The following is a 139,537-nucleotide window of genomic DNA, read 5'->3' on the forward strand; positions in this document are numbered from 1 at the left end:
CATTATTCCTTCATTAGTACAAACATGGGTCTAAGATATGTTTCAACAAACCATGTTTTTGTGTTTCAGAGTTTCCAGGATGAGATCAACCAAGGCAAGATTTTTCTTCATGGCTGGAGCTCTTGGTCTGCTGGTCTTCCATCTTTCTAAAGACTCTGATCAGCCCAAAACTGTACAACTCAACACAGATGTAAAAGAGATCAGGATACACAAAAGCCTATCCATCAAAAATTACTCCTATGTTTACTCCTGGCCAAAATGTCAGCAAAATATCACTGCCAACAACATCACTGGGTTCACAACTCTTCCTCAGAATATCCAGGACTTTCTCTATTATCAACATTGTCGCCATTTCCCCATGCTGCTCGACCTTCCTGAAAAATGTGGGGGCGCTTACGAATCTAACAAAGTCTTCCTTCTGCTGGTTATTAAAAGCTCCCCTCATAATTACGACCGCCGAGAGGTGCTGCGCAAAACCTGGGCTAAAGAGAGGATGCACAACGGTGTGTGGATTCGAAGGGTCTTCATCTCAGGAACAACTGGTGAGGGTTATGAGAAGGAAAGACTCAACAAAATGCTGGAGCTGGAGCAGAGGGAGTTCAGTGACATCCTTCAGTGGGACTTCAGTGACACATTTTACAACCTCACCCTAAAGCAGACACTCTTCCTGGAATGGATGGAAAGAAACTGTCCCAAGGCTCGTTTCCTCTTTAATGGTGATGATGATGTCTTTGCAAACACAGACAACATGGTTGTGTACCTCCAAAGTCTTAATGACAATGATGGAAGCAAGCATCTCTTCACGGGCCATTTGATTGCCAACGTTGGGCCCATTAGAGCAGCAGGGAGCAAATATTTTATCCCAGTTCAGGTGCAGGAGTCCAATTTGTACCCTCCATACTGTGGAGGTGGGGGCTTCCTCCTGTCTGGCTTTACAGGAATGATTATATATCGTATGTCCAAATCCATCCCCTTTCTTCCCATTGATGACGTTTACATGGGGATGTGTTTGGCCAAAGCAGGACTTGGCCCTGCCTCCCACATAGGGGTGAGGACTGCAGGACTACACATAGCCGCCGTTACGTCGGATGCGTACGATCCTTGCTTCTACAAAGACATTTTACTTGTACACAGATTTCTTCCAGGTCAGATTTATCTGATGTGGAACAGAATACAGGACCCGGATCTGGACTGCAGTTCTTCTAGGACTCAGCTTCACGACAACAAACTATAACCCACAAGGAGTAACAGCTCAGTGGATTTGCACAAGATGTAATGGATGGGAATATGCAAATGAACAGATATTTGCATAGACAGCCATAATGTTGACATTTACTAATGACTTCTTTTCTGTTTACCTCCAAGGTAGACAAAAGACTTGGTATTTTCTGCCTAATGACAGAACAATACTTTTAATTCAACAAATGTGGTTTGTTTCTTTCCAAGATGATCTGGTGTTGCTCTGCAGGTTCTGTGCAGCTAGATTGTTTGATCCGGATGCTTGTTGCTACTCACAACTTGTCACCTACTTTGGTAGATTCATAAGAGATTCATAAAAAAGGTAAAAAAAAACCACATGAACGGGACAAATTAAGCAATAATAACAAATACATGTAAAAATAGATGCATAGTAGTGTGCCCCCTCTGGGCATTTCAGGGGGGATTCTCATGGTGTCATTGTAATGTTCTTCTGCAGCTTTGTGGGATGACCATGGGCATTATAGAGCAGCATGCTTTAAACAAAGCCACTTTCACCTGAACAGAGCAGGAGCTGAACTTACATGAACTGGTGTTTGCCTGACCTTAAAACACCATCTGAGTGAATCATTGTCATTAAGTTATGAATGAAATGATGTAAATGGTTCATGGAGATGCAGTTTTACCAACCCATAAAATGTAACCCCCACCCCCCACCCACCCAAACACTATCAACAAGAAGTTAAGTCTTAATACATTTTATTTGTTTACAATATTGACTAATGAAGCTGAATTCAAACTTTGCATATGATTTTTTTTTTTTTAAACAAAAAGACCTAAGACCTGGAAAGTGTGAACTCATTAGAGTTCGGCGAAAAAGCTTCAGGAACAAGGAAGTTAAGCTGGGACATGTTGGAAATATTTAAAAGTGGAAAAAATTGGAGGAAATATGAGGTAATTTAAACAATGGAAGTAACAAATTTAATGATCTGATGACACAAAGGATCACAATCACAACTTTTAAGGGGAGTAGATTTCTAAAAACATTTTCTGTTCTCTTTTTGTTGTTGTAATCCATTTCCTTAATTCATGACCGCACCTCTGAACAAAAATATTCATGTTATATGATCCTTTTTTGTTTTTTGTCATTGTGTTCACATAAAAACAAAACAAAAACCATTGAAATGTCAAAACATATGTACAAAAGAAATGTCAAATTTCATTTGCACAACATTGAACAAAATTGTCATCATTATTTAGATTTTTAAAATTTCTTTTATGTGAAAAAGAAAACAAATTTCAGTAAATTCAATTTGACAATTTTGCATGTTAGTATTTCCATCTATCCCTACATGTCCAGGAGACACAACTTGTCATACTTTAGGGTGTGCTACCTCTCATTGTATGATGCAGTTATGAAATCTGGTTGTTTTAGTCAAGATTATGCTCAAATATATTTTCTTCAACTATATTTTAAATCCCTGTTAGGTAATTTTAGGGAATTCCAGGTTTATTCCCATTAATTACCATGGACAATTTCCAACTTTGAACATTTCCCACAACTTTGCAGCCTTACTCAACACAATTTTAAAAAGAAACACTGGGTTAATCTGCATTAACAGCAAAACCGTATGGATGTGCAAGGAGGCAGTTTTAGTGTCAAACTTTTAAGGAGTGGATTAAATATTTGTTTTGTTTGGGAATGTAGTTTGATTTTATTGTTTGCTAAGTTTAAATTTTAAACTTTTTTAAATTTATTTTTTACTGCAACACCCATGTTTTTCTCGAGGACAAAGCAGTATATATAAACTTTACATTGGCGGGTCTGACCCACCCTGAGTCAAGACGTGATGCAGAAGAAATTTAAAGTGTTAGTTAATGTTTTATGTGTGCAGGGCCTCTTTACATCTTTGTTCTGTACCCAGAGTACAAAGCTGCGGTAAATAGAAACCCACGGTGTCGTGTTTGTTGAAATCACAGCTTGTGTGGAAACCTTATATCATAATGACCGCCCCGCTGTGTGGGCGTAAAAACATCTGTCACCGGGTTGTGGGGGATTACATCGATTCTGACAGGTCCATCATTCAAAGGGTTAAATCCTGTATGTTCTTCTGTGGAGAATAAAGTGGGAACTGAAAGGTCTAAATTCTCTGTTCTGTATTTATGACTGGAACCTTGCAAAATGCCTCTGGATTTCCTTAGGGTTTCTTAAGGATTTAATAATATTTCATATTCTGTTAGGATAATTTATTGTTCTTCATTATTTGTTGTGGATGGTGTTTAATGTGTTTGTGTCTTACTTTAAGTATATTTAAATTTTATCAACATATAGCTGGTCTCTGATTTTTCCAAGGGCTTTCAGTAAATGATTAAATACAATAATTAATGTGTTTTAAATAAATACACACAAATCTCTGAATGTATTTGATTTGGAGGAGGGTATGCTATAACATGCGGTGTGTTGTTTTACTGCATGTTTTTAAATCAAACTGTGTTCTCTGTAGCAGTTAAGTTATAATAAAATATTTAAATCTTGCCACCCGTATCATTTCCTTTTATCTTTTTCCGTTAACGCCCGATGGGCAAACATGTAGAGCAGAACTGAGTAAACACAACATGTGAATGTTTACCCATTTTCATTCAGAACATTTTAATCTGTCATTCTGACTGATGGACTAAAGACAATTATTAGTTTTGACATGATTAACTTACAACAAAGTCGTATCCTGAGAAACATGCAGAATAACTTCCCTTAAAGGGACGGTGTTGAATGATTTCTTTTGAGCAACTCATTGATTTCAGAGTTTTTACTTTTTTTTAGTCTGTAAGGTAACCATTAAAGGTGAAGAGGCACCAAAATATCCCTAATTAAAACTATAAAGTTAAAAAGTAGCAATGATAAAGTCAAACAATCGTAACATCAGATAATCCAACAACAAACTGTAACTACCTGCAGCAAACTGGTGGGTCAGCTCAGTTGATGTAAATTGGCCTTTCTATGGGAAGAAAAAAAACTCTAATATGAACTGGCCTTTAATTTATAATATATTCATATATATATATATATATTATATATGTATATTAGCTGGATTTCAGTTAACAGTAACAGTTAGATTTTTACAAGATGATTTTGTGAGACCCGGTACCTTCGCCATGTTTTAGTTAAATGTAGGTACTGCCATCTTGTGGCTGTTTGGATGTTAACATTAAAATGTCAAACTGATCTGATTGCTGTCAAAGCAAAGTTTTATTTTTACCTTAACAAAAACAACAACAACAAAAAAAGAAATGAAAACCTGTCAATGAAAAAAACCTTGAAAAAATAAACATAAGTAATGAAAAGAATGAAAATCTGTAAAAATGTCTGCGTTATAGCCATTTTTTTAAGTTCAGTTGGCTGTGTCAGCCATCTTGAATCCAGTTGTAGACGTTCGTCCAATAATTACTTTCCGCAAGTTTCATTAAGATTTCTCCAGGGGTTCATAAGATATCGTGGGAACAGGCGGACAAGCTTCTGTCACACATTCTTTTATGGGCAATAAATATGATCACAAACACCTGATGGAGAAACGCTTTCTAACCTCTGAAGATGTGTTTATGTCATGTAGAGTGAAGAAGCGTGACCTCTGACCTCTGACCTGCCACCATCACCAACTGTTCTCTGAAGGTTCATTCTGATCTGAGTGACTCTTGATAGTTTTGTGGCGTCGAGTCAGTTTCTCACAGATTGTTTACATGCTTTCCTAAGATTAGTGAAAAAAAAAACATGATTCACTGCTGAAAATAACTGTTTATTGTTTTTATTTTAAAGTGTTTGTACTGCCATCTTGTGGTAACTGAACATAACATTAAAATGTTGGGCTGATCTGCTGTCAAAGCATTTGAATTAATTTTATTATTACTTGCACAAAAAATGAAGAAAAAATGAAAAGAAAAATGAATTCATTTATATAAACAAAGAACATTTCAGGGTCATGGTCAGCACATTTATCACCAGCTTCATTTGTTTAAAATGTTTTTACAGTTTGCTCAAACAAAACAAAAATAAAAACACAATCATGTTAACTGTAAATGATTAAATACAACAAATAAAAATATATGATAATTAAAAACACGCACTGTAGTACACAAGATCCATTTTGGTCTAAAATGCTTCTTTGAAAAAGACAAAACATTACAAGAAAAAACGAAACAGAACATAAAAAGTCCAAAATGTTAAGAAAGAACAAATAAAAATAAGGAAAGTAAATCTTTCTTTTCTAACCTGACAGACACTTGGTAGCGCTATTTATTTAAATATGTTTGTTCTTTATGATTAATGACTAACGTGACAAGCTGCAATCCTGGACTGGATTTGTTTTTTTTAGACTGTGTTTTCAGAGGGAAATATTTTGTGTCACAGATGAACGCAAAGCTGCACAAAAATAATCACCTCTCAGAACCACGAGGACCTGATATTAGGCCTGATTTCACAGCAGCAGGGAGGGAAAACACTGTCAGGAGTCTGTGTTTGTTTAAGTCAGAGTTTGTAACTCAAAACATTCGCCTACTTCCCAGAATTACAGTGAGACCCGTCTTACCTGATGACCTTCTGCTCCTGGTTTCTGTACCATGTCCTGAATTAACAAATAGTAACTGATCTAAAATCATTCAGCAGAACCCACAGGAGTCGTTTGATCTGTGTCGTAGCTCCATTTCTCTTCCTGAAGACACAACTAGAAACAGATTATTTTCCTCTCATAAAAGCAGCTGCAGTAAAGGCTTTCTCCTTTGGTTAAAACTGAATTTGTGGCAGTAAATATAACAGTTAGTAGCTCACATTTTTGGCAATGAATCAGTTTGTTTAACCTTCTTTGGGATTCCTTCATATCTTCGGAATAAATGTTGGAACATATTTTTGACAAAAAAAACAACAAAACTTCTGGCTCTTCCTTCAGGTCTGAACAATTCATTACACAATAAGGATTTGCATATTGTGCCTGACACCTGATTTGCTTGATTTTGCATATTTCTTTACAAAGCTTTCAGTCCAGTTTCTCATTTAATGAATTAAATTGTTGTTGTAATTATTGTCTTCATCGCTTGCAAGTAATTTTCAGTCACACAGATTATTTAGTGGCTCTTAAACTTGTTTATTTTGTTTTGTTTTTTATTGTTTGTTTTTGTATGTGTGGTATGTTTATTATTTATCAACATGTGATTCTATCTTCTAATAGTTTTATGTTACTTTTGAGTCTTTTAATGTTTTTTTAGCTGTTTTGTGCACATCATAGTTTTCTCTATTGTTATTATTATTACTTCCCTCAAAATAAAAAAGGGGGGTGATGTTTTTGTCATTGTCTCTGTGTGCGTGTGTGTGTTTGTTTCCCTGTTGTTTTAGCAAAAGATCTCATGAACCAGATTTTATTGAGAGAAAGTCATCAAAATTTCTAATTCGAAATGGTTGCAGCAGCAAATTGATGTTAGCGAACACTAAAATGACTACAACTTGGTCAAATTTACAGATATGTAGCTAAGAACTGGTGTGGTAGCATCCATCCATCCTTCCTTCCAACTTCACTTCCTCTCAAATTAGGAAACAAACAAAAGCGCAAGTATGCCCCTTCAATCTGCACATGGATCCTGCTTCTTTTGTTTATTGTCCAATTGTAGAGGAGCTGGACCAAGAAGGCAACCCTCCTCTTTTGCACAATGAGACAGAAAAGCATATGGTAAGGTAAAATGAGCAACAAGGAAATATAAAAAGAACAAACGCACGTGTAAGGAAAACGAAAAATGAAATATAATACAAAATATATACATTTCTTGATAAAAATGCATGTATAAGAAAATGGAAAAACAAAATACATCTATTTCTGCTTTTATTTTTAATTATGTTAGTTTCGGTCCTCCATACATGAAGGCTTCACTTGTTGCTCATAGAAACTCTAGAAACAGTACAATGGTTACCGAACCCTCCTTTTGTCTTCTCAGGCTCTCCTCCAGGCTCACCTTACACTCATAGCCAGGTATTAGATGACACAGTCCGCCGGCTGCAATCGCTTCCACTTAAAGATGACAAATCTCGCACTTGAAGCCAAAATTTTACGCCCAGATGTTTATTTTCTCCCTGACTCGCTCGCTCCCTTGTGACGTAACGGCAGCCTGTCAGACTTAACCCCGGGTGTAAACCGCCCCTTGAGCAGGGAAGCCATTTCCATGACGTTAACCACAACATACCCATCAGCCCGACGTGCTTACAGATACAAGCTTTTCCACAGCCAGACCGGAAACGCACGAACCAACAATATGATTTGGTAAGCCTTATTTTAAGACATTATTTTGAATGTAATATCGCACCCTGATAACATTATTCCTAAACTTAAAGTAGACAATATGTACAAATTTTGCTGCGTTTCTAGTTTCGGGTGCGTCTATGAAAAAAAGCGGAAATATCCAGTGATGTTTAAATTTACCTATTCAAATAAAGTAAGTCTATTTCTTACTTTATAAAATATTTGAAGCAAGAAGGGCAGATTTCCTGGTCACGGGTTTTTTTTTTTTTTTTTGTAAATGCAGTCTGTTTGCAGAAGTGAAGGAAATTTATTCAGAAAAGCGCCACTTTCTTAAACACATTCTGCTCGATTTTTTTGTTTTTTTACTTCTTGCCTTTGCGCACATTAAATTGTGTGGAAAAAGGCAGGAGGCAAATATAAATTTATTTTTCTTTTTTTACTCTTAGGGGACACAAAATGGGTGATCATTAACTCTTATATTCTGTTAAATACTGTCGTTTTATATGCTGTAAAAAATGAGGCGTTAAAGTTTAACTTCGACTACACAAAAGTGCTTTGAATATTATTGAAAACCTACTCCCCACCAAAAATAGCACAATGAAAGATATTAAAGGTTGAAACTGAGAAATAACATGCACTAATTTCTAATTTATTCATGGCAGCGACACATTGTTACTTAAACTAAGGCAGAATTGAGGTCTCTCTCTCTCTCTTTTACAACAAAATCTTTACAATTTTGTTGTAAAAAGTTAAAAAATGTGCTGGAAATGAACCCAAAAGAGACGGAGAGGAGTTATTCTGGACATCATCTGGATTATTTTCAGCTCACGGTTCAAATGCAGGCATCTATGTTCACATGGCACGCCTGAGATGAACAAACGCTGACAAGGAGGCAAATTCTTTTTAGTGCTTGAGTGAGAAAACGTCAAACCACATTCCTCGTGTCTTAGTAAAACAAAGCTTTGCAACCGAAAAAACAAAAAAAACCTGTCACATTCTTTAACAATAATGCAACAGGGAAGTCAAACTATTGAGCAATGTAATGGTTTCCGGTTTTATCTGCAGGGTTTCTATAAATGACTCAGTTCTGCCGCAGCTTTTTTGCTAATATCAAATTTAACAAGAGATTAAGGAGACATGAAATTGTTCTCTGAAAATGTCCCTGTGTTTTTGATTTGATCTACTGCTCCTGAAACCTGGACTTTCAGGGCCATAGCCTTGAACGTCGTCCAAAATGCAGCTGTACTGTTTTTATGACGGGTTGGAAACGCATGTGACAAACTTGAGATGTGTTCGACACAGATGTGAGACTTTCTATCTATCCCTGAGAGAAAAGTGGATGTTTAAAAATCAAGCAATAAGACCACGAGCCTCTGCGACTCACACGAGACTTTGAGGTCCTTGCAAACATGTCGAGGCAGTTTGGAGACTTCCTCGCAAATCTGGTTCCCAAACTTGTCTCCAACAGTGGCATACGAGTGAGATACCGGCTTTAATTTTAGTCAACGTAGATCCTTTGTCACAGTTTTAGAAAGCAACCGGCTAAACTGGTGTATTGTGTTGTTGTTTTTTATTTCGCATGAGCTATTTATCTAAGATGACTTTGTTTTTTTTTTTATTTACAAACAACAATAATAATGGCTAACAGAATAAATTAAAATGCAAAGAGGAAAATTCCAAAACATTCAGACCATGACTTCCCTCACAAATTATTTAGTTGTAATTTGTTCGCAAAGTTGGGAGGTAAATTGTAAATTTCACCCAAATGCAGACCACACTGAAAAGGCAAGAGGATAAAAAAACATAGCCAAACAAATCCTAATGGGTCATGTAAGCAAGAAATACAAGGAGACAATGAGGAAGCCAAAAAGCCTGGCAGACCTTGAACACACAGAAAAAACATTTGGCAAAGGATTAATGAAAGTAGGATTTTATTTGCACATAGGGAAGTAATAAAGGAAAAAAAGTCCAATGTGGTTGTCAGTAAAACTGAAACCTGATATGCTGAGAGCAGACAGCAACAGAGACTGATACAAAGCATAAAAGATGAGGAAATAACCAGAACACAGAACAGACAAACAACAAAATGCAGAAAGCAGAAAATACAAAATCATGGAAAACAAAATACAATAATGTTTATAGTATTTGTATTTATTTTTTCACGTCTGTGAGCCGACAGCTCTCTTTCATTTTGTGTTTCCTGTGTGAAGAAAAAAAAAACCCTCCATTTGCATAAAGCTGTGCTTCATGGCTACTAGACAGAGAGGCAACTGTAGTCATTCAGTGATCATGTATTCACACTCAGCAGCATTTATGGCTCTAAGACACAACACATGAGAAGTGAATTAATACATTTTGTTTTTAATCTAACCAGTTCTTCGACTCTAATCCAGATTAAGACCATGTGAGGTGACACAAGAGTTTATTAGTGTTCATTTACCTGAAAATATATGTACTAATGAGGGCCCCGTGTATACAACTATATATAGATCTGTTTTCTTTATTGCAGGTTTTTCAGGAGAGTAATCTCCATCCCTCAAGCTTTCATACTGCTGGGAGCTCTCTCCATGGTCATTTACTTCAGTAAATACAACGCTGTTGATCCCAACATCCCCGTCATCCAGGTTCCTGAAGTGAAAAATGTCAGTCAAGTGACGCCGCACACCCCAGCCAGTTCCCAAGTACAGACAAATCATGTCCAAGTAATGGAGAGATGTGAAGCCAACACGTCTATGACCAGTGTAACAGACTTCGCCTCGCTTCCCTCCCCTATAAAGAATTTTCTTCTCTATCGTCACTGCCGCCATTACCCCATGCTGCTAGATCTCCCGGGCAAATGTGGAGGCATGGAGAAATCTAACAAAGTCTTCCTTCTGCTGGTTATTAAAAGCTCCCCCAACAATTACGACCGCCGAGAGGTGCTGCGCAAAACCTGGGCCAAAGAGAGGATGTACAGAGGTGTGTGGATTCGAAGGGTCTTCATCTTGGGCTCGTCGAGCGATGGTCACGAGAAGGAAAAGCTGAACAAGCTTCTGCAGGTGGAGCAAGAGGAGTTCAGCGACATCCTCCAGTGGGACTTTCACGACACGTTTCACAACCTCACCTTGAAGCAGACCCTCTTCCTGGAATGGGTGAAAGGAAACTGTCCGAACGTTCGCTTTCTGTTTAATGGTGACGACGATGTGTACGCCAACACAGACAACATGGTCGAGTATCTCCAAAGCCTCGAGGACAACGACGGAAGCAAGCATCTCTTCACTGGATACTTGTTCATAAATGAAAAAGTTGTTAGATGGAGTAAGAGCAAGTACTTCATTCCAGTTGTGATACAGGAGACAAATACATATCCCCCATACTGCGGAGGCGGGGGGTATCTACTCTCTGGCTATACAGCGTTGGTGATTTACAAAATGTCTCTTAACATTACCATTCACCCTATCGATGACGCCTACATGGGCATGTGTTTGGAAAAGGCAGGACTTGAACCTTCTTCGCATATCGGTGTGAAGACACTAGGCCTGAACATTCCTTCGAAAGAACAGGACGCTCTGGAGCCCTGCTACTTGAGACAGCTTCTACTCGTGCACAGATTCCTGCCCCCCGAGATGTATTTAATGTGGAAGCAAGTGAATGATCCACGTTTGGACTGCAGTCCTTCCTATAAACTCAAATAACAGCAATCTGTCGCTGCTGCTTGGCAAAAGAGCTTGGAAACCTAAGGCTGGGGAGAACTTCTTTACGCTTGAAGAGTTGTGGCATAACTTGTTTTATATAATGTTCACAGTGACACTTTATTGAAGAGAGGCGGGTAGTTGGAGATGGAGAGAAAGAGGAGCATGAAGGACCCTGCTTGGATAAGCATCATAAATAAACTAGTTGTATTTTTATTTGCAATTCATAATATAGACTAGTATGTATTGGGTAGAAACAAGGCACATATCTGTAAGCTCCTGGTTTATCACCGGGCTGTATTATTTATTGCAACCATGTTTTATTATTGTATGGTTCATGGTGTCATAGTTTGTATATTTAGCAAACTACCAAGTCACGTTGCGTAACAGCCTGACAGCTGCTGAGAATACAAAACAAAGATGGACAATGGCAAAAAGAGGTGGGACACGAGGAGCTGTGTCTGCATCCTCGACAAAAAGGTCAGTGAAAGACAACGAGATTGTTCCCATAACAGCAAATGTAGGAGCAGGCTGGTTTTCCTGCCGCAAAATGGGTGAGGTGATGGTTTGATGTGCTTAACTTATTAGGGTCTGTATTTGTTTGGAGGCTTTGATATGTACTGCTTTTATAGTTTCCCTGTGCACACATGGATGTGCTGCTGTGAAAGGATCTTAAAACTGTTCACTTCAAACATGGATTGTTAATTTACCAGGAGAAAACAAAAGCAAGTTAGCTCTTTAAGTAATTAAGCATTGTATTTTGAAGCGACTAATTAATTGCTTATTTATATTCCAATGCTTTAGTTTGAAGGGTTAACCTTGTAGAAGTATATTTAAAAAATATAAAACTGTGATGTGCTATGAAAACCAGAGCTCAGGGCTTTTTAAATGTAGCAGCCGAAGCCTCTGAGATGGATCGGCACTCCCACCCTCGCAGGGACACTGAACAAAATGAAGGATGGGCCGGCTCGGCACAACACTGCATCCAGTGAGATCATTTTTAAGTTCAAGAACTATTGTACCTTGTTTTTATTGGGTGTGTTGTGTAAATAAACATATTTCAAGTACTACTTTACAGCTGTTGACTCTTTTTCAAATACGGGCCCCTCCTTAGGCACGTCACATGAGCTATTTTTACGGCATGGCTCATAATTCACCTTTTCACCAGGTTTCCCAAAAACCAGTCTAGCCTTTTTTTTTTTTTTTTTCGTAAGAAAACAATAAGTTACTGATTGTTAACAGTGATTAACGTCACATTCGATTTGTCATTTGTACAGAGTTCTTGGGGAAAAAAGAAAAGCCACACCTCGGTACAGGTTTAACGTCTGTTACAGGAGAAGCGCAAAATTTGCTTGTTGGAAAAAGAAAAGTGCAGAATAAGAGTTAATGATTTATAAAATAAATATCACTGGACAAAACATGTCCTTTTTTTTGTCAGCACATTGATGAAGCAATTCAAACAACCAAGACAGCAGGGATGGAGAACTAGATAAACGTGTCACTGAAACTTATCTTTAACCCCACAGCTTGTTTTTGGTGAAAACCCTTGTGAAAAGGAGCCGCTCCCATTGTAATCTTGCTTAAGAGATGAAATTGGAATTGCCTTGCCTCTTCCACTTTAAATTTCGACTAATATAAATGCACAGTTTGAGCTGTTACGTGCGACACATTCTCTCCTGTAGAAAGACTTGATTGGTCGGTTAAGGTGTGGTCTAAATGTAGAGAGCACTTAAACATTTACTTCCTGAAGCTTTACGGGTGTGTTTTCTTTTTAAACTCAGGTTTCATTTACCTGTGAACTGAACGCATCAGTAGTTTCTAATAGTTTTATAAAGTGATGTATTACTTCACGCTCTGAGCTGGAACATGATATCCACAAAACTTTCTTTTATTTTGAAAGATCTGACTTTTTGGACAAAATGTGCGTGTTTAAAAGCCCACTTGTGTCCCAGTACTTTACTCCAGGTTCTTAGATTTTTAGTCATTTCCCTAATGTTGAAGGTTAATCTGAGTTAATGCGATCCGTGGACAAGCACTGCTCCGCTGTGCCGACCACCTCAGTGATATGTTTACCAGAATATACGTATGTTTAATGTGTCCAGGAGAAAGACACACTCATTATCATACATATTCACCTTAAACTCAAAAGAAATAAGTGACTTGAGTCCATTTTGCACTTAACATCCATGACTGTTGAGGTCTCCACAGTCAGCAAACGTCGCAGGAAGTTTCCTGGAGTTTCAGGCTTACATGACCACGGCCTCGCCTCACATCCAGCACTGCCAACAATTTGTTAAAAGGCCTTAAATGACATTACAGGTTTCCTTGAATATTAGCAACTTGCTTACTAAGATGATAGGAATGCGTTGTATGCAAATTTTTTTATTCTGAATGGAAAAGCACATATTGAAATCAAAGTCTTGTGTAAGTTTTTTTGAATGCAGCTTTATATTTTTATGTATGTACAACTTTACTTCTTATTTTAAACTATTTGATCCGCTGTTTTTGTTTGTTGTTTTTGTTGCTTTGTTACTGACAAAGCCTGACAAGTTTGGGCGAATGGAGACATGTCTAACTTCAGGTATTTTAGTACATACTTCAGAGGTTTAAAGGTTTCTCTTTCTCTCTGTAGTCACAAGGACTTCATGAGGGTGAAAATGACATAAAAAGGCTCAGGAATGATGATGACGCTGACCTTTTTGTCTTTTCTTCAAGGCTCAGATTCAGACCAATAAAGGTTTTTAATAATTTATCTTGAATTTATCCTGGAGCCTAATCTGTCCAAGAAGGTAATCATTGATTTTAGGGCAGATACACTGTATATCATGGCTAGTTGGACGATTGTGGACTTTTACTTGCATCTTGACTCTGTTTAATCTCAATTAAAGCACACTTTTCATCGTCAAGCCAACAAATCTTTGAATGCAAACTCTTTTTATTTTTGAATACTATTTTACGTCATTTCTATCATTCTGTGATTGAAATCTTTTGACCTTTTGTTTTTATCTGCTGGATTCAAGGGTTTTTTTGTGAAATGCAAGAACAATCTAAATGGTACAGAGAGGAAATTTGTTTTTCCCCTCTCTCTTTTTGGATAACCTAGTTCTTCAGAAAGTGGAGAAAAGCTCAACCAGACGACAGCATCTTAGTGGTATTTCGGGGGCTGACGGTTTTTGTTTCATTTTGATGACACTCCATGTTAAAAGTGAATGTTCAAACTGTATGACTCAGATTTACTTTTAGTTTAATAGTATTTAAAATAAAAATGACAAATATGTCAATTAAATGTAGGCAGCTAAGAACACAAGTTAATAATTAACAGCAGATATTATTCTTATCTAGTTGATAAGTGTGGAGTAAAACAAAGAAATCATTCTGAAATCTCATTTAGCTCTTTTTTTTACCAACACTAGATTTCTCACTCTGACATTATATGGACTCGTTTCCGTACGATAAAAATGTTGCCAAACCACTGAACAGCGGGGGAAAAAAGAAAGGTTTGCACAAGATGATGTGTGGTTATGCAATGAAAAAGGTGTGTGAACGCGTACCAGCCCATTTACTCTGGTAATTACTGCGGAAACATTAATTGTAAAAACATTAAGAGAACATATCAACCCTAAAACTCCACCTGCAGAGTCATATATTAAATCAGATAATAAATAAAGACACCAGTGTGGAGACAATAAAACGTTTTAGTGACTGTTTCTCACCTAAAATAAAACACTTGAGTTATAATCAACTTTAATGCTTTTTTGTTTCATTCGGAAATAGTATTTTTCTTTTGTATTCATCGTGTTCTTCTTCCTTTGAGGGTTTATAAAGTTCTGTCTTTCCAAATAAGTTTAGTAATATGTAAATTGTACAGATATAGAATCTAAATGGACAAAGAACATTAAAATATATAGTGTCAAAGAAAAACAGATAAAAACCTTAATGAAGTGGAGAGTCCACATTTGGAAATGATGGTTCAGGTAGTGGAGCTACACACACCTCGTTCAAGTTAAATCCCAACCGGTGAGATTTAAAAACAACTTTTCTTTAAACGTTTACTCGATTTGTAGTCACAGTTGAGACGTTCACGAGTCTGACTGAAAGTCTTTTTCTTCCTCAATCATTTACAACAAGAAAAGCAGGAAATCAGATGCGAACACACATACAAAAAATCCATTTGCAAGAACAAAAAGTTTAGTTTCATGACTATTTTATGCTTTCACCTTTAGACCAGGTACTAAATGAAACAATTTAGAAGTAACTTCATGTATTAAAGTCACTGAAATGTAAAAAGCTTTCAGTTCTCAGTGAATTTTAGGCTGTGCTAACAGCACGTCAAAGTCAAAGTCAAAGTGAACTTTATTGTCAATCAGACTATGCAACAGTACATTACATAGAGGACTGAAATTGCATTTCCCCAAACTCCAAATGTGCAACAGATACTAAAACACTAACTAAGTAAAGACAAAAGACACAGTCAACACAGCAGATAGAATACGGTGAGCGCCTATTCCAGACTATCCAGTGTTACTAAGTGGTCAGTTCAGTATGTTCAGCACGTCTTTGAAAACCTGTTTAATAGTCACTTTTAAAAACGTGTTTGGATTGAATGACTGGATTGGTTCCAGGAGAGATCTCTCTAAGTCAACTATTAATGAAACTAAAGAGCATTAGGTGGCAAACACACATTGTTTTTCTTTTATGATGCAGTATTAAGCTATAAAGCAGGTTCAAACTCTGATATCCGTTTAGGCTGGTTTTATAACACGGTGACAGCATTTATTGAAAGGCTTGTTAGACAAGATGCTGAACCCTACAGTACATTTTTCACAGATTGAATCAGAGGTCACATGAAGTGTTGTTTTTTTTGGCAAAAACATGCAGTGGGAGGAGGCTGTTGACTTAGCTCTGAAAGATGCCAAACCTGGTAATCCAGAGTCAGATTAGCAGTTCTTAGAATAAAAAAAAGGCAGACCAGTTCAAGAACTTAACTTTTTACATTCCATATATACTGTATTTTAAACCAAGCAACAAGGTTACACACACTGACAAAAATGATGGGGACAAAAGACAGAATCATACATTTTGATAAAGCCTCCTGTCTACTGGCGACGGTAAAATAAAAATGATTAACAACAGTTTAAATATTCAGCCTCAGTGGTTTAAAAAAAAATCTAGTTTAACTTCACAAAATCCAGATGCAAAAACCAAGAAGTTTATTGTTGTCAGGCTGCTACAGCCATCCTGATAAGTCTATGAGATGTGTTTGAAATCACATATTTTATTTGAATAAACAGGTCAGGATATTGTCAGCAAAGAGTGAGTTTATCAATGTTTTATTTCTCTCAGTAAGGTCTACCTTCATTCGCAGTTTCTTTTCCTGTCAGGATGTGAGTTTTCTTTGTGTTTTTGTATTCAGTTTATTGCTTTTATTGTCTTCATGTTTCAGTTTGAGTTTATTGTTTTTTTTTTAATTCAGTTATCTTTGTTAGCTTTGTCTTAGTCCAGTTCTTGTCTTCATGTCTCCTCAGGAAGTCTGTAGTTTTCCTGCCACGCCCATCTTCACCTGATCCTAGTTGTAATCATCTCACCTGTGCCCACTTCCCCTAACTACCCTCTGTTTTAAAACCTGGTCATCTCCTCCACTCACTGCTGGTTTACTGTCTGGTTGTCCCGCTCGTCTTGTGTCTCAGGTTTGGATTTTGTTAAGTTTGGTTTTGCTGCCAGGTCAGCTTTTGTTTTTGTTTTGTGTATATTGTAAATAAGTTAGTTACTTTTCCTTTTTGAAAATGAGTCTGCGCTCTGGGTTTGCCTCCTTTTCCACCCTACATGACATTTCCACTTTTTCTTTCCTTGCCAGATTTTGTTATTTTGAACCAGCTATTTAAAACTAAAGACATAAAAGCTAAAATGATTGCACAATTAAACAAAAGGAGACAAGAGACAAATTTACTCTCCTATTGTAACACACAACACGGCGTGACATGCAGTATTTTTAATTTCTTTATAAGTGCATTTGTAAAATTTAACAAAAGAAAACACGGAATGTGAAAATGATTGAGGAACTAAATGTTCACAAACCAAATGGGTCAACATCTTGTTTGTCAGTGGATACCAGCACTTAAGTACTTTATATTTTTTTGATTACTGCGCTATTTTTAGAAAGCACAAAATGACTAGAACTCAGGTAAGCTGAGTCTCTTTGACACACCTCACAACATCTTTCAACATCCCATTAGATTGTGCAAAATGTTCTTTGTAAGGTTTGACCTAAAAGGCTTCACCTGATTTGCCTTCATAAGATAATCTTAGTTTATTGGCTGCCTAATAAAGATGTGACAGCTGTAAAAATATATTTAAAGGCTTGTGATTGCATATAGTTTAAAAAGGTTTATTTAGAACATAAGTCTTAATAAACACATTAAGTGAGAAAGCAACAAAATGTAAACATTTTACAGAAAAATGAGAACAAATGTTTATATTAACAGAAGCATGCAAATGACTTAAGACAAATCTCACAGCATTTTAACATAACTTATTAAACTAAAATCAGTTATTTCAGCTGCAGCCAAACATCTTTAAGTGTGAAACCCTGAATTATTACATAACATCAAGAGACAGTCGTTTTATTTGTTCACTGACAGCTACAGTAAGATTTTTTGTTTTAGATTAAATATTTTATATCATTTTTTTATTATTTAGAAATCGTCTGCTCTTCTATTGCATGGTGTGATTTCAAATTACAAAACTTCAGGAAAAGCTCATCTTTATTTCCAGTAAACATTGTGAAACAAACCATTTAGACTCTGTATACACTACTGCAGATATTGTTTTTTGCCTTCATATTCTAACGAGGAGATTGGCGGCAGCTCCTCCACGACAAGGAAAGGATGAAGCAGGCAAAGAAAATAGATGGACAGACGTTCTAACAAAAATACTGAAGTGTCACACTCAGTTATTAACCATTTCAGCGTACAGTCAAATTTAATGTCTGCTTGATAAGGATACAGTGAGACAGTGATAAAAACGGCTCCCTGTGTGGTACGGATCGACAATGGGTGTGCACAAAATGGCTGCTACATCGTTTCTTATAATATATGACAAACTTTGCAAACTTTAAAAGCCATTTCTGACTACACAGTAAATACTTGTACCACTGGTCGAGCAACAACATCAGGTGCGTCAAGCTTCCTTCTCAGCCTTTTGGGTTCTCTCTTTCGTCCTGCATGATATTTTCGATCTGATCTGCAAGGGTGGGGAAATCTGGGCGCTCATAAAACTCGTATTCCCAACATTTCTTCATCAGTCCGTACACCTGTGGTTAACGGGGGGAAATATGACGCAAAATCAGATCAAGAAATAGAAAATTCCTCCCTAAACTATTATAAAAAACACAATGTATTTCTTTAGGAAGCGACAAGCTTTGTTTTAAATTAATAAATAACCAATTTTCTCTTTTGGGTGAAAGACAGTTCACTTAAAGTGTAATAAAGTTGACAAACCTTCGGTGGGCAGTTCGGAGGAGCCGGCAGCCTCCAGCTGCTAGACAGAATCTGGGTGAGGCGCATAGAAATGGATATACCCTGCAGGTTGTGTTCAAGCTCCTGTAAAATGATCTAAACAAAACAATAATTGCCAGTATTTTAAAACACAATTTATTCTCCATAGCTGCACGCAACAACGGCTGACTTCCTTACTTTTTTGGGACTGCAGTTCTTGTCGCAGTAGGAGAAAAGCTCGTAAAGAAGGATCCCAAAACTCCAGACGTCCGTTTTGTGGGAGAACTTTGATTCGCTGAGAGACTCGGGAGCAAGCCTGCAGAAAATAAGGCCTTTAAAACAAGGCAAGGGCGTCTCCTTCAAAAGCTTTAATCAGGCTCTGATTTACAATTTTATTTTGCATTAAAGAAAAGCAGCATTGCTTTCTAAACATGTCAGTGTTTTTATATTAGTTTTACTGAAAAGAACAGGTTTATTTTACATGCATACCATGTTTTTATGAGGTTTCTGCTGCATAAGATTATTCAGCTGATCTATTAAAGAGCTGTCCAATACATACAGCAATATCCAGATGCAATTTAACAATGCCTCATACAAGAAAACATTAGGTATCCAGTTTTTAGGTATCAATAACCTAAAACAGCAGGATCATTTGAGCTGAGCAATTTATTTTCTTTAGAGCAAAAATCTTGTATTTGTACATGCTCTGTTTCCTTCTCTACGCAGATCTGAAACTGTGAAGTATGAGCACAGTAAACAACTATAAAATGGTTTAAATATAATCCTATTAAACAATTATTAGAAGTAAGTTTTGAATGTTCTGTATAGAAATAAACATTTTCTATTTTTACACAGTTACAAACAAGTGGCTACAGTTCTCTGTAGTCACAAAACCCTCAAGACCAAATTCACAAAAAATGTGCAGCTTGTGGTTTTTGCTCCATTTTTTGCACACCTTTTGCTTCCTCTAGCTGGTCCTTCTAAAGTAAATAGGCCTGATTGTATACCAGCGCAAACCCAGTCATCAGGTTCAGCAGGTGGGAGCAGTTTGCTCTCTTTTTGCTTCATGTTGCAGTTTTTAGTTAAATGCAGTTTTTCAAAAACAGTCTTCGTGGTTTCTAAAAATGTCCTTGTAAACACGACACACTTTCTGGGAATGTTTTCATCTACCCAGAAACCAAAATTGCCCCGAAATGTTGTAGTAACTATGCCAGGCCTGCATGAGGCGCTGCCACTAAAATACACCAAGCGCAGCAGGTGCATCAAGGTTGCACACTGGGTGCAAAATGAGCACAAAACAAGAGGTAGAGGACACCTCCAGGTCTTTAGACTAGAAGTGGGGTCATGAAATCATTGTTCTCAAAAGGCTGCATTTTGGCTGTTTACATAGGGTTGCATTTCAGGATTTTTCACTCTGAAATTTAAAAAAATGTGAGGCTCCTAGAACGCTGTTTCCATGCAAATGCAAGGTTGAAAGGATAAAAAATAACTTGTTACCTCATCATCATTCGCCACAAACAGCATGCACAAAAATGACGGAAAGAAAAAAAAAAAACGTTTTCTCCCAGGAGTTGTAGTTATACAGAGCAAAGTTTAGGATGAGATTTCTAAATTAATAAGTAACATTTTCTGCCTCCTTCAAAAATAACTAAATATGCCAGACCAAAGGTTACTTGCTGCACCCTCACTTCCTTCGAGGAGGGCTGTGAAACCACCCTCAACCAACCATCAGTTGTCTTTTTTATTTAGGTTTCAGTTTCAAAATGACAAAGTAAATAAATAAATACCAGTAGAGGGGGCTCTGTCCAGGCTGTTGGATGCGGTAGTAGTCCGTATCTTGAGGAATAAACTTTGTCATTCCAAAATCAGCAATTTTTACCAGCGATTCACTGGCAACAAGAATGTTTCTGGCAGCAAGGTCTCGGTGGACGTAACGCAGGCTCTGCAGGTACTCCATCCCCTGAGAAAATTGAAACAGAAGACTCAAACCTTTTCGTCCTTTCTGGAGTTATTTCGATTCTGTATGACTATCTTTGATGGTATAAATATACTGAAACAAAACTGAGCTGATGCAATAAAGTGACAGTTTCACATACATAGGTTTTTGAGCCTGAATAAATGTAGTAAAATAAACCTTAAAAGTTTCTAACTGCTGTCAGTCGAACAAGAGAAATATTTCTTTTCAAGAATGGCGTCACGCTGGGAGAACCACTTATTCAGTTTTTTCATTAACATGATCACATGTCCTGTTTATCAGCACTGGTTCATATAAAAAAGCAGTGAAGCAAACTTGAAAGACTCCATGTTTTTTTCTACTTTGTGCAAAGATCAAAGATGATTTTACTCAGACATGGGTTCATAATTAACAGACCTTACCTTACAGATTTGAGAGGCGAAGAGCAGCATGCGCCTGGTGTTGATGTTTTGCCTGTTACTCTCCATGTAGGCATTCAGGCTCCCATGGGGCATGTACTCCATCACTAAGGTCATACTGAGGTGGCCTGTGAACAAGCAAACATTTACCATTTTCTGGGAACACTAAAAGAACCACAGCTCATCCATTGTGTGCAAAACTATTGCAGTTTTAAGGATGTCACAAGCGGATGTGTCAAAAACACCAAAAGGCCTCAGAACACGTTTTTCTAATTAGATGAGGATAATTATAGCTCAACGTGTGTGTGTTTTTACCCATGCTGTAGCAGATCCCTTTGTATTTGACAATATAGTCACAATGTAAGACACTGAGAGTTTTGATCTCCTTGAGAAAGTCGTCCAAATTTGACTGCTTGTTGGGCTGCAGCTTCTTCACAGCCACAAGTTCGCCGGTGTGATCACCCAGCGGGTCGTAGCGACAAAGTTCAACGCTGCCAAAATTCCCCTGCAAAAGGTTTGAGTCACACAGTCAATAAAATCAAAGAGATACTTTGCTTTGAGATACAAAGCATAGATAACAGCTTTAGTTAATGCCAGAAATGTCTGGGTGACATTAACTCGCTGGTTTCAGAGGTTGTAGCGTCACTCTTACTTTTCCCAGTGGACGGATGTAGCGTAAGTGTCTCTCCTCAAACACCGCATGGTCGTGCTGAGCAGGACTGAAAGCTCTGCCCACGGCGCTCTGAGTGACCTGTTCAGTCGAGTGAAGTATCTCATAGTCTGCCACGAAACAAGAAAGGATGAGGCAGCTGCATGAGATGGCTGTAAAGATACTTTGTAATGAAAAAGATTACATTTCAAAGCAAAAAAATGAGAAAGATGTAAGTAATTTGTATCAAAAGTGAACTTGTTGAGTTGAAACAGTGATCTATATTATATTATATTATATTATATTATATTATATTATATTATATTATATTATATTATATTATATTATATTATATTATATTATAGCAATATATATTACAGCCTGGTACGTATCCCATTCTTACCTGGTACTTACTTGTGCAACTGACTGTTGAGCTTCCTCAGTACTTGGTACTTACTCAATACTTACCTGGTACATACCAGGTGAGTACCTGGAGTTAGGTTCTAGTACTTAGCTGGTACATACAGGATATGAGTACACATGTAGCAATTAAGTACTGGGTTCTAACTAGTAATTACCAGGTACATACTGGGCAAGTACCAAGTACATGGTATGTACTAGGCTGTATTATGTATTGCTACTATTTAGGTTAATTTGTTAGAAAACAATCGAGCAACAATAATCTGCATAAAATTTAGATTTTTTTTTAATATTAAATACACCCAAATAAAATAAGTACACTCATTGGATGATAAGATTTGAACCACCTGAAATGATATTTTATATTTCATTACATAAGTACATATTTCTTACCCGATGTGACGAGGCTGTTGAGTTGACGGATAATACTGCGACAGGACGGCCTGAAAGCTGCGTCGTAGTTCATACACTGACCAATCAGATCAGCCAGCTCTGTCCACTGGGAGGGAGGCAGCTGCTCCTTGTTCTCGTAAAACTTCTCCTTCTATAAAAAGTGCGTTAGCGTCACCAGTTATTGACATAACCTGGTTCACTCTAATCAGTCAGGAAAAAGTAATATCTCTAATTGCGGTTACTCAGAAGTTATCTTTTTTTATAGTGGTGTATTTTAAAAAAAGACATCAACAAAAACTTTTCGTTTTGCGCGTTTGTGTATGTATTTAAGTGAACAGACACCAGACTGCGGCAAGAATGAAGAAAGAAAGCTGATTAATATTATGAAGCGGAATAATATTTACACTTTCTGTTGTTGTTATAGTCCTAAACATTTAACAGAATTTAAATGGGTAAATAAATAAACTGAAATCTGTTAACTTTATTACACAGATTGTTGTTGGTTAAATGTGAGAGAGTAAAAGGCATAAAATAAGATTAATCCCTGTTTACACATTTCTAAATGGCCTGTAATGTTAATGTGGTTTTTAATTTTACTCTCTGAGACGACAGACTGTTTCCATTTGACTTTAAACACAGCCAAGCAGAGAGTTTCCCCAGGAGGCAGGGTAACCAAGACACCGTCCCCATCTTCAGAGACCAGTGCAGTTTAAATTACTCCCTCTGTGGGACAGCAGAGGCCTTCAGCTTATTTAGCTTTGACCTAAACAACGGTGTCTTCTAAACCTTAAACCAGAGCTGAGCCACAGCCCCAATGTGTCCCTACCAGGTCAGTGTTTATGACTTATAGGAATAGAAAATGGCATATCTGTTTATGTTGTGGTGCATAAAGAAGTGGGCATGCTCACTGCCTCAAACTTCTGATAAAACAGCCTTTCTGCAACCCCCCCTCATTGATAAAGAGGCACTGAAGACTTTTTGCCTGCTTGCATTACTTTAACATTAGTTCAACAAGAGATGCAGTTTTTTTCTTTTTTACAGTCGGTTCTGTTAAACAGACTGTAAAGATGCAACAATTTTTTGATTATAGATTTTACTGCCACAAAAAATGACTTTAATGTCTAGGCTGATGTGTGCCAAATGTATTGACTTTGGTATGCTCATCAATTATTGTTAACAAGCATAAACATGACAAAATATCACTGATTTCTTTGTCAAAAATATTTTCATGTCTCCACAAACATTGTAATGTCTAGTTTAGTATATTTCATTGTATATTGTTTTGTGTTATTGTTGTGAGGCATAGAAATCATGCAAAGTCTGTTGCAGACTTGAAAACTAATTTCATATAACATACAATATATGAGCCATTTTACATAAAAGCAATCAGCAACAACTGAAGACTTATCAGCTTGTTGAAGGGTATCCTGTGTGCCATGAATATCTTAAGTGACTACAAATTAGAGGCCATGGTGTAGGTGTATGAGTAGGAGTTACTGCAAAAAAATTGAATTTGCCTAACTCTTCCCTCGCATAAAACCTTCACCAGCAGCGCAACAAGTCCTGCTGTTAGTCAGGGACAGAGTCTTCAGGTCACATCTTCCTCACTCTAGGATAAAAATGTTTTACTTGCAGCTTACTGTGAAATAAGAGGAAACTTGGATGTGGGCCTGTTTAGTGTTGACTGAAAAATATTACAGTGTGATGTATGTACCTGTGTTTAACCTACACAACAACACGGATTGTACCTCGTATATGTTCCAGCCTTGCAATGGAGGGTTTCCATTGTTGAAGATTTCCCACATAGTGGCTCCGAAGCTCCACTTGTCGCACTCAAGAGCCAGGTTGTCTGGGGAATCTAGCATCTCAGGAGCCACCCAGGGGATCCTGTGCAGGATAGCTGATGAAACAGCAATGTAATACATTATACCGAAATATCTAGCCATCTGTGAACTAATTAGAAATGCATTTTCTCTGTATTTTACATGTCAGTAATTGTAATTGGGATGAAAATCCTTAAATCAGTTTTTTAGGTTCAAGGCTAGTTTTCTGTGTCACTTTAATTCTGTTTGTTTAAAATAAACAACATTTTATGGGGCAATACTAAAACAATAAACAGGTTTAATACATCCAATTATGGTTTAATACAAATTTATATTCGAATCCAGGTAAATACATGACATCTCATTCCAAACCAACACAATCCAAATAATCCAGTTCAGTACAGATTATGTGAATGGGAGATAAAGTTAGAGAGGCCAGACTGAGACGGTTTGGACATGAGCAGAGGGACAGTGGGTGGAAGAAGACAGAAGGATGTTAGAGACAAAGAGGAGACATATGGATGCAGTTAGAGAGGACATGGAGGGAGTTAGACTGAGGACAGAGTTAGATGGAGGATGACTCGCTGTGGCGACCCCTGAAAAGGGAACAGCCGAAAGAAGGAGAAGAAGAAGAGTACAGATTATGTGAATGAAAACATATGAAGGAAAAAGTATTCTTCTCTTTGTTTAACCTGTCCTTTCTGAGAATTCACAGGGCAACAGTGGACAGAAAATACTCTTATCATGAAAATCCTTCCAGCTTTCCTGAGTCGTAGTTCTGCAACAGCAACCTTCACTAAATAATCTCCATTTTGTGGTCTTGTTATGCATGAAAACTCAATTACAGAAAGATTAAAAAACTGTGCTACTTTTACCATTTTTTCCCAGCATGGCGACGTTGATGCCGGGGTCACTCAGCTTGATAAAAGGAGAGATGCCCTGGGAGGGGTCTTCTTCTCTGGCCACCAGCAGATTTTTGGCACAGATATTTCCATGAACAATGTTTTGCTCTTCCTGCAAGGCAGTTATGTTATTGTAGACCCATTAAAAATGAACTATTCTCTGTTATTTTTAAACCAGCAGTTATTTAGCCGACTTATGCAGAAAAACTGAACAGCTAGTTTGAACTTGCTGCAGAATCAGTTTTCCTTTCTTTCTTTCTTTTGAATCTAAATCTTTCTCACCAGATAATTGAGGACACATGCAAGCTGCTTGGCTACGTTGAGTTTCCAGCTCACTGACAGAGATTTTCCTCTTTTCAAGTAGAGGTCAAGGGCTCCATACTTAACAAACTCCTGTACCATGATGTCTGAAAGGCACAGAGAGGTCAGTTTATACAGCTGTACTTCAAGCTGATTCTCAAACGTTCACCAGCGTGAGCGTGACCTCGGTCATATGAGGATTCTGACCGAGTTACTGCTTTTAGCTCAATATGAAGAGAATGATGTACCATTTAATTGGGGAGAAAAAAATCCAGTGTTCCTTGTTTAAATTTCACCAAACTCTTTCTATACGCTTCCCAAAAATAATGTGGTTTTTATGTCATGTGCTGTTTAGGTCAGTTCAGATTGATGCATTCAAACAACACAATAAAAAAAGGAAATATGCATTACATTGGTTTTAGTCGGTGAGAAATTAGTCATAAATATCATGCACCGTAGCTCCGACTTACTTTTTTCTCCATGAACACTAACACCGTACACATGAAGGAGGTGTTTGTGGGAAATCTGGCTCATCAAACTGGCAGCTTCAAAGAATGACTGAGAGAAAATAAATACTCAGACACTGTAACTTGTGTTTGCTAATCTGTGAATTAAAATCAATTCTGAAAAATACTTTGCTTTATGAAAAAAAGAAAAAAAAAAACAACATTTAAAAACCCACCTCCCAGCAGTTCCTGTAATCGGGATCAAGCTCCTTCAGAAGGACTTCTGTCGTGTGTTTCTCCCCATCGTGAGTGTCAATTTTTTCACCTTTAAAAATTCGAGTGAAGGAGCCCTGTCCAAGGCTCTCATCCTGTCGTGAAAAATACCGACAGAAACTAACGTAAAGCAGCTGGAACAAAAGCAGCGACTGAGTTGAATGAGAACCAATCAAAGCGGCGGACAGACGTAGAAGAAGCAAAGTGATAACAGAGTAAGAGATGGGGTCTAAAACACTTACACATTTCAGGTCTTCATATTTGATTGTGTGGAACTGGATGTGACTGAATTTGTTTCTTTCAGGTGTTGGGGACCCCTGAGCTTCAACCAAGCTGCTGTTTCTTATGATTATTAGATTTGTGAGCTCTTTGGGAAAAGGAGAAACCGAGTTTTGTCATATGTAGTACAATCCATAGAAACTGAGGTACAATGAGTATGTATCACCCTGCAACTTGGAAATTAGGGAACAAGAACTGGCTATTATGTCCTAGTTTTTAGTGTAAGTCTTTATCCATATACATATGTACTAGAATGTAGAAAATTACTTTATAAAATATCCAAGATTGCCCATTTTACTTTATGTTCTCTGCTAAAACCACATGAGGTGGTGCAAGTAATCCTGCTATTTTTCTGGGCCATAGATTCACTATAGGGCTATAATTAGCTATATCATCATAACACAAATACCTTTAGGTCGAGGTGGGCAGCAGCGAGTTAACTTGACAGGTATTTCAGCCATCAGCAGCTTGTTATGTTGATAGTAGTCGGTGAGTTCTCTCAAGCTGGAAAATGATTTCTGAACTCCAAGAAGACTGAAATTCTCATTTTTAATAATGAGACAGTCTTTATAGTCAAGTCCAAGTGGGGTCTGGAGAAATACAGTCAACAAACTTTAGTTATGGAGGCGACAGGAATTATTTTAAAATTAAATTAAGTTCATTCTATGTTTCTATGTATCAAATAACAAAAGTGCAGTCAGGTGTTTCTCTTTTATTGTCAGGTAATTAAACATGCAAAGCCAACCAGAAAATGTCTATAAAGTAGGTCTTAAAATATTGTTTTGTGTTACTGTCTTTACCTGAACACAAACTGTGAGGAAGAAGTTATTGTAGTTTTTGGGACTGCGCCGGAGCAGGAAGGTCCCACCTTTACCTTCCAACTTTTTCAGCTTGTTGACTGCAAACTCCGATCTGAACAAACACAACATGACACAAAGAGGTAAAACACACGTGTTGAAATTACCATATCAGATGAACTGTCAACAGGACTCACGTGATTGGACCGTGACAGTGATTACTGAGGCCCTCCAGGATACTTGGCGGAGCGATGTCTTGGCAGAAGAAATGGCTGGAGTCTGTGGTGAGTCTGAAGTAGCCGTCAACAAGCGACACAAACGAGAGCGCCTCTTTCAGACTCTGGAACTTGGCTTCCTGTTATGAGTTAAAAAGTAAAGCATAAAACAGAAACAAGGCTGTAATTTTGTAAAATATAAATATAATGGCAAAGCTTAGATGTGAAACCTGTTCTTTACCAAGCATCTGTCATCTTTGCGCGTTATCGTGACCACCCTGCTGTCCTGTGGAGCCAGCTCTTCGCTATTTATACTGATGTCTACGATTTCTTGGAAATCACAAAAGGTCAGCCACTCCTAAGAAAAAAAAAAACAGAGTTTTATACTTTTATAGCTTTTAGGCTGATCATTTAACAAAATCTCACACAGTATGTGAAAGAACAGTGTACAGGCGCAATGAAAAACTAATTCAAATTAATGATACACTAAATAAATTAAAAAAAGAACTAGGTGGTCAAACATTTGATCTTTCATTGAATAGAAAATTTGCTGCACAGGCCAAGCAGCTGACAGCAAAATCATTTAAATACGCAGGTTTTCTTGCATGCTTTGGCTTTGCCACTTTTGTTCCAAGTGGCCACAACATAGATTGTGTAAATTACATGTAGTTATTGGTTCTGCAGAGTGAAGTCAATGAGGAAGTACATTTAACAGTTCTTCTAATTCTTCTAATGGGGCAGTTTTTGATGTACTAAAAATAATTACTGCATGCAAATTTCTTTCAGTAATAAATGTTGCTACCAGTAAAAAGCATCACAGATAAAAAAAAGCAAATTTTTTGGCTTTACTGTATGAATACGATTATCACACATTTACTTCAGAGCCACTCCTCTGTTTTTCTTTCGTCATTAACCAAAGTTAAACCACACGCTTCTTGGTTATTAGTAACTGTTCTCAGATATTTTTCTGAATTTTGCAAGAATGACCTGTTTTTAATTCATGTTGCGAAAAACAGCTTGGAGGTAAAAACCCACTATAGATGTAAATGCTATTAAACAGTATAATGACTAAGATTTGATCTAGCAGCCCCGTGGTTTTAGCTAAGCTCATTCTGCTGCCATAGCAATTCTGTTAGGTAAAGAAAATTACTTCAATGAATCTAACCCTGAGCCCTAAAGAGAGTTTGAGGTTAGCTTCACACTTTACAAACTTTACTTGAACCTTTCTTACCTTGGTCCCATCAGGCTGGGAACTTTCCCTGGTTTGAACTCCTGTCTCCCCACTGACGCGCACAAGAGAGAAAGACGTGTTTGACAAGGAGGAAAGCCCGTTCACGTGGAAGGTCTCACTTCCCAGAGAGGGTTCGATGCCAGCCAGTTCAATCAGGTATTTGAGCTTCAGGCTGCACACGTCCACCGAGCAGTTGCCAAGCTTCTTCATGAAACGCTTTAGGGATTTTCGAATTCGAAAGCGGTCCAGGCGGTTTCGTTTCTGGATGTCTTGGCGATGTGACTTGGGAAGGCAAGATTTATAGCTGGGGTAAAAAAAAGGATTTGGTGTAAAGATAACATAGATGTGCTATAGACACAGCTACCAAGATGCTCACTTCCACCAAATGTACTGCTGTTTGTAAACTTATCCAGTTGTAAATACCTGACAGTCTTGCAGAGCTCTCTTACACTCTGATGGTGCTCTTTAGCCATCCGCCACAAGTCCAGCACAGCAAGGCCGAGACATTCCTCTTGAGCACTCAAAGGTGGAGCAATTCCTGCTTGGCTGGCAACAAAATCACTTCGCATCTAACAGCCAACAGAAACCAGACATGTGGACCATGAACAGGCATGTTTTTAACCATAAACTGTAATGTTTAAGGTATGTAACTGTTTTCAAATGAGCTAAGACATAAAACATGCAGTTATTACTCTCAATGAGCTTATGGTTCAGAAAATTAACGAAACCGATCTTCTTACCTGAGAAAAAAGATAATCAATGACGCTGTAGTCAAGCACTGGACTGATTCTGTCTCTTGTCAAACTGTAGCGATACGATGCTCTTGATTCTTGACCAAACCAGTTTTTAAAGGAAAATCTATAAACAAGAAAAAAAAAACTGAACATTATTTCAGGGATGTCAAACTCATAGAACCCAGTTAGATTTCCAGTGGGTCAGACCAATGAAACTGCGACATATCTGCAGATAACTAGAAGCTGGAACATTGTCCAGTGTCCATGTTTATTTAAAGCAACAACCTGATGTGTTTTTCATGCTGGCGCGAGCCCAGTCCACTCTGATTCTGTCAACAAACAGCCATGAAAACGCTGTTAGCTGTGATGGTGCCTGTCGTCAGCACCACCTGAAGGAACTCCTTTGGTTACACTGAGTTGTTTATTGTTACCTTTAATAAATAAAGCCAGCTGAGCAAAATCTGCCTAGTTTTGTTATTAACTTATACTATAAAGTAACTTTGAGCAACTGGTACTGAAGGTACTGAAGGCCTTCAGTTCTGATATCTTCCCTTTCCTGCAGATTATTCATTCATCTTCATCTTTAATTGAAGTCCAACCATGTGTTGTCATGATCTTTGGGTTTATGTGTTGAGATTATTTCTGTTATATGTTATAGTTCATCCTGTGGTTTTTCTTGTTTTTTTCATTTGGATATTTTCTTCTTTTCTGTATGCTTACTTGTTTTTCTCTGTGTCGTTCACCATTATTTCCCTCAGTCATCTTTGCCTACAGTTAATCATTCACACCTGTCTTAGCCTCACTCAGTAATCATTCCTCTCAGCATATATATACTCCCGGTTCCCTCACTCATCATCCTGTTATACTGTTTGCTGCTAGCTCCTTGCTCTTTTTGTTTATGTTAATGTTATGACGGTTTAGTTTTTTTTGTAGCATGTTTCATGCTTTGCAAGAATGAAAAAAATTATGTTATTTGAGGTGGCGAGTGCAAAGTTTGTTCTGGCTACAACATTTCATACTTCAGGAGAAACTCACGAACTCCTAGAAGTCCTCATAGCAGAAATATCAATATTTCCACTTCCTGCATCACTTGTGCCCACGTCAAATTTCTAATCTTCTTGTTTTTAGCGACACATTTTTAAAAGTCAGCTTCTTCTGCAGAAAACGTCTTCCTCAGCTGTTGCAGTGTTTCATCCAGATCATATTTTCAGTATTGATTTGTCTTGTTTGGCAAATAATCACATCCAGTGGTGCATTTTCATAAGTAAACAAATGAGTTTTTAAAAAAGTTACTTACCTAACTCTAAAGTGAACTTTTAAGTTTTCAACTGAGTCAAACACGTGCGATGGAGGATACCAAAAAGACAGATCTGCAGATGCCAAACCAAAAAGACTGAGGTACACCGGTAAGATTCCTGAGTAAAGAAGCAACAAATGATATTAAAACACATGGCAACATTTTGGAATACAGTTTATTTTTAGACTCATTAAAATCTTACCACATGCTTCCCCTGCTTTGATACAGACATTTTCTGCAGATATTTGTCCAGACGATATTTGTATCGTTGTTGTATCCTTTGTGTCTGGGAAGTAGTAGAGGTGCACCTGTAGACTAGGGGTCATGCTCGAGCTGGACCTCTGGCTGCCTTCCCGGTCTCTAATCACCAAGGGGGCCGACTCGCTCTCTCTGAGATCCATTGGCATGTCTGAGAAGAAAATCAACATGTGCATTTCAACATAAAGCAGTGGGGTGGCCAACCAAAACACACAAGCACACGTGTGTAGACAAAAAAGTTACTTTGAGTCACTTTGTCCTCTGAGACTTTGTGAGGAATCACAGAAAGTCCAATTTATTCAAAACAACCAAGAGTCAGTCAGTTCCTGGAACAAGCTGTGTTAAACCACAACAATGTTTAGAGTATAATTCTAATGAGTTAAATCAAACACAATTAGACATTTTTTAGTTCCTTAAGATCTTTTGCTTCTCATGTTGGGACTTTTCCCTCAGAAAGGACCCATTGTCGGCTACAAAGAAAAAAGAAACTGGGCTGAAAAATTATGAAATACTATAGAAAGTTTAAATTCTGACTCATGAGAGACAGCTGACAGAACAAATTCATCTGAACAATTCCGATTTCCAGTCAGAATAATTTAGGTCCAAGTTATAATGATTTAAGGTAAAAGTCAAGCAAACAGTTTGTGGTCATGCTTTTAAAAGTTAAACTAGTCCTGCTAAGATGATTGTGAACATTGTTCTGAGTATGATCTAAACCTCACAATGACTCATAATCTGATTAACATGTTGAAATGTAATTTATAAATTAGAATAAAGTTTCAATTTAAACTTGAGCTGGAGCTGAAGTTAAAGTAAAACGAAAGTTTAAACACAAGTAAACCTGGAGAAAACTGAACTCTGACGTTTCTTACATCATGCCAAGTAAAAACAAAAACAGCTTTAGACTGTAGTTTTAATGTTAAAGTATCTTTTGAATTGTTACCTTTACATGCGAAGGACTACGGTCCTAATTTTGTTCGTTTGTTCAGCCAGAGTGTGTTTCTGTGTGACAGGAAGTTCTGTCTTATTTCCTGATTTCGACGAGCAGACGTAACTTTCTGAGTTTATTGTTTCCGTTACACACAGATGCAAAGCACTAAATGATGGCTAATATTGCTCTTAAACATATTACACGCTGTTCTTGACTGTTTTTTTCTAAACTAATAAAATTTGACTCCCTGTCTTCTTTACTTTTGTTTCACTTTGTTGAAAATGTTTCTATGACCCATATTGACCCCTTGATACATTATTTCAACAAAAACGTCCTTTTTTTCCAGTAATGTAAAGAAGTTGGCTGATTTTTTAAATAAAGTGTTAATTCTATCAAGACATTATTGTTTTAAGCTGTATTTTACATTTCAAGCTGCTCTCTGGCTTCAACATATGCAAGCTACAAGTGAAGATATCATTGTGAACTTTTGCAAAGTGCTACAAACGCCACCTGTGCTGAGCTGCGTTAAACGTGTCTTTGGATCCGCTCAGCAACCGTTCAGATCAGATGAAAGTTATTCAGTGAGAGTGAAGTTTTGAAGAAATCTATACATCTGAAATTACAAGAACCCAGCTGACAAACTGTGGTTTCCTCTTTTCGACACTGCAGTTTCCTGTTCTAGTTTGAAGAGAAAACTAACACCTGCTCTGAGCTGCAGACATTTAAATGTTTGCAATTACTTGTTGTTATTAACGATTCTGATCCAGTCTGTCCAAAAATCAGTCACTTGTTTAATATTCTTTTTTGTGCTTGATATTTGTTGATATTATTTGACATCATTCAGCATCCTGACTGTTTGGTATGACTTGTTAAAACCCTGTTAGCTTTTCAAACCTTATGTGGCGTGTAACCCACGTCTTCTTTTTTTTAGTGCATTGACAGGATGTGAGTGTGAGATGTTTCTGTGAAAATATCCATGTAGCTAATCCTCCCACAGCCCCCTCTTCTGAAGTATTTATTGTTCTGGCTTTAATCCAGTCATGTTCTGCAGTTATCCTAGCACCTCTGTGTTGCCGGTATCTACTGTTCATTCTGTTTGTTTCCCTAAAATCTTAAATTTTTAAGTTTAAAGTCCAAACTGTCACCTGGTGCTCTGTCTCACCTTTAGTTGCCTCAAAATGCTGCAGCTGGACTCATTACTGATACTAAAACGAACAAAAATTACTTGGCTCCCTGATTGATTCTGCATGGATTTTAAAATCTTACTTTTACCTTTCAACCTTAAATGACCTTGTCCCTAAACTGTCATAATATTAACCTTAAATAGACTCTTTAGTTCTGCAGGAACTGACACACAGAGAACATTTAAAATATTCACAGTATGTACAAAGAATATTGCAGGTCATGTGGAGGTTTGAGGTTGGTTTCACTAAAGAGGAGATATGAATCAGAAGTAATAATAATGCACTAATGATGATATTAATGTTTTAATATATTCATTAGTGTTCTCAGGAGGAGGATCCAGATGTCTGGAGGAGAGACGGATGGTGGGTCAGGCAAGTAAGTGGTCCGATGATAATTTTCTTGATGAGGATTACCAGCTTGTTTGAGGAGGTGATCTTAGAAGAATCCAAGGAGTAGAGAGAGTTCATTTGTCCAACGGTCCACAAGGAATTCAGAGTTGGTCCTGCAAAGAGGAGACATGAGTGAAGGTAAATACAAAAATTCTTAACAAGATAAGAAGCCAAAGATTGTTCACAGGTGTTGGCCACAATCATCACCAGTGTGACGGTACGATCCAGCATTAAGTTGTGGTTTGAGCTGTTTTGCTTGTAGCAGCAGGGCTCATGAGACTGTCAGATCAAGAAGTGATGGCGTTAGGAAGTACAGGACAGGGAACCTGCCATCCCAAGGCGGATCCCCACAACAATACATCACTGACTTATTTACATGACGATGTGCATCTTCCTGATCACTGAGATCCATAGAAAGCGCTCTGCTAACCCGTTCCAAGACTCAGATTGTGACAATGGAAGCTGAAGCCTTCTCCATTAGATCTCCCATTTTATAAAAGCCTCTGCTTACAGAATTAAATCACTTTAAATCTTTATCTGCCTTCAAAACCAAACTGTAAAGCATGACAGTATGATTAAAACAACCCTCAGGAATCATAAAATCTTTTTTATGTCAGAAAGAACATCCCTGGTAATCATTTATCATTGACAGAGGTTTACATGTTTTTTACACTCATTACATAACTTTATGTCCGTACAGGATGCCAAAGCTTTTCAACATTTTATAGTTTTTCAAGATTGACCATATAAATGCTCTTTATTGTTTTTTTCTTTGTTTGATTCTGTTGACTTTATGTAACAGCCTCACAGAAAGCGAGAGCTCTCAGTTAGCAGTGGTTGTTTCAAGGTCTAATATAAAATCCCAAGATAGCACAACTTTGACAGTCAGAGGTGCAGAGATTACGGTCACTTTTACTGGACTGCATAAAGTTTCTTTGATCACATCAGAAATCATCCTTTTCTGATTTGATCAGCCAACAGTGTGATTGTTAACTTTCTTTCTAAAAACACACTTTCAGTGTTTTTTTGATTGCTTTCATTCCCAGTTTCATGGTTAATTTTATACTTTCATTTAGGTAATGTTGGGTGTTCATCCAATCTTTACCATTTGATCTGCTTCAGGCCTCCTACTTCAGAGCTGGGAGGACAGACCTTCCTGTTGCTGGAAACAGAGTGGGCTGTTTTTAATGTTTGATCAAATTTATAGTTTACAAGACAATGAAGACAGAACTGAAGAGTCAATTAACTTTCATAAATGATTCCTGAGAAAAACAACATGGCTTTGTTAATGGTGAAACATGACCGTAGTCCTGTCTGGTGTCACGTGATAATAATAAAAATGTTTGTGTTTTAAGAGAGCTTCAGATTGAAGGTTCTCCTAGAAGACAAAACAAATCTCTCCAACTTTCATGACCCCAAAATGCTTAATTCCTTGTTCCTTTAAAGAATATTATCCTTCAGAATACAGGCGAACCCAGAATGCAGACTCATCTTAGCTTTAGGGAAAAAAATAAAACTTTATTTTAAATAAAAGAACAAAACCAAAAAGCTGACAGGGCAGCAAAACTAACCAAAAGAAAAATCCCAAGAGAAACAAAAAGACGGCAAAGCATGGAACGTGAACAAAACAAGAGAAGACGAGAGACGATGGACCAGTGAGGAAGTGGAGAAAGTGACCAGGTGTTAAACACAGAGGGTAACTAAGGGAAGTGGGCACAGGTGAGTGATACCTAATGAGCAGGTGGAGATGGGCGTGGCAGGGAACCAAGTGACAAACTGAGGAGAAGTGAATGATAACAAGAACACAAGAAGTCAAAACATGAGAACATTAACCCTGAATACAAAAGAAACCTCAAAGAAAAAAACAAAACCCAAATCCTGACAGCCACTACAGCTTGTCGACTTCAGCAAACAAACACGGCTGTAACTCAGTCAGGCTTACAGATACTGAGCTAAAATAGTAGGCAGTAGCTGGGACGCCATCACATACTGAGCGCTCAAGATCTTCGTTTAAAACTTGCAAAGCAGCAGGAGATACGCATTCCTTCAGGAAACGAATGCATTTATTCCCTAAATGTTATAAAGAAGGGAACAACAGGGGTTATGATCTATATTTCCAGTGTTGTATTGTTTCAATAAGCCACTCCTTCATGTGAAACGAGGCATTTCACAGGTGGTTAATAAGATTTATGGGATGTTTTATTTCAGTCACTGGGTCATCAGGTACGCGGAACAGTTTACAGTAGAACCACCAACAACTTTTAACTTTTAACCACATGTAGGATTGTTTTACATGCTTGTTGAGAAGTCATTCTCCTCTGGACTGAGTAAACAATACTATAACTGTTGTCCACATTCATAAACCCACTGTCCTGTAAAGTTCTCAGTTTACAGCAGTGTGACAATATTTGTCATTTGTCATAAAATTACATGTTTTAACCCACAGAAACATGTCTGCAGCACATGTTTCTGTATGCTAAATAAAGAGGTATTAATCAGCTTAGGACAACTGACGAGCCTGGAAAATTAAAGATGTGAGGCTGATTTTTGTGTTTTTTTTACTAAATGAAACTTTTAAAGCATAAATGTTTGATGTCAATTTAATTATTCACCACTTGGTCTTCAAACTCACTCTTCCTTTTAACATTTCTCTTCTCCAACTCGACTTTAACCATGTTTCTCTGCTTGTAACCCTGCAAACCTCCATCCCCATCATCTTACACACCTGTACGCGCACCTGTGAGGAACTCCTCCCGATGCACTGAGGCGTTACACACACACACACACACATGCAGGCACATGTGTGTGTGTTTCAGAGAAGGTGTATGGATGTGAAGCAGCTTCTGAGGAGAGAAGTGGGCTGTCAGCACATTCCTACTTCACTGACCGGACTGAGCTGGACGTGGAAGCAGTGGTGAGTTGTTGAAATGTTTTATTTAAATTTCTAATGGGAATATAATAATAAAAGCATTTTGTCAGGAGCAAGAAACTCACATTGTTTAGCTACACAATTTGTTGCAGAGTAACTATTTAAAAATACATTTAAATTTCACACACATATTATAAATCTGTAAATATATATACTGATTATTCAGCAGCTTTACAGATTGTTGCTTTAGCCATTGAAGTGAAGTCATAAAGTATCAGGAGCAGCTTTGACATTTTAAAACAACTTTTTATCTATATTCAACTTTCTGCATGAAAACTATGTGAAGGTCAAACTCTTTCAAGGTAATTTTTTTGCTGGTGACAGAAAAACAAAAAGGCACTATCAAATCAAAGGGGAAGATATTTGCTATATTCTTCTTTGATATTATACAGTTAATATCATGCAAAACTGTAAAATGAGAGCATTAGTCATACCAGCTTTAGTGTCTATTTGATAAGAAATGTTTCTACAGCACATTGAGCACATTTCTGATCTGGTGTCACACAAAGCTGCAGCAGTGAGTTTACTTGTAGTCCTGGAAAGTAATTTCAGATGGGATGAATGGTAGTTGGTTTTAAAGCTGAAGGAGATTGGTGGGACACTAGCGCAGATATTTAAAGACTCCTTTGATTGTTTGTTGGACAAAGGTTAGTTACACACTGAGCTGTTGGCAGAAAAACACAACAACACCAAACTGGACTTTGTCAAAATGCTTGTTGACAAGCATCAAAGTTTCTGGGACTGATGGGACAAAACTGGAGCTTTTGGACTTTCACATTTAATTGTTGTTGTGAAAGGGTGCCAACAATTTTGTCTGCATCTGTAAATGTTGCATAATCTTATAATACCTTAAGATGTCACAATGTCTTCTGTCTTCAGTGGTTATAATTACATCTAACTCGCTTCAACAGAGCCACTAAACATCTGGATCCAACAGACGCTGTTAGACGGAGGGTGTCACAGACAGAAAATGGAGGATCAGTCTGCCAGTGATTCATTCAGGCCAGCTTTCGTTCTGGTCGATTACGCCGTCTTTGCTGCCATGCTGTCGGTCTCCATGTTGATAGGACTTTTCCAAGCCCTGAAGAGGAGGACAAAGAATTCCTCCGTAGACGACTTCTTCACCGGAGGTCGGAGCATGCCAGCTGTGCCCGTTGGGCTGTCGCTCTGCGCCAGTTTCATGTCCGCGGTCCAGGTTCTCGGCGTTCCCTCTGAAGGGTTTCGCTTCGGCTTTAAATTCCTCTACATGTGCCTCGGACAAAGCATCAACTCTCTGCTGACTGCTTACCTGTTCCTGCCGATTTTCTTTCGCCTGGGCATCACCAGCATCAATCAGGTCACAATCAGCCTCCAGATGTTGATCAAGCTGTTTCATAAAATAAACAGACATCTACGGTCGTAAAGGTGGCTAAAGTAAAAACAACTAAAGTTTAATCTGAGTAAGAAGAGCAGCTCAGGTGTTGCTGTGTAACAGATTTGTTTGTGTGTTAAATATTATCCCTTAAAACCTTTTAGACTGTGATTATGATTACTGACACAACTAACATCGATTCTTTGGTGAGAAAATGTTCTTGTTTTATAAGAAAGGAAGGACATTTAGGTTTCTCTATAAACATATATAATGTGTAGTTATCAGGAGAAGGTTGCATTCCAGTGTAGAAATAAGGCCAAGATTTGTCTTAAAATTATTAAATTCCTCTGTGGCTCATCAAATGCGGCAACTATAGAAGGTGAGGAAGGATGAGGGATGTTTGCAGAGCTCCTTTATGATGTTATGACTCTGACCATCTGCCCGTCACAGTATCTGAAGATGAGATTTGGCAAAGGGATGCAGCTGCTGGGAAGCTTCCAGTTTCTTCTTGCTACGGTATGATAATTGTTACGCTTTCTGTCGCTCAAAGTTCAAGGAATTTAGTGCTCTTCTACAAGTATAGTGACTCAGGAGCTGCTTGTGTTTTTATTTTCTCAGCTGCTTTACACGGGGATAGTCATCTACGCACCAGCACTGATATTAAATCAAGGTATTTTATTGGATATGATCATTCTGACTTTATTTAATTTTAGTGTTTTTTTTTATTATAAAACTGTTAGGATCAAGTTATTCAGCTAAAATGTGGAATGTTAAGGACAGGATACCTGTTGTAGTTGTTAAATGATGCAAAGGACAGCACATTTAAATCTGCTTATTCCTTCAGGGTTATAGGGGGGTGGTGCCTATCTCCAGCCATCGCTGGGTGGGGGGCGGGGTGCATGCTGGACAGGTCAAAGTTCATCACAGGGTCACATAGAGACAAATGAGACAACCATTCACAGTCTCATAGTGACAATTTAAAGTAGCCAACTGACCTAACCTAGCTGAAAACCGAGTACCTGGAGAAACTCCACAGAGAGGCTGCAGGAGCGAGTCCAAACTGACCTTCATGATAACCGAGCTAACCAGGCTTTTCACCATCCAGCCCATACCTGGACATCTTCTTAATATTCAGTGGATACCTTGTTTTTGTCTCCAGGGGATGAAATAATTCAGATAAAAGTTAGCAAAGCTTATTAACTACACGCAAAAACTAAATACTGCAGGCGGGTTAGGCAGCAAAGTTTTAACAATGATGGAAAATGTTTAGCACAAAATATGAAGGATTTTATTAAAACGTGGTTAATGACAGGCATTTTTTTTAAGTTTAAAGATGCTTTCAGGTTGACTCAGAATCTGCTGTCCTTTTGCAGCCTCTGGACTCAATATGTGGATGTCTCTGTTTTCTACGGGGATCATTTGCACCATGTACACCACGCTGGTAAGAACAAACTGCTGACATTCTGGGGAGCTGAACACCACATGACTAATTTCTGTGACACTTTTGTGCAACATATTTTAGATACATTAAGACGCATTTATACTATATCTTCCCTGTGTATTCTGACCTTATGTGTTTGCATTTTGCATCTGGATTTGAGTCAAAAGCTAATATTTTAAGTCCTAACCCAACAGTAAAAAGGATTACATTTTATATCAAAACAGTCATCTTCCCTGTGATATCATGATGCTCCACAAATTCACATTTTTGACTGTTTTTTAACACCATGAAGGAAATTGTGACCGTATTTATTCTGATTCTTTTTTCACCCCGTGTCTTTCTTCTCCGTCGTCTGTGTGCAGGGGGGCATTAAGGCCGTGATCTGGACCGATGTATTCCAGATTGTTGTCATGCTGGCAGGCTTTATGGTCATTTATATCCACGGCACAGTTCTGGTTGGTGGTCCTGCACAAGTACTGAAGATCGCCTACAACAGATCACGGATCAATTTTAATGAGTAAATCATTTTCAGATTTAATATCTCGTTACATTTATCTCATTTACTGTAATGTGTGCACATATTTATATATGGTCCAGTTTTTTTAATAATTGGGATAAAAGCTGTGATATTAAAAGTGTTCACTGACTGTATAGATTTAGCACTTTTTTTTCTTCTATTTGAAAGATTCAGTGTTCCAAATAGAAACAAGGTTGTACGAATTTCTATAACTACAAAGACTGATTTCATCTTTGTGTCATCGATGTTTACGTGTCTGGAAATGTTCCTAATTTTCTTCCACAGTTTTGACGTTGACCCGCGGAAGCGCTACACTTTTTGGAGCCTGTCTGTTGGGGGTTCACTGGTTTGGTTGTCCATGTACGGAGTAAACCAAGCGCAGGTCCAGCGCTACATCTCCTGCCGCTCAGAGCGAGAGGCCAAGTGGTGAGACCTGGTAGACATGAAGTATCTGCAAATTAATGTTGGCTGTATGCAGCACTCACTCACTCATCTTCTGTTCCTGCTTAATGCTGTTCAGAGATCTGAAAACACTACTGATAAATATCTAATCAAACTCCTAAATTCCTTTCTTCTAGTTTTATAATAAGCATTTCTTCAGGGGCACAGTCCAAACTACATTGTAAAGATAATGTTCAGTGACAATAAAGGGTTTCTATTCTATTCTATTCCCAAGAATTTGGGGAACAAATTAATAAACCTTGGATTTAACGTCATTAGATTTGGGAAAATACTGGCTCATTCAGGATTTAAAGTCAGAAAAGAAGGCTGTAGATTAGGAAGGCTGCTGGGATCTGCAGGTTTTAAAGGCAAGTAAAATTCAGTACCTTCTGCATAGAGAGTTAATGTAAGGTATGGCTCTAAATAAGCTGGCCTAGTAAAAGCATGTAATAAGAGAATAAAACATTACTATCTTCTACATAAGAAATTGTTGCAAATAATTGAAAAATACTATGTGTTTGATTTAAAAACCTAATTATGCATTTATTGTTCTAACATGTTTAGATGTTTTCATGTTCCAAATGTGATCCTGCACAAATGTGACGTGTTTTTAAACTCAAATAAATTCTGAAAGCGTGTCGTTCTTGTGGCTAAAAACCTTTGTACTGAGAGTAAAACTTCACGTTTTTTTCAGTGCAAGAATAATCAATCATCTTCATACTTGTCCACCACGCCAAACTGTTTCAAATAATAGATTTATGAAGGTTTACAGAAACAGAGTCAACATATCTGTTTTACTGCACTGAAATTAAACCTGATCCCCTAAAACGAGGTGTGTTTTTGCTCGCAGGGCTCTTTTTGTGAACCAGGTGGGTCTGTGCCTCGTTGTCAGCAGTGCAGCAATCTGTGGAATCGTCATGTTTGCATTTTACAGCAACTGTGATCCACTGAAGTCTGGGAGGATTTCTGCGCCTGATCTGGTATGTAGATTACTCTGAACGGGGACAAATGTTCTTATCTTACAGTGACTCGTGAGTACTTCAGGTTTTCACTGATTTTCCTTTACTGACAGGGTTGTTTCTGTAGTTATGTGTTTTTTAGATAATCATATTTCTTCAAACCAGAATATGATTGATTGCATTTCTTTTTTATTTCAGATTATGAGAGGAATATAGGTTTCTTTCTTTCCATACATGGTTTTAAAGTGTTGTTTGACTAACTCAAAAGCCTAACACATTAATGTTTCTTATATTTTTTCACTCCTGTGATGAAGTACATGCCGTTCTTTGTGCTGGACATATTCAGAGACCATCCAGGCTTTCCCGGTCTTTTCCTCGCCTGCGCATACAGTGGAACTTTAAGGTATTTTAACATTCATTATTCTGAAGCCAACATAAAACTGACTTCTCTACAATGCAGGGAACCTGTAGTGGAACCACATACAAACAAGCCTTTTGTTATAAAATATGGGAACTTGTACTTTACTTTCAGTTTTTGCAGCTTTGGATGAATGCATCTACTACATTTATCTGGCAGATATGAGAGTTCAGGTTATATTGTAGGAGCTTTGGAGGAACCCCTTACAACAAAATATTCTGTGGTTTCCTGTCAGTTATGTAACTTCCTCCGTGTTTTGCTTTTCTTCAGTTTTTTGGAGAATACCTTTTTTAGCTCTACAGAAGCTAATGCGAATGTTTCAAAGCAACCTTGCGTATAATTTGAACTTGGAAACATTTTAGGAGTCTAGTTTAAGTATAAAAATAGAAACAGTGCTGTTTATTTTATTGGCTTCATGTTGGTGATGATCATATTCAAGTACGTTTATCCATAAAATGAATATTTTGTTTTTTTTATTTTTGTTTTTTTACTGACAGTAAACACCTGGGCGCGCTACTTTCTTTCAATTTAAAAGCAATAATTTCTGTAAACATTACAGTTACTTTGCAAGGTTAATGATCCCCAAATGTGGGATTATTGGTGACTGTTTGTCATTTTCAACAGCACAGTTTCCACGAGTATAAACGCCATGGCTGCAGTGACGATGGAGGATCTGCTGCGACCTTGTCTGCGAAACATGACGCAGAAGAAACTGATGCTTATTTCCAAAGGACTGTGTAGGTTCTCACTGCTGAAATACCACTTTAACATTTCTGTCGCCCACCGGTGGGCTGTCTGCTGGTTTCTACAGAGCTTTTTTCCATATATAAGCACCGTGGTGAGCTGGTGCTCATGAAACAAACAGATGTGATGGATTTAACAAAAAACGCAGAATGAGTACAATGAACACCAAAGAAAGGGGGAAATTAAGAAAATAATGGCAACTTCCCTATAAAACCATCTGGAATTTACAGATTTATGTATACAGTAGTGTTTAAAAAGCAAATCATATTGTATCAGAATGTCCCAACAAGCAAATTCAGTCAATTTTTTGGACTAAAAGCTGATTTTTAATGTATTCCCACTGATCACTCTGCCTCATTTTCAATAGGACAGCAGCGTTGCCCAGTTTATTGAAAATAAACATTCTTAATACGGTGATTTTCTTTTTGTAACTCTTCTGACCTCTTACTTAAGTCCAAAAGATACGAACTAAAATAATACTTTTTGGAGAGTATCTGACATACTTTTAAAAACACACAAATTTAACATTTTATTTGTCCTATTTTAAGAACTTTGGACTAAAAGCATGTAAGACATTAATTTATTTTTTTAGTTCATTAAATTCCACAACAATCATCTGCAGGTATCTGTTTATGTAAAAGTTAAAAAGGTCAGATGAATATAAGACCTCAGACTGCCCTCCACCCCAAAATGACCCCAAAATGACCCCACTGCAGCCATGAAAGTGATATCTACTAATGTAACCATGATGTAAAAAAGAAAAAACAAAAACAATACATTTTGATCCTGACCGTTATTGTTTTCTAACCAAATACTGATTTACATTAAACTCATCCATGATCTGATAAAAGTGGGTTTAAAAAGAGTCATATAAATAACTCACATCTAATCTGTGTGTGCCAAACTGAATTTATGGCCTTTTAGGTTTTATTAACCCTTTTCAATAGAGTTTTTTTAAATTAAAGACTATTATTGTGATTTTCTTATTAAATTCATAACAGTCTCTTTTTCCTTGGGAAGGTTAAGAATAATTGTTTATCTGATAAGCAGTCAGGTCTTCAGAAGATGTTATTTGTGTTCTCCTCTCTTCTCTAAGCCTTCCTGTATGGAGTTGGTTGTATCACTGTTGCGGCTCTCTCCTCCTTCCTGGAGTGGGGCGTTCTTCAGGTAAATAACAATAATAACAGAATAATAACCAACTTCAACAATGATCAAACTGCAGCAGCACAAACGCTTTAATTTGAATGGACCTAATAAGCTGCAGCCTGAAAGAAGCTCATGAATAAATTGTGACATTTACACAGTTAATGTTTGATTTCATGCCAGTGCAGATGGAACAGCTTTTATAGAGCAGCTCTGCTTCATTTCTGACTCTGGATGTTTAAAAAATAATTCATCATGATGAGACATTGTGGTTATTTTATTGATTTTATTTGTCTTTCCTCTGCAGGGTTCGTTTACTGTCATGGGTGTGGTCAGCGGGCCGCTGCTTGGCGTATTTATACTTGGAATATTTGTTCCAGCGACAAACCGGCTGGTGAGAAACGTGCAATTATCTTAAAAAAACAAAAACAAAAACAGACACGTAGTCAAGACTAATGCTCAACACATGCTCCGAGTGCCAACAAATCATGTGGCAACTTTATATAAAACTCTTGGATGCAAGAAGCATTTCTTCAAGGAATTCTTAAAATGGATTTATTTGCAGAGGAAGGGTTAAAAAAGGTGCTCTGCTGCATTTCTAAAGTCACGGATCCTTTAAACTTGACAGACCTTTAAACAAATGCAGCTCAGGACATGTTGGTCAGATGAAAACTTCAGACGCTTTCCTGCAACAGATTATTGGGATCACTTCTCTTTGTTCCAGGGGGCTTTCTCGGGGATGTTAGTGGGCTTCTGTGTCTCTCTGTGGCTGGCTGTAGGGTCCACTCTTTACCCACCCAGTGAGGAGACAATGGGCGTCCTGCCCAGCTTCACAGGAAGCTGCAGCTCTGCTAACGTCACCCTGAACAGCAGCTCCAACCACGAACAGCACTCCATCTTGACCCCACTTCATCCCAGTGACAAAAGGTCCGTGAGATCATTCATAAAGTTAGCTGGAAACAGCAGCTTCTGTAATAAATAATCTGATGCCTCCAATCTCTTCAAAATGGTCTCTTCCCTTTATCGTTTCATGCACATAAGTTTAATCTTCTCTTCTTTTTGCAGGTCCTCTTCTTTCTCAACCCATTCAAATGAACACTTTATAGATTGCTCGATTTAAACTGCTATTTTTCATCCCTCCTTTCTTTTCCACCCAACACCAGCGGCATCAATAACTTCTACTCCATGTCTTACCTTTATTTTGGAGCCATGGCCACCAGTTCAGTCATACTGGTTGGGCTGATCGTGAGCTACGCAACAGGTAAACTCATTTTAAATGATCAAATCATTCATTGATTCGCACTGACTTGTTACTAAAAAGGTCTGTTTTAATTATTCCCACTAAACTAACATGTTTCTTGGTAACTCAGGACCAACAGAGAGGAGTCAGATTAAAGAGGGTCTGCTATGGTGGGACCTGAATAACGAGAAAAAAGTGGAGATCCAAGCAGAACGCAGCGTAAGTGTTTGGTGTTGTTTTACCCTCAAACTTTCATAACAACGTTGATTAATTCAAGATGGCCATCGTGGCCTTAAAAGGCGATAATGGGGCAGTTTTACTGAGTCATTTACAAAACATCTCCTAATGCAGCATAAGAGTGCACTTTAATGTTATTTTCACCTCTATTAACCTTCGGCCTTATGCGCTCCTTTAAGGAATGCCATCAGCACATTTCTGTATTTTGAATTAACTTTACTCATTTGCTTATTTATTTAGTGGAATAATTACAGCCGTGTCCTCTAAGTGCAGCAACATCACACGTATGACTCTGTGTTTGTCCAAAGACCCGAATGCTGGTTCCCTGTTTTACACACGATTCATGCTGGGGGAGAGAGCAGATGCCTGTGGACCTGAGAAGGAACAACCAGGTAACGAAACCCAGTGATAAAGAACAAATGAATACCAGCTAGAGAAAACAAGGAGACCGTTTAAATAATTTTTAGGGTATTAAAAATAATTTTGAACATTGCAATTTAATTAGAGCTTAACTTAAGTGCCAGTAATAGGATGCACGCCCATTTAAGTACGACAGTTAATTTAAAATAACATTCTTGTCATTTCTCCAGGAGGACAGAATGCCAGAGAAACCACAGGTTGTGCCTTTGGTTGACCTGCACAGCAAGGACGTCCTGTAAATGTCACACATGTTGAAACAAACACATTCAGCAGTTCACTGGAACACAATTAAAATACTCCCCGCGGCATTTTTACTGTTTCCCTTTCCTCTCTAGCTAAAAATGCTTTTATTTATTTAATTGTTGCACTGTCTCCTGTAGGCCTGCAGGGGACATTTGGAGTTAGTTTTATTGTTTCAGAGAGCTGTACGCTGTAATCAGATAGTTTCAGGTGCGGTGGAAGATTTGTTATCTCGTTCTGGGAACAGAACAATGTGCATCTGCTCTGTGTCAACAGCTGCACTGCAGGGAACAGAGAGTTTGAGCTGCGTCTGTATAAACAGTAATTCAACTCGTTTTGTACCGTGAAATCAAATCGTTGCAAGAAGGCTTTTTTTTTTTTTATTAAAAGAATGACTTAGCTTTTTTGTTTACTTGTTAACTGTATTAATATAATGTTAACTACACTCCATTAAATAAAATCAAACCAGGAAGAATTTAATGTGGCAGCAAAACCACATCCGCAGCCAAAACTTTACAAGCCATTGTATGTCTTTTCCATAAACTGAAACTAAATCTTTTTTTATTAAGAAACAGAAGTTAAGCTTAGTAAGAAACACACCTTGAGGAGTATCATTATCACATCTTTGTATGGCCTGAAATTGTGCTTTTTGCTGCAAAACTACTCATTTATGACACTTACTACAATGTCCACTTATCCTCATAAAAGGTTTTTAAGAGGCAATTAGTTTTTTCCAGTTCTATTTGTTCATATTACATATTAAACAAGACTTATTAAACCGATTATCAATAAATATATTCCACAGGACAGCTTGTCGACTGCTTTAATGCTTGGAATCCGTCAACTTTAATAACTGTTTTGCGATGAGTTATAATGCTTTCCCCCCATGTCTGTACTTATACAAAAGTAATCAATAGATGAGCATCTACAACTAATTAACATTTAGAGTCAAGATGGCTGCCACCGCTAACCTAATTTTGCCAACAAAAACATTCTTAGTTAAAATGACAGATGAAGAGGTGGTAGCTGAGTCATCCTGAACACAGTCTGAGCCAGGGGTGGAAATTAAAAATTTTGTTCACCAGCCATAGTGGCTGGTGGACTTGTCCCCTGCTTCAAAATTTTTTTATCCATGAAAAAAAAAAACATTGAATAAAGACGCCATCTTACGCCTGTCGTTTTCTTTGGTAAATACTGACACCTAGTGGTGAGTGTTGAGAACAACACCAATGCGGCTGTATCCAACATGGCGCTCAGATAAATGTTGAAATAGTACAAAAACACTTAAAGTCGCATTGTGTTTATTTATTGCATATGTCTTAATCATTCTGATAACACTCCCGGACACCCTAGTTTTACTTTTTTTTTTTTGTTAAATGAAACTAATAGCAGTTCTGTCTTTATAGTTGTACGGTTTGTGCGTTCGTTGGTCCTGAATCCTCCATGTTCTCCATGTTTGTCCAGCCCCAGTGCCTTCGGTGCTTCCTCACCACTCCTCCGCCGCCCTGTTCGAGTCTTCGTCGGCCACAGCGCAGTCCAGGCGCTGGACGCCCGGGAGCGCCAAGTCCCTCTCGTTAAGTTTCTCCAGAAACGAAGAAAGCAGTCGTTTGTTCAAGTGGTCCGTCAGCGTCCTTTCCTCCTCGACCCGCTGCTTGGCCGTGTCCGTGCCCGGCTCCGTTTCCTCCATGTCCTCGCTGGGCTGCAGCTGGGCCGACCGCTGATTCAAGGACAAGCCGTTCGACTGCTCACCCTGCCCGGACTGCTGCTCCGTCCAGCTCCCGGGGTCCGCCCCGGATTCTTCCTCCATTTGTGATATTAAAGTGGTCTGCAGGGCGGCATTTTCCAGCTCTTTGACGCGTTTACTGTGCAGGCCGCAGGCGGAGGGTTCATTGCTGGTCGGGTTGCTGCTGCTTTGAGGGGGCTCACCAGTTTGCTCCATTGTGCTCTGCGTCAGAACAGCCCATAGTAACAAAAGACTGGTGGCTAAGCTAACGCAGAAGTGTCGCTGCCTGGCGGACAAGGAGAGTACTGCAACTATCAACACTAGAAACTACACTCCGCTAATACAAGTCAGCAATATAAAAAGCACTACGTGTGCCTTACATATCACTAGGCTATTTTTGACTCATTGCGTATTTGTTCGTATTTTACATTGACATGGTATTGCTGGAAAACAGCGTCTGTAGTTGTGAGGGGGCTCGCTAATTGCCTCCATCATGCTCTGTCAGCGCATCTACGGAACCTCGTAAGGGATGTGTCGGAAACAAAATAATTTGTATGCAAACTACACAGTCTAAATCAAGCACCGTTTAAATTTTAGCAAAGACGTTTTTACACTTGAAATGCGACGAAAAGAAAAAAATATGAATGTACTTTAAATTAAGCATCGTTTATTCTGTCCGTCCGGTTCAAGCATTTTGACCCGTTCGACTTTCCGTAGACACGAATCTGTTTCTATGGCGACCATCTATGGCGGACGCTACAGAGCGACTTAGCGCGCAGATATCGATAGCAGGGAGCAAAACCTTGTTTGTAAATACTTTAGAATCCGTTTTGTAGCTACTAACTAGGTACTAAAAGAGCTGTTTTTCTGTAATTTTAGCGGCTAACTTTTTATTCGTCCCTGTTCACTCAAAGCGTTAGCTTATCGCGAACATCCAGCCAATAATTAGCTACCGAGGCTGAAGTACCACAGCTGAAAGGGAAGGTAAACAAGCAGAGGATATCCCGATCAGCAAAAAACTAATGATTCTGATATATTTTTAATGTTGGATTTCTAAATAACAAATATATCAGTCTTGGTAGCAGCTCTATATTATTCACATTTTCTTTCTTCCTTCCTTTCAGAGCAAAATGTCCTTCAGAGACCTTAGAAGTAAGTGAAACTGACTCTCTTTTTCACAAGTAATACAGAAAGCAATATAAGGTTGTTTATGGCTTTCTTTTATTTATTTTTATTTTGACAGATTTTACTGAAATGATGAGGGCTCTGGGCTACCCTCGCTTAATATCGATGGAGAATTTCAGAACACCTAACTTTGTCCTGGTGGCAGAAATCCTCATATGGCTTGTGAAGAGGTTTGTTTGAGCTTTTAAAATGAACATGTTTCAAGTAAAATAAAAACATTGCTTATTCAGCTATCAAATCTTGGTGTGTCATTTTATTTCGCTTCATGCCTGGCTTTTTGTTTGTTCTGCTGGAACTATAAAAATGATATAGTGCTTAACATTGTAATATTTTTTTAATGTTTTTTCCTTTCCTGTAATTCTTTCCTCTTGCAGATATGAACCTCACATAGATATCCCCACTGATGTGGATACAGAGTCAGACAGAATATTTTTCATCAAGGCAGTGGCTCAGTTTATGGTGACAGATATTAACAGATTTTGCTTGATATTGTTGCTCATTTAAGTCCGGGTTGGTCTGTTTTAATCATTGTCCAACTTGGTTGTAGGCAACAAAGGCCCACATCAAGTTGAATACCAAACACCTCTACCAAGCAGATGGCTACGCAGTGAAGGAGATGCTAAAGATCACCTCGATGCTGTACAGCGCCATGAAAACCAAGCAGATGGCTCTAGAAGACGTTGTGGAAGAAGAAAACAACAAGTTCAAGTTTGACCTTGGCTCACGGGTGAGTTTAATCTGTGTGTTTATTATGTCTGTATTATGTCCAGTATTTAATAATGATGTATTAAGCTGTAAGGAATTTAAATAAGAAAATAGATTAGGAACATTCTACAAAATGTTAGACGTGTGGTGTAAATGATGGCTGATCTGTGCGCTCTGTGAAGTTTGGAAGCTGTAAATGTGTCTCACATTCAGGTTGGTTTAGTTAATGTTTTATGTTGCATTACTAGATTTGAACAACACCTGTTTGTCAGACACATCCTCTCACACTCACTGTATTCAGTACACACACGTTTTATATAATTTCAACAGTTTAATCTCAACAATTTGCTGCTTTTTTCTTTCACAAATGATATTCCTTTTGTAATCTTGTCCACAAAATGTGTGCTGAATTAATCTCACTTTGCTTTTCCTGTAGATTTCGGACCTTAAAGCAGCTCGTCAGCTGGCATCTGAAGTCACCTCCAAAGGAGCATCTTTATATGATTTACTGGGGAAAGAGGTGGACCTAAGGGTGAGGGAAACACAGCTAACAGCTTAAAAATTTAAGCAACACAAAAAAGGATCATTTAAATTCCTATGTTTGTAATGAGAAAAATGAGATGTATCATTTACAAGTTTGTTTGTTTTTATTCAACACAAATCTGACTCAGACTCTTTTATCCTTCTTTTAACATTTAGGCTCTTTAATTAGTAGTGATGGCGCATGAGGTGACTTTGATTTTCTGAAGTTCTATTAATATCAGATGAGAGCAGCAGCGTTTGGAAAACAGTTAAACAAATTCACTGAAATCTGTCTAATAATATATCAGTGATTGTCACAGTATGCATAATTTTGTTTAATTTTATGAAACCTACAGGAAATGAGAAGTGCTGCCATCGCTCGACCTCTTGATATTAATGAGACTGAAAAGGCCCTGAGAGCTGCCATCAAGGAGGTTCTGGTCAGTATTCGGACAGATTTCTGTTTTATTTCCATTTCTTTTTCCTTGGATTTTGTACAGAGTATGCTTTTGACCTTTAATATTTTGTGTCATTGAATCTGCTGCTATATCTTTGTTTGTTATTTAGGAAAGCGTGGAAAAGACCAAAGAGATGCTGAGTAATGTCGTCTCAGATGAGAACAGTCTGGATGCCAAGATCGAGAAGAAGAAACAAGACCTGGAGAGGAATCAGAAGAGGCTGCAGACTCTGCAGAGTGTCAGGTCAGTTTGTGACCTGAAAGGTTGCAAACAAAGAAAGAAAGTGAAATTACAGCTTGTTTTTATTCATTTTGTTAAGTTAAAGATTTCTATTTTCAATTGAAACAAGTCTCCAAACAAAACTCTGTCAAATAAAAACACTTCTTAACCTCTTAGGCCAGCATTCATGGATGAATATGAGAAGATAGAAGAAGATCTGCAGAAGCAATATGAGATGTATGTGGAGAAGTTTAGAAACCTCAGCTTCCTGGAGTCTCAGCTGGATGAATACCACAGACTGGAACAGGAAAGGTTTGAGGTGTGTGGACTGAATAGATATGATATTAAAAACACTAAATCATGCAGATAAATCCTTATTTAAAACAACAATAGAAAAGACACGTTTTTGCAAAATATATTGCTACTTTGTCACCATAAAACTCACCATAACCTAGGGTAATTTGATGGTAAGCTGACGTGGCAACAAGTGTGAGACGGTTAGGAATGTTACAGTGAATGCAGACAGATGGCGACTCTTCTGAGTAAAGGAGGGTCTGAGCTGTAGATTGTGACTTTTGGAGTATTGTGTTTAATACAGCTTGCCTTGTTCGCTCTGCAGGAAACTGAAAACAATCTGAGGATAATGCAGCACAAATTGAGGGAGGAGGAGCGAGACCTGATGAGGGGTTCCTGTGAGAAAAGCAAACACACACACGCAGACGCTAAAAGCAGAGTAAAAACAACCCATATTCCATCTCCAAACATTTTGTTCTGTCTGGCAGTGAAAGACGAGGACTCAGACTTGGATGTTCCAGAGGATGAAGGCTCAGACAGCGACCTTGAAGAATCTCGGCCCTCTAAACCCCGACTCACAAGGAACAACCTCATGGCGGGTACGCCTACTGGATAAATCCATTTGTTTTTAATGAGACTCGGAAGAAGTCCAAGTTCAGAACTTTAGATTAATCTTTGTTCTGTTTAGGAACATTTACTGACTCTTTCTATTATAATTGTTTTTTTCCTACCAAGGGAGAGGGGGGCGTTTCATTGGTAACATGCAAGGTGGTGACAGTGATGAGGTCAGTAATGTCCTTGACTTAATAATATTTATTCTTTCTTTGCTTCACCTTCTTTATGTCAAGTTGATGCCAAGTCTTTTTTTATGTTTACCGTTAGCGTCTCTAAATGCTGCTCAGTGTGAATTCTTCCTCATTTCCTTTTTCTCATTTTCATTCAGCTAACTCTGATCAGTTCTTCAGACCTTTTTGGTTTATAATTGAACCCTCCGTTTAGCTTTTTCATCTGTATTGTTCTACTTACTGTGTTCTGTTGTGGCATTTTCATTCACCCAACTCTCATAAGGTGTTTTTAGCAGTCCCAAAAAGGTCAGACCTTCGTTCCAAAAAACAGAGGAATGGAAAGGTTCGTGCAGGACAAAGATTCAGTTTACTTGTTTTTATTCTTCCTTATGTTTTTAAAAGAAAAATCCATTCTCAAAATTCACCTTCAAAAAGCAGATTCTCAGCTTTATGACACAGTTTCTTTCAGTAGCCACACAATGACTAGCTCACAATGAAAAATGCCTGGCTTTCTGCCTGTTATCATTTTTGAGCAATGATACTTTTTTTTACAAGTTGTAAATAAAAGTTTTGGATGGATTTTTTTCCTTTAAATTTGATGTTTTCCTTCCTTGAAAGATGTGTTATTCAGTGGTTAGATTATCCCATGTGAGTGAGGTAGCTGTGATACATTAGTTGGTTTTAAAAGTTGCCCCTTTCATTGTTGGTGCCAGAATGTGTGTGCTAAAAAATATCACCCTGAAAAAAACAAACTTTTACTTATTAAACTATTTGACTGGATTCCTGAAAACAGACTTCATCCTTTGAGTAATTAATGCGGTCATTTCTGTTGTTTCAGAGTGAAGACAGTGAGATTGATGTGGACGAGGATGATGAGGAAGATGAGGAAGGTGAGGAGGAGGAGGAGAGCAAGGATTTGGAGGATGACAGTTTGGACAGCTCGTTGTCGAAGAGCAATCGTCCTTCCAGGGGGGCCTTGAGACCCCCTCTGCTGGAGGAAAGCGATGATGATTTCTGAATGAACACATGAACCATAGACGGTCTTTATTTATAGTTTTGATATAAACACAAACAAGTTTGTATCTGTTGTATCCAGCTCAAATTGATCAAATTTTGTGTCCATTCATTAACATATTTTTCCTCAATAATACTCCTATTTTTTAAATATTTGTTTGAATTATTTATCATAATAAAGTTTTCCACCTGTTTTAATTCTTTCTAGCATGTTTTCTCAGACATAACAGCAACATAAATACTGTTTGTACTGTAATTTAGTCATACACTAGAACAAAATATTATTTATTATCATTTTAGTGAAAAACAAAATACTTTTAATCCTGTTGTAGCCTTTGGATAAAAACTCTTTTAGAGATTGACAATAAAGACAAGTTGGAGGCAAGTTTAATCATGTGTTCAGTATACGATCTAAAATGAAGAAACATGAAACTACCACACTCATCAGTGCTTCAGAGAAATATTAAATGTTAGTACTGTTATCTTAAATAAAATCTTTTCAGATCAGATTCCAGTGATCCTAAATTATAATTTTAATCAACTTTTAAATAGAGGTGCATATATACTTTATTCTCACAGGTGTAATTTTGAATAATTTACTCAAATAGTGAAACATGTATGCTATTTGCTTTAAAGCAGTAAACTTTATTTTGACATTTTAAATGGTCTCAATCTATAATCCTTCAGGCGTTTGAAGGTTTACAATTTAGTTAATAATTTATCTTTGTGGCAGGTTGCGAGTAACAAAGTGCAGAAAAATCCTTTTTAAAATCGGTTCTTTGATAAGTTGTCTGTTTTGTGTTGACGCAACACATGTTTGTCTAGGAGTTTAGTTTAGGAGCCTTTTTATTCCTGAATGATTCCCAAGTCAGAGGGTTTAACAATAACAAAACATTCCTCTGAAAATGGTCAGATACTGGAACAAAATGAAAGAAAAAGCACCCAAAGTTTAAAGAAAGACTTTGAAAGGCCATTCAGAAAACCCGAAGAACTATTAAAATATAAGACTATAAAAGATTAAAAAACAAGGTTTAGTTCCTTGAAAGCAAATTAAAAAGAAAAGAGGAATGAATCAAGATGTAGGCACAAAATTATAAACAATAGAAATAGTTAAATGTGAATTAATATAATATTATAATCAATATTATAATATTGATTTGCTGGATCATAACAGTTTGATAATGTTTATACAAGAATGTCAAATTGACCATGGTAATGGTAAAAAAAAAAAGGTAATTATTTTAGGACTACAGCAAAGATGAGTGTAATGTTTTATCTATCTGTTTATTATTTAATTCATGAAGCCTTGTAAAGTATTACGTGTGTATGTGCGAAACAGAATCAAGCTATAAAATAAATGAAATTGTATAATAATCTAAAAACATAATTTACAAAACCAATCCATTTGTGTGCTGTTTGGTTTATTTACAAATTCTGTTAAAACATCATTGCTTTGACTGACGACTGTTGATGACGTAATCACTACGTGCCGCTGGTTTCGAGGAGGAGGTGGCGGATGCCTCCGAAACAGTAAACGGGTGTTTCCTTTCGTCTTGGTTTTCCTCTCATACTGGTATAAAAATTGTTTTAATTAAACAGTTAGGTGTTGTAACGATAAGCCAAATGTTAGTGAAGTAGCTTAGTGAGCGGCCAGCTCCTCAACGAGCAAACAATTAGGTTTTCAGTTTTGGTTAACATCAGTCAGCTAATGCTAAATGCTACTCTCAGCCACAGACTGTGCAGATATTTTTAGAATTATAGACCTTTAATTTATAATTTTAGTATTTTCTCTGCATATTTGTCTGTTTGTTAACCAGTGTCAGTTTGCGGCGTGAGATTTAGAAACTATTTGTTGTTGCCATATATGAAATAATTGTTTTGCTGCACATCCCATCTGGCTAAAAAGCCTCAGAGAGCTATTTATTACTCACACCATATAAATAGTGCCATAAACAGTCCAAGTTCTCAATGTAGGTGATAAAGACTTAAATAAAGGTCATTAATAACTGATGTAACATTTGATGAATGCTGGATCATATTAGTATTGTGTACCAGTTTTTGAAATATTTCCATGTTAGTCATACTCTTCTGTTTCTTCTCATGTTATCCTTTCTGTCCCTCAGCTAAATAGCAGCTGTTAGGATGCCAAAAAAGTTCCAGGGTGAAAACTCTAAGGCAGTCACTGCCAGAGCCCGAAAGGCTGAGGCCAAGGCCGTGGCAGATGCCCGCAAGAAGCAGGAAGAAGAGGATGCCCTCTGGCAAGAAACTGACAAACATGTACTTAAAAAAGAGCAGAGAAAGGTGAGGAGTCACAACAGCCACAAGTCAGTTTTAAACTTATAATTTTATCTATCTTAACTAATGTTTACTATTATTAGATTTTATTTGGAAGTGGTTTGCAAACACTTGCAAACCTATCCTATAGTCTTCTCTTAAGGTTTTGGGAAACTTAACATGACCCTCTGTACATGTAATAAAGTAACAACTGCAGAAATTATATATTTGCTTCTCATAAGTTAACTGCACATATGTTTTTTTTTCTGAACCGTCTAATGGGGACTAAAAAAGAGATATAACATAAAATTTATTTTGTAACTTTATATTGTTTGATGCAAAAATGCTGTGAGGATAACAGTTAGAGGATCATTGCTGAAAGTGAAGGTTTCATACAGTTTTCTAAGCACAAAACATCAGCGACTATGATTATATCTGAAACTAATTTTGTCCCGCAGGATGACAAGGAAAAGAGGAGGTTAGAACTCCTTGAGAGGAAAAAGGAAAATCAACGACTTCTGGATGAGGAAGCTGCCCAAATAAAAGGCAAATCTCAGAAGGAGTCTGGATCTGGTGGAAAAGTAACTCGTGCCCAAATTGAGGAGATGATTCAGAATGAGCAGCAGCAGCAACAGGAACAGCAGGTCAAAGAGAAAGGTAAAGTTCAAGTTGGAGATGCTGACATAATTTGGTTTGTTAGAAAAAAAATGGAGATTTTTTTCCTAATTATGACACCACCACTTCCTACAGAAAAAAGCCACTTGGAGACTCCATTGGAGGAAAACATTAACAGAGTCATAGCTGATGAAGGAGCTGTGGAAGCCAGAACAATAGAGGATGCCATCGCTGTGCTCAGGTATCAATCATGTGTGACATGTATGCTATTTTATTCCAGCAGATCGTAGTTATTCATTATTACTGACTGTGTCTTTGTCTCCCAGCACGGGGCCAGAGGAGCAGGACCGCCACCCAGAGCGGAGGATGAAAGCAGCGTTTGCTGCCTATGAGGAAGCCAACATGCCTCGTCTAAAACAGGAGAACCCCAACATGAGGCTCTCGCAGCTGAAGCATCAGCTGAAGAAGGAGTGGAATAAAGCTCCAGAAAACCCTCTGAATCAACGGTTTTCTTCCTACAACTCAAAGTGAATTCACTCTTTTTGCCATGATGCTTCTTGGAAACTCCACCGGGGCACATTAGAGACTTCTATTGGAAAAAAATATTAATTTCAGTCAAAAATGTGTGCTGCTGATGAGAGCTTCACCCCTAAGCATCCATAAGTAATATTTCCTGTGCCAGAGGATTCAACTCTGTTCTTCCATTTACTAGCAAAAAAAAGAGCAAATTTTCTTTTATCAACTTAACAACTTACCATTATGTTTGTGCTCACAGACTCTAATGAGGCATCTCACTATCTAATTAATTGATTTACACCAGTTTTTTTTCTTAGCCCTTCTGGAAAGATGAGAAGCCAGATGTTTTGAGAGTAACTTATTAAAGTTCACCTCTAAATCATTAACATATTGTGTTGCTTTTATCTGTACAGCTGTTTGGAGGAATATGACTCAGGTCCCGTCAGACACAGTAGCAGCTGTTGTGCAGCTTTTTTTTTAATGAAGATGAGGATAAAAAGAAAAACATCTTATTGAAAGGAAATGCTGGCTGCCGTTTTGTGTCCAGGTTGCAGACACGTTATTCCAAAACAATGATTGTAACAACATTATTTGTCTTAATAGACACTTTGGTAAGTGAGCAATTTAGTCTGAAACAGCAACAGTTTTTTGCTTAAATAGATATTGCTGCTTTAAGTGGATATGCATCGAATGGTGAGATTTTTAACACAATATCTTCACTGTATTTAAAGTGCCAAACAACTGTTCTTATTTTTTTCAAACAAAGTTGTTTTTGATGTAAAAATCAAGGGCAGAAAAGCCTAAATTAGTTGCTCAATTTGTTTCTTTTTGACAAATGAAAGCCTGTTTTCAAAGTGATTTTATGGACAAATTTCTTTTGTAGGATTAAGAAGGAAAAAAAACTTAATTTCACTCAGCTCTAACAACACAATTACCTTTTTAGATAAAATAATACTCTTTTAAAGAGAACTCTTTAGTCTTTTTGATTATTTAACGTGTAAAATGATTGGCTTTAAGTCAGTTTTGTCTTCATTGAGGTGTTCTGCAGTGCTGCAGCTTTTAACAAAGGTCTTTCCCCAGCACTGCAACATTCATATACTGAGCTGCTGAGGCAGCAAGCAGCAGGCTTTTCAGGCTCGTCTGATGCAACAACAAGCACAGTCACTGAGACTGCCTGAAAACAGTATAAACACATACAACAAAATAACATTTTATTTCCAATATCAACAGTTCAGGTTAATTTGATGTGTACCCTTTGTTTGGCTTTTAATGCTAGGGATATGTAAATAAATACAGTATATTTTCCTTGTTTTTTTTTATATTTACAGCTTTGCAATTAAGAGACGCATTAACGTTTCTGGAAATGGTTTATAGTTTCACCATAAACCGCACATGGTTCTCGCATCAAAAATCAAAAACTGTTGAAGTGCTTAGCTGGTGTCTTCTTAAATGCATCGCTTTTATTTGTAGATTGCTGATTTGCAGTTGCATTTGTTAGATCTTCTAAGACACAGGTGATGAGCTCTCACCGGCTTGATTCATTCAGAACCAGGTTTAAAAATGGACACTTTTGTCCTGCAGGCTCTTGTGGTGGAGGAGATAAGAGAGCGTGCGAAGGCCTTTGAACCACAAGCTTCAATGACAACTTCAATTGACCTTTTATATTCCATTTGGCGACAAGACCTAACAATTCTTCTCCTTCTCCCTTGCAGCCTCCCAGTGTTTTAGCTCTGTTTTTAAACGGTTACGTGTGATGTTCTGCATTAACAGTGTGGTCTGATGTTTCAGATTTTCGTTTTCAACCTGCACCCTCCCACTTTGTTTCATTTGCATGGCAACCCTTCACCGGGCAGCTGCCGCGGCCCGTTTCTTTCTTCTTGTTGAATTCTAATCATTACTTTCAAAGGAAAGCATCTCCAAAGCTCCTTTATCAAGTGTTCATACTGGGAGGAGGCAAACCGCTGTCCAACACCCACTCAAGCTGCTCTCCGTCTTGAGGCATCGGTTCTGCCAATGAGCTGCGCTTTTTGTTTGTAACCTGCTTCTTCAAGTTCGGACAAAGTAGCACATCCAAGAAGAAGGTAAGAAGGACTTGAAATAGTGGCAACTTTTCCCCATATTTTTATTTTATTAAGAAAATTACAAAAAAGTAGAGTAGAAAATAACACAAAATAAATTTTTAGGTTCAAATGATCCAAAAGTACTCAGGTCATAAGTTATGTTGCTCTTGTCTTTGTGTAATCTTCAAATGTTAACTTTATTCAGGTGTTTTTTTGATAATGTTTGCAGGGTGATGATGTCATGATTTCTCATGGCATCGCTTTTTAAAAATCTATTTTAAAACCCTGTATTTGTTATTTACTCAGGTGGATTATTTTTTACTTAAGACTTAAGTTAATATCCCATCCCTCATTTTTATAATAAAAAAATAAATATCTTTATTTCACAGAACTTAAATGAGATTTGAAGCTGCTCTGTGGTATTTTCTCAGCCTCAGCAAACAAACAACAGGGGGGCTCATCTGATTTTGACAGAATGTTTTCTATTATCAGCCTAATGAAAACAGCGATTAAACAAATTATTACCTTAAATAATTATCCTATTTACAAACACAAAAGGCATCTGTTAGCTCAGTAATCTCTTTGGAAATTCTTACTGTTGATCAGAAAACAGGAGTTTTCAAACACTTTACCTCAGTCTATATTTGGTGGCTGCAGACAGGTTTTATTGTAAATATTTTTTATTTGTTAAAAGTTCACTTGCTTCATAATTCACTACAGATTTTAGATGCATGTACTTTACTAGCATGTTTCAACATTCTTACTTCAGCTCATTCGTTTCACTTTTTATTCACTAAATCTATTTTACAACCCAATCCAGGTAACATCTACAGCTTTCTAAAAGTATAACAAGTAAATTAAAGCATCTGCAACATTTAAATTCTGTGAAGATAAATAAGTCAGAATATATATGTTGCAATTAATATTTTAAAACAGACATTTATAAACTGAAACCTTCACACAAATATAACTTTAGTTGCTTGACTTTTATGTGAAGTAGAGGAATTTTTGTGGAAAAAAAAGAAATATCTGAGCATACTTCTATCATTTGCTCAGATATATATTCAGTTTTCTGTGTTCATGAAAGAAGGTGGCTCAGTTACACATTATTAAATTGTATGAACTTTTATTCTTTCAGATTATCATTAAAAACAGTTCATGTGATGTTTTTTAAGGTTTGCCATGAGGTTGATTCTGGTAAAACCCACCAATGCGACAAGACGTCTCGACTCAACAGGCGAAGTCTTCCAAGATGGAGACCATGAACATTTTGCTTCAGAAGGTCCTGACAAGAAGCACGATCCATTCGCTGAAGCTTCAGGTGATACGTCTTCATCCCCACAGGAGAAGAGTCAGTGCTGTGCCTCGTCTTCACTCTGCGACAGATCTAACGGAATCAGTCCTCCTAAAAGTTCAGCTCAGATGTCCCCACTGAAAAGCCAAAACTTTACCCTGTCACAGCTGAGCGACCAGGACTGGCTGCTGCTTTGTGACCAGGTTAGCAGCGCTGAAGATAATCCGCCTTCAGCAGAAAGAGCAGCAAACAGTGTGAGACATCCAGACCACAGTGACAGAAATGTCTGCCCGTGTCCTGATGCTTTTCAGCATTCTGAAACCTCTAGTTTACTACCACAGTCCAATCAGGGATCAGTTCGAGAAAGCCACTTCAGAGAGAGAAATACGAGAAGCATTTCATCACTTTGCGCCCATCCGTTCTCTCAAAGCACCCGCTGTTCGACTAGTTGTTTCTCACAGCAAACAAACCACAAAGATCTCCAGAAAATCGCAGCAAACCTTCCGAGGAACATTGTTGCGCCTCAGATCACCGATCAAGAAGATCAGAAAGAACCGCCTCGTGGTCATTTTAAACTCAAAGGCTGCAGCCAAGGAACACATCCAAATTTGTTTAACATTCCTCTACAATCCATTGAGCATGCCAAGACAAATATGAAAGCTCAAAAAGAGCCTCAGCTCTCTGGTAGTGCAGGCGTCAACTGGAAGGAGCTTTTTGGTAAAGAACCGCTGTTGGTTCAGCAGCGTCGAAAGAAGGAGCCCTGCTGCTCAACAACTGGTGATCAAACACGCAACTCATCTGAAGATCCGTCTGTTGTGCTCAAGTGCCGTCATCTCCCTTACAGTCGTCTGACCAACACACACAGGTCATATACAACAACCAGTCAGAAAACATTAAAGTCTTTCTCCACCAGTCAGTGTAGCTTGCTTGAAAACCAGGATTCAGGGGAGGAGCAACATATTCAGGTATATTTTTTAATCTGTTTATCCGTATGTTACAAATATACTGCCAAATTTCTTCCAAGACAAATCTAATCTTGTAATCAGAAGATCAGTTAAGAAACCATTAGATATACAAATGGATGCTGGTTTTAAATAAATCCAGGTTTAACTGTCATTGTGCTATAAGTTTATGTGAAAACTATTACATTTTTAAAACCAGATTTTCCACTAAATTTAGCAACAGAATTCAGTTTAGGCTAATAAAATAATCTCTCACCGTATCTATGCTTGATGTAATTAGAATTTGTGTTTAAGTGGTGTTTACATTATGGATTCAGGCAATTTGGGAACAGCTATTACAAGTATTTTTATACACAAATAAATACTTTTTGTTTTCATGTTTGACATTAAATCGAAAAGGGGTTTTCCCTTTCCTGAGCCCATCATTTTAAACAATAAGTGCAATTTGTTGCCTACTTCAACACATGGCCTTTGTTTACATCTTGATCTTCTTTTGCAGACAAACTCGCAGCACTGCAGTGGCACAAAAGCGTCTCCCTCTAAACACTCTCCTCCACTTTCTGAAACCTTGGAAACGGGCAATATTCTCAACGGGGACACAGTGCGACCACTCAGCAGCCAGGGTACTTTTAGTTCCAGTCTTACAGATTTTCAGTCAGGTCAGCAGCCGCTCCAGCTTCTCCACAGTGCCATCCTCGAGGACGCCTTCTCCAAAGTCCTCAGAGAAGATTCCAGCAAAGCTAACAGTGAGAACCCGATCAGAGAAGAGGCCAGCAAACCACAGAAGAAGACAAAGGACATAGGCTACCGGCTGAATCAGAGGAGAGCTCTGTTTGGGAAGCGCAAACAGCTGAGTGACTACGCGCTGGTCTGTGGGATGTTTGGCATCATTGCCATGGTCATCGAGACAGAGCTGTCCAGGACCTTTTACAGCAAGGTACGCTACAGACCTGTCCAGATTTACAGAATTTTAGGCAGATATCCAAAAAACCTACACCTGGGATCATCAAGAGGTGGGCTATATCTGGCCTGTGAGCTCCTTCCAACTGGCCAGCAAAATACTAAATTATTATTAAATTATACAATCTGACAGGGATCAGTTGTAGCCCAGTTCAGAAAGAGATAATAGGCTTAGCAAGTTAGAGAGCTTGGTCAGGTATGAAGGGTCTTACGTTGTTGTAGATCATTGTAGATCTGTTGCATTAGCGCAGTAGGATGCAAGAAGCACTTCAGCACAGAGATATCAAGTCTGATTTCCACATAAACCAGGTTTTTAATTCTTACTAATCTTGGCTAAATGCAGACATCTGTTTGACCTCAATGACAAGGTTTACATTCGCTATTAGACCAGCGTTGCTCATTTTAGCCAGATCCTTTATGAATAATTCAGATGTTTTTCTGTGGTGAACAAAATGTAGGGAGGGCAAATAAAAAGATTCTGACGGTCCATTATCTTTAACATTATGAGGAACAATTCTGTCTTTAAAAAGAATTAATTTAAAAAACAGCATAAATGTTTTATTAATAGTGTTTCTAATGATACAAATCCACGCACAAGTATTTTTTCTGAGGACTTGTGTGAAAAATTGTTCTCTAAAATATTAAAGATTAATTTCTAATTAACTGGAGCTTTAATTGAAACATGAAATGTCTTCAATAATTTAAAAATTAAAAAAATAGATGATTTTAAGCTGTAAAATTTGCTTTATTTAGATGAATGACAGTTCCACAGTCTTGTTGTTGTTTATTTGGGTGTCCACAGCACAACACTCTGACTATATTCATATTTTGTCTCCACTGTGTTCAGGAATCTATTTATTCTTACGTATTAAAAGGCCTGATCAGTATTTCCACCGTCTTTCTTCTTGGACTCATTCTGATGTACCACGCAAGGGAAATCCAGGTATTATAATGTTGATATACATCAATGTAGTGTTTTTTTCTTAGTAAATATACAAAGTAAGAAAAGAAGACTGGACAATAAAATGAGTAAGAAATTCAAAGATATTATAAAGTATTTGTACATGGATAAGTATTTCACATATGTTCAAATTTGTTTCTAAACTTTATCCTTTTTGTTAGCAAAAAAATATATAAACCTAATGGCCACATTACTTTTAGGAACTTCTTGTCTTTAATAACTTGATAATTGGACTGAATTCAGTAAATCAGTTGTTGGCTTATAATAATGAACCCATCTGAGCTCATACTGTACATGAGAGGTGCAAAAATAGCCAGCAGTGTTCAACTTGTTCAAACGGATGAAACTGCTATTTAGGACATCCTTAGTTGAGTTTATAATCCAATGTAAGCCTTAATAACTCAGCTAATTAAAATGTTGTTTGCAAAGTTAACTATTTGGCTGTTTTTTAAACAAAGTATTTTCTTTGTCTAAATGATCATCTCACAGTTTGCTTTTAAACTTTTTTAAGTGATTAAAGCATTGATTGAATTATTTTGGAGAAAAAAAAGCTTACTGATAGTTCTGTTTTCTGAATAAATTTGTAAATCCTCAGCTCTTCATGGTAGACAACGGTGCAGATGATTGGAGGATAGCCATGACTTTTCAGAGGATCCTTTTCATCGCGTTCGAGCTTCTTGTCTGTGCCATCCATCCGGTCCCGGGCCAGTATGTGTTCACCTGGACTACTCGCCTGGCCTTTAGCTACACAGCCTCTGTGGCCGATGCCGACGTGGACATCATTCTTTCCGTGCCCATGTTCCTGCGCCTGTACCTGATCGGGCGGGTCATGTTGCTCCACAGCAAGCTGTTCACAGATGCCTCCTCTCGCAGCATCGGGGCCCTCAACAAGATCAGCTTCGACACTCGTTTTGTCATGAAGACTCTGATGACCATCTGCCCCGGCACTGTCCTGCTCGTCTTCAGCGTGTCCTGTTGGATCATTGCGGCGTGGACTGTCCGCATATGTGAGAGGTATCAACCTGAAATCTCGTCACTGTTTATATTAAAGTGTTCCAGAAAAGGAAGGTCGGGGTAGTCTTCTCTAAAACATGTCTGCAGCTTTAACTCTAACCACTTTACAGTCAGGGGTCATGTCTCGACAGGTATCACGATGCACAGGAAGTCACCAGCACCTTCCTTGGAGCGATGTGGCTGATCTCCATCACCTTCCTGTCCATTGGCTACGGAGACATGGTCCCTCACACCTACTGTGGAAAAGGGGTTTGCCTGCTAACAGGAATTATGGTGAGAATTTTATTCTACAGTTCAGAAATGCACTGAAGGATTATAAAACCAGTAATATAAGGTCTTTTTTGATCTGATGACATCCCTAAGTAAGTCTCTTAGCTTTAATAAAAGAGCTCCCTTATGCATAAATGCTGTATTTGCATAATCAATTCCACTAACTACAGCTTGAATGTTTTATTTTTTTGATAAAAGTTTGCTTTTTGTCTTGCTGTTTATGATTTAATGTCATTGGTTTGTTGTCTTTAGTGGCACTGATGGTTACCTGAATAAATATTGTATGTCTCCTAAATACGAGACTAAAATCTACTTCAGGACTGCAGACTGCATGGATGATTGTGATGTTATTTTCAACTCCAGTGGTTTTTAATGGCTGCTTCTCTTCTCCTCAGGGAGCAGGATGTACTGCCTTGGTAGTCGCCGTTGTTGCAAGGAAGTCAGAACTCACCAGAGCTGAAAAACATGTTCATAACTTTATGATGGATACTCAGCTTTACAAAAAGGTTTGTTTATGTACATAAATGCAAATTTCAAAACAAATAAGCTTCTTGTAACATGACGATGATAGTTTGTGGTTTATGTCTCAATTAAGTCCTACAAATGATCCTAATTGTTAATTAATTGCATCCCAGCAAAATTTAACGCGGAAACTAACAACCCACAGCACTGAAATGTTATTTACTTTATGCTTACACCTAAATTTCACCATTTTATTTCCCATAATTTACGTCCTCAGATAAAAAACACAGCAGCAAATGTACTGAGAGAGACATGGCTCATTTACAAAAACACTAAGTTAGTGAAGAAGGTCGACCGAGCCCGCGTACGCCACCATCAGCGGAAATTCCTGCAAGCCATCCACGAGTAGGTATCAGTGTCATAGAATTTGTTATAAATGTGCAAAGTTACATTTGGATGTACATCTTCCTTTTCCAACATGTACTGTTACAGTATTATTTGTAACATTAATGAGGGAAGTTGTTTGCCAAGATTTAATTTGATCTGGAACAAAGTGATGTTTGCTTTGGTTTTTATTTTTAGGCTGCGAAGACTCAAAATGGAGCAAAGGAAATTAACTGACCAGGCAAATACCGTCGCTGATCTCGCAAAGGTAAGTGCAACATTTTCCTCTATGTTTCGAAAGAATTTAAATAAAAAGACAAATCTTCATCTAGTAATTCAAATGTGAACTAACTATGTTAAATTCCAGAAAATTTCTGTCATTTTTCTTTACTGGAAAGCAAAATATTTTTAAAGGTTGTTTTATCATTTTATATACAAGTCTTTACAGCTTTTGCTAAAGTGCACAATTTAAGCTGATCTTGTGAGATATTAAATATAAAATAAATTATATTTGATATGTTCTAGTTGTAATGTGATTATGTAAGTTTTATGTATGCTTCATTTTTCTTTTGCTTTGGCTACTTGTTCATGGTGTTTAATGTTTAATATAGAAAGAATTGTTATTTACAGATTAAGATTCAAAAGGTTCAAAAGCTTTATTATTGTATAACAAGTTATTCATGCAATGAAATTCTTCCATTAAATTATCACTAAAAGTATATAGTTATATATACTTTTTTTTTAAAAGCAACTTGGAACTCGTTATCAAAGGAACTTGTTAAATAAGTAAAGGTAAAAAAACAATAAAATGGACACATGTAACACAATAATGCAATAAGTCATTGTGCAAAGTTGCAATAGGTTATTGTGGGTATGTAGATGAAGTGGGAGCTGAAAGAGCAAAATATAAATTAAAACTTGTCATATCAACATTAAATGATTAATGAATGAGTCGGTAACAACTTGACAGAATGAGAAGCGTCTGATCTCATCGTTTCAGGCCGTGGTCTCTGTGCTCTATTCCAGACTCAGAACATGATGTACGATCTGGTAACAGAACTTCAGCATCGATCCGGGGAGATGGACAGGAGGATCGTGGTTCTGGAACAGAAACTGGACTCCATCCTTCTCGGTGTGCAGTCGCTGCCGGTCGTGCTCTCCCAAGCGGTAACAAAGCTACAAAGGGACTTCCTGGACGACTTGGCCTGCCGTGTCCACTTCCTGTCTTCCTCACTGAGTTCTGAGTGCTTTTCAGCCCCTCCCAAGCAACTTTGTCCAGGATCCACCACACCAGAGACACCGTACAGCTAACAGACCCAAATCTGGGCTTTTCATCTCAGTGTGTAATATATAAGGATCATTTTCCAATATCTGCAAATGTAAACAACTAAAGTGAAAGAAGAAAATTAATGGGATTTTAGAAAGAGGCTCGAGTCTTATAGTCATCTCCTCAGGAGTTAGTGTGAAAACAGACAGGATTTTCATATGTAAAAAAACAAACAAGCTATATTAGTGTGATTAATAAATACAATTCTAAAGGTTTTATTCATGGTGAAATCTCTTTTTTTCCCCTTGTATTTTCACCACTGCTAGTTTTGCTTTACAAATCTAAAGTTTTGCAGTATTTAATTCAGGAAGATTAACCTTTTTTGTTGAGGCAGGTTAAATGCTGGTTTGGAAGTTTTAAAAAAGAGGCAATAATAAATCTGAACCATAGAACGGTCTTGGTTAAAAACAGTATCAATATTTTACTTTCAGCAGCATTTTGAGAAACAGGTTGGGGAACAAAGTTGATGCAACAGCATTGGCTGAACTGTCAAACATTTCATCCCTGAAATCAGTTGCTGGTTGACAGCCAATGAAACTCAAATTATCTGTGTTGTCATTATGCCCCTTTTGAATTAGTTTATAGCTGAAATGTTTGGGAGCCACTGGTTTAGGCTATAGAAAAGGAACAACTCTGAAAGTCAGTGTTCATCTGTGTTACAGAAGATGGCTTCTTCTGTTTACGTTTATGCGGCGGTGAAAACTGATGACATCAGATGATGGCTCAGGTGTATTACTGACACTTTACAAAGCAGAGCAGCGTCACTAAAGAGCATAAGGAAAGCAGCTAATATGGTGAACTTATTATTTCAACTCAATGTTACTTACTGTGTGCTGTTATTTCCAACATTTAGAGCAGGGGTTCCCAAAGCTTGGGGTCCTCACATGATCTCCAACAATCAAACTAAAAATAATTCATATTCTAACTAAAGTTGTTACAAAATACTCATACAGAAGTAGTATGAGTTTAAGCTATTTATGTTATCATTATTCTCTTATTTATTTCAACCAAAGTAATCTGGGGTTTCAAGTCTTTTTGGGGGTCAGAAAGTAAAAAGTTTGTGAGCCACTGATTTAGAGCATTTTTAGCTTTTTGCCTGGAGTGTTTTTGTTTTTATTGTTTTTATTTTAGTTGCTGGGCCCTGCTGTGTTAGAGTTTATAATGTATTGAGACTTTGTGTAACTTCATTATTCCTACATCCATTGTTCACTCTACTGTGTGCGTGAGTGTGTGTGTGGGCAATATATTTAGCCGTTTTTTGCAAGAAAACACATTTCCTGTTTGCACCATGTTCCACATGTATTCCACATGTTCTCTTTAATTTGATCAAAAAAAGGGGGAGCATAAATGAAACGTCATTAATTCCATTATTAAAGCCTGTTGGGATTTGCCACACATTAAGGAGGGTAACTTTAATGGCATTAATTAATTCCGTAATGAAATAAAGACGCAAAAGAAACATGAGACTCTGTAGGATGTCGCCCGGCGTCTGTAGGCGCTCCGTAATCTCGCGATAACTTCCCCGAAGGCAAGTTACACCCACGAGAACGTCGTTTCGCGCGCTGACGCTAAGCTCCAGTCACTGTGGTGATTGACAGCTCTATTAGCCAATCAACTCGATACTCCAGACACCAATCAGCCAATAATCAGGATGAACTTTTAGAGCAGGCGGGATAACAAAGTCTTGAAGAATAACTCATTGATCAATCTCCAACAAGGGATAGAGTTGGTTGTGCTGACCCTTTTTTAGGATTATTAGGGGCAAAGCGTGCATATTTATTTCTCAAACGTCAACTTATTGCTTTTAGTCGGACAAACAAACAGGTAAACAGTATTTTGCTTCGTGTTTGGCTAACTTTTACTAGTGTATTTATTGTGTATATGGGGTTTACTGTAAGCGCTCATAGGTGGGCGATGAACTTGACTGCTCTTATCATTTTGTTTATCTATAGCACGGCTATATGATGTTAAACCACATAGTTAAGTTTGATAGATTTGCAGTTTTGTTGCTTTCAGTTGGTCGGCAAAAACAAAAAAATGCTAACTCCACTCACTTTTCCTGTTTTGGCGTCTCGCGCCGCGTTGATTTAGCTAATGTTTTCGTTTGAGGAAAACAAGAAAAGCGAAAATAATGAAATGCTTCAAGCAGGTGGCACATTTTGGGGGTTTGTTTGTTTGTTTCTGGTTTTGTGGTTCGGAAGAAGAGCTCAGCTGCTGTGAGCGCAAAAAAAAAAAAAAAAAGCGAGAAAGGTCGCAGCCGCCGAGGTTTCTCTTCGTTACTTCTCTTTTAGGAGGCCTCCAAAATAACACATGGGATCAATGTATCACCCTAATAACGCCGGAGTCACTTCAGACCGACACATAAGATAATGTTTCACCGTGTTTTATAGCCAGGACAACGAATGCACATTGTTTGCTAGCGCTCCCTCGCGTCCGGATGTGCTTTTAAAAGAGCTGGGCGTGGCTTGGAGCTCATTTTCCCGCACTGTATTCAAATCAGCCTCTTCCCTCCCTTTCTGATGCTTCTGACGAGCTGACAGACCACTCTGTGTACAGTACAGTGAATCAGAAAGAGGCAAGGTTTCTAATCCAGTCTCCACACATTGTCTCCCACAGCTTTGGGGATTTCCTGTGTGGAGCTCCTTGTTGCAGATTGGGAAGCTAAAACCAAACTACTAAAACAATGTCTCATTATGAAACTATATTCAGAGTCATTGCTAAGTTCTTACTATCTAGACCACAGACTGTCTATATCTAGACCATAAACATGTCATATCTAGACTGCACACCACTGCCTTCTATCATCGGGACTTCAAATCAGCAGAACCTGGTTTATCGAGGCTGCCATGTTGTACTTTTGAGATAAAAAAAAACACTAGCGATGTGGCGCTTTAAGTCCCACGCATGCATGAAATGACTAATTGCAGCTAAATGTATTAGAGAAATGTAAATTTTGACGATGCAGCAGCAAGGTAGGAAGTATGTGAACATTTGAAAATGGAGAAGAAGAAAAAAAATAACTTTGAAATAATTATTACACTAAGAGCAAAATCTTGATTGTTTACATGAAGGGCCTGGACTTAAAACTTGTACTTGGACCATCCTGTGGGGACACTGTGACGACTCTGGCTTCACTGTTGTGGATTCACATAGTTCTTCTTTTCTTGCTGCTGTATGTTCAAAATATGTTGTTATTTCATGCTTAAAAGAGAGGTCATGTAAAACCATAATTGTAGGTGGGATTTAAAGCCCCGCATTGTTAGTTCACAGACTCTGGTTCCAAAAATATGACTGCTTCCATTAATCGTATCCTGCTGGCTGCAACTCCCAAAATCTGGAGAATTCATGCACACTTGCTATATAATATATAGTCTATTTACCCTCTGTTTAATGGTGTATTTTAGGATGAACATATCAAAACTTATTGGTTGTAATTTGTTTAATTTCATAAATTCTTCCTTTAAGACATCCAGCTATTTGAAAGAGAAATGTTTTTACTGTAAATCCATTTAGTAGCAACCAAATAATCTTGTTAAACACTGTAGAGAGAGTGGTAAATGAAACGACAGGTGTTTTTGTTTTCTACTAACTTTGGGGAATTAACAGTACACTTGCTTTGAAATTTTGTTTTTTTTAATGGTATTTTACTTGTGAAAATGCTTATCTGCTTGTATTAAACGTGCGAAATCAGATCATTTTGTAAGGACTAATAAAAATTCTTTGCAATAAAACCGTTGCTTCATTGTGTTTGTTTTGGGTGTTTACACAGGGCAGCTGCAATGTGGATTCAAGTACGCACAATGGATGGGAAAGAAACCCACCGGGTGGATTCCCTGTCCAAACTCACCAAGGTGGATGAGCTGCGTCTCAAAATCATGGAGCTGTTCAAGGTGGAGCCAGAAAGGCAGAGGCTTTTTTATCGTGGCAAGCAGGTGAGATGGTGTGGTCGAAGTATTACTCGGAGATAACTTTAATCTGCTTAAACATGAGACGGTGCAAAGCTCTTGGAGACATTTGTTATACAGCAAGTTATTTAGTTAGATTATAAAGTTTGGTTAGGCAAGCTCAGTACAATGGTAGGTGCTTGCATGAGGAATGCATCTCTTATGGCATATAATGGTGTGTGTGTATTAATAGATGGAAGACGGCCATACCATATTTGACTATAATGTGGGCCTCAACGACATAGTGCAGCTGCTCGTTAGGCAGAATATGCCCCCTGCCGATGTCGTCAAAAGCAAGGACAAAGAAGCTGAGCTCTCTGACTCCGATTCTGGCTGCGGCTCAACCCAAAGCGAGTCAGACAAGAACTCCACTCACAGCGAGGTCGAAGGTCAGACCGCTGGAACGTCTGCTCAGACAAACACCCCAAAGCTCGTCCATCCAGGATTTGGATTTTATAAGGTACCGCTCGCAGATCGTGGTCCAGATTAAACCAATTAGTGTTTGTGCGATTCTTTAGATGAGAAAAGCAACCATACAAACATTGCAGTAATTGTTGGAATCATAATAGTGCTTGAGGCTATTGCTAATCTTTCTGTAATTTCTTTATTTAGATGCATTGTTAGTACTTTGGATTAACTGTTTTCACCTCCTTGTTTATAGTGAAGTGTATGCATGTATAAAAAACTAATTAAGAATCGGAAATGTATATCTTTACACTAGAAAAACTATGGAAATTTTTTATTCCTTTAAATAGGAAACAGAGACTTCAGAAGATTTTTATCTTATAAGATCTCTGAACGTTCAACTTGTGTTTTTTGTGCAATTTAAGATTAACGAGCTGGTGGATGCAAGAGACTTGAACATGGGAGCGTGGTTTGAGGCCCAGATTGTGAACGTTACAAAGACAACAAAGACGCCCAAAGAAGAGGGAGGTGATGAGCAGCCAGCGGAGGAGGAGATCCTGTACCATGTTAAATATGAAGAGTAAGAAGCTTTTTTTATGTTAGTTGAGCTCTTTTGATTGTTTAAACTGTAAAATATGTCTTGTTTTGCAAAAAAGCCTAATTGTGTGCAATGAAACCATGAGATCGTAAAAAATTTGTCATCTCGTGGTGTTTTAATAAAGCTTAGGTCGTTTTGTAAAACTTTGAAGTTGCCAGTAATACAGACAATAAGAGAAGAACAGAAGCTAAAGTACATGAGATTAGAGCCTCAGCAAAAGAGAAAGGAGGGAAAAAAAAGATTTCATCATTTTCCTCTTAAGCTAAAACCCAGGAAACTGAACTAATGAAACCAAAACTAAAAAGATGAATGCCAGCTGAGGTAAGGCGAACTAAAAACAAAAGCTGAGGAACAACACAAGACTTAAGTCAGTGGTCATTTTTGAGAACCATATACAGGAAGAGGCACGTGTAAATGATAAAACTGAGCAATAAATATGAGATCAATAGGAGTCTTGCTAATTTTCCAACCTTGAAGAGGACTAAAAGAAGATGAATGTTTGGTTGAGTTAAAAACATTTCATGAATAATGAACCCAAAACCCTTTTTTTCCCCTCGCCGTTGCACTTTTGTGTTGGAGGAAACATTCATCTCTGCGGTTTAACTGAGCCTGCTGCTGTTTAGGTTGTTTAACTTTCAACATCAAAAGTATTGTTTTTTTAACATGACACATTTCAGCACTGTGTGACACACTTAAAGACGCGTAGCTTGTGCTTCTTCTAACAGAATGATATGTTATCACATTAACTGTCGCAGCTACCCAGAGAACGGAGTGATTCAGCTGCTGGCCAAGGATGTCCGCCCGAGGGCCCGTACGGTGTACCAGTGGCATCAGCTGGAGCCTGGGATGGTTGTCATGGTCAACTATAATCCAGATGACCCCAAGGAGCGTGGGTACTGGTATGATGCAGAGATCCAGAGGAAGCGGGAGACTCGCACGCTGCGAGAGATCTGTGCCAAGATCATCCTGGGGTGAGAGCGCTGTTTAAAGTATGTCGTTCAGTCAGTTGAGACGGACCTTATCTGGGACTCTTCCTCACTCACTGTGGTGCCAGGTGAACTTTTTCTTTGGAGGTCTCCTTGCTGCAGCACCTCAGTTTGTGGGGTTTGTGATGCCACAACAGTTGGTGCAGCAGGAGCAGATTTCCTGCTGTGGTATCGGCAGATTGCTCAATATAGCAGTGAAAATATTGGAAGCAGAATGTGCAGCCACAGTTTTGACAGTTTGCATCTTTTATTGCAGGGATGCTGGTGACTCTCTTAATGACTGCCGGATCATGTTTCTGACTGAAATCTATAAAATTGAGGAGCCTGGTTCACTGAGTGACACTCCTGCTGGAAATGAGAGTCCATTAAAGAGTAGGTCAAATATAACTTCTATAGCACAGATCTGTGAACTGTTAGATGTTGACTTTAAGAGGATTTTGTCTTCTTAATCCTTAGCTGTTGATTCCCTCCACCCCACCCCCTTTTGGATGGAGGTTGCATCTATAAAACCTGCTTTATCTAACCGTACTGTATTGATTAATAAGATGCACCTTTTAATATCTATTCTCCAGGGTCAAATGGACCTGAATGCAAGCACTGTAAGGATGATCCCAAGAAAAACTGTCGCTGGTGTAATTGTCACAACTGCGGCATCAAGCAGGACCCCGACAAACAGTTGCTGTGTGACGAATGTGACATGGCCTATCACATCTACTGTCTGGACCCTCCACTTACTTCCATCCCTGAAGATGAGGATTGGTGAGTAATTAAACCATGCAGAAGAATATCGATGAAGTTATTGTAAAATTCTGATTACGATAAAGTTGAAATGAGAAAACTGAGAGCTTTTTGACTGAATCCAACACTGAACACAGCTCTTGTTTTGATATTACCATAATAATCATCTTTTCTGTCTCAGGTATTGCCCAGGTTGCCGTAACGACACCAGTGAAGTTGTCCTGGCTGGAGAGAAGCTGAAGGAAAGCAAGAAGAAGGCAAAGATGGCTTCTGCCAGCTCCTCCAGCCAGAGAGACTGGGGCAAGGTGACGTACAATAAATCCTACTCGTATAAAAATAAGATAATTGCTTTTTACACATTTGGATCACATTTGACTTGATCAGCATTAGAAATAGATCACCAGTAAATTATCTTGTGATCTGTGTTTTATGTTGACATTAGTGGGTAAATCATGTGCTGCAGAAGACTTTATGAATCACAGACTATGCATGCTCAGTGGTGTTGTGTGCAATTTCTTGTTTTGTGCTTTAAAAAAAGAGGGTTAAATACTAAAGTCTTACAATGGGCCCTTCACATTCCAGGGAATGGCATGTGTGGGTCGAACCAAGCAGTGCACCATTGTCCCGTCCAACCACTATGGCCCAATCCCGGGCATCCCTGTCGGCTCCCTGTGGAAGTTCAGAGTGCAGGTCTGTCTAACTCTGTTGCACCAACACAAACAAAAGTGCATAAACCGAGAATTCTCTTTATCATCTTGAATTTTAAATCTATTTGAACAAGTGTAGGGATTATTTCTAAAATAATAGAACGTTATTTAGACCTGAAAGCAGAGGCGTCAAAACTCCAGGACTCAAGGGCCACTGTCCCGGAAGTTTTAGGTTTTTCTGCTCCAACACACCAAAATCAAATGGTTTAATCACCTCCTCACCAAATCATCAAGTTCTCCAGCAGCACGTCCACAAGTCATTCATTACACCAGGTGTTTTGAAGCAAGAACATATAAAACATGCAGGAGAGGGACCACCGAGGAACAGAGTTTGAAATATTGTTAAATTTTCAAGTTCAAATGCTTCCTCCTAGCAGTTAAGATCACTGATTCTGGGAGTTTGACACAAAGTGCAAGAACTGCTGTAGATTTGATTAAGTAATTACTATGCTTCAGTCTGTACTTCACAGTATATATATATTTTTTCTAGGTCAGTGAATCTGGTGTTCACAGGCCTCATGTTGCTGGAATACATGGCAGGAGCAATGATGGAGCCTACTCCTTAGTCCTGGCAGGAGGTTACGAAGATGATGTGGTATGCATTCTTTTCTGTATTTATGACAGTAAAGATAACCTTTTTACATGTTGCTTTTTGTTTGTTTTGTGTTATGTTTGTATTTCAGTAGGGAACTGGAACTTTCTACATTACAGAGTTTTAGTTCTGGTGGTTATTGTGTGTATCTCTGACTACAGGATGATGGCAACGAGTTCACCTATACTGGCTCAGGGGGGAGAGATCTGTCTGGGAACAAGAGAACAGCCGAGCAGTCATGTGATCAAACTCTGACCCACATGAACCGGTATGGCACCAAAAAAAAACTCATTTCATTATTATCTATTATATTCTTTGTCTTGGTCTCTTCTTGCTCAATTTTTTTTCTATAAATTGTGCTCCATTTGGTTCATTAGGGCTCTGGCTCTCAACTGCAATGTTCCAGTCAATGACAAAAATGGAGCAGAGTCCAAAAACTGGAAGGAAGGCAAACCGGTCAGAGTTGTGCGCAACTGCAAGGGACGAAAGCACAGCAAATACTGCCCCGAGGAAGGCAACCGATATGACGGAATATACAAGGTACGAGGGGAGATGGGAGATGCTCCTGTGTTTGTTTTGTTTGTTTATCACTTGAAATATGGGTGTAGTATTAAACACAAGTGGGTATGAGTATTTGTTTACTTTACTGGCAGATTGTGTGGCTTAATTGTTGTGTTGAGTAATCCTTTTGAGTTTTATTTGATATTTTTCACAGGTGGTGAAGTACTGGCCAGACAAAGGGAAGTCTGGATTCTTGGTCTGGCGGTACCTGCTGAAGCGTGATGATGACGAGCCGGCTCCATGGACCAGAGAGGGCAAGGAGCGCATCAAGAAACTCGGCCTCACCATTCAGGTGAGGGTTAAATGTTTAAAGTGCAGTTTACTGCATCATTTAAAAAACAAAACCCTGATAATTATTAATCCGCATTTGCACGTCAGAGCTGTCGTAAACAGTTGTGTTGACTCTTTGTTGTAGTATCCTGCTGGCTATCAGAAAGAGAAGGAGAACAAAAATGAGGTAGAGGAGGAAGCGACACCCAGCAAGGCAAAGAGGAAGAGAAAATCTCAGGGCAGTGGTAAGTTCTTACAACCATTATTAAATTAATGCAAATTGCACAAATCAGTGAGATTTTTCTGTTTGAAAGCAACACTTGTAGCACTTGGAAAATAATACATTTGGGAGAAGTGATCATAATCTCTGAGTGCATGTGAAAATCTGCTCTCTGATATGTATATATGTAATATATGTTTATTTATTTCTGGGTTTCTCTCAGAAACCTCCAAGAGCTCTCCATCCAAGTCACCTAAGAAGGTCAAAGTGGAGGTGTACAAGCTTACACAGGTGCAGAAAACCCTCATCAAGAGCGACAAACAAAACAAGAAGCTGTGGGACGAAGCCATGGAGTCTCTGGCACTTGGACCGGTGAGGATATATATATTTTTTTATTTTTATTATTCTCAGTTTGATTGGAGCTGCTGTAGAGGCCATGAAGTGAGGTGAAGCATGTGGCAGGAAGAGCCTTCAATTTAAATCTGAGCTCTGCTCAATTAAGTCTCATTCTGCATCTTTAAGGTGATCCAGTATTTGGAGAAGTTGTAGGTGTGTCAGAGGGTACATCAAGCCAGAACATGAAGTACTTTAGATTTGAACAATAATAAATTAATGTTTATGAAAATGTGGAGTTGAATAGATGTCCAGCTCATTAGTTTAATCACAAGCTACTATTAATTAGATAAATCTGTAACTAGAAAAGTTACTTGAAATATTTTCTCAGATCACCTTTAGCTAAGACTACGCCGCAGATCTCAATAAATATATTTAGTGTTGGCATTCTTCTGTTTCATTTATTCTCCTTTTTTTTCTTACCACCACATTTCTCCCTTCTTAATGGCTTTTTCAGTTTTTGATAAATGTGTTGCTTAGTTTTTAGTTGAATTTAAACAGGACCAACATTTTTAGTCACTTGTTTGCTAAATCAGGTCAATAATTTGACCCTTGTAAAATAATTTGCTCCCTTAAGTTAAAATAATTTGCATCTTAAGTTGCTTTATAGATCTTTTGTTTTAAGAAAGAGATTGGTCTTTTGTTAAAGAGCACAATGGAAGTTTTAGCAAAATACGTGTTTATTAATTTCAAAACCCAAGCGTTCAAGATCAGTCAACTTTAAAAAAAGAGCCAATGACTTTTTTCTTGACAGGTTGTGATATTTTTGTTTTATTCCTACAGAAATTCTTGAGCAAAGTTGAAGAAGTTTTCCTCTGCATCTGCTGCCAGGAAGTGGTTTTTCAGCCCGTCACCACAGAATGCCAACACAATGTCTGCAGGGTACGAAACTATTATTCTGTTATTTTAAGAAGGCAAAGGTTTTTCCCCCGCTCATTAGAATGCGGTTGGAAATGGTGCTGAAAAGCATTTTTTTTTTACACTTTGCATTACAAGTGGAACAGTTGGGTCTGCTTGGCCTTTTTTCTAAGGAACAAGAGCAGAATAAGGTTCTATTGTATTTACTCCTAAGTTAGCAGTGGAGGTGATAAAGTGTTATTGACATGCAAGTGTGTAGGGAAGAAGTGAAACACGTCACTTTGGTTTCTATTGGACCTCTTCAGTTTGTGTATAGCAGTTCCTCTTTTTTTGTTTTAACTCTACAGAGTCTGTGGCCGTTTGCAGATGTTTTAACTTAAGAGGAGAAAATGACTTATTTAATGGGATGCAATTGGTTTATTTGTAAGCATGTTTTTTTTGGTCAACCAAGAAGAACACCAAACACTTGCTCTATTTATTAAAAAAAGAAACTGCTTCTTGTGCAGATGGTTTGCTCACATTTACCAACATGGAACGTTACACAAAGAAGTGAAGTCCACGCTTCAAGCCTTTATGAGCTGGAAGAAATGCATTTCAGGCAAAAATTAAACAAAATAGACTGCAGTAAGTCCTGTTTTTAAGAATTTCATTAACAAATTGTATTCTTGGAACAATGATTAACTGGATGGGGAGAACATGACTGTGCAGCAATGCCTGGAGGGGGAAAAAGCACAAATTAAACTCAACGTTTTAAATTATTATATTTATGTAATAATTATGTCATAATGCACAACATAGGGTATAGTTCCTCCTAATTATTTAATTCAAAGACGACTACATGCAGGTTGAAGGTACCTATTCTTCTCTCAGCCTCTGTGGCATGAAGCACAATCTGTTGCTGCAGTTTTAAGCTCAAGTATCAAAATGCACAACTTCATAGCAATTCTTTAATTCTTACATCTTCAATGCAACAACCATGCACCTGTGATGATGACATCCTTTATTCTTATTGTTTATTTGGTACCTATTAGTAGCCAAAGTATCAGTCCTACATCTGTTGCACTATCACAAGGTTTATATTGGCAAAAAAATTAGACATATTTTCTGACGGTTGCTCTGTTGGAAAGTTTTCCCAAGTCTTGAAACTCTCAAAGAACCCTCAGAATTGTTGGGTCTGAAAACATGGACTGTTGGTTATGATACCTGGATAACATTTAACTATTCTTGTATGCAGTGACCATCATACTGTTGACTAATGCGATTAAAATTACCTGAAGTACATGATGGTATAATGGTCTTATTGTTTGTGTCACTGATAATCTTCCGTGTGTTGTAAATATTGAAGATTTTTGTTCTTTTTCACTTTAGGAATGCCTTCAACGGTCGTTCAAGGCGGAGGTGTACACCTGCCCGGCTTGCAGACACGACCTGGGCAAGAACTACTCCATGTCTGTCAACAAAGCGCTGCAAGATATTCTAACCCAGCTTTTCCCAGGATACAGCAGCGGGCGATGATCGATGCTTCTGCTTACTCAGCCCTCAAGGAAACACAATGAAAACTGTAAGGGGCATTTTCCGACGGGGGAATAAAGAGTCAGTTTCTCTTAATATATTTTCTGTGATTATAAAGTTACAATACTCGTGGGCTGAAAAACCACCCTTATTATAGTCAATCTGCCCATTAAACTGTTTTTGATAAATTGAGAATTTCTTTGTACCAGCTGTACCGTTACTAAATTAATGGCTATTTAGATTTTTACTGTTTTGTTTTATTAATGACTGCTTATGTCCATAATTTAAATTGTGCCTTTTCCCTTCTTTTAAATTCCTGTGTTTAGCCCTCATTAGAATAATAAGACGAGTGGTTAAGCCACTTTCAAACTTGTTTGAAGATTCTTTGACATGAGGCTCCAAATAGAAATTTTATTTGCCTGGCCATATCGGTGGTTATCCGTCTGGTGCTTTAAAAAAAAATGAGAGCGGGATTCGAGAATTTGTTGGTTTATTTTATCCAAACGTCAGTAAATTGAAATTGCACTAATGTTACAAGAAAACAAAGAAGTTCAGTTTGATTATTGATCAAATATATAAACCAAATTTTACAAACAGAAACAGCAGGTTTTGTTCTGCTTCACTAAAACAGTGTCTTATTTAGGAACTGTGTCATGAAACTTTAGACCTTTTTTTTATGATTTGTATCATTTCTATAACGTTAACATGTTATGAATTTGGTAACTCTTTAAAAGACAGTTGATTAAAAAGTAAAATGTATGCTGGCAGGTTTTAGATTTCCCCTTTTTTTTAAAAAAAAAAAATAAGAAGAAAAACAAACAAAAAAAGACTCACTTTGAAATAGTCCAAAGAAACTCATGCTTAACCAAGAGTAACGTAGAACTCCCATTTATCCATTTAGCTCTCTTTATGTCCCTAACACTCAAGCCTAGAGTCTTAATTTGTATTTTGGATAAAGTTTAAATCTATGCTTTTTTATGTTTTTATATTTTGTTTATACCATCCAGGTTAAGTTAAATGTTTTCATTAAACCTGATGAAAATGCAAACACTGCTCCTAAAATTTGCTAGCATTGTATGTGAATGGAATTTAATTTTCTTTTTTTCTTTCCGTTATTGTCTGTTAAATAAATGTTTTGTTAAAGTTCATCAAATGTGTATTATTATAATTTTTTTTATATAAATACAGGCTGTTCGTGTTTTAACAGACAAATAACTGCATATACTGGAAAATGTATATTTTCTGAAATTGTGCAATTTTCTTGAAAACCTTTGTTTTTTAGATTTGTAGTTTTAGAATTACTTGCACATATTTGGAGAATTTTGTCAATGCATTTTCAGTATTATTCAATAAAAAAAATAAATTTAAGTTTGAGTGGTGTAAAGGTGCATTGGGAAGGTGTATTATTAAAACTAATATTTGTGCCTTTTTTAATTTTCCAAAATAAAATGTTTCATGTAGACTAATAGAGCTACAAGTGATGAGCTTGCTGGTAATTTAAAGGTCTGGGCGACTTTAAGAAGGCTTCTGGAGAAATTTAGACTGTTCACAGATTTAACAAAGCTACAATTTCAAGAAAAGATGGAGTAAATGAGGCATCTTTATGACTGCAGATTATTGGAGACCTTGGCAAACCCGGTAGTGTGTACGTGCGTGTCGGGTAGTAAACCTATATGGGCATTAAAGGGCGTTAGTTGTGATTGGTTGTCTTGTGCGTCCATTACCAAATGCACCAATCGCATAAAAGAAATTCTTTCCAAACAACGCCATTACCTACTTAGTCGACCAATCACAATGCACAGTGACAGCGGTGGGCGTAACCCTCGAAGCAACCTCAACGAGAAAGCTAGCTAAATGCTAGAAGAAAATCGATAAGGGGATCTATTAACTAAACGAAACCGAATTGTTTGGGCAAAACAGAAAGAGTGCGATATTCTGGTGCAGGAGGTAACGACACTTTCCATCAAGCTTTTATTGCATGAGGGTTTAGAGTCCGTTTTGTCGTTTAATTGTGATGTGAGTTGCTCTGCCGTCGCGGTGTTGTTGTTTTTTTTAATGTAAGCAGTTAGCTCGAGGCTAGCTAACATTAAAGGACTGAACCGAAGCGATGCACATTATCGTGACTGGGCTGCATGTGTGCAGTACTTAAAGAGACTGATAGACTGCACTGGGCGTGTGTATGTTCCGCATTTTGCTCATTGCGGTCGTCTTTTGTTATTGCTTTCTATCGCGGTCATCTTTGGATAAGATGCTAGTGAGAGTCAGCTGTGAAGGCTAGCGTCGCCTTTAGTAGTACTGAGCATTAGCTGATTCTCCTTCAGGAGGGCTTTAGCCCAATAAGCAACATTAATGAAATACATAAAGGTGCTTTAAGCATATTTTAATTTCATCATCCAAGATCCCATTGACGTGGAGCGTTTATTAGCAGTATTTAAACAAGGGCCAGGCCTATGAGTTAAAGGGTCCATTTAGGCCCCTTTTTGTTGTGCTTTTAAGGCAGCTGGGATTCATGTGGCCTTCATGCTCCAACTAAACCAGGTTAAAAACAGGGACTGGCTTTTGAGTTATTTGGACGTCTGTAGGATCTGAGACTCCATCTAAAAAGTACATTTACTTAAACAGTTTTACTACAACATTTGGGCCAATTTGAGAGGATGAATTTTAGCACAGCACTCTCTAACACTTGTTTACCTGACAGGCTTTTTACAACTAGCAGCATGTTTCCTGTAGTGAGGTTTTTAATTACCTATAAACGTTTCTTTTAATTTGTTTATGTTTAAGAGTTATGTTTTACAATATTTGTGACCACTGCTGTCCAAATTAAAGACAGACACACAAAAATCACGGTCACCAGCTGAGGTTTAGATGTTTTAAAACATTTAGCTGCTGTACTTAAATTATTTTAGGACTTTACTTACCTTGCTTAAGTAGCAACACAACACATAAAGATGGACTTTTACAAGTAAAAGTCCTCCAAGTAACATGTTCCTTAAATGCAGTGATACTAATAGAAAGTGCACATTCTTTAAATAATAAGGTTTTACTAATCAGGACATAATAAAAATTAGCCCAGCTCTTAATGTTTAACTTTAATACAACATAACTACGCTGTTATTTATTTAACAAACACCTAAATGCACAAGGAGTGCGTGTGAGGAAAAGACTAAGTAGTTTTCAGAATTTACTTTTGCTGCAACAACATGAAAAGGTCCTCTCCTGTTTGACCTTATCAGTTTTACGCATTCTTTTGAGGGAATTTAACACTTTTTACAAAGTTGCTTCAGCTCATTGAGGTTTATGGGCCATTTATTGTCGTTCAGCGTTTAGGCTTTCTTCTGGCAAACTTTACAAGCAAGCCGTGCTTCAATAGTTCAACCTTTTTCTAAAAGTGCTGTTAGGAGTTATAATATTTAGCACACTAGCTGAGGTTTGTAGAGTTCGAGGTGTAGGTCTCTGTTGTAGATTTGTTATCTTTGCTCAGTCTCACCCACCCGTTGGTAAAGTTGGGAGCTGTCTTGAATATCTTGCACATTGTGAATAATCTTTCTCACTAAAATGAGTAACTCTAAATTATTTGGAAATGCCCATGAAATTTAGGGTGCACCAGTTGGTCGACTGGTGATCAAAATCACCCAAATTTCAGCTTAAATGGCTTAAAAGGTGTCTGACTTCTAATATCTTTGTCCTTGACTCTCCTACTGCTTTCATATTAATAAATGGAGTAAAAACCTGATAGGTGGCCCTAACAATAATAATAATAAAAGTGTGAGCACCTCCATAAAAGCAGATGTTTTAGTAGTTTACTTGTTTGGAGAATTCAGGAATGTATATCAACTATGGTTTTGATTTACTTTATGATTTTATCAATTACTTAAGTATTCAGTTTGTTATGTTTTACATAATTGTCTCAAAGCTTAGAGTGATTCAGTCATAATGCTAGAGTTATAGATAATCTTTTGTGTCCCGGGCCAGCAAAACCCTATCAACCCGTAACGGTCGCCATTAAACAGAAAAGGCTGAAGAGAAGGATCAAAATCACATGCAAATGGTGGCTCACATCATGCATTGCTCTGTGCAATAACAATCATTTTCTTCTGTTTATAGCCTACTGTACAGTGAGCTAGCTGTGGCTGTAGCCTGAAAAGTAGTTTTAACATCAATTCACGTAAGCAGATGTTACGCAGTACGCAGCGCGCTGACATCATATCCAGAAGATGTCTGTAAATATCAGCAAAATCCCAGGCTTCAGTTATCCCGTGCAAATGCGCCACATAAAAAGCAGATGTTGAGGATTAATTTATTTATTACATGTGGTCCCTAAATAAAACTAATATAGTGTGAATAGGGTTAAAGTTAATATTATTAGTCTAGGAATGGTAAAAATTATGTTGGTGCCTAATTTATGATATAAAAATGTTGAACTTGGATGCTGCTTGATGAAATCGCTGCATCTTGGATTACTGGAACGCATAGTGTTGGGAATCTATATTGTTGTTGTGTGGGTTTATTGTGATCACACGGCCATTAAATGTTTTTTTTTTTTTTTAATAAATGTTTGGATATTTTTTGTCAGTTTATTTTAAAAAAAAAGTGAAATTCATTTAAGTGACCCTAACCGCCCACGCTGTACTTCACAGATTTACCTGCAAACCATCAAACTTCCAATGGCTACCGACCTTCCCATGGACACGTTGTCTGCTCCTAACCCTGTTCCATCCTCACCCCCTGATCCGGCCCCGGCCTCTTTTCCTGTTCTCGACACTGATGCAGCCCAAGACCAGATTCCCACCCAGGAACCAGCAATTGCTGAAACCCCTGACAACGTAGTGACTTCAGAGCAAAATGCCGCTGCTCCAGATCTCACTCCGGTTCAACCTGCAGACCCAGACATGACTTCAGTTCCTGTCCTAGGTTCTGAGCCACCCCCGATACCTCTGCAAGCACCCCTGCCACTAATTGCTGCCAAAAACCCCAGCTGCAAGATCATGACCTTCCGACCCACCATGGAGGAGTTTAAAGACTTCGCCAAATATATTGTGTATATGGAGAGTCAAGGAGCTCATCGTGCCGGCCTGGCTAAGGTAAACACAACGCTTAGACACATTTTCTGTTTGTGCTCACATATTCATTGCAGTTGTCTCATAACAGTGGGATTTTAAAAGTATACTCTTAGTGAGATTTCTTTGTTCCGTTCCAGCCCTGTATGTAACCAAAGAGATATGTAAATGTGTACAATCCTTTTGTTTGTCCAGGTGATTCCCCCTGAAGGCTGGAAGCCACGAAGTTCCTACGACACTATTGAAGACATGGTGATTCCAGCTCCTATCATGCAGGTGGTGACTGGTCAGTCAGGTCTATTTACCCAATACAACATTCAGAAGAAATCGATGACTGTTGGTGAATACCGCAAGCTGGCCAACAGCAAGAAGTAAGTTTATCCCCAGTCCTATGACCTCATTCATAAGTGAGAGGTTAAAATGTCATTTAAAATCAGTTTTAACTTTAATATTCCTTTAAATTAGATTTATTTTGCTTGAAATAAAGAAGGATAACTTGTAAAAAGAAAGAAAGAAACAAAAAAGACCCGTCATTGAATGAATTTGGGGGAAAAAAACTTTTACAGCCAATCTCAGGGACCTCAAATTAAGACTAAGCTGAGAAAATCAAATGTTCCACTGGACACGGGTAGTAACTGAAGGTAATCTAACTAAGGCAAGTTGAGCATTAACATCAACAGAGAAGTGAAATCTCATTTAAGCCTCAGCGGAAATGGCTTTTATCACTCCGTTCAGAGGTGTGACAGATTGAAACAACTCTGTTTATAATCTAATAAAAATCTACACTTGGACTAACCAATAAAGACGTGCTACTTCCACAAATACTTTAGTTTTTCAGCTTTAGAAGTTGGTAATCCAAAAAAGGATAACAAAACAAAAGCAATGGGACTTCTATGCTGTAGCTGAAGACGTTTGGCTTCTCATCCGAGGAGGAAACGTCTTCCTCGTGTTGTCGATTTCCTTTTTCCTCTGCTGCTGTAAAGTTAAAGCAGTTTGCATAAACCAGTCTTTCAAGTTTCAACGCTTCGGGAGAAATGCAAATATTACCAGCAGCAAGTAGTACTTTATACATCCTGTGTGAGTCTTTCTTACTGGTTACAAACCTGGAAAATAGACCTGTGGTTATAAGTTATTGGCAAAAAATTGCTAGGTTTAAAAAACAAAACAAAACTTGATTTAGAAGACAAGTGCTTGAACTGCTAGAACTATTTGTGAGTTTCTGACTTGCAGTTTAAATGTGATTCCCCCCCCCCCCCCCCGTTTCCTCTTCAGGTACTGCACACCTCGCCACAAAGACTTTGATGACCTAGAGAGGAAATACTGGAAGAATCTGACATTTGTTTCACCCATTTATGGGGCGGATGTTAGTGGCTCCATTTATGATGAGGTAAGGATTAGAATACAGTAGCAGTCCAATTTTCTTTGGATTATTAGTTATTCGTTTTACTTTTTAAGAGTTGAAAAGAGCTAAACAAACATTTCACTTCAGTGTTGTTCTTTACCTGTTTAAATGCATAAATTGCTGTCTGAATTATTGTTTTAAGCTTAGTTGTGAAATTGTGTAGAAGGCTTTCTTTGCCAGTTTGTGTAAACTTTAACACCACGGTACGTGAATACTGTATTAATGGTGATTAAAGTGCTGGCTTACATGTATGTCTGAACACATCGCTGTCTGGTGGTTTCTGATGTATAAAAGACTGTTTTAAAGTGACTTTTTTTGTGTTTTGTTCATGAAAATTCATGCTTTATTTTGTCCAGGACATTCAAGAGTGGAACATTGGCCACCTCAACACGCTGCTGGACATGGTGGAGCAGGAGTGTGGCATTGTCATCGAGGGTGTCAACACACCATACCTTTATTTTGGCATGTGGAAAACCACCTTCGCATGGCACACCGAGGACATGGACCTCTACAGCATCAACTATCTACACTTCGGACAGCCCAAGTCCTGGTCAGTCATTTCTTTATTTATACACACAGATAAAGCACCTTTTTAAATTTATTTTAAAACCCATGTTTAGAGTGCCCCCACTCTGCGTGTGTGTGTGTGAAAGAGAGAGAGAGAGAAGGGTTCCAGGACATTTGGACGTTTGCTTACTTAGGTTATATCTAATTATCAATAGAACAACATCACTAGGGTTAGAGATTTTAAATGTATTTAAAATTGTGTGTAAAACATTTTGTTACAACTATGATAAAGCTGCTGAACTGTTACAGTTGTCATTGTTATTAATTTCTTCGGCCCTAAAAACAATAAAGCAACAGTAGGTTTGGTTATAAATATTTGGAAAGTTTTCAGTCACACATAATCTCCTTTTTATTGAGCAGCAGCCTGATATGTCAGACTTTGAAATGATGTAGTTGAGTAACAGCGCCATCTAGTGTTCATGACGTGTTGGAACAGTTGCTCTGTGATAGTTCAACCATTATGGGTTTAATAAACCAAATTATGTTTGAAGCTTGCAGTATCAGAGTAAATTTGTTTGTCAGGATCTCAGCTACTTTTGCAAAGAACCACAAAAACAAAAATATACTAGGAAGGGACTCACTGTGTCGATGGAGTGATTGATATTCATCCTTTTGTAAGTTTTATAATTCAACAAGTTTGTCGTTTACATGGCAGAACACCAGTCAGCACGGTGTTTCAACAGCTGTGAAATAAATAATAATTTTAAGGTTGTTGGAGGGGAAAAACTAGTTTAATTTATTTTCCTGTTTAGCAAACATTGTTTATTTCTGAGAAGTAACTTATTTGTAACTAGATTAATGCATTTATTTACTGTATAACAAATTGTTTTTGAACTGCAGAATCCTCTGAACTCCATAGATTATGTAGTGATGCCATTTTACTCTCATAAATAATCTTTATGTGAGCGCAGAAAACAGTTTTATGCCTTTTCATCATGACTCTCAATACATTTGGTTATAGCTTGACTTGGCCTTTTTTCTGGACTATAGGTCCTTTATTTCAGTTGAAAAGCACAGGTGGGGAACTGATTGACCAAAGTATGGCCGACTTTGCCGTGATAAATGACATACTGCCCTCTTTCTGTTGACCTAATAAATCATAGACTAAAATAACTTGCAAACAATTTAGCTTGTGGGAGTTTGGTACCACATCGATTGGTCAATTGAACAGCTAGTCTGGATTTTGCAGTGTTTGAAATTCTGTTGTTTTAGTTCTTCTTTTAAATTCTACTACTTCTATTACTTTGGAGTCATACTTCTGAGTGCAAACTGTGGAGCATGTGCAAAGTGCTTGTTTTGAATCCAGATGAACTCATGCATATAGAAGTAACGCTACTTATTGCATTATCTGGGTGTGTTCCTATACAAGTTTGAGGAATTCATTTTAGTATGATTTCAGTCAGGCTGTCGTGTTTTTGTACACACCACATTTTTTTTCTATCATGTGAAAGTACTGACTGATGGTCGTATATTATATGAAACAAACACCTGAGGGCTTTAGAGCTTCAGATGAGAGTATCAGTTGTGTGCTCACTTACTTATTTGCACAGTCACATTGATTTGTGTTTTAAATTGGTTGGTTACGTCAAATGATGGAAACAAGAGGCTCTTTTCCCCCACCCATGACCTCAAAGTCTTATCCCATCACCTCGTGATCTCAAATCCCTCCATTTTTGATGTTTGACTTTGGTATATTACCATTTTTGTTCTAGCATTGAAAAATATCAGTTATGTTAGTCAGCAAGTCTATCCATCACATTACACTCAACCAATATCAGCCCATCCATCCATCCATCCAGCCTCTTTACCCGCTTCTCCTTTCCAGGTCGAGGGGAGCTGGTACCTATCTCCAGTCACTGTGCGAGTTAAAGGGGACACTCTGGACAGGTCACAAGTCCATCATAGGGACACATGGAGACAAATGAGACAACCATTCACACTCTCACTCACACCTAGGGACAATTTAGAGTTTCCAATGAACCTAACATGCATGTTTTGGTCTGTGGGGAAAAAACTGGAGTACCCGGAGTAAGCAATATCAGCACATGTAATTTTTAAATTTATACTGAATTTTACAATGACAAAAGTAGATGAGTTGCTATTTGCATCAATCTTACATTTACCTCAGTCTTTCTCCCACATCGACTTGGAAGTCCCTGCTTTCTGGAAAGAATGGCTGCATTTTTATTTAATTATCTTTACTGTTTCTTGATCTACGTGTGTGTATGCTCGCTCGCATGTGTGTGTTAAACCTTATCCCTTGCTCCATGTTGTTTTCCCATCCGTGTCGCTGCAGGAGGGCGAAGGGCCGATCTAGCAGTCTGAATTACAGAGTTTTCTCTGGGTGTGTGTTTGTCTCTAAGCCTTCCTCATCTGTCTTCTTTGACTTCACAGTATGCTTTCCACTTCACATTGCCGCCTCCACTCTCCTGTCTCCTGTCCACCTCCTGGTGCGTTGTAGGATGTCTGTTACAATTCCTCTGTGATGTGATCTCATTAAAATCATCGTTTTCATTTTCACACCTCTTGCTGAGAGTGGGTGCTTTTTGCTACAACTCACTGTCAAAGTCTAAGCGTACGTGTCTGTATTTTGGAAATGAGATTCATCAAGCTGCACAGACACACGTTTGGTACGAAATCGTTAAGCTTGGGCAAAGTATTTTTAGAGGGGAGCTGGATGACATCACATGTCAGTCTGTGCACCAGATCTGAGTAACTCTGACTGTATATGTAAACATTTTTCTGTGCTAAGTCTTACTTTTTAAAACATTTACTCATGTTGTTCCCAACATGCTGTAGCCGCAGTTGCATAGACCATGACCAATTTATTAAAAATTATTTCTAGTGTTACTATATGTATGTTTAATTTTTCTATGTAAAAGGGGCTGTTTTAAGCCCGGCTTTGTTAAAGGGTTGTGCCACTAAATTGGTGCACTGCTCTAGTTTATGAATATGGCATAATACGTCTCTTGAAATCTTGTGTCAGTTATGTAATGTTGGGAAGGTAGGCCATATTGTTGCTACAACAGCTTCAAAAGGCAACAAAAACCTATTTTCTCCACCACAGAATCGGGTTGGTGTTAAATTCAGTCAGCCGTTATCTAATCAAGTTTCCTCTAAAGTATGTTGCTTAGCTTTAAGAGTTAGCTGGGTGAACTGGAAGTTTTCAGCTGAGTGTTTAGATTTTAAATGTTTAATTAATTGATGGTACTGAATATAGCTCTATCTCTACCGTCGTGAGAAATGCCCGAATTAGAGGCGCTGCAAGTAGCTACTGAACTGCTCTTGTTTTGCATTTTAAAATGATTTCATACTGCAGACATGCTGGCATTTAATCACAACGCCTTCCATATTACAGATGCCATAAAACTATAGACGACAACACAGAATGAGAGAGGAGTGCGGCAGCTACTCCACCAATCAGTAATAAATGCCCTGATCTGGACTCCAATTCAGTGCTTAAGATCAGCTCTAGACGTCCCTAGTTCTAACTGTAGTTTTCATCTTTATTTTTTATTATGCCTTTTTATACTGTCTTTGTCAAAAGAAAAAAATGAATAAATGTACCGGACATCTTTTTGTTTTCAGTTTCAACAGTGGCCTTCCTTCTGTGCCCTTTTTAGTTCAGGTTTTTGTTGGTTTCTCTTCTTCACTCCGACTCTCACTTTGAGTTCTCACCAAGCCCTCCCACTGCCTTTTTCCACTGTAACTGAGTCATTTTCACTTTTATACCTCTCTGTGTGTGTGTGTGACAGGGTAATTACAGCCAGTTAAACAAAGCATATTTCTTTAAAACACACAGTCTTGTCTTTCTCGTCCTCTCCTCTCATAGTGCAGCAGTTTGTGAAATGAACTCTATTCCCTTTACCACTCTGCGCCCCTCAAAGTCAGTCTTCATCATAACTACTGCTGCTACTTACACACAGGTGGACGTTTAGAGGATCGCAGCCCTGGCTGCCAGTCATTTTTCCCCCCTTGTCTTTTCTCCTACATTGTTCTTTCGCTTTCTTCTTAGCGCTAAAAGTCTTTCAGTCACTTCTGCACCTCAACACACAACACTAGATCTGCTGTCAGATGAAGGATTAGCCTTTGAGGCTGTGAGTGGAAAGCAGGGAAAGGCTGACATAAGTGAATTGAAAAGGCTTTTTTTTTTTTTTTTTGAAGTGTGGCCTAGCCGTACATTCTCTGGAAGGGGGGAGTTTATTATGAACCCATCAGTTCACAACCTTCTGTGTAGTTCGACGGTTTTGAGCCGCTATTGTTTGACAATTCCCGGAGGTTCTCAGAGCTGAAGATATCTGCATATCTGTTGGATTTTTATTCCAGTTAGGACACAGAGTACGGGCTTTCTCCTAAAGTTTTCACGAACTGAAACGGCCTTTTACAGCAACTGTAGCTGTTTAGAAATTAGCCTAAACCTTAGAAGGTGTCTCATTTGTTACACCATTGTGATTTAGCTTTTTTTTTAATCCAGATTTTGTTCAGAACTTGTGCTCAGAAGGGGGCAGAAAGTTTCTAGTTAGAACCGTTTTGGATTGCATCTTTCCTTGTTGCGGATCTCCCGTTTTGTCCCACAGCAGGAACTGGGGGAGTGAAACACCCTGGGTGAGAATTACTACGTCCAAGTCAAAGTCATGATCCTCAGATAGGAAAGAGTGGATTCTGGGTTTGGGAGTGATTTGCGGCCTGAGGGGAAGGAGTTCAAGCATCTTTGGGGTCCTGTTCATGAGTGGGAGTGGAATGGAGCTGGAGATTGACAGGCAGACTGGGACAGCGTCTGCAGTAACAATCTGTCGTTAAGGAGAGAGAGAGTCGAGCAGAAAATCCAAGCTGTTGATTTACACCTTATTTATTGGATCTAATAAAAAAAGTGTTGATGCCACAAATAGATTGTTATTCAGTTGGAACTGTTGCACATGCTGTGCAACTCCTCGTGCTGTGACGACTCTAATTCCACCTGCCAGGAAAACGATCGCACCATAGATTAATTGTACTCCTCCCCAGAGAGATGTATAAGTTAAAGTCTTTAGTTTTTTGCACATTGTCTCGTGTGTGTTGTCATTTCTGCTTCTGGACTGACATGCATGTTGCTGCCATGGTAACAAGAAGATCGAGCTAGAAGACGCATGCCGAACGGCTGATTTTTGCAGCTTGCCTGTAAGGGACTTTCTAATGGATGCTCTGTGACGTGTGGTGCTCTGAAATTTATGTGCATAAATACGAAAAAAAAACCCTCATGCAGTGCCAACTAGTTGCATATCCTTTAAAGCATTTGTCAAACCTGTTAGGAAATGTGCCTTTTTCTGTAAAGTTAGATGGAAAAATCAATATTTATTTCATTCTCAATTCAGATTTATAGCCTTGACATTTTGATCCAGCTGAGAATAAACACACATTCTTTAACACTTTTTGGGGTGGCAAAGCTATGCTAAGATCCTGATCTAACTTTAGCCTCAATGTCACAAGTGCATCTTTGACAGTATGGGACAATGTAAAGTGCATTTTTGGACATGAGATGAGTCTTATTATTTCTACGTGTGGAAGAATGCACGATACAGAGGATGATGTGAGGCAAGATTAATAGCTTTGTTATTTTCAAACGAACACACTAGGCTGTCCAAGAACAGTCAAATTATGGTAATGTTTACAGCAGTTCAAGAGGCGCTGAACAGCTGCCTGGGTTTAGCTGACATGGTATCCACGACTCGGAGCATTTATCAAAACTCTTGGAAAGGTTTGGAGATAAAAGTCAGAGGGTTTACGCAAGTTGTAAGACGAGGGTGGATTGGTCAGGATTCTCACATACACACCAATGTAATGACTTTCATTTATATACGCCCTGTTGGTGCCAGACGGGGGGATTTTTTGGTGTTTTTGTGAATGTGTAAGCAGACTGCAGAGGTGCTCTGTATAAAAGTTCCCCGTGATGGCTGGGAAGGAGGAACCAGCGTCTGCTTCATTATTTTCGTAGAACTGTTTTATATCAGCTGAACCGTTCTCCCATAAATTGGTGACATGATCTTTAAAAAGATGAAGAGCGTCTGAGTTCCAGGAGGACGCCTACGTTGGCTGCTGGGTGGGCCTGCACAGGGAGGGGAGGTAAGATTACCTGTCTCTGTTCTGTGCATATTAGAGAAACACCGCTGCCCTGTGACGCTCCGCTCTGAAGGGAAAGTCTAACTTAAACAAGCGACGTTTGGTTCTCTTTGGTTCTCAGCCTACACGCTCCTTCCTGCACATGCAGGACAAGGAATCCGTGTCTGCTTCATTATTTTCTTAGAGCTACTTTGTATCTGCTGAACCATTCTCCCATAGATGCTGCTGCAAACAAATGCATGCAGAGGTGTGTTCACAATCCGTAGTATATAATGAAATATCTTGTTCCAGCTTTTTAAATTACACTTGAAAGGCTATAAATCTTAGCTTCCAAAGGAAAACGACGCCGTGTGGCAGTTTGTAATTTGATTAGTAAAGGTGCAATGTGAAAAGGTCAATGAGGCAGAGCAATCTTTGTGTGGAGACAAAGTCAAAGTGCTTTATGGGATCTCATTTTGACACTTATGAGAGCGCCTGTTGGGCACATACAGCGTGGTGTTGAAAATGAAAAATCATAGCCTAAAGTCAGGTTAGATTTGAAAAAAATGCAAAGTTTCCTGTTGTCTCTGAAGGATAATGGGAGCTACTTGCATTTGGAAGTTATTACTTTTTATTGTTTTAGTCTTACAGCCACAGGACACATTCATACTCTGATTGTATAGCTTGATTTGCTTTTTCTTATTTCTCACTATGCATAGGTGCAAAACACTAAGGTGAAGGAGATGTGGTAAATGTTTGCTTTCTTTAAAACATCAGTTGCAACTTTAGAGATGAAAACTTAATTTTATTTTATATATATTTTTTATTAAGTTGAAGCTCCTGTTTTCATGATGACAGGAAAGATTTTGATATCCCAATATTGGTATCGATCATGTTTTTGTTCACCACCAGTTCTTGGATGTCTGGATACTTGCATTAAAATCCGTGGGAGTGTAAATTCGTGAAGGTCTTAGCTTTTGTCTACAGGTGGCAGTGTGGCTCCATATCTTTGGCTGTTGAACTTTGTCTCCTACTTGCTTATTTTTATTTTTATCCCCTCACTCTGTCCTGTTCTCCTGCTCATTCTTCTTCTCTCCCACTAAATGTTTTTTCCTTCACCAACTCTCTCTCTTTTTCATTTTCTTCTTCCATTTCTTAGTTCGTTTCAAACATCCATGTGGTTCAGCAAGGAAGAAGAGATCCAGATTTTTTTTTTTCTTACCCACAGTTAAGTGCTTATGTTCTACAGAGAGTTGCACAACTGAGAAGAAATAACCGCAGTGACAGAGAATATCTTATACCTTCACGAATGAGCAAACCTACCAATTCCCTCGCACTCTGTTTTACAAATAAATTTTCTTTCTAAATGTAGCGTCTGACATTTCAGGTAATATTTCATACTTTGCGGTGCCTACTTCCTGTAATACCAGCATGAACTCTCATAATGGTAATACTTAGCTGTGCTGAAATACATAAGAAAGCCTATGGGGTTATTTTATTCATACAGTAATACACAAATTGCAGATAACTGATAAAGGAAGGGTGAGTTTGCACAGATTTCTTACGTAAAAATAAAACATTAAGAGAAGTGTATAGCTCAAAGCATTGTACAGAAACTTATAACAATCCTTAGATATTAAAAACATGGCTCTCTCCTGTCGTGGAAAAAAAAATCAATTTCCGGGCACTGTTAGATGAAATCACTCAAACAGGTTTATTTATGTATGGTGCGCGTCATACAGAGAACCTTAAAGACCATTAACATTTAACATCAGAGTCCTGGGTTCAAAGGGGAAGCTCCAAATCAAAGCTGTGGTCCCCCAAGTCAACACAGGAGCTTTTATTAAAGATACTGGAATACTGGAACTTAGAGGAGGAGCTCAGAGAAGCAAATCAATCTGGTTCCCATGAGGAGAAAAGAGCAACATCAATCCTGTAAACAAGTTCATTCTGTGAGAACCCATGGGACTTGGAATAGAAGACGTAACACAATCATGACTTATCAACAGCAGGTGTTACACGATTACACTTTATAATGAAAACATGAGTAAAAGAAAAGTTTTAGGTAGAGATCATGAAGGATGCTCCATTCACAACTTCATTTCCTAAACTGTGAAGTGCTCATGGCTGAGAAATAAGCCAGCACTCCCAAAACAGTCATCCATCCTGCTCCTGCCCTTTACCAGTCATTTTATCTATTCTATCACAGCCTCCCCCTTATTCGCCTCAGTCCTCCCATTCACATAACTTATTTTATGCATCTCTGCAGCAGCTTTTTGGAGACTGCTGCATCTGTGTTAGCATTAAATCTGAAGGCGTTTTAAGTGTCCCTGTGTAATTTGCACAAATGTTATCAATGGGAGAATTTTTCTTTACCTGCCAGACAATGAAGCGGCTTCATAGACTTTAGGTGCGTCTAGCCAGCAACGCACGAACAACCTGGTTGTTTCTGAGTGCCGTGTGCTGACGTGAGACAGCTCGGGCTGCGACTTAGAGCTTGTATGTTGTTTGTGTTTCTCCACTTCTGCCAGTGTTTTTTTTTTTTATTATTTTATTTTGACTACAGCTATTATAAATTAAAATGTGCAACTTAATTAATAAAGATGAAATTCTGAGGACATGTCTCTTATTTTGCACACAGAGTTTATTCATAACTGTTGTTTTGACTTTACTTAAAAAGATTTGTGGAGCACAAGGTGGAGGAAAAGGGAGAGGGAGGGAGATAAGCTAATTTGGCTGGAATACGAAGTACTGTAACTTGTTTTTGTTTTGCAGAGAGGTCAGACTCGTACTCTTCGACTCATCATGATAACTGACACAACTGATCATCTTTAACTTTTTTTGTCTGCAGGTACACCATCCCACCTGAGCATGGCAAGAGGCTGGAGAGGCTGGCACAAGGTGAGGACCCAGTTGTATTTTTATTTTTTTTTGTTTATTCTACATATTCAAAACATTCTTTGGCCTTCTCAATTTGAATATTGTGCATTAAGTGAAAGAATAAATGTAATTTGGATCCCAGAATACACAGCTGTACTGTACGGGAAAATAGTCAAGATATACAGTATTTCAGTTCTCTAAAGCACAACATTAATATCAGCATCAAGGCATACTAATCAAAATCAAGATCCATTTTCTTGTCAAAGAAACATTTTCAGTAAATGGAGCAACACACACTGAAACCTGCTTATCTCATGCAAGAGCAGTAGCTAACCTTTAGTTGGAATATCATCTCCAAGAAGAAGCATATTGAGATTGATGAAAAACACTTTACAGATGTGGTAAATTTATTATTGGTATTATAGATTTCTTTAAATTTCAGTCCTCAAAACATATCGCCTCTAGGTGATAAAATGACATTATAGATGGATCAAAATCTAAAAGAGGAATTGTGAGTCGACAGACAGTTGTAGTCTGTTTTTATTTAACATTGGTTAAAATGTATTTTCAGAAGTTAACATTATAAGAAAACATCCAAAGTTTAAAGCCAACAGGGCACATCTTCTCAAAAATGTGAAAATGCCAACATAGTGGACAACCTGTAATAATATCAATTCACCAGTGGACAGGGCCTCAATCTAACCTAATTAAAATACACCATGTATGTGAGAACTCTTTTCGCTCTTTCAATTAGATTGCAGTCTTTCTCTTTTCTTATTTAAACAGCTGCTAATTGGTGGAAAGCAGTGCCAGTGGTGTTTAACAGGCACCCGCTGACCAATCAAAGCCATCGTTGGCACTCGCAGCCGACTGTTTATAAGATCCTAAAGTGACAGTTATGTGTGCAGTAGAAATGGCAGAAGGGACTGGGACAATGGTCTTGTTACTTCAAAAGATCCCTCTTCAAACATTTAATGGTGTGGTGGCTGTAACTCTTATCACTCCTCATCTCTGCGTTATTTCAGTCATAACTTCCGACTTTTTGCGTAGGGTGGCAAGACAGGAGGGGAGCGTTAAAGGGAGAGCAACTTAATTCTCCAACTCAAAAGGACAGAATGAAACCTTTAAGTTAATATTACCCTGTGGATAGCTCGGAGAGCCAGCTGCATTTTAATGGGGATTAATACCCAGGCTCTGTCAGCATATTATTCACCTTTTATCAGCTCCAACAAGCAGGAGGGCAATGAGAATGTGGAGTCCCTCTCTCCCTCTTTTGCTTTGTAGGATGGAACAGAGGCTGAAACAATGCAGTGAAAATGAAGGATGAAATGAGTGCCGATTATACTGTCAGTCACATTAAAGTTTAACTGGGTGGAGGCTTAGATGGTGCCCCCCTTCCTCCGAGGCTCCAGTGAGTACAGATGGTAAAGAATGAGAGTGAGCAGCGGAAGAGAAGCTCTTTCTTTTGATTATGTAGAGGCCATCTGAGGCTGTCTAAGAGCATAAACGAGCCTTTGTTTTACACTCACACATTAAGGCTTTAAAAGTCCTAAATGTCAGGGTTAAAATATGATGTCTGCGTAGTTTGTGCCTTTTAAAGAAATTGAATCATTTTGTAACATATCATGGAGTTGTTTGAAGTTAAGGCTGCTTGACTAATAGGCAATTACTTAAGATATTAGTAGTACTAGTCTCACATTTGCACAATACATGCATTGAAAGATCTTACAAAGTACTGCGAGTGCAGAAATTGTTACCTGTGACCTTGGGGACATGGCATCAGCAGTTTAAAACCTTCTCATGTTTTTTTATATTAACTGTATCACAGCAAACAAGTGAGACCGCAGTTAAAACAGTCTGTCTTGTTTGTCTTTCCGCGTGCTGTGCTGCCACTTTTTAATTTTTTTAGCATCTTCTAAATAAACAAAGCAAGCCTAAAGGCAAACCTTTTCTCTTTAGTAGGCTCAAATGGGCTCACAGTTATCTGAGGTGACAGAACCCAGTTTCAGGTTTGTGCTGTAGTTGTTCTCCGTGTTACAATGAGGACTATCAGTATTTTCCTAAAATCCAACCCATTTGCACAAACTGTGTGGATGTGATTATACCACACTAAAGGCAGTAAATGATTGTGTTTTTGTGTGAAAGGGGAAACTGTATTTTTATTTTTGAGGTTATGTGATGACTGGTAAGATGATAAACAGTTATTTTCCAAAGGAAAAGCCTCGTTAATTGTGTCAGAATAAATTTACAGAATATTAAGAATGCAGTCTGTACAGAAATCTATACAAAGATCATACAACTGATAATCAGACCTATACAACAAAAGTCAACATTTGATATGATTGTCTGCTTTCATATAAAATGCTTTCAGTCAGTTGCCAAATATGATTCGTCGAAATGATAGATTAGATTGTTCCATAATTGTGATGCTGAAATAGAAGCACAATACGACTTGACTGGATTGTTAACTTTTAAATTAGACATTTATCAGAGTTTTGTATAAAAATAAAAAAGTGTGGGACCCCGGGGAGTGATTATAATAATAAGACATTCAGTAATTCTCAGCTTTTTACCGTTTAGTCTCTAGCTGCAGTTTGTTGTTTGACTATATATTCCAGTTACTTTCATTAGAAATTTTAAAAGCAATTCAACTTGGGAAACATTTCTGTCTTATAGGTATTTTTGCTTTTTTGGGCACAATGTATTGTTTTAAAAGTTATTCATGGGGTCACTGTATAATGTGAGCGTCTCGAGTTGACGTCACATTCTCATTTTTTTACGTGCTCACTGTCGCCCCCTGCAGGATTCTTTCCTGGTAGCTGCCAAGGCTGCGATGCTTTCCTTCGCCACAAGATGACGTTGATATCTCCATCCATTCTGAAGAAATACAGCATCCCCTTCGACAGAGTGAGTAGCAAATGATCCATGCTTACATCGCACAAGCTGGCATTTTATTGATCAGCTTGATCGATATATTTATATGTGAAAGCCTTTGTAGTTTTATTTCAGCAGGTACTCGGTCATAAACATGAGAGTTGCATCAAACTGCATCAAAATGGATTGATCTGTCCTGGTTCGTTGATTCATTTCAGCCTCCTTGTAACCACAGTGACAACTGTGATGGAAAGGTTGCTATAGGAGTATGAAAGAAGCTTGAAATATATCGTATAGAAAAGAAAAAGTAAGAAGTTGTCTATTTTTATCTGCTTTTCTCTGCTCTGGTAATCTATAAATTGCAGAAGAGGTGGGTTTGTTTCGAATGACTCAGCAGTGACGCAACCACAAATAAAGATCAGCACTTGTGTCTGTCACGAAAATTAATTGCCATCTTTTCACTTTTTTCAGCTTGCCGTACCTCCACAGTGTAAAAAGTAAAGTGGAAAAATTGAAGGAGAAAATATAAGGCATAGAGCAGGCATCCAAAGACCCCCTTCACCTGACTTCTCCCAACACTCCCCCTCAGGACGTCATTATCACAGTGAACGTGTTGAGTGTTGCACATCTGCAGTATCTTTCCTGATTCATGTGTAAAAATAAAACTGTCTTCTGTTCTTGCCTGAGCAAAGAGGGATTTGACAGTTTGATATCTGAACTGTTGCTGTTAGTTGAGGAAGTTCAGCTTCTACCCATTTTTTCCCCCCTCATGACTGTTTTCCTGTCGGGCTTGATGTGTCTCTTGATTGCAGTTTCACATGGAAGTTGAGATCCACAGGCGCCACACGCATACACAGGGCTTAAGTTTAAGGGCAAAACTAAAAAAATAAAATAAAATAACAACGAATAAGTTGTTCCCGTATTCCTCAACTACCTCAGACAAATACTGAGCTCTCATCGAGACGCAGGAGCAGCAGTCGCGTTAGGGTGGAGGAAGAAAATTTTAGAGAAAGATTGTCCCTAAAACTTTGACAGTAGATGTCTGAGCTCTTGGGTAATTACAGAGTATTTTCACTTGTTCTTTATCAGAAAACCGTGAACCACGGCTGTAAGAAATAATTGGGTAAATAGATTGTCGCCTTGTATGTATGAGACAATTTCAGTGCTCTGACATAACATTGGATTTTGTGAGAAATGTCAAGAATCAGTTCAATTCCTGAATTTTAACTATGTGTTTTCGTTCCTCTGTATCTGAACAGATAACTCAGAATGAAGGAGAGTTTATGGTCACTTTTCCCTACGGCTACCACGCAGGCTTCAACCATGGCTTCAACTGTGCAGAATCCACAAACTTTGCCACTCTGCGTTGGGTCGACTACGGCAAGAATGCAACTCTGGTGAGATGAGACGCACCAGCGGGGTGTTTTATTGCTGCTGCAGGGCCAGTAGCAGACATAAACTCTTAACTCTGTGTTTAAAGGACCAGAATTTATGAAAGACGTTCGGTTCTGTGAAATCTTTTGAAGTGATCTCAAGCATATCAGCAAAAATGACTGAAACTGGTCGTAAGAGTTTGTAGAGTTTTTGTTCGGCTCCATTCTGAACATTTTATTGTTTGTTTTAAAAATTCATAGTTTTTTTTAATTTGCTGTCTGTGTCAACTCTTGTGTTGTACAGACAAGTGATTAGCATTTGCCGAAATGCTGGATTGTAATTTCTGAGAAGGTTAATAGTTTTATCTGAAACAATTAGCAGAAAGGACATAGTTCAAACTGAGTGAGTGAACGACTGTGCCTCAAATTCCTACCATCTTCATCATTACACATCTTCTTGACAAATGGAGACTTAAAATGTAATCTGGTGTGTGATTCAGCAGCAACCTTTAAGCTTTTCTGCTCTGGATTTTTTGCTACTCTTAAGGGATGAAGCAATAGATTATATCAAAATGTAAAAGTAGCGTCTAGCTCTTGGCTGCACACCATCTGTTACAGACACTTAACTGTACACTTGCATCCTTGTGCTGACGCAAACTGCCTCTTTCCTTGTGAGCTGTTGAGCATGAAATTGACAGGGCATGGGTAGGTTTGTGAAAGGAAGTCCAACGACGCTGTCCTCTGGAAGAAACTCCTCCACCATGTCTCCTTCCTTTACATCCTACTTCATTTTCTTGTTCATTCCTCCTCCTGCTCCTTCTCTTTGCTCATGCGTATTTTCTTTTTGCTTTCTCTCCACTCGGCTGCATGTCAGATTTACGAGGTGCCATTTCGCAGAAGTACATCTCCCTCTCTTCTCACTTTCTCTCATTTTTGGGCTTTCTACTTTTACCCATGTGACCACTTGTAATTTAAGAACCAGTAGCCCAGGCTTCAGTGCTCACGGGAGTGTCTTCTGAACGCTTTGTCTCACAGTGCTCCATTCTGCACAGCTAACTTAGGCTTACAAAACGACAGTGCAGCGTAAAAAGTCAGAGGCGTGGGAAATTCGGTGCTCGTCCAATGAGCAACATTTTCTCTGTGATTTTGTTCATGTTTCGTACACAAGTTTACACCCTGAGTGATTCTGTAGCATTGTCGTTACACCGGGTGAGAACATTAGGAAAGTAATACTAAGAAATAATCCACCTTTTGTTTTTTTGTTTAATGCCACAATGTTTGCTAATTTATTCTATATCTTACGCTACGTTTTAATTTGAAAACCGGAAGTCACGGCGTTCGCACTTCCTGTTTAGTGACGCGCTTCTTAAGGCCTGCAGCCAGGCTCAGGAGGCGGTGCACAGTCTGCAAGTTAGTGAAAGTGTTTTATTTCATGCGTATACGCACACAACAAAGTTGCACACAACAAAGTTGCACACCTAGTTGCGTTGTGAGCAGTAGTTTATAATATTTAAACTGACCGAAATGTTGATCAATGTGTCCAGTAGGTCTGTTCAGCTCACCCACACTACCACAAAAACGTAAGCCTGGCATTTTCTTCTGGCCTTCATCTCAACTCCTCCATCTTTCTCCATCTTTGGTCCAACCAGTCATCCATTAACTCGTTTGGCTGTCTGTCCTCCCTCACCCACTTTCCGTTTACTGAACCCTATTCTGTCAGCATCCAAGGGGACAGTGAACGATGGGGCTCCGTGTCAAATTTGTCACTGTTCTGGGTCTGCCAGCACGCTATGAAGTGAGGGAAAGACTAGGAGTCTGACTGCCCTTCATGTCCCAGTCTCATTAGGTATAGTCTCCTCCACTGCCTACCCATCTGCTTGACTTGCTAAGTGAACACAAACCTGCAGTCAAAGCAGGCCTACTGTCAGCATTTTCTGCATGCTGCATATGCATGTACATCTAAGATTTTGCAGTCTTATTTAACTGCCTCCTCCACCTTTTTTAGTCTTTGCATTAGGAATTAACCATGTAATTGCCTTTTTTTCCCTGATGCACCATCTTTTTTCCAAGTGGGCGAGTTCGCTTAGTTTAAATTGAACAAAAATACCTTTTTTGTGATCCGATTGCCAAGTGTCATCGGGGTTTACCGAACTTTTCCTATAACTGTTTAAAACTGGTTTGTAAGCAGAAAGCTTAAATAAGAAATGAGTAAAGTGGTTTTGGAATTTTGCCCATTAATTAGTGATATTTGTTGACAACAGCCGAGCACGGAGCCCTCTGAAGATGGTACAAAGGATCCTAAAGATTGTTGTAGTTATGTCTGCTATACCACTGCACTGCTGAGAGTAAACATTTTATCTTTTGAGTCTGCTGGATTTTCGGTGAAAGCCTCTCTCTGTTCATTTGGTGCTCACTGACTGTTTGCTACAGCTCCTCGAGGAAACTAGGATGATTTTTTTTTGTGTGTGTGTGAGAGGAGCTGAAGTCATTCTCATAGATCCCAGACTAAATCGCACCACTTTTTCATCTCGAGAGTGAACTGCAGATGACTCTCCACATATTTTTGGATTCAGTTGCTTGCTTGTCTTGTGTTGGCGAAGCCAGAAACATTGTGGTAGCACATCGCAGATTTTTATTACACTTTGTGTTCAACTTGTAGTTTTTGATAAAAGGTGTTGGTTGTATAAATCCCTACTTTATAGTTTAATTAATAAAAAAAATGTGAGCGTTTATGAAAATAGTTTTGAACAAACCACAACAGTTAAAAAAACCAAACAAAAACTTGTATTTTTCCAGTTGGTTTACAAGACAGTTTCTCAACAAATATGGCACATACTAAGAACATGAACTTTGGATATTCTGGCCTCTCTTGGTTCAAGCAGATAGAGCAGACTCAGACCTAGTTTTGTTATTAATACTTGCAATATTATTGAGTTCAAGGATCCATTGGAAGGCTTTAGGCTCCAGGTTTGCTTTTGTGAGCAAACATTTTAGCTCCATTAATATTCAAAGTATACTTCAGAGTTCATTGATTTTCTGCCTTGGAGTGACTTTTTGTATTCCTCAGCTCTTGAGCATCTTCAAATGTGTTTCTTCTAATTTAGTTTCTGTAAGACAATAAATTGTAACTCGTCAGCGAACTAGAAAATGGTAGCAATGCCCATAACCTCGTAATAATTTTATTAAAGACAACAAGACCCTTAATATTCTTTTCATAAACAAAAGCACCGTATTTTGCCAGGTGCAATCTCTGAAGGTTTCACGTTAGTACAGCCAGCTGTACTGATTACTTGCTAACCCCTCCTTGCAGTCCCTCCATCCACCCAATACCATATTTTAATGTTTCCGCCTGTCAAGTGGTGCCAGGATGAGATGTAGGCTTGATATTGTTTTGCTGTGGAGGTTTGAGCTGTTGTGTTTCCCATAATTGAACATAAGGCTCTGAGTACAGCTCACAGGATGATGGTAATACAGCAAACAAAGCAGAAAGAAAACATTTTCATCTCCCTCTCTCGCTCTCTCTCTCCCCCCATTTTTTGTTTTCTTGAATCTCCTCATGTTTTGTTTTTTGAGTTGCACCTGCTGTTTTTCAGCGTGCACATGTTCTGCACTGTGGCCACATTATACAGCTGCTCCCAACTTTAGTCAGCAGAATGATTCATTGACCTTTAATGTCATTCTAAAGGTTTGTGGAGACATTTTGAAGTGTGAACAGATGCAGCTGTCACACTCATTTTATAACCGTTTTCCCTCTAACTAGATGCTAGTGTGACAGAGGTACGGTGATTTACCATCCATACATTTTAAACCCAGTTACTGTCTTTCTTCAACGTCCTATTGGCTTGGATGGTTTACTAAAATCATTAATTTTACATAATTGTGGCTTGGATTTTCTTACCTGTAGCCTTTTATTACGCTAATGTAGTTTTCAATCCTCTTTTCTTTGTTTCTTTTTTTTTCCAACTAGTGTTCCTGCCGGAAGGACATGGTGAAGATCTCGATGGATGTGTTTGTTCGCTGCCTGCAGCCTGATCGGTACGAACTTTGGAAACAAGGTAAAGACATTACAGTGTTGGACCACCTGAAGCCCACCGAGCTTACAAGTCCTGAGCTGGAGCGCTGGAGGCAACACCGAGTCACCTACCGACAAAACCTTTTGCAAAGGTAAGAAGTCAAATAACTTATGCACAACAAATACCCACAACATCTGCATAACACAATATTTGTCTTTTTTTTTTTCTAAAAATCTCATTTGTCTTTGTGACATTCAAGTAAAAGCATAACATTTTATTTGTGTTCTCAAAAAGAAATAGGAAATTGCATGAAGGGTTTACTTGGCTGTTTGTGTACTTCAGAGCATTGCAGAAGATGAAGCAGGTCCGTCGCCTGAAGCTGGAGGAGGTAAAGGTGCTGGCAGAGGAAGGAATTGAGCTAAATGCTGCTGACTACCAGCGTCAGGTGGAGGAGCGCGAGGCTCAGCGCAGGCAGGAGAGGGAGGAGCGACTAGCCAGGGAGGCCATGATGACCCTGGAGGCCATGGAATTCGAGGAAAAGGCGGCTGCCGCTAAAGCAGCAGAGACTCCAGAAGCTCAGGAGGGTGAGGAGAATATGATTATTTAGGCTGTGGTTCAAGTTTAGACATATTTATAGTTCGAAATAACTAAAATGGTGTCATAATAAACAGTTTTATTTAAAATTCACTGCATTAATTCCAGTATTTCAAGCAGCATACAACTTTTGTTTTTTTAATTTCTGCTCTTCTCACTTCCTTTTTGACATTAAAAGAACCAGAAGTGAAACCACAGAACCTGACTGAAGACCTTGAGAAAAAGAAGCAGAGAAAGCAGAAGAGCATGTCCCCGATCCAAACGGATGAAATGCTGACCGTGTCAGGGTTTGAAGAAGCATTTAAGGAGTTTGCTACAACTGGCATTCAAAACTCACAGAAGAACTTGGTCGTTCATTTTGACACTACATCTTCAGCGCGTAAAGAAATCCCTGCAGACAAACAAATGGATGTGAGTGTGAACAGTTAGGGTTTTGTTTGTACACTGTAAAGATAAAACAAAAGATAACATGACACTATTTTTGTTTGTTTTACCAGCCAAGCTACTCCAAGATGAAAATGCCTACGGAGGTAAAGAAGAGTCGGCGCCACCCGCTCAGCAAGCCACCCATGCGCACCCCTCTGTCGATTGTTAAACAAGACCCGATCGCCGAGAAAGGTATGTTATTTTTATTTGTCATGGGATGTTTAATTAGCCTCAAGTGTACTAGATTTCTCTGTTCTGTATATGTGGCACACGATGCAGATGTGCAAGCTATAGAGTGCATTGTAATGTGAAAAATTTAAATGCAAGACAAATTGTTTTTTGGCAAAAAAACAACCTTCAAGAGACCCGCCCTCTTCTGTTCTCAGGTCTTATTTTACAATCCTTCATCATCCTAATTCTCTCCATCACACTTCTAAAAACGAAGACGACACCATTTGTTGTTTTTATTATTGATCCGGGGAAAGAAAAACAAGCAGGACTGAAGCTCCCTGTAGGAATAATGAAATCAAGATGCCAGGGCTTCTTTTCCCTCCCCTTCCCTCTGTGTTTTTCTTTTCATTTTCTGACTGACACTTATTGATCTGGAGATCATGACTTCCAATTACCTGCTTTCAAAGTCACTTTAGGTTGGTAGCCGGGGACCCGACTCAGCCTGTCCTTCAGTCCTTCAGAAAGGTGGATGGAGGGGAAGACAAGCGTTTAAGGGGAGAATCTTGTGGGGGGGAAGAATCAGACTTTTGTCCAGGCCCAAGAAACACTGTGGATCAGTAGCTTGAGGCTTATGCTGCAAAATGTATTCTGACCCAGACTAGCAAATTATTGATGCCTGTGCTGTTTGTGTTCATCACCAATTATATCAGTCCGGCGGTGGTGTTGCCCTCGAGCAGCATGAGCTATACTTGTTTCTTTGTAAGGGTTCCCTCAGGACGTTCTCAAAAACAGGTTTATGCAATTTAGTGAATAAAAATCTATTTAAAAAAATGAATTTTTTAACATCTTCACTTGGTGCAAATTAAAAGGGATTTTATACCAGCGCTCATGCATTTCTTTCTCTCTCTTTTTATTTATTTTTTTATCCACAGGGATGTCCTCACCAATGTCACTGGAAAGCAGCATGAAGAAACAGCAGCACCTGTGGCAGAATCGCTCACCCAACTTCTTGGCAGAGAAGACGTTCAACGCTGCGGTGGCTGGACTGGAACCGTACTGTGCTGTCTGCTCACTCTTCTGTCCCTATAAAAAGGTACACACACACACACACACACTTCTGCATTGGGACGTGCCAGTTCTGTAGTGATGGAAAAAATACGATGCATCAAACATTTCATTCCTACCACGTAAAGACTCTCTCTTTCTTCCCTGACCACTCAAACCACAGAAAGATCCATCCGTTGCAAGTAACCCCGCACACGCCTCCATGACACCCCGACCTGGCAGCTTCACTCGCCCACTGGTCCCAGAGATCTGCTTCAGTGTTGGCGCAGGAAACACAGAGCCACCACCCACTAACTCTTACATCGGAGAGGATGGAACCAGTCTTCTGATCTGCTGTAAATTCTGTGGCATGCAGGTTCATGCCAGTAAGTATTCAATGCAGCAAAAAAGTCAATAACTGATAACTGGGACACAACCTTGCATTTTAAGCCCCTCTTTATGTAACACTTTTTGGATCTCCTGCACTACATTTCATATGCTCAATATAGAGGCTGAAGTTGAGTAAAAAGCTAAAGTTTCGCAGATGTCTATATCTAGACATCCAATCCAGCTGTAATCACATACATGGAGTTTTTTTTATAGACAGACTCCACGGGGTATTACGTTTCTTCAATCTTAACTTTCCTCCCCTCAGTTGTCTCAGAAGAGTGTTGGTTAAAAATGGCAAACTGTGAGAAGGAGATTTGACTGCAGCAGTGCAAGAAGCTGCTCTTTTTCTGTTTCCAAGGCTTTCTTGTTTAACCCTTATTGAGTCAAGCTGAAATATTCAGTTGTTTGAGCAATGAAGATTCTCCAAATGCAGCAAGTCTTAAAGAAACCCTGTTTTTTTTCTCCACCATTTCTTTAGAGAATGGACTTTTACCAGCGTAGCATTATCTTGATTTAAAGCAAATTAGAAAGATTGCCTGTTTGAATTTGTGTGCATGTTTGCATGTTTTATCCCAAGTATTTTCTTATAATTGGCTTCACTTTCTAAAAAGTCTGAACTTTACTCGCATATCTAAAAATCAGCACTTTAAATTTAATATATTTATTGTTTATTATTTAAATTTTGTCAACTAGTACTGTTAGTGTAGAAAGTTTTATATAAAAAAATCTAAGGTTTTGGGGGGGAAATGCTCTTTGTTTTGTGCCAGTCCAAACATACAAGCACATAAATCACACAGCTGACACACACACACATATCTCAGTCCGTAACTCACACACATCAACCCTCCTGGGTTCTTATTATCCCTAAAGCTGTAGTGCACCTTCAAGACCAGTTCATTAGTCATCCAGGGAAGAGCTGGGCTCAGCTCCTGAAACAGCGCTGCTATTGATAAGAGGACATGAAGCAGAAAGAGCTCCTGTCAGAAATGCCAGTTCTGCATCCCATGCCTCTGCTCCTCGGTGTTCTGGAGTGTACATCAAACTAAAGATCATTTAAACGTGTCCAGGTGTTGCTCAATTTAGAAGCAGCAGCAGGAAGGTTAGGGAAGTTTGTATAAAAATAAAAAAGGGTGAACAAATGTTTGACAGGTTGGGGTCAAAATGTGTAATATTGGAAAATAGAAGCAGAGTTGACATTCAAACCTGACTTAATATCAATGTACTAAACATAACCTTACAAAAAACGTCTATTTGTAATTGGTTAAACATTAATAATGATTTTTTTCTCCCTCTTCTCACAGGTTGTTATGGTGTGAGGCCAGACTCTGTCAGGTATAGCTGGACGTGCTGCAGATGTGCAGCAGGAGCCTGGACAGAAGTGAGTGGTACTCATAGCTGAAAGTCCTGCACAAACTAAACCAGAAATCAGGAAGAACAATTTTTTTTTATGTCTAATGTTTTAACAGCAACTATTTTTACAGGACTCATTTCAAAATGCCTGGAACAACAATGATAGCATAAAATGATAGGTTCAGCTAGACTACGACTGTCAGAAAAAATGATAGATTCTCATTTATTGGCAACATGACAGCAAGCTTCCTCCGTTTGGAGCTCCTGAAGGAAAACTAATCTACAGTAAACTGACTGAGTATCAAATGCCTACAGACATTGCTTTTTGTCTTAGTGAAAAGCTCCAGCAGGGAGTTGGTGTCTCAGATCTTTGTAGACATGTGAAGAGAAGTTTTTGGCATGTGTGCTAACATGTTAATGATAATCCTCCAGGTTGATGCAGATCGAAAGGCTCAGGGCTTCTGTGCCTAAACGCCGCAAGTTTTTACTATTTTTCTTTGTTTTTCCAGGAGTGCTGTCTCTGTAACCTACGGGGAGGAGCGTTGAAGCGTACCACAGACAACAGGTGAGTGCTTGGATGATTGGATAAGTTTGCAGTTGCAGAATTTACTGCATATTCACTAATAACACAACAAGAAGGCCCTGCCTTCTCAAAGACGTGAGTTAGTAAAAACCAACAGGCTTCCTATTTTCAGATGTGTATTTATTTATTTTAAATGAATCTTTGCTTTTTGTTTAAGCTACCATGGGTTTGTTTTTGTCTGACTCGGTCTTCAGGTGGGTCCACATCATCTGTGCCATCGGAGTGGCAGAAGCTCGCTTCGTCGATGCCATCGAGAGAGAACCGGTGGATGTCAGCGCTATCCCAGAAACCCGCAAGAATCTGGTAAGTTCAGGCAGAGACAAATAAGAAGTCGGCACAGAAATCTGGTCAGATTAGTTTTATGTTAACGCCTCTTTCTGTTCATCTGTAGTGGTTTAATTTCTTGTGCTTTTCCTGCACTGAGGCAGATTGCTTTCTTTCCTGTTCGTTGCCCCTTTTCCTGTCACTTTCTCTGTTACTCTACTTCCTTTCCTGGTGGATTGATAGATTGAAGATTTTTTGTGTGTGTTTTTGTTTTTGTTTTTTTGTGAAAAGTGGGGTAAGACAGACATACTGAGGGGAATGGCTGAATAATCAGCTGTCATTTCTCACTGCGCCAAATGAACTGCATCGATCTTGTGGGTTGGAAGCAATTTCCCCATTGCTGCCGCATCTTTGAACACAACTTGTTCAGTGCTTTCCTTTGCTTTTTTTATTTTTTTATTTTGCAATCCCTCTTTCACAGTCTCTGCACCAGTGCGAATGATATCAGTGCTCGCTGGTACATTATTACAAACTCGCAAATAATGTCACCTCTCTCCCTCCTCTTCTCTGTGAATAATCTATCAAAGACAAGCTGGGTGACATTTGCATTGGAGTGCTGTCAAAGCAGGATTCTTCCATCTCTTCTTAAAAAGCTTTGAGAAGAAGCTGTGCTCTCTAATGATTTGGATGACTGGGCTGATCAGATGTGAACACATGCACCCATGAAACCAGTTTTTATTGCAACATGTTCAGCAGTCGCTGTGTTTCTCTCCTATCCTTGAACATTTGGCTCTCAAGGATGAAGAGTTTTTGCACAAGTTTTTTTTTTATTATTATTTTTAAAAAAATGTCAGACAGTAAAAAACTGAAAAATCCTTAAAAAAAACGCATCTTTTTTAAGTTTATTCAGTCTTCCACCTTCAGTCGTGATTTCCAGTCCTGCAATTTCCAGTTGAGAACACAATCTTAAATGCCAGCAACGTAAATGAATGAGCTTTTAAAACCATTTTTGTAATCCCAAAAGGTTAAATTTAACAGCAACTAGTTTCCTTTCCACTTTGTTTTGTCAGTTTTCTAACCAGAATAAAAGTTCTGTCTTAAGGTAGTATCTAGCTGGGCTGTGAGTGTTGGAGACAAGCTGATGACTCAAACTTGACTCAGTATTACAAGAAAAAAAACATTTTAATATGTATCAAAGCTGGACACTATATGAGATCCTGGAAGTTGAAGCTAGAAGGCAAACGGCGTCCAAACAGGATGGTCCCAGTGCAAGTTTTTAATCCTTTCCTCTTCATGTAAACAAACGGGACTTTGTAAAAATAACAAAAAAAAAAAACGCATTTAAATGTTGACTCTTGATTAACATAGTTCTCACCTTGCTGCAATATTTATTTCTGTACTACATTTAGTTGCCGTTAGTTATTGCAAGGCTTAATAAAAAGGTCATGTGACATCACGATTGTGTTCGGGGGAGTAGGCGGGGCTTAAAGCCCCACTTCCCTCGCAGGAAGACTCTGGTCCGAAAAATACAACATAGCAGCTCCTCATAATCTGGGTCCTGCTGGCTTCAATTCCCAACAATGAGAGTGTATTTCCCCTTGATCTAGTGTCGTCACACATGTCAGTGGAAAGTATACAGATTTTCAGATTCTGTCCTACTATGAATCGCAGCTTATTTTTGTGTGCAGTTTATAAAACTATATTTTAGGCCATTCACATTATTTTGTTCAGCTCACTTTGTACCCACCTTGGCAGCCAGCCATACATTTATGATTTAGTTTACTGGAGTAGATGAAGATAGACAGATTTGAAGAAGGATTTTAGAAATCATTTTTTATTACTGGCATAGTTTTCAGACCTGTGTGTTTTCCCTCCCGTGCAGGAGTCATATTACAACTCTTATGCCTTTGAGACGAGTTGGAAACGCCTGCCACGACTCTGTGAAGTCGTTGCACAAACTTTTGAACATGATGGAAAAAAATCAAGTGACAAGACTGAGCCTCTGCGACTCGAGAGAGGAAACTGAGAACCCCCACAGACTCCCTCACGAATGATAGAAATAGTTTTTAAAAAGAGGCTGGCACAGAGTGGGTCAAAGGACCAGCAACACCAGTCAGAGTGAGAGATTAATCACATTGACTTTACTTTAAAAAGGTCCCATTCAGGTCCCATATATCTTCCCCTGAAAAATGCATTTTATAGTTGAAACACTGGCTGATTCCTTATCACAATCCCTCTGTTGTCTGATGTGAAAAGTCATGCACATAGATCATTCTGCACAGAAAACTGAACATCCCCAAAAAAGAAGTTAGAAAAGGAGCTTAGAAAATAAGACTGATGAAAACAAGTGCTGAAAAAGTATTTAAATTTTCTACAACAGGTTTCCATACATTAGATTTTGCAGCCAGTCTGCTGTGTCGATGTAAAGTGAACTGTCTTTTATTTTCCAAGTAAATGTAAAATCCTACCAGTGAGTTTCAGTAAAATGACATCAATATTTGTGTCGCGTTGCTGAGTTTTCTGCTGCTTTTGTCACCGCCCAGCTGGTCGAAAACATGGCAGCAGGTGAAATATCTGTGCTGCGCCAGAACAAAAATGAAGTATTGACAGGATGATAAAAGAAAAATAAAATAAGAGTTATTGATCGGCATTGTGCTGCAGCTGCACGCCAATTTTTATTTATTTATTTTTTCTCGAAGGAGGAGTTCGGGAAGAAAGAGGGACGGAGAAAGTGAGGGATTAGGAAAACAAGAGTGTGTCAGATGGTAGATAATCACCAGAGATCAAATTTAATATGATTAAAATAAATTATATTTCTTTTAATTAAAAAATGAAGCTGCCATGTGAATGGTTGGTCTGTTACATCTCCGGCTGAATTACCATTCGCCTTTTCCCAATCTGTACGTCATGTCATTTATAGACAGGTTTTTGGGCTGGACATCGTTGTTGCTGTAATAATAAGTTCTGCACCCTCTTTGCTCACATTTTACACATATTTGTAATTGAATCCAGCTGATGGCTTGGTTAAGAGATGTAAGTTTGAGCGGTGCATCTCCTGTCCGTCCTGCTGTCAGGATCTCCAGCCCTCCTTTTATTTACAGTTTTCTTTTTCATGGTCTGCCTGTCCTCAAACGGGAGAGGACAGGACCGTACGCTGTCTTTACTTGTGATACAAAACATGGTTTCATATAAAGGAATGGGACAACACTGTACATAAACATCTTTGACATAACGTCATTATTGTTGGGTTGTTTAATTTATTTAGCAATTAAATCAAGGTAATTTTAACAAGATATGTGAGGTTTTGTTATGAATTGTAGTTTAAATAATTTTACCTGTCTCAGCATGGTTGGCATGAGATTACTAGTTTATTTTCAAAGGTTTTCTGCATTTTCTGTAACATCTTTTTAATTGTAAAACATGGCTGAAAAAGTGGAGCTGTGTTTATTGCCAATATGGAAGCTAAACAAAAGTTTTTATACAATTGTTGTTTTTTTATTGCAGAAATGTGTGTTCTGTCACGCAACGAGTCCCAATCTGAACCGAGGCGCCTGCATCCAGTGCACCTACGAGAACTGTGCCACCTCCTTCCACGTCACGTGTGCTCAGGTCGCTGGAGTGGTGATGAAACCTGCCGACTGGCCCTACCTGCTGTCAGTCACCTGCCAAAAGCATAAGAAAGGCCCACAGAAGGTAAAAAAAAAATCAAGAAAATGAGCCACACGTTTCAAATTAAACCAATAGAACGATCAATTTCCTCAGTGTGACGGTAATATTTACAGTTATTTTTTATAGAAATTTTGTATTTTAATGGCTCTTGAATTGTGTAAACCACATTCAATCTTCTTAAACAAGATATTTCGATGAAACCTTGTTTGACCGTGGAAATTAACTCCTCTTTTTTGTGGCTCCAGTTAAAGAATTTGTTTTTCTTTTCAGTTCTTTTCAGCATCTTAGAAATGTTTGCATTAATTACAGAATAACACAGTTCCTGTTAAATACTAGACCAGGCTCTTGTCTGATCTTCTCATCCTTTTTCGTTTAGGCTCGAATAGTACCTAAAGCCCCTCAGGTTCTGGATTTGGGTAAAAGGGCGATCGGTCGTAACGCCGACAGCTGGTTCTACCCCTGCACCATCATCGGCATTGCCACACAGACATCCTTCGAGGTCAACTTTGAAGACGGCTCATACTGTGACAACGTGCAGCCAGAAAATATTATAGTGAGTTTTTTTTTTTTTTTTTTTTTTTTTACATCTTAATTTGTGTATAACTGATCTGAGTCTGAGACCTATAAAAACCCTACAGATATCCTAGCAACTGATGTAGGCTGAGCATATTGAAAATGTAATGACTAAAAAATAGTAGATAACCCTTAATGTCAGTGTTTTGGCAGCAAACAGAACTTTAATAATAATAAATCCTTAAATTATTAAATTTTACTCAAAAGGAGTTTGAACAAATAACCATGTGGGAACTATACATACTGATTTAATCTGACTTAATTTAATTTCAGAAAAAGTAAAACTGTGCAACTTAAGCAACACAAAGAGTTGCTTGGAGATATAAAATTGAGTTTTATGTACTTGCAGAGATCAGGAATCTGGTTTCTCTGTTTATTTTTTTCCTTCATTTCTTTGTGTTTCCGTCCTGCAGAGTCACGACTGTCTGCAAAATGGTCCTCCGGATGTGGGTGCTCCAGTTCTGGTCAGCACACCTGAAGGTCAGATGCTCAAAGCTACTTTTGTCAAGCAGCACACCAACAAGCTCTTCCAGGTGAGAGGAACACTATTTGCCTTAATCCTCTTCAGGTTACGGTTGCTTTTTTATGTCCAGTACAGCCAATATGTCGTCCAGAGACACCATTTAAACAATGTTTTAGGTAGAGGGTGACTTGTATTTGAACACACTGGGGGAAAATAGCTGTAAATCTGTAAATCACATTTATCAGACAAAAACAAAGCATTTTGCTTTTGACCTGCTGCTACTCTGAAGCCTTAAAGAATGATTTTAAAATGTCTTGTAAATAATTAGACCTTTCTCACGTCAAAGATAACCTTTTATGCCATTTACATGCAGCTTTAGAACCAAAAAGACAAAAAGATTTGATATTAATCAATATATAGACAGCTTTGCTGCACCTGAAGATCATGGTGGAGCATTATTAGGCAGTGTGGCATCCAGAAACAAAGTAGAGATGTCACATCAGCAGTGAATTCTGGGAAAAATTGGAAAGTCGGCATAATAAAATCAAAGCCCTCGAAGAAAATGTTTTCAGCTGCCCTGAATGATTTGTGAGTGTAGATACTAACCAGAAATAAAGTTTAAGAAACAGCATGTTTATTAAACAGCAGTCTGAAGTAAAACATGGTAATATGTTAGTGTTAGTTCAAGACGTTCTTGTTTAATTTGTCAGTCGTCTTTTATGCATTTTTTCATTACAAATGCTTCCCGTCAAATCTTATTTCTAAAATGAGCAAGAAAAATGAAATCTCTGCTTGGAGATGCTTTTTTGTGGAGATAAAAACATGCCTCCAGCTGATCACAGTCTGAGCCACAGCCCTGACCTTTTCCTCTTTCACAGAATTTAGTTAAAACCAGCGTTTATATTTAGTGCTTAACTGAGGCTCTTATCCAGTCGGTGTTCTGCGTTGGTTCAGCGGTCAAGGATAATTTGACAGCAGCTCAAGGTTGTGTGGTGCTAAGACGGTCCCAGTTTAGGTCTCGGGCATATTCTTTTATTCACTGAACAACCCTGATGCTCATTTCTTTTCCTGATGTGTTCTCCTTTAGTTTGGGAGGAGTATATTTTTTGGGGGGGGTCTAGTGTATAATCTTTCACAATCACCAGCATTTGGATTTTTGTTCTCTCCTCCCTGCGGCTGATTGTTTTCTGCTCTGTCTGAGGACAAAGCATGTTGATTAGTTATTTTTATTATCTCCATCTAGGTTGAGTTTCAGGATAGAAGCCAGCAGATGCTTAAACAGTCTGATATCTTTCACCTGGAGCACGAGTTGCCCAAAAGGGTCCGAGCCCGACTGGTGAGTATTTTCCTGAAAGTACTCCGACATAAAGACCTTTTATTATTCTTCTTTGAAAGAACAAAATCACACTTTGGCAAAATATCTTTTAGAACCACAATTTAGAGGAGAAGGCTTCTAACAATTAAGGACGGGCGTTTTAGACAAAAACAGACAATTAGTTGTAATTATTTGACTTTTCTTACTTGAGCCCATTATTTTACTCACGTTATTGTGAATAAATATTTGTTCTGGTGAAATATTGGATGTAGTTTTAGAATTCACAAATTATTGACAAATCCAATAACTCAGAACAAATAATAGCCGTTATAAATACATTTAATCTATTATAATTTGGTACTGAATTCACAGCCTTAACAGACCCGTTGCCATCTTAGTTACAGTAATAACAATAAATCAGGAAGAAACACATTCTGTTCACATGTTCTGGTTGGCCTGGTTCTCTGTTCATTGCTACTTAGAGGATTGTTTTAACATTTTTTATTATAGATACTGTTATTACACAAAGATAAAATATTTTTCTCCCATGATCTGAAAGGTTTTTCCCGTAGACTGCACAGACAAATGTGGCGAAGCCTCCAGTTCTGGGAAGTGAAGCCTCTGCAGATGTGTTTTAACAGATAAATGTACAACAGTTTCAACTTTAACAGAATGGCAAAACAATTAGCAGTATGATTTCTGGTGAACCAGAGAGGATAGTCATTTAAACTTGGTGTCAGTGAGGTTTGAGCTGTTTTCTGTGTTTCTGAGGCTTACAGGTTTTTGTCCACAGTATAGGTTATATACTCCTGGTCAAAATCCCACAATAAGGATCTGTTAACCTTGATGTGATTTAGACAACATTAAAATGGACGTTAAGGGGCAACATGTTTAGGTGCAAAGAAGCGTACTTCAAAAACAATTCTACTTTTATTACTTTAGGAAACATTTTTAATGAGTTTATGGCCAAAGTTTCTAGTTTCATGTCTTACATGTCACAAGCTCATTTCTTTTTTTAAATTACAGTCCATTTAGAGCAAATGAGACAATAAACAGGGAATGCATTAGCGTAAGGCTCCCTTGGGATTTAGAAGTCGTTACCACATTAGTGTCCTTCGGTCCTCAGACACATTCCTCACTCGTGATGTCTGTTTTCATTAAACCAAGATGGCGATGGCCAAAATGCAGACTTTAAAATGGTAGTCACGATGGTCCCAGGAGAGGAATGCTGTTAGAGGAGTTCAGATCAAGGATTTTGTTACAGGTCATGTTTCTTAAGACGAGAGACGCAAGTAAGGGGACGTATCAGGATAATTTTCCTTTGATGTTTCTCCATCTGGTCTAAACTCGAGTCTTTCTGCTTTCAGGCCATACCTTCACCACAGGCGGAGGTTTCCTCAGCATACGAAGCCCAAGCAGCTAAACGCCCCCGCCTGCCCTCCAGCTCAGCTACCCCCAAAACTGCAGCTGCAGTACCAGCACGGGCACCAGCCCGGGCACAAGCACGGGCACAAGCACGGGCACCGGCACCAGCACAGGAGCACCACAGTATTAGCATGCAGCCAGACAGAAAGCCTCAGACCCAGCCCAAACAGGAAGCTCCCAGCCCCCCCAGCTGCATTCAGCCAGACATAAAGCCTCAGACGCAGCCTATCAAACAGGAAGCTCCCCGCCCCCCCAGCTGCATGCAGCCAGACATAAAGCCTCAGATCCAGCCTATCAAACAGGAAGCTCCCAGCCCCTCCAGCTCCAGTAAGATGGATCCTGAGACCCCAATGGACACCAGTGATCCCCTTAACACGCTTACAGAACCATCCCCGGACTCTGACCCCACGCTGACACAGTCCACTTTGAACTCTGACCCCCTTCTGTCCACCCCATCCTCTCTGCCTCCAGCCCAGCACACGTCTGACAGCTACACGCCCAGCAGTGGCTACGTTTCCTACATGGAGAGGCTCCTCCATTCACGTTTCCCTGAGGACGATGGTCCCAGCCCCCTGTATTAAAAACCAACCCTGTTGTTATTACTCGACCAATGAAGGTCGAAGGAAATGAGCTGAAAGAGGTGGACTCTGAGTGCTGTATTATGGGACAAACATTTCCTCCTCCAGCTTTGAGAGCTGCAGGAGCGAACAGGAAGAGACACAAAATCACAAGCACTCTTTTAATGCATGTTTTTTATTTTTGAGTTAATGTATTTGCAGTGGTGCTTTAGCTTGCTCTGAAGCAACAGCTAAAGAGCAGAGCTATTCTTTTTTTTTTTTTACTATTATTTCTAATGTTATTAATTCTGGTGTGTGTTGTTTTTTTCTCTGTTAGTTTGTATTGCTTTTTGTTATTGTCCAGCTGCTGTTTGGTTTTTTTTTTCCATCTTGATATGAATAATTCTCTGGGTGGCATCAACTTCATACCTCGTTGCATTTGTTCAATAACGGCACACTCTTCATTTCTTTCTATAAGAAACAGATGATTATAAGAGCCTCTCTGCAGTGAGGCTTTTGTGGACTTAAACTTTGCTAACTCAAGTAACCAGCAACAAGATACTTATTTTTCAGTTGAAACTATTTGACGGACTGAAACTGTCACATTGTTCATTTGCAGGATATTTCAGGCAAGGTGTGTTCTTGTCAAATTGCAAGAGGTAAATGGGGATAGGGGATAGGGGGGAGGGGGGTAAAAAGAAATGTATTGTAGCGGGAACTCAGTATTTAAAAGTCTTAGTCAACTATTGAAAGAATTATTTGTAATAGAGCAAATGTGTTGAATGCAAACACTAGTAGATTTGTCTGGAGGATGCATCAACGTTTTGTGAAGATGTGTCAAAGTAGTTAACAGCTGACATCTTTGTGTATTTACGTCATTTGGCGACACCACTTTTTACACTCGGACTATCTCAGGGGTTCCTACATTTGAGAAGCAAACATTCAGGTCTTCTGAAGGTCAAAGACGTGCACGACGAGCCAGAATTTGCCCTCACTCGTAATTGGGCACACGAACACCTGCTACATATTCTGTCAATTTGCTTGTTTTGTCAACTTGTCAGTCAGAGTGACATCTCCGTTTATTGTTACCTCCTAAAAGCACTTCAGTCAGCAAATGTGCTGATTCTTCAAAGAGTAGGAAACGTTTTGAAGAGGAAAAAAATAAAAAAAAATGTAGGAACCCTAAAATCTGAATTTATTGCACCATTGGTTTAGATTTTATGTATAAATTTCTAAAGTAATTTCATGTATAATGTCTGTTATTTTTTCTATTCATGTACTCTTTCTGTATTAATTTTCTGAACTGAATCCACAAACTTGGCCAATCAAAAATAATGACGCCTTCCTTTTTGGTGGGTTTTCTAAGAATATGAACTAATTTCTTGTCTTTTTCTAGCATTTGTTCATTCTGTGCTAAATGGGTGCTACAGAAATACTAAACTACTGATTTCTCCTAACACTGTCCTTGTACATACCACTGGCCTTGTTTGGATTCATATTTGTAAATGTCACGTTACTTCTTTATTCCTGTCACATCTGAAATGTTTGAACAGAGACGTGTTCCCGTTTCCAAATGAGAGTCATTAAACAATAATTACTGAGCATTAAAGTGGGTTAAAGTCGCCAACATATCGTAGTTTTGTGTGATTTTAAGTGTTTTCTTGGTCTCATAATGAAATTTTACAGCTTTCTTTAAATATTTTTTAGCCTGGATCACATAAACATGTATGTCAGTGAAAAAAATAATTCATGGTTTGTTACTTAATCCCTTTTGTAAACTTTAAGTTTCAAATCAACTTTTGATTTAATGAATCCGAATCAGTTCTGTTTTCCTAAGTCTGACATACTTTTGAACACGCAACACACCACCTTATTTCAAAAATCTTTTGTTTAAAGAAATGACGTTTATGCATTTAGGCATATTGTCATTTCAGTACTGTTATCAGGAAAAACAGTTGCATCAAGCTGAATTTGGAAGTTTAGATTGTTATAGTTGATTATATTTAAGTCTAGTTTGCCTATCGTAAAGATGACTTCATTATGTCTACACTGTTGGTCGTGTTAGCGTCCCCATCAGGTTACAAAACCTGATTTAGTTTGCTTCTGGTCGATATCCTGGAGTCCATCTGCCATCCATGGCATCGTATTATGGATGGGGTATAAATGGTCTCATCTGTCTGCAAAAAGTTCAGTTTTCCCAAACTTTTTATGCCCTGGCAGAAAATACCAGTGGCAGTAACTTGTACCAATTGTTACTGGTTGAAAAATACAGACTTTGGGTATAAGCCAATTAAACAAGAGTCATGGTGACAACTAGGGCAGAACAATATTGGAAACATACAATTGTAATATTGAGTTCTACGGTGGCAATATCAGTTACAATAAACCCACATTTTCCTCATTCCTCTTTTTTTTCCCCCTTCTGTCGTCAAAATGCTCACAAACACCATGTGCATCTTGGCAACCTTGGTCTAAGTCAGCTGTGGGCATTTAGAGCAGTGGGAGTCCGTCTGATTGCCAAATATCTTACTGGCATGCAGTTAGTGTCTGTGATTCACTGCAGTTTTTTCTTTTTTTTTCTTTGCAAGATCATTACTGCACACACTGGTCTGATATTAATTTTACAATTTATATGGCAAAATCAACAGCCTCATCAACAATTACACAGTTTTTTTAAAATTTGTGACTATATATTTTACAATAATTATTCAAACTTAACATTTAAAATTCTGAAGATCCTTAAGACCCATTTTCATTGTTCTGACCCAAAGTTTGGGAACCACAGCCCTGGAAGATGACTCCTCCGTTAGGGTTAGTGTTTGAATCTGCACTAGATGAATATAATTTTATTTTATTCTTGATTGTGCTGGTGTTTTATTTATCAAGCATATTTGATTTAAAAACCCAACAAATAAAACTAGAATCAAAAGTGGTAGCCAGGTATAAAATAGGAAGCTTACGAGCTGAAGAAAAACTATTAAAGAAAGTGAAAAGATTTCTTTTAGATAATACCTTTTAGAATTCCCTGGAGGCTCCAGAGAAGTTTGTATTCATTCTCTAATGGCAAAAAATAATTGAGGCTATCAGGTTGCCTGGTCTTTAGTGTGTAATCACCTTTTTTTAAAGACATAATCTTCTACTCCCTTTGCAGATAAGGGGATGTTTAAGTGCCAATAACTGACAACACAAACATCAGCACTGCTTTTTATTCATTGTTCATTGGCAGGATTCCTGGATTCCGGCATTAAGCAGTCAGCAGGGAGCTGTGTTTCTGAGCCTGCTTGCTGGGCACACTAGTTATTTATACATGATGTATACATGTATAATTAGCTGGAGCCACCTGCCACTTACATGAAAAAAAGCAAAGTGAATATGACTAACATAAATCAGATGGAATAGCTGTCACCTTTGTTTTTTTCTGCCTTTCTTCCTTTTTTTTAGCACTAACTGTGATGGTTCAATCATGTTACCTCGCTGAAAAATTGGAAAATACATTTGATTTAGAATCCTCACAAATTGTAGAAATACACAAAATGTCAAAAACATATGTGCTTTACACTGTAGCCTTTTCAAATTGTCATTAAATCAGGTAATTGCCAAAGGAAGTAAATATTCGCTCTCTTTTTTTTTTTTTTTTTGTTGCACACGACCTCTTAACTGAAAGAGCCTGACAGAAGTGCACTTGTGTGAATAATGCTCCATTTAACTTGGAGAATAATCTGTTGTTCTGAAAGAAAAAAAACGTCCTCACACTTTGTATTTTCTTTGAACACTTTTCCTAAGAGCTCCTTCAGCCCACTGTGAGTTAAATAGTTTGACATTTGTTAGCAGTGCCTTGTTCTTAGGGCCTTCCATCACAAGGACAGCTCCGATTTGAAATGGGGTTTCATGAAGCAGTCAATGTCTTACCTGCAGTAGACAGCAGTTAGATTATGACTTATTTTAAGAATTGGGGAGAAATTCTCAAAAAGCCAAAACTAAAGGGCAAAACACCAGGCCACATATGAAATTATGCCTCCATTATTTAGATTTATGACCCTCAAAGCATCGGGGGGCCGCTGACGCCCCTGAAACAATACATCTTTATGTGTACTCATGCCCCACTTGGACACATGTTTTTGTTGCAAATCTATGCTTTTTTTTTTACATTTTTCTCTTGTTTAGTTGTAGCACTGTTTTATATCAAAAGTATAAAAATGGATGAGCATTTGTTGACATTTTGGTATTTAATCTAAGGCAACAACAAATTTTTTCTCTTGTGATTGTCAAGCAGTAAGGCACCATTGTTTACTAATTATTGATTAAAATAAACAAAAACACTGATATTTTCTAGCACCAAAAATCAGTGTTATGTGATAAAGAGTGTAAATGTATCAAAATTTGATTTTCAACAGTATCAGTAGTTCTTTTTTTCCCCATCATGTCCTCCTTCATAAGCAGAATTTACTCAAAGTCTTTAGTGGTAAAAGCTTTAAAATCTAAAAGAAACCAATCAAAAGGAGGCTAGAAGTTATAAAAATGTCAATAAAAGAACAAGAAATCTTTGTCTTGCAGACAAATTGCCAATGCGGGTGTTCGCTCCCTCATCACGCACACACACACACACACACACACACACACACACACACACACACACTGACTACAAGCTGTGCATATGCCCAGCTTGTATTGCCCTCACTGGAAAAGGGTGACCATTAACATTCTGAAGTGTCTGCAGTCTCTTTGCAGAGGAACTAGGGATGTGCCAGCTTTACAATTACTTTAACAACGCAGGAATTTGATTTCTTTTCTTTTTTCTTTCAGCTGAGCACAGCCGGGGAACACGTTAGGAGAAACAAGTGGAAAAGGACTCTCAAGGACAAAAGTTTATGCTGACCCATCTGTAGTTTATTTGAGCAAAGGAGCAAGAACCTTTTAGTGTTTTCTGGCAGTGGAGACAAGATGGCTTTGGGAACGAGGCGAGTTACTGCTGCTGCTGAAGAAGTCACACACACACACCTGTAAGTTCAAAGTCCATGGGCGCCGGTTTGAGTGTGTCCATCAAAACGTCCTTCAGGATGACATTTAAATCTCTAACCTAATGGTTGACTATCACACAGCTGAATGGCTCACATGGAAATGGAAATCGTTGAATGCAGTTGGATCTAATTGCAGATGAAAGTGGCAATTATGTTGACAAGCTGGTTGATATGACAGGCTCCATTATAGCCTTAAGCTTTTATTACATTTCTGCCACGTAAATCACATCACTGAAGCAGTAGCATACCGTAATAACTTAGTCGAGTTCCATCTGTCAGCACTGTCTTTCGTTTAAAGAGGATAAGACTGAAATATTAGTGGTTCCTCATCTGGATGAACTCCTCCAAATATCAAAGATGTTGCAGTGGCGTGTATGATTCTACAGCGACTGAGACACCCTCCAGTGGCCACATTTAATCCGCAGCATTTTGGCAAGAGAAACTGAGGAAAAGATGGTCTAAATAATTGAATGAACACAGATAATTTCCCTGCTGTTTGTGTCTAATAGGGTGCACTGTGGTGAGCGCAGTCACCTCCTAGCAAGGAGACTGCGGGTTTGAATCTCAGCTGGGGCCTTTTTTGTGTGGAGTTTGCACGTTCTCTCTGTGCATATGTGGGTTTTCTCTACAATGATTCCCTTCCACGGTCTAAAACATGCATATACGTTAACTGAACGGTCTAAATTGACCATAAGAATGACGTTGTACTGTTGAACTCATGTGTCTGCATTGGCCTCATGTTGGACAGTGACCTGTCCAGGATGTATCCCACCCGTCAACTCAAACTAATGGCAGCTGATGACATTAAAGTCTTAGTATTCCTTAAAAGAATGGTCATTGCCCACCAGAGCTTTAAACGAAAATTAAGTTATGATGAAAAGGGATAAAGTTCCAGATGTTTGGGTTAAACGTTGGATTTAATGTAATGCTCAATCCCATGCAACATTTTGCAAAATATGTTCCCTCTCAGTATGTGTTGAGGAGGCCTCTCAGCTACTACCACACCAAATTTCAGTGGTTCATGAGATATTTTGCTAACAGACAGACACAGTTAATGGGCAAAGTTTAAAACATACACACAGAAGTTAAAACATGATCACCTCTTGCTTTTGGCAGTGGACGATAATATAGCCCACTTTACCAGCATAAATGGTAAAAGTTTTATGTTAATTTTGTCCTAAAAAAGTAGAAAATTGCAGAGCAATTCATTCACTCATACTTCTACAGTTGTTGCAGAGTTTCTGCATTTTGAAAGAAAACTACTTGTTGTTAAATGTCTGAACTTTGCTCCACTTTTCTTTTTTTTTCTTCATGCTTTAGAGATAATTAACTAAAAAAAAGGGAAATTGAGGCTTGCTGGGAAATAAGAGGAAGGGAACAAAAGCACACATGCACACACACAAAAAACGGTGCTGGTAAGTGCCAGCCCATATTAATGAAGTGAATCTTCATCCAGTCACACACAACAAATAAATGGCTACCCCCTTGAAGCTCTTAATCGGCCCATTAGTCTTTGAGCGACCACAGTCTCGTCTTTTTTCCCCTCAGTGGCTCGTTCCCTTTAGACCAGACCACATTCATCTATCAAGTCGTATTTGCATGCAGACAACACAGCTGACAAAGCTGAGTGCACAGCTGGAGATGCTACATCATATTTACTCTCTTACTGGAGCAATAAACACTGTTCTTCACATCTCGTTCCTGTCCTCTGTCCCTCTCTTCATCATTTAAACACTCAACTTAATCCTTCTTTACACAACTAACCTGAAAGCTCATCTATTCAGGGAGCTGTGCTAGATCCCAATTGGTAACTGCTTGAACATTTCAGGATTTTATTTCTTGCAAACTCGAGGGCATTTTGTTCATCTGTTCTTGAAGGGGAAGTTCAAAAAGGCAAAGAGTGAGCTAAAAGCTGAAAGTAGCAAAAGGCTAGCAATAAACTAAAAGTAACTTAAGACAAAAATAGAGCAAATAGGTTGAAGTTGAGAACAATAAATTTGAAGGATCTAAACAAATCTTAATGTATTTCTATGGGAAAATATTTGTAAATAAAATTGGATATTTTTAAAATGTATAAAAGTTACAGCATGCATCTTTTGAACAAGCTGAATGTTTTGATATATAAACGACTAAAATAACATAAAATAAGCAGAAGTAGTTAGGTTGCAAAAAATGTACTGAAAAGGTAAAAATATGAAAACAATCGTGTGAATGCTGAATCAGCTTTCACACAATAAACCAAGTTATGGCGGGGTTTTATCCTCTTCAGTCAGTTTTTAATCACCAGACGGTGTCCTAAAAGCTGCACAAACACATTCTGACTCTCGGAAAGCTGACATGCTTATCTGCATGTGACCTGCTCCAATATTCCCTCAATTTTCCTTTCATTTCTCAGCTGCCATGTGCTGCACCCTCTGCTAATTCAAACCCTTAAAATCTCATTTCAGACACAATTAGCCTTTAGCCCATCAAGTACCATCGCCACTGGCATTTTTCTACCCCCCTTTCCATCCTTTGTGAACATTTTCTTGTTCACTCCCTGATAAAGATCATTACTGGGGTTACTGAAAAGGGAGTTTTGATGATTTAAAAGAGAAAACATATTAAAGGGCCTTTTAGCAGGCCCATTAGAAGACAGTTAAAACCCCTACCCGTTGCCATGCTGGTGTTATCAGGGCTACAGGGAGCCTTTAATGCATTCCTTTGCAAGAAGTTTTTTAATTATATTTGAACCGAGACTTTCACTACAGCAGAGCCACCCCTACTGGTATTTACTTTGTGTCATACTCTTTACCGCGGAGCATGCAAATCGAGGATTCTCATCATTTTTGCTTTGCAGGCAAGTCACAACATCATTTCACCACATCCATTCTGCAGCTGCCTCTAAATGGGGTTATTTTTCAAATGCATATTTAGGTAATTTTTGTTTGACTAACAGCAATGTGTGTGTGTGTTTGTGTTCATATCCTTTTCAGTGTGTCTCTGCAGTTTCTGAGAGAAATTCATTTAGCTGCCTGATTATGTTTGTTATCATCCATTTATCACCAGATTCTGATGTGGGGCTGGTATTTTGACTGAATAAAAAATAATTCTGATACTTGTGACACGAAAGTTACTATTCATACAAAGTTTTAGCAGCTGCAAGTGAGGAGTTGGAGAAACAAAAATCATTAAATTATTCCTGAAATCCTAACAGCACAAATCTCATGCCAAAATGAAATAATTAAAAAAAAACCTATGTATTGAAACTAAGTATTTTTACAAGTTCATTATTAGGTTCCTCGTGACAATTTACTGGAACCACATGAGCTGATAGAAGGAAGAAAGTTGCAAAAGCTGCTCAGTAAATATGACAAACATTCAAACCACCAGTTTCTAAATTCCTCAGTTTTCAATCTATAACAATAAGAATACAAAGCTCAGACATTGCTAATAAGCCAATTAAACGAGGACATAATGACATCACATATGGTACACCATTTTTAACCATTCATGACTACAATTTTTATCTCTTGCAACAGTTATGACAAATATGTTCTTACCAATCAGTTAAAAAGTGACTTTAATGTTTCAAATTTGAATTATGAACTCTAATCAAATAAGTTTTGCAGATTTTGCGGACGTGATAAAAAATAAATAAAATCTTTCAGGAAGCGATAACTCTCACTCCATTTAAAGTGAGAGTTGTGGGATGTTGTGTGAACATCCAGCAGGTAGAACTTTGCACCTTTGTGCCTCCTGCCTATCTGACTGCCTTTTTCTGTTGCGGCTGACATGGTTAGGTGTTAAGGAAGACGTGAGCATCTCAGCGCACGTGACAAGGCTGTGAGGCGCATGATTGCAAAACGGAGGGTAATTATTAATTGAAAGCTCTGCTGGCTTAGGTTCAGGCATCAGTACACCCCTGACGAAGAAGAGTAGGAGGAAGGAGGAGGATGTATTTGAAGTTAGAAATAGAGCTTGTGACAAAAGCTTCGGTTCAAACACTTTGTTTCCACTTAATCAGATAAAAGTAATGTCCAGTTAACCCTAACCCTGCCATAGTTCAGTGCAACCATTCTTAAATTACAGTATAGTTCATGTTCATCCATAGGACAAAACAATATGTGCTGAAGGAAAGTAAAACCACAATAATAGCTTTACTTCTATCAATGACAATCTAAACCTAAAAACTACAGCAGCTAAAATAATAGAAAAGTTTAATAATAAAAAAAATCTCAGATATCAGTGAATATATTATTGTTTGAAAAAAAAAATCCCAGACATTTCTAAAGTTTCTCGTGAGAACTTTAAAGATGGAAATTTGAAACAAACCCTGCAGCACATCATATTAGAACTTTATTGCCTTTATTATGAAATGAATACATTATGATCAACATTCACATTGTAATATGAAACGAGGTTAAAACTTAACATTCAGACCATTTTAGCAGGCGCCAAATATGGAGAATGAGATGTATTTGCTCGTTGCTTGAAGCAAGTCATTACAGTAGATATGAAGTCAAGGGCTCTGAATCGGAAATGTTTTTGCTCCTCCTGAACCGTAATATTGGGTGGAAGGAAGAATTAATACTAACAAAAACCCAGAAGATGATGAGAAAGAGCCATAAATGCCATGGAGGAGATGATAGCTCAGAAAGTTAGAGGTGAACAAGAAAGAAAACGAGAGAGTGAAAACCATATTAGTCAAACCTCAAAAATACCAATATGTTGAAGCTTGTGAGATTACAGGCTCTCATTTGATCTGTTAGGGCTTGGAGGATGTGTTGTGAAAAACTATCAGCTACTAAAACACCAAATTTTATCTCAATCTGTGTAAAATTTATTTAGTTTTAGTCATCTTTGTATTGACCAAGGTCAATTAGCTGTAGCAGCCATCTTGAATTGGATTGACTCTAAAAGTTAATCAGTTGTAGATGCACATCCAAAAGATTACTTTCTGAAAGTTTCATTAAAATCACTAAATCATTTATTATTTTGCCAGCGCTACAAAACAAACAAACAAGGGCATTCGGCTGCAGGCAATAATAATGTTACAACAAAACGGGAGGAGATATAACATTAAGGACAACAACTCAAATGATTACATTTCTACACAGGCAATTTAAATGAGAGCATAGGTTAATTCTCTTCCTTTTGTCGGGTTTGCTTTTGGCTCACGTCTCATTTTACTGTCCTGATTTTACAGCTAGACACCTAATGAAATCTTTATTGAACAGATGTTTTCATAAAAAATAAAAAAAATTAGTCCAGTTATAAAAATAATGCTTAATTTGACAAAACGAGCAAACAAAAAACTCTGACCACAACACAGAGCGTACACCCTGTTGTGAATCATATATGAAGCCACTCATCACTCATTTTGTGCATCTTTGTGAAAAGTGTCAGTTCTACCTGAATTAATGAGTGTGCACATTCTTAGTGTAAGAGAAAGAGATGATACTCCAAGAATTTATTAAAATCATTTAATTTGTAATTTATAAATTATTTTTTTATTTGTGTACACATGTTAAAGAAAAACAAAAAACAAAAAAACAGCCAAAATCAGCCATGTCAGCCCTCATGCCACCTTACCTTCTGCTATTAAAAGTGAAAGGGCATTAATGTTTTTGCATGTCTGTGTACAAGTTTGATCTTTTGTTTGTCATGGTAGCAACCTCTCTCATAAACCACTGGACAGAGTTCATTGAAACTCTCAGAAAGTAACTAAATGTACATCTACAGCTGATTAACTTTAGTAGTTACTTCAATTTAAGATAAACAGACCTGAGCGAACACACAAATGGCTCTAACGCAGCTCATTTTACAGATATTAGGCAAAAATTTGGTGTGGTAGTAGTTGAGTCATCCTCAACACATATTTTGAGATCTTGCATGAGATTGCACATCATGTCATTTCTGAGGTTTAACCATAACAGCTATAATAAAGTTTAACTCACTGGCATAAAAGGCGGCGGGCAATATGCATTCCTTCAGTGATGGCCAGGCCTTTAATTTATGAACTGATTCTTTTAAACAAAACATTTTTCTGCCTGTCGGTGTCACAAATGTTTGGTTTTAGGGAGAACGTATTTTTGTTTAAACAGGTTTGAAGCACTCGCTGCACCGGTGAATCCTGAGTGAAATGTCAGCTCGAGTAAGAAACATCTGATCCACACACAGATCGATCCACAATATGACTCCAGCTACATCAGAGCTGTCCCGCTCATCGATCTGTTCGGAGCGCTACATCTGCAGCAGTTACTACAAAAAATACGCCTGTGGTGGGGAACCTAAAAATGGAGACATCACCTGAAACGTCTGGCACAGGTGCATCTGTGGAAGAATCACACCCCACTGCACTGACGCGTCCCAGATGGCCATCCCTGCTCCTCTCATCTCATGTCGAAACCCCCCAACCCTCCTGATTATCATCACATCCAACACCCCGATCAGCCGAGTTTTTCTTGTTAATTGAAAGTAACAAGAACATTTCCTAGTATTTGCTGCAAAAGAGTCGCTTCACACTCTTGGTGCCAGTGGTTCCTTGTAGGTTTTTCTAACACTTTAAATTTAGCAAAAGGCTTTGTGCTTAGAGTGAGGAAATCTTTTTGTTTGGTTTAAACCAGCCTGGATTTTATTCTTTTTTTAAGTGAAGGAAATTCATGACGCCAGGCCTGTACACATGACCCCTTTGTCTGATTATTTCTTCTTTTCAGTCACTCTTTTTCCTTATAATCAGTTTTAATACATCCATCCATTTTCTTTACCCGCTTCTCCTTTCCAGGTTGTGGAGAGGTGGTGTGTATCTCCAGCAGTCAGCTACGATGTAAATCCTCTAACGTACCAGTCTACCTTTCGTATAATTACTGACTGGATTTTGCTAAAGCGAAATCAACACCAAAAAACAAAAACTACAAAGCACAGCTGTTGAACATTTTGTATTGATTAATGATTTAAAATTCTTGGAAAGCATAAATGCTTTGAAATTTCAATACCACTAAGATCCAACTTTCTTTGAAGGGACTCATTTTCATTTCCAGGATGTCAAATACTGTTGTTTTGAAACATGATCAAAGTGTCCTTTCACAACCTGTGCGTACATTTGATGTTAGGATTAAATGGTGCATAATTAATTGTATAAATGTCCATTTAAGAAGAAAGAGGAGAGAGGTACTTTTGTTTTGATCCAAACTGAGTGTATGTGACCAATTTTCTTCCTCATTTAATTGATAAATGATACTCCTTCCTTGTGTGATAAAATCCTTTTCCTCTCACTTATTGTTTGTTTAGGAATAAGAACAAAATGTACCTGATCTGAGCTGAGAAAGGATAATAACCATGCTCCAGGATATTTAAACTCCCTCAGCTGGGAGGAAGCATTCCACCTTTATGTGATTCAGAACCGTGATCTCAGACTCGGGGAACCGACTCACAGCCTCTTGTCTGTGCCGCAGTCCACGCTGAAGGTCATGTTCAGGAGAAACCAACAGAACCACATCATCTGCAAAAAGCTAATATTTGTCATTAGTCCTCAAGGTCTGCAGTAATGACCGGTCTGTGGTGGTAAAGAAGAAGCTGAGATGAAAAACAAAGTTCTTGATTTACCAGTCTGTCTACGTTCCAATCCTCACCTTTGGTCATCAGGGTGGATCATGACAGAAAGAATGAGATCACAAACCCGTCTGGTGGAAATGAGCCTCAGCTGCAGAATGACCATCTGCAACCTCAGAGATGAGGTGAGGAACTCCATCACCTTGGGAGAGCTCGGATTAGAGCCACTGCTCCTCCACATTAAAATGAGTTGGTGCTTTGGGCATTCTTTCAGAACTTTATAAACATTAAAAACACTAAAAAAGGCCCTAAAGGTGGTTTCACTTGGCTGCAAGTGGTTGGCAAACAGCATTCACGAGGGAGTCCACCAAATGTCTTACAGCTTTCTATGAATTCTCAACTTCCTTGTGTGAGCTGCAGAGGCCCAGTCGCTAGAGTTTTGTACATGTTCAAAGCAATCTGTGCAACTCCTTATCTCTCAAAATAGTTACAAAGTTGTCATGGGCGTCTCCAACTTGTCTCAAGAGCTCTATAGCAGTATTTTGACACCTGCACTGGAGCTCTGCTCTGACAGAAAACCTCGAGCCAAATGTCTGGGTCTAAAAACGATGCTGATCATAATTTATAATGACTGAAGAACTGTTCTAAACCTGCTTATCTTCATTTCTAAAGTCTATTTCAGCAGATAAAAATCATAAACGTGGGGGGCAGCTGCTGAGGTGGGTATGATGTGGGTGCAGGTGGACAACAAAATAATGTTCACAGCCAAGAATGCAGTTTTGCAAGCTGTGTCGATGAAAATAGGCCATCATTTTCAAACAGGGGCCTGCCAAGGAAAATTAGCATATTTTCTCACAATTTTGAGTCACTAACTAGTCACCCAACAGTAGCAGCTCAGTGAGATACCTGCAAAAAAATGGTGTAAAAGACAAAATGGCTCCATACAACTACAGATACCAATGACATACCTGCACTTTTAAAAATTAGTTATACAAGTGGGTGCATCAAAGATTATAGTAAGGATTTCACTACACTGCAGTTGTCAAAATCAGATTTTCATATATTGAATAAAATCATAATGCCCCGTCGATGCACAGTGAATGTGTGTGCAACATGAGAAATTTCAGCAAGAAGAGTCAAAGCTCCCGACTCAAAGCAAGATTCAAAAATGCCATCTCCTCTGACTAACAGCTCTCATCCTTCCTTTTCAAAGCAAACATATGTGAGGAAAAAAAAAGGAGGCAGTGATGAACATCCAGCATGCAACAAGCCTTTTTATCATAGTGAAAGAATCACAGCTGCTGGTGTCAGTGAATTCAACTCCTGCTCATTGATCCATATTCAACTTTGGCCTTGTGAGGTGACAAACATACTTCCCATCTCTCTTCTACTCTTTCAAGTATACACCGCTGCTGCCTGGAGGCTCTGGCCTGTATTCCTTCATCATTAAAGCTAAATTCATTACTTCAGCAAAAGGCCACCGCCTGTTTTCCCTCCGTGACTTTCCCTGCAGTGGCTGCTGCTGCTGCTGCTGTGTCACCAAACAGTTACTTTACAAATGGAGCCAGGCATTCACATAATTAAAACCAAGATGCTAGGACATAATTCTTAATTAAGCACTAATGTGATAAAGTGTGATGGCAAGACAAAACTCTCCTTTAAGGAAAGAAAGGCCTTTGTAATAAGGTGATTAATGGACTTAAGAGGGGAAGAAGATGTAATTGGCTGGTTGTCCCTCCCAGCTGAAAACGTCTGCTGCAGAGGGCTCCTCGGAAAACGCAGAGTGATGCTATCTGGCTGCGAGGAAAGGCTTAGTCCTGTAAGACTGGTCTGGAAGAGACATAACTGTAATATCTATAATGGTTCTCTCGACTATTTTGTTTTCAGTCTAATCTGATTAATAATGTGGCAGGTCTCCTGAATTTGGCCGTTTGTGTAGAGGACACTGCGCTTTGCTCAGTTGGAACAAGAAGTTTAGTTAAGATGATCAGAAACAGAAAATAAGTCTGATCTATAAGAACGTAATGAGTAAAACAAGAGAGAAGATTTATTTTTGGCAAATGTTTTGCAGTTTGTTGGTTCTCTGTTAGTTACATTTGTGTCTTTTAGTCTCAACTTTTTTGTGTTTTTATTTTTGCAAGCAGTGATTTTCTCTGAACATTATTTGTACCTTATATTATTTTCTTTTGTTCTTTTTATTGTCTGCTGCCAAAACCAAAAGGTGGAGCAATAATGTTTTTGCCTGTGTCTGTTCCTTTGTTTGTACAGTTAGCAAAACATCTCATGAATCACTGAGCAAATTTAATAAAACTTTCAAAACAATAATGATTCGTCTGACATCTACAATTTGTTAACTTTTGGACTCAACCCAGTTCTAGATGGTCGCCACAGCCAACTGTCCTTAGAAAACACAAAAATGGCTATAACTCAGCTAATTAACAGATATTAGGCTAACATTTGGTTTGATAATAGCTGAGCATGATCCATTATCCAGCTACAGATTAGATTACAAACAGACTTGCTTCAGTCAACTTTCTTAGAAATGTCTGAACTGTTTTCAGAGCAGAATCAGAACAAAAGACTGAGTCATAAACAAACCTAAGAATTAATGAATGGAAAAAGACAAAAGCGAAAGAAATGGGAACACAACAGAAAGTGCTGCCAACCATTAGACAGAAAACCTTTGTGAGCTTTTTAAAACCTTCCCACAGGTGACTTCCATCATGTAATTATCCCTCTATGATGTGTTGGTGGCTGCAAAACTAAAACTGGGAGTTTTAACATCATTTCAGTGCAAAAATATTAAGCTGATTCACTTATATTTAGTAAATTGTTTTGGCAATTGTTTATTTTTCCAATTCATGCACATTCATTGTTTCCCAATGACAAGAACTTGATGTCTTGTTTATTTATTCTTATGCTGTAACATTTTGCCTTGTGCATTGTTGGCAATAGAGTAATTTACGCTAAAATACTGCAATCTGGAACTGTATAAGAGCTGCATGTTTGTGTTTTAATTTCTCTCACTCTATTAGAGCTGCAATGAGGTTCAGGTAATCAGTAAAGGAGGAGCTGCTGTGTTTTGTATTAAAGTCAGCGGTTTTAATGGAGCCATGTTCGTCTGTAAGAAGCTTCATGTGCTTCAATGCTTCAATGCTGGTTTTCTCGACATAGACTGCTTCTTATTGTCTCTGTAAAAGAAAAACCTGACTAAATTTCAATCCAGAGGAAGTGGATAAGTGCACAAATTTTACTAACTGCATCATTATAGGCATTTTTATACGCATTTTTGTGTTTTTGTGAAGTACAAAACAAAACACAGGCTGCAGAAGCCCTGCTTACCATTTCAAACAGTTCAGAAATGTTTCTAAGTTCTCGTCCTCTGTGCCCTAATGAAAATGTTAACACCCCACTGGAAGGGCTTTTTGTGGAAAATCCAACTCCACCCTCTCCAAATCCAGTCTTATGAAAGAACAAAGCAGCTTAATGTTGCTGCTGTTTCTCGCTGAACGTTTTGCCTTTGAAAGTGAAAAAAAAAAACGAATAAAAAAAAAAAGAAGCTTACTCTTAGGAACAACAGCAGCGATAAGCTACAGGATTTGCTGTATTTTGCTCACCAACAGATCTGCTTTGATAGTTATATCATTAAAAAAAACCAAAACTAAACTTACCTGTCTTTAAAAACAACACAGACAAGTTTAAAACTGCACAAAGCTTGTTCTGGCTGTTCAGTTTGTGGAAATCAAATTTTCTTACCAGTCAACTCTGGTAAATTTTAAATCAGTTCACTGAATGAGTTGGTCACTGCAGGGAAGGTTCTTGTGAAAAGTCAACAATGACTAACCATAAAAATTGATGTCTCTGTAGAATCATCTACTTGTTTGTTTTAAATCAGATTTGTTGTTACTAGTTAAAACATGCAAGCAGTAAATTCTAAGGAGGTGCTTACCTTAAAGCAGTGCTGTCCAATCCTGGTCCTGGAAAGCCACTATCCTGCATGTTTTAGCTGTTTCCCTGCTCTTCAGCAGGTCTTCAGGTTCTGCAGAAGCCTGTTAATCACTCAGTCATTCAAATAAGGTGTGTCAAAACAGAGAAACACCTAAAACATGCAGGATGGTGGACCTCCAGGACCAGGATTGGACACTGCTGCTTTAAAGCATACCCTACTTTATTGTCCATTTTCACCAGAGAGAATTGTGTTTCAAGAAATAAATATCAAGTTGAATCAATACAATTTTTTGATTAGCAAGTAAGGCAATAAAATCCTCAGAACCATGTTTAAAACAAAAGTCTATATACATTCCTATTTTTAAATAATTTATTCTTACTATTTTAAATGAGAAAATACAAATATACAGTACAATGTATTGATTACTTCTGCCTTTTACAAAGGTTGCATGCTTACTTTGGGTTCCCTTTGGGTTAGAAATAGGTCTAAATGCTTAGATGCCTGATTAGGCCTCTGGTGCAGACCAGTCAGAGCAGATTGAAGGAACATTACCCTCCCTCTCACATAGATATTGCATTTTTATGGCAGGATGGTGTGTGGGATGTTGAGGACAAGCATGAAAGTGATAATTTTACCAATCACCTAAGTACTATTCTATTGAACATTATTTGCAACCACTTGCAATTCACAAAATAAGAAAAAAAGAATGAAAGAAAGACAAAACTGAAATGACTAATCCCTTATATCATCAAATAAAGACGCTTTTACAGCAGCCAGAACTGCAACTAAGTATTTACTTTTATAGCCACTGAATCCGATGTGTAGAAAAGACCTTCCCATGTGGTTGCTCTTGCAGCTTTGTCCTTGTATCTTTGTAAAGACGCACCTTATCAGACTCTGCTGGTACTAAATGTTAGTTTTGGTCTCAGGTCGAACATAATATGCTCATCAGTCAAGTGGACACTTGCTGCTGCATCAGTGTAATTTCTGCAGACTCTCCAATTTGCATAAAGATGAGTTCAGCTCCTCTTTTGGCTCCTGTCCACCTCACTTGGAATGTTTTTAACACCAACTTCACCTTCCTGTAGACCTCCTCCAAATGTTCACATCTGCTTTTGTACAACTTGTGAACGCTGCTGCTTAATGGATCTCACACAGAGCAGAAGCACAACAAAGCAGCTAAATGAATAAAGGCAAACAAATGCATATGTCTCTATGTGTGTGTGTTGCACGTGTTAACATCTGTGACTTGTCTCCTGCTCTCTGCATGCATCTGCTGCTCTGCCTTTCACAGTTAAAGGGTCAGCACTGCTGTTTATTAATCCCTTAAATGCAAAGTCGAATTTCTGTTACGCTCCATCTGTTCATTGTCTGATCATTTAAAAAAAAAATACACTAAATGTGTCAATGCTAGTTTCATCTGCCCTTCTGTTTGTGTCTTTAAAGTACATTTCAGATTCATTTTAATTGCCTTTTTTGCTCATCTCATCTCCCTTCCTACTCTTTTGTTTCCTTTGTCGCCAAGTTAAAAAAACTGGGCTGTGGTAACAAGTCGGCAGGATAAGAGTGAACAAGACACATTCAACATCATTTTACTCTGAGGCTGATATCCATACCAACAGGTCAGAACAATAGGCTGGTCTCACTGTGTCTCTGAGTCTGCACAGAGAGTAACAACACAGCAGAATGTATGCAGACTCTGATCAAACCTGCACCCTTTTCTGACTCTTCTTTTGGAGGACGTTCACACACAAACACACACACACACACACACACACACACACACACACGTATACTCACACACACACACACACACACACACACAGACGCTGCTCGCCTAATCTGTGTCTGCATGCTGTCACCAGGGGGCAGTAAAAGTCCACATGTTCACAAATCAATAACACAGCGTCTACCCCTCTTTAACACACACAAATAAGTACTCCCTGCATGTAAAGAGTAATTTTCAACTTTAAAGTGTTAAATTCAAAAGTCATTTTACATGAAACTGTTTACCACTTCAGGTCACACTTATTTCTGCACAGGTTTTGTTTAGAAACGATAATGTCACTGAGACTAAAACCCTTTTTCTGTATTTTCTTAGCAGCGAAAATGATAGAATTTCTCAGTTTGTAGACTACAACATTATTATGGTATTTTTAAAGGTTAATTCAGTATGTATATATGTACTAAAAAAACTTTTTCCAAGAGCTTTAACTGAGATACAGTTAAAACATTTTCTGCAGAATAAAAATGGTTTCACTGATTTACAGCTTGCAGAGGGTTTTACGACTCCCCACTTGTTGTTTTTCAGGGTATATCCTCTAGTTTTGTTGTGAAGAGTTAGACATGCAGTAAAAAATGTAAGGTTAAAAAAAAAGAAAAATATCAGCGCTCAGAGAGCATGTCTTCAACCAAGGCCGAAGCTGTATTTCAGTTTTGGTGGCTGAATAATTGGGACCGTTTTCAGAGCAATATTCCAAATGCCAATATGTCTTTCCAAGTGCCTACTGTTTGTGGTATTTCTTTAGAAATAATTTTAACAAGAAGAAAAAAAATGTGTGATGAGTTTTAAAGTAAGATATAAACCACTTTTTCCTCAGTGTTTTCTCTCTGGGTTTTGCCATGGATTTTTTAGAATCACAATCTCAAATATAAATGCACGACAGATTCTTGGATTCTGCGTGTGTATATATGCGAAGGCTGTAAGCAGCCTTCTCTCTGGCTACAGCATGGACCTCATTTCAGGAGATGGAATTAAAGCCAACTGAGACCTAATCCTAGTGTAATACCTCCCCTCTCCTGCCCGTTTTATGAAGCAGCAAAAGATGATACACGATGGAAAGAAATTAGAAAAAGGGAAAAGGGGATTTTTTTTGGGTGGTAGAGGTGAGTAAGGACAAAAGGTATGGAGAAATAGTTTCAAATCATACCTTATCAGAAAGAGTAACATATTTAAATGCTACCTACAAGTCCATGTATTGTGTCCATAACAGACTAAATTACTCTTTATAATACAATGCAGGTGATAACAAGTACACAGGTATAGTTGGTTTATACCAATTATCCAAATTCTTCAACCATGTTGTAAAATGAGACAATATTAGCATGTAGTTGTCCTTAAATTACTTTATGAGTTTCGAACACAACAAAGACATTACAATATGCTGTTTATTTATGAATCCAATGTAAACTGTCAACAGCTTTTTGCCTTTTATACGAATGAACAACTGACCTTTTCTCATTCATAATTTTGTCATAATCGGTGCACAACCTTAAGCAAAAAACAATTTTTTTTTTCTTAACTCCAATTTTTTTCATTTAGTAAAAGTGACTATTGTTCAACAGCTTTCAGCCTTCAACATTCTTGTAATTTTTTGGGTTTTGGAAATCTTGCAGACACACTATTGCAAAATTATTCACAGGTTCTGACATAGGTTCTTCTTGTAACAACAACAGCAAAAACATAAAATCCTAAATTGAAGCCTAAAAAAGGCATCTGGGCTTCTTTTCTTAGCTGAAGATATTTCACTTCTCATCCAAGGATCTGTCTCAGCTCAGACTGGAACACTCCTCCTGAAAATCTTGTAGGAATCTGAAGTTTATCTGAACTGATTCAGAGCATTTTGAGCAAAAACACCGTTTGTGACCTCTTTCAAACAGCAGCTTCACAACAGCATGATGCCCCTCTGATTACTGCAACAAGCAGCTCCAAAGCTGCAGTGGAATGAATAGTAATGCTTATTTGTGGCAGAAAAAGCAGTTTTTGTTTCTATGAAGAATATGCCTACACCTCATTATCACGTGTGAATTGGAGTCTGGACACACTGACGTCTCAGACCCTCAGCACTGCGGTGAACTGAGGTCCAATTAGATTGTTGACCTCCGCCAAGGAAGGATATGATTTCAGCAGTGTTTGTTTGTTTGTTTGTCTGTGCACAAGATCAAAAAGTAATGAACAGATTTTATGAAATTTTCAGGATTTTGGCCTTTTATGTGCTCTCCGAGTGCTTCTAGTTTTATTTCAAATTATATTCAAGAATGAGTTTTAATCTTAATATTTTTTTCATTTGAAGTAGAGAAACATACCAACATGCTAAAAGCATTGTAATTATCTAATTATCCATCTAGTTTTATAATAAATCAGTAAAAACACAATGAATAAAGTCTTTGTGTATAAATGGACAGGAATGTTGAGTTTTGAAATAATTTTGCATCCAGTTTAACTTACATTGCAGTGTATGTCAATAAATTGTTTTTCATGTGGCTGGAGTTTTTGGGACTATATGGTGGTAAGATGGAAGTGATTATTTGTACTGGTAATGACCCAGTGTTGAGCAAGGATCTGTTACTTAAGGCAAGCCAAGATTTCTTTTTTTACCTTTCAGTTTGCTTTGTCTTAACTTTAAGTTTTTTAGGTGCCTAAAAATAACCAAAGGTAGGTGAAAGTACACAGTCGGTGGCAAAGGATGTAAAATATCGTAAGAAATCAAATTTGTGATTCATAGTGTAGACAAACATGCGTCTGGTAGTTGAAAGTCAAGAAAAGTTTCTTTCTAAAGCACCTTTAAAACAGCTACTGGTAATCAAAAGCAAAGAAGAAATTAAAATAACAGGAAAAACAATAAAGAACAACTGAGGGTTAGAACTTCAGCCATCCTCTTTTTCTCATTTAAAACTGCACTCACCTGTGTGGATTCATTTTATGTTCATTTACAGACACAAACAAAACAAAAACAACAACAACAAAAATGTATCCAAGATATTTACTATTTCCTGACAGTTTTAAGAAGTACTGTTTTGGTGTAAACATATGTTCGCTCATTATCCTGTCATTGAAAAATGTTCCAGAAAGTACAAAGCAAAGGGTAAGAGGAGAGAACGTATTTCTGTAGGGATTGTCGATGACAGAGAGGTGCTTTGTGAAGGTCACCATTGTTGCGCTCGTCTCATATTTAGGCTTTCAGGGATGAGATCCAATCAGATCGCTCTAAAGCCGTTTTTCTCAAATCCTCATCACATTATGTTGCAGCATAAGCCCTGTTGAATCAGCGGCTATTGGACTAGGAGTAATCAGCTTAGCTTAGCCCCACTGTAAATATGCAAATAGTATTTGATGATTAATTGACCCCAGTTGGCAGTGCAACCAGGCAGATGGAGGGAGGGAGAGTGCATTTGGGAGGGGAAGGGAATAAGCAGAATATGTGAGGTTGGGCAGGAGAATGTCAAAGAAAGTCAGAGAAGTTAATTGATTTTATGTGAGTCACTGAGACATATTCTTAAAAAAAGCATGAGCTAACAGCATGTGTGAAAAAGACCAATTTGTTTGTTAGTTTGTGTTTGACCATGAAAATAAAATATAGAATTTGTCCAAAGCCTGAGCTGGGTCACACTTTGTTCTTTGGTACCAAATCCCTCAATGACAAGTTCACTCACCAACCTGCAATTTATGGTATCCTAGTACCTCATCCAGCTATGCTCCAACATGATGTTTGTTAGGCGAACACTTTAACTGGGTTTTCTCTTTTTTCTAATGCTGGTGCCTGACCTGGACAGATGTGATAATGAGAGGAAGAGGAGACACCTTATATCAGAGTTGACTTGTCTAAGTTTACTCTGCAGAAATGTGAATGTAAAATAAAAATACCTGAAATCACCAATGTCTAAAGAACAACTTGGAACAACTTTATTCATTCATTAAGGACTACTTTTATTTATTTATATATGATTTTTTATCATACATGTGGATTTTGTGGGCATTTGCCAACCTCACTGATTGATCTGTCCGTTCAGCTGGTGAATTTAAAGGGCACACAGACTTTGTCTACTCGGCGTGTTGATACTTGTGCTTGTGTGAAATGAAAAAAAAAAGATTTGCTAACACAAAAATCACACCGAACACTACAACACCACTTTGTAGTTAAGATCAGGCACACTATTCCCCGCAGTCCTACACCTTAAGGTGCTCTGCTGTCTGCGAGTCCCCCAGCAGAAGAATATAGTTCTCAGCAGATGCACCATCCAGCATGCCCCAGAGAGATTTTATGAAACTTGGACACCCCAGTGTGTCACTGAAGGAAACAGATTGAGCTCTTTACCTAACCTGAAGCAAGACAGCCACCCATTCAGGGGGAAAATTTTAACATCTAGAATAGAGGGGACATGAGTAACTCCAGCATCTACTCACCACTTCTCCCTCAGAACAACTCCAGCCTCTCTCAGGAGATCGTTTCCACAATCCGCATTGTGGTGAGGTGACTCTGACTGATATGTAGCTGGTATCATTCAGCCTTCTGCTAAATCTCTGGTTCTTTTCTCACCTGTAAAGTGATGTTGCATGTCCTTAAAGTCAGGTTCACCAAGCTATGGACTGGCCACCAAGACCTCTGCCCAGCCCTCTTCATGCTGTACCCTGCAGACACCTCCTGCAGTTGGTGGCTCCATAGTGGAAGCATCTATCTTGTTTGGGTTATGCCTGACCAAACCTCATTGCCAGTGTTTGAGTGATTTATGAGCCAGTTTATGTGGCTTAATAAACAAATCAGTAAATGCTCACAGCAAGTTTTGAAAGACCTTTAGAAATTTGGCAAACTATTGTTCAAGGCAACTTTAAAATATTACAACAAAGTCTGGCTCATCTGATCCAAATTATAAAAGGAGTGATGAGCGGCTAACAAAATGTGAGAAGTTTTGTTCCAGGATTTATGGTTATTTTAGCAAATTAATGCCAGACCTAATTTTGCACGACTTTTAGACCAAACCTGTGCAACAGACTGGCCTGCCAGCAACTCAAATCTGTCTCCTATTGAAAATCTATAGCACATAGTAAAGAGTGGAATCAGAAAACAACCACAAAATGTTGTGCATCTTGTATTCAAACAAACAGGTGCAATTAAAAGGAAGTAACACAAAATAAACATTCATCGCTCTCAGCTTATGGGTGTTCACTTTTATGGGTGTTGCTGCCATAAATGGCATTATGAGTCTCATATATAAGAATGAGTCTCATATAGGCGAATAGAAAAAAAAAGAATAAAAGTATAAAAGAAACAGAAGAAAGAACATTACAGCTATATTTTTCACAAACACACACACCCAAACAAACAAACAGTGCCCCCACCCTTACGGCTCAAATGTCAACAAGGAAAATTGGAAATGAGTAATTCTTTCAGTGTGAAATAGATTGCTTCTCATATACGTACATTCCTGAATATGACAAATTGATTCTTGGGGAAAGGCGAGCGGCAAATCCGCCAGACAACTTTTATTGTATTCCTTTTTTTTTAAAATTATGATTATGATTATTTATTTATTTCGTTTTTGCCAAACACGGCTCTCCATTGTAATTGAAGTCCCCTCGCCCGCAGGGGAAGTGTTCCTTTTCCAACCCTCTAATTTGTTCTTTTAGCAGCTTTGATTTTCATTCGGTCAATAAATCGGAGAGTCAGAGTGAGAAAGAAATGAGGGAGTGATTATTCAATATTAACATGCTGGAGTCGTCTGAGATGTTTCCTTCGATTACAGAATTCATAATGTACCCTGCTGTCATTCCCATGATGTGTGTAAGTGTGTGAATGTGTGTGCATGCAGCCTCAACGGGGGAATGAGGGAAATCAAATTGATTAGATGTCTGTACAAGCCTCTAAAATTGTCTGCTTTCTGTTGTGTGTGCGTGTGTGTTTGATTGTCCAATTTTCCACCTTCTCATTTTCTGTTGTGTTTCCATATATCCAATCCCCTTCTGAACACACAATCAATTCTTTCTGTTTTTCTCCCTCTGCTGTCTGCCTCCACCTTTCCACTCTGCTCTGTGTGTGTGTCTCTGGGGAATTACTGTTTTATGAAGTTTGTTGCTTTGTGGATGGAAAAAAATTGGATAGAAAAAAAACAACTAAATTCCTGAATCTCGGGCTTCACACTCACACACACGGCTCTTGGTTTTTAAGACTTAATTTTTAGTGCCTGTTATTACTCACTGAAGGTTGTGGTCAAAATGGCAATTCAAGTTATTGAGAGCCAGATTTGAGAACAGGCAGTTAATCTGTCTATTTTGAAGAGTGCTTCGTTTCTTAAGCCATTTGGTGTTTGTTCTGTAAGACACACCACATTGGAAATACTATTTCGGGAATGTGGCCTTTTTTGAAGTCAAGCAACCTGTTCCATTCACAGCTGAAAAAAAGCTGTGAATACAACCCTGACCCAATACGGGTCAGAACCCGAACTGTGACCCAATATGGGTCAGAACCTGAACTGTGACCAAATACGGGTCAGAACCCTAACTGTGACCCAAAACGGGTCAGAAACTTAAGTCTGACCCAGAATGAGTCAGTACCCTAACCCTGAGCCAGAAATGGTCAGAACCCTAAATCTGACACAGAAAAGGTCAGAACCCTAACCCTGACCAAGAACATAACTCCATCAACCCTGAGGAGAACCTAACCCTAGCCCTGGGCCAAAAGGCCCAAACCCCATCAACCCTGAGGAGACCCTAACCCTAGCCCAGGGCCAAAAGGCTCTAACCCCATCGACCCTGAGGAGACCCTAACCCTAGCCCAGGGCCAAAAGGCCCTAACCCC

General features: G+C 38.3%; 9 protein-coding genes across 16 annotated transcripts in view; 8 read left to right on the forward strand and 1 right to left on the reverse strand.

The window, feature by feature from the left end:
- Positions 1–3,734, forward strand: part of LOC108234256 (N-acetyllactosaminide beta-1,3-N-acetylglucosaminyltransferase 3) — a 12,154-nt gene extending 8,420 nt beyond the window's left edge. For both annotated transcript variants that reach the window (XM_017413305.3, XM_037974325.1), the window contains exon 2: positions 70–3,734. In XM_017413305.3, the coding sequence (XP_017268794.1) occupies positions 80–1,234 (1,155 nt within the window). In that variant the 5' untranslated portion in view covers positions 70–79 and the 3' untranslated portion in view covers positions 1,235–3,734. The remainder of the gene's footprint in view (positions 1–69) is intronic.
- A 3,603-nt stretch (positions 3,735–7,337) lies between these two features.
- Positions 7,338–12,213, forward strand: LOC108234252 (N-acetyllactosaminide beta-1,3-N-acetylglucosaminyltransferase 3-like). Its single transcript, XM_017413299.3, has 2 exons — positions 7,338–7,493; positions 9,982–12,213. The coding sequence occupies exons 1-2, from the start codon at positions 7,396–7,398 to the stop codon at positions 11,144–11,146; spliced, it is 1,263 nt and encodes a 420-aa protein (XP_017268788.1). The 5' UTR covers positions 7,338–7,395; the 3' UTR covers positions 11,147–12,213.
- Positions 12,214–17,507: 5,294 nt separating this feature from the next.
- jak3 (Janus kinase 3 (a protein tyrosine kinase, leukocyte)) lies at positions 17,508–32,053 on the reverse strand. 2 transcript variants are annotated; one of them, XM_017413301.3, is made up of 24 exons: positions 31,970–32,053; positions 30,971–31,177; positions 30,769–30,886; positions 29,478–29,595; positions 29,161–29,306; positions 28,738–29,041; positions 27,748–27,864; positions 27,489–27,646; positions 27,295–27,406; positions 26,904–27,084; positions 26,458–26,582; positions 26,179–26,310; positions 25,967–26,054; positions 25,479–25,603; positions 25,170–25,308; positions 24,220–24,371; positions 22,472–22,622; positions 21,662–21,789; positions 21,325–21,514; positions 21,013–21,137; positions 20,424–20,596; positions 18,835–18,952; positions 18,640–18,753; positions 17,508–18,452 (listed from the first exon to the last, which is right to left on the reverse strand). In XM_017413301.3, exons 2-24 carry the CDS (start codon positions 31,173–31,175, stop codon positions 18,333–18,335), a joined length of 3,339 nt encoding a protein of 1,112 aa, XP_017268790.1. In that variant the 5' UTR covers positions 31,176–31,177; positions 31,970–32,053; the 3' UTR covers positions 17,508–18,332. The 2 variants fall into 2 exon arrangements, with proteins under 2 accessions (XP_017268790.1, XP_017268789.1); XM_017413300.3 differs by lacking the exon at positions 31,970–32,053 and having other exon boundaries at positions 30,971–31,202.
- A 3,242-nt stretch (positions 32,054–35,295) lies between these two features.
- slc5a5 (solute carrier family 5 member 5) lies at positions 35,296–46,418 on the forward strand. The gene is made up of 17 exons (XM_017413543.3): positions 35,296–36,445; positions 37,372–37,796; positions 38,262–38,327; positions 38,430–38,481; positions 39,185–39,252; positions 39,615–39,769; positions 40,055–40,195; positions 41,061–41,190; positions 41,484–41,572; positions 42,212–42,324; positions 43,428–43,498; positions 43,782–43,868; positions 44,199–44,401; positions 44,638–44,735; positions 44,845–44,933; positions 45,260–45,343; positions 45,542–46,418. The coding sequence occupies exons 2-17, from the start codon at positions 37,431–37,433 to the stop codon at positions 45,608–45,610; spliced, it is 1,881 nt and encodes a 626-aa protein (XP_017269032.1). The 5' UTR covers positions 35,296–36,445; positions 37,372–37,430; the 3' UTR covers positions 45,611–46,418.
- Positions 46,419–47,555: 1,137 nt separating this feature from the next.
- Positions 47,556–52,714, forward strand: cluap1 (clusterin associated protein 1). 5 transcript variants are annotated; one of them, XM_025005343.2, is made up of 14 exons: positions 47,950–48,318; positions 48,459–48,486; positions 48,578–48,689; positions 48,894–48,978; positions 49,067–49,246; positions 49,661–49,756; positions 50,103–50,186; positions 50,314–50,447; positions 50,601–50,742; positions 51,043–51,115; positions 51,206–51,316; positions 51,453–51,502; positions 51,786–51,845; positions 52,341–52,714. In XM_025005343.2, exons 2-14 carry the CDS (start codon positions 48,465–48,467, stop codon positions 52,518–52,520), a joined length of 1,329 nt encoding a protein of 442 aa, XP_024861111.1. In that variant the 5' UTR covers positions 47,950–48,318; positions 48,459–48,464; the 3' UTR covers positions 52,521–52,714. The 5 variants fall into 5 exon arrangements, with proteins under 5 accessions (XP_037830071.1, XP_024861111.1, XP_037830070.1 ...); XM_037974143.1 differs by lacking the exon at positions 47,950–48,318 and adding an exon at positions 47,556–47,680 and having other exon boundaries at positions 51,043–51,316; XM_037974142.1 differs by having other exon boundaries at positions 51,043–51,316.
- Positions 52,715–53,977: 1,263 nt separating this feature from the next.
- Positions 53,978–56,307, forward strand: ccdc124 (coiled-coil domain containing 124). Its single transcript, XM_017413336.3, has 5 exons — positions 53,978–54,089; positions 54,640–54,817; positions 55,249–55,447; positions 55,541–55,646; positions 55,732–56,307. Exons 2-5 carry the CDS (start codon positions 54,659–54,661, stop codon positions 55,934–55,936), a joined length of 669 nt encoding a protein of 222 aa, XP_017268825.1. The 5' UTR covers positions 53,978–54,089; positions 54,640–54,658; the 3' UTR covers positions 55,937–56,307.
- A 142-nt stretch (positions 56,308–56,449) lies between these two features.
- kcnn1b (potassium intermediate/small conductance calcium-activated channel, subfamily N, member 1b) lies at positions 56,450–66,234 on the forward strand. Its single transcript, XM_017413343.3, has 10 exons — positions 56,450–58,002; positions 59,157–60,240; positions 60,737–61,174; positions 62,045–62,140; positions 62,754–63,172; positions 63,304–63,445; positions 63,838–63,948; positions 64,182–64,309; positions 64,487–64,556; positions 65,315–66,234. The coding sequence occupies exons 2-10, from the start codon at positions 59,164–59,166 to the stop codon at positions 65,597–65,599; spliced, it is 2,766 nt and encodes a 921-aa protein (XP_017268832.1). The 5' UTR covers positions 56,450–58,002; positions 59,157–59,163; the 3' UTR covers positions 65,600–66,234.
- Positions 66,235–67,282: 1,048 nt separating this feature from the next.
- uhrf1 (ubiquitin-like with PHD and ring finger domains 1) lies at positions 67,283–78,275 on the forward strand. 2 transcript variants are annotated; one of them, XM_017413297.3, is made up of 17 exons: positions 67,283–67,439; positions 69,385–69,547; positions 69,753–70,019; positions 70,390–70,544; positions 71,318–71,533; positions 71,805–71,920; positions 72,121–72,307; positions 72,468–72,591; positions 72,869–72,976; positions 73,484–73,588; positions 73,747–73,853; positions 73,963–74,125; positions 74,301–74,438; positions 74,562–74,661; positions 74,860–75,008; positions 75,813–75,911; positions 77,256–77,402. In XM_017413297.3, exons 2-17 carry the CDS (start codon positions 69,395–69,397, stop codon positions 77,400–77,402), a joined length of 2,334 nt encoding a protein of 777 aa, XP_017268786.1. In that variant the 5' UTR covers positions 67,283–67,439; positions 69,385–69,394. The 2 variants fall into 2 exon arrangements, with proteins under 2 accessions (XP_017268786.1, XP_037830195.1); XM_037974267.1 differs by lacking the exon at positions 67,283–67,439 and having other exon boundaries at positions 69,395–69,547; positions 77,256–78,275.
- A 935-nt stretch (positions 78,276–79,210) lies between these two features.
- kdm4b (lysine (K)-specific demethylase 4B) lies at positions 79,211–116,093 on the forward strand. The gene is made up of 22 exons (XM_017413508.3): positions 79,211–79,346; positions 82,037–82,480; positions 82,652–82,827; positions 83,729–83,843; positions 84,215–84,408; positions 93,352–93,401; positions 96,184–96,287; positions 97,514–97,651; positions 101,595–101,791; positions 101,983–102,224; positions 102,413–102,645; positions 102,732–102,852; positions 103,764–103,924; positions 104,060–104,261; positions 105,567–105,643; positions 106,125–106,180; positions 106,393–106,501; positions 109,967–110,155; positions 110,508–110,684; positions 111,118–111,237; positions 112,411–112,503; positions 113,850–116,093. The coding sequence occupies exons 2-22, from the start codon at positions 82,064–82,066 to the stop codon at positions 114,486–114,488; spliced, it is 3,810 nt and encodes a 1,269-aa protein (XP_017268997.1). The 5' UTR covers positions 79,211–79,346; positions 82,037–82,063; the 3' UTR covers positions 114,489–116,093.
- The last annotated feature ends 23,444 nt before the right edge of the window (positions 116,094–139,537 follow it).

Source organism: Kryptolebias marmoratus, linkage group LG24, assembly GCF_001649575.2.
Source record: "Kryptolebias marmoratus isolate JLee-2015 linkage group LG24, ASM164957v2, whole genome shotgun sequence".
In the NCBI taxonomy this organism is placed as follows: domain Eukaryota; kingdom Metazoa; phylum Chordata; class Actinopteri; order Cyprinodontiformes; family Rivulidae; genus Kryptolebias; species Kryptolebias marmoratus.

What these genes read in the sequence shown, in the direction of transcription:
- jak3 (XM_017413300.3), bottom strand. Translation starts at nt 31,202, where the DNA reads ATGCACATGTTGATTTTCTTCTCAGACATGCCAATGGATCTCAGAGAG. An exon ending in CACTGTCACGGTCCAATCAC is followed by an intron (nt 27,407 to 27,488) that starts GTGAGTCCTGTT and finishes GTGTTTGTTCAG; the next exon opens with ATCGGAGTTTGCAGTCAACA. An exon ending in GGACAGAGCCCCCTCTACTG is followed by an intron (nt 18,953 to 20,423) that starts GTATTTATTTAT and finishes TATTTTCTGCAG; the next exon opens with GCTTGCTCCCGAGTCTCTCA.
- uhrf1 (XM_017413297.3), top strand. Translation starts at nt 69,395, where the DNA reads ATGTGGATTCAAGTACGCACAATGGATGGGAAAGAAACCCACCGGGTG. An exon ending in ACTCTGACCCACATGAACCG is followed by an intron (nt 73,854 to 73,962) that starts GTATGGCACCAA and finishes TTGGTTCATTAG; the next exon opens with GGCTCTGGCTCTCAACTGCA. An exon ending in GATATGACGGAATATACAAG is followed by an intron (nt 74,126 to 74,300) that starts GTACGAGGGGAG and finishes TATTTTTCACAG; the next exon opens with GTGGTGAAGTACTGGCCAGA.
- LOC108234252 (XM_017413299.3), top strand. Translation starts at nt 7,396, where the DNA reads ATGACGTTAACCACAACATACCCATCAGCCCGACGTGCTTACAGATAC. An exon ending in CGAACCAACAATATGATTTG is followed by an intron (nt 7,494 to 9,981) that starts GTAAGCCTTATT and finishes TCTTTATTGCAG; the next exon opens with GTTTTTCAGGAGAGTAATCT.
- slc5a5 (XM_017413543.3), top strand. Translation starts at nt 37,431, where the DNA reads ATGGAGGATCAGTCTGCCAGTGATTCATTCAGGCCAGCTTTCGTTCTG. An exon ending in TCACGGATCAATTTTAATGA is followed by an intron (nt 39,770 to 40,054) that starts GTAAATCATTTT and finishes TTTCTTCCACAG; the next exon opens with TTTTGACGTTGACCCGCGGA. An exon ending in GGATTTCTGCGCCTGATCTG is followed by an intron (nt 41,191 to 41,483) that starts GTATGTAGATTA and finishes CCTGTGATGAAG; the next exon opens with TACATGCCGTTCTTTGTGCT.
- kdm4b (XM_017413508.3), top strand. Translation starts at nt 82,064, where the DNA reads ATGGCTACCGACCTTCCCATGGACACGTTGTCTGCTCCTAACCCTGTT. An exon ending in CGACAAAACCTTTTGCAAAG is followed by an intron (nt 101,792 to 101,982) that starts GTAAGAAGTCAA and finishes TGTGTACTTCAG; the next exon opens with AGCATTGCAGAAGATGAAGC. An exon ending in ATAAGAAAGGCCCACAGAAG is followed by an intron (nt 110,156 to 110,507) that starts GTAAAAAAAAAA and finishes TTTTTCGTTTAG; the next exon opens with GCTCGAATAGTACCTAAAGC.
- cluap1 (XM_037974143.1), top strand. Translation starts at nt 48,465, where the DNA reads ATGTCCTTCAGAGACCTTAGAA. An exon ending in AGTTTGACCTTGGCTCACGG is followed by an intron (nt 49,247 to 49,660) that starts GTGAGTTTAATC and finishes CTTTTCCTGTAG; the next exon opens with ATTTCGGACCTTAAAGCAGC. An exon ending in TGGAACAGGAAAGGTTTGAG is followed by an intron (nt 50,743 to 51,042) that starts GTGTGTGGACTG and finishes TTCGCTCTGCAG; the next exon opens with GAAACTGAAAACAATCTGAG.
- ccdc124 (XM_017413336.3), top strand. Translation starts at nt 54,659, where the DNA reads ATGCCAAAAAAGTTCCAGGGTGAAAACTCTAAGGCAGTCACTGCCAGA. An exon ending in TTAAAAAAGAGCAGAGAAAG is followed by an intron (nt 54,818 to 55,248) that starts GTGAGGAGTCAC and finishes TTTGTCCCGCAG; the next exon opens with GATGACAAGGAAAAGAGGAG. An exon ending in ACAGCAGGTCAAAGAGAAAG is followed by an intron (nt 55,448 to 55,540) that starts GTAAAGTTCAAG and finishes CACTTCCTACAG; the next exon opens with AAAAAAGCCACTTGGAGACT.
- kcnn1b (XM_017413343.3), top strand. Translation starts at nt 59,164, where the DNA reads ATGAGGTTGATTCTGGTAAAACCCACCAATGCGACAAGACGTCTCGAC. An exon ending in CCAGGACCTTTTACAGCAAG is followed by an intron (nt 61,175 to 62,044) that starts GTACGCTACAGA and finishes CACTGTGTTCAG; the next exon opens with GAATCTATTTATTCTTACGT. An exon ending in ACCACGCAAGGGAAATCCAG is followed by an intron (nt 62,141 to 62,753) that starts GTATTATAATGT and finishes GTAAATCCTCAG; the next exon opens with CTCTTCATGGTAGACAACGG.